Source organism: Abramis brama, assembly GCF_963993115.1.
Source record: "Abramis brama genome assembly, chromosome: 7".
Lineage (NCBI taxonomy): Eukaryota > Metazoa > Chordata > Actinopteri > Cypriniformes > Leuciscidae > Abramis > Abramis brama.
In genome coordinates, this window is record NC_139969.1 from 14,170,674 (window position 1) to 14,292,569 (window position 121,896).

The 121,896-nt window shown below is 37.5% G+C and overlaps 9 protein-coding genes across 11 annotated transcripts in view; 5 read left to right on the forward strand and 4 right to left on the reverse strand.

Annotated features, from left to right (window-relative positions):
• Positions 1–7,679, forward strand: part of diras1b (DIRAS family, GTP-binding RAS-like 1b) — a 13,755-nt gene extending 6,076 nt beyond the window's left edge. For both annotated transcript variants that reach the window (XM_084119572.1, XM_084119573.1), the window contains exon 2: positions 4,237–7,679. In XM_084119572.1, the coding sequence (XP_083975698.1) occupies positions 4,272–4,868 (597 nt within the window). In that variant the 5' untranslated portion in view covers positions 4,237–4,271 and the 3' untranslated portion in view covers positions 4,869–7,679. The remainder of the gene's footprint in view (positions 1–4,236) is intronic.
• Positions 7,680–12,963: 5,284 nt separating this feature from the next.
• Positions 12,964–37,847, forward strand: gng7 (guanine nucleotide binding protein (G protein), gamma 7). The gene is made up of 4 exons (XM_084120144.1): positions 12,964–13,404; positions 16,833–16,894; positions 33,818–33,939; positions 34,810–37,847. Exons 3-4 carry the CDS (start codon positions 33,859–33,861, stop codon positions 34,933–34,935), a joined length of 207 nt encoding a protein of 68 aa, XP_083976270.1. The 5' UTR covers positions 12,964–13,404; positions 16,833–16,894; positions 33,818–33,858; the 3' UTR covers positions 34,936–37,847.
• Positions 37,848–54,005: 16,158 nt separating this feature from the next.
• Positions 54,006–55,712, reverse strand: gadd45bb (growth arrest and DNA-damage-inducible, beta b). Its single transcript, XM_084118583.1, has 4 exons — positions 55,520–55,712; positions 55,308–55,409; positions 54,989–55,214; positions 54,006–54,667 (listed from the first exon to the last, which is right to left on the reverse strand). The coding sequence occupies exons 1-4, from the start codon at positions 55,561–55,563 to the stop codon at positions 54,563–54,565; spliced, it is 477 nt and encodes a 158-aa protein (XP_083974709.1). The 5' UTR covers positions 55,564–55,712; the 3' UTR covers positions 54,006–54,562.
• Positions 55,713–58,888: 3,176 nt separating this feature from the next.
• Positions 58,889–67,622, forward strand: map1sb (microtubule-associated protein 1Sb). The gene is made up of 7 exons (XM_084119469.1): positions 58,889–59,057; positions 60,544–60,645; positions 61,722–61,804; positions 62,190–62,330; positions 62,519–65,630; positions 65,710–65,915; positions 66,212–67,622. Exons 1-7 carry the CDS (start codon positions 58,910–58,912, stop codon positions 66,368–66,370), a joined length of 3,951 nt encoding a protein of 1,316 aa, XP_083975595.1. The 5' UTR covers positions 58,889–58,909; the 3' UTR covers positions 66,371–67,622.
• Positions 67,623–70,537: 2,915 nt separating this feature from the next.
• On the forward strand, positions 70,538–74,024 carry LOC311087234 (interferon-induced protein 44-like). The gene is made up of 7 exons (XM_084120523.1): positions 70,538–71,071; positions 71,170–71,221; positions 72,238–72,433; positions 72,513–72,665; positions 72,795–72,966; positions 73,220–73,320; positions 73,417–74,024. The coding sequence occupies exons 1-7, from the start codon at positions 70,591–70,593 to the stop codon at positions 73,600–73,602; spliced, it is 1,341 nt and encodes a 446-aa protein (XP_083976649.1). The 5' UTR covers positions 70,538–70,590; the 3' UTR covers positions 73,603–74,024.
• Positions 74,025–74,708: 684 nt separating this feature from the next.
• On the forward strand, positions 74,709–77,454 carry LOC311087235 (interferon-induced protein 44-like). Its single transcript, XM_084120524.1, has 8 exons — positions 74,709–74,829; positions 75,056–75,539; positions 75,626–75,677; positions 75,826–76,021; positions 76,133–76,285; positions 76,401–76,572; positions 76,826–76,926; positions 77,022–77,454. The coding sequence occupies exons 2-8, from the start codon at positions 75,062–75,064 to the stop codon at positions 77,205–77,207; spliced, it is 1,338 nt and encodes a 445-aa protein (XP_083976650.1). The 5' UTR covers positions 74,709–74,829; positions 75,056–75,061; the 3' UTR covers positions 77,208–77,454.
• On the reverse strand, positions 77,449–83,016 carry rabgap1l2 (RAB GTPase activating protein 1-like 2). Its single transcript, XM_084120525.1, has 9 exons — positions 82,442–83,016; positions 82,140–82,309; positions 81,439–81,507; positions 81,175–81,285; positions 80,963–81,067; positions 80,778–80,861; positions 80,620–80,691; positions 80,309–80,500; positions 77,449–78,667 (listed from the first exon to the last, which is right to left on the reverse strand). Exons 2-9 carry the CDS (start codon positions 82,248–82,250, stop codon positions 78,449–78,451), a joined length of 963 nt encoding a protein of 320 aa, XP_083976651.1. The 5' UTR covers positions 82,251–82,309; positions 82,442–83,016; the 3' UTR covers positions 77,449–78,448.
• Positions 83,017–86,153: 3,137 nt separating this feature from the next.
• fam163aa (family with sequence similarity 163 member Aa) lies at positions 86,154–103,350 on the reverse strand. Its single transcript, XM_084121127.1, has 4 exons — positions 102,962–103,350; positions 89,332–89,431; positions 89,015–89,129; positions 86,154–87,926 (listed from the first exon to the last, which is right to left on the reverse strand). The coding sequence occupies exons 3-4, from the start codon at positions 89,105–89,107 to the stop codon at positions 87,567–87,569; spliced, it is 453 nt and encodes a 150-aa protein (XP_083977253.1). The 5' UTR covers positions 89,108–89,129; positions 89,332–89,431; positions 102,962–103,350; the 3' UTR covers positions 86,154–87,566.
• Positions 103,351–107,184: 3,834 nt separating this feature from the next.
• On the reverse strand, positions 107,185–121,461 carry nrd1a (nardilysin a (N-arginine dibasic convertase)). 2 transcript variants are annotated; one of them, XM_084119529.1, is made up of 31 exons: positions 121,359–121,461; positions 120,721–120,957; positions 120,206–120,455; positions 119,849–119,930; positions 119,594–119,747; positions 119,350–119,423; positions 119,146–119,241; positions 118,935–119,057; positions 118,790–118,847; positions 118,640–118,713; positions 118,477–118,546; positions 117,989–118,066; positions 117,714–117,834; positions 117,340–117,398; positions 117,166–117,220; positions 116,908–117,012; positions 116,644–116,767; positions 113,957–114,043; positions 113,743–113,862; positions 113,542–113,593; positions 113,201–113,351; positions 112,986–113,113; positions 111,872–112,034; positions 111,739–111,770; positions 111,494–111,632; positions 111,346–111,393; positions 110,148–110,200; positions 109,977–110,060; positions 108,371–108,578; positions 108,170–108,259; positions 107,185–108,072 (listed from the first exon to the last, which is right to left on the reverse strand). In XM_084119529.1, the coding sequence occupies exons 2-31, from the start codon at positions 120,894–120,896 to the stop codon at positions 107,857–107,859; spliced, it is 3,270 nt and encodes a 1,089-aa protein (XP_083975655.1). In that variant the 5' UTR covers positions 120,897–120,957; positions 121,359–121,461; the 3' UTR covers positions 107,185–107,856. The 2 variants fall into 2 exon arrangements, with proteins under 2 accessions (XP_083975655.1, XP_083975656.1); XM_084119530.1 differs by having other exon boundaries at positions 120,721–121,022; positions 121,359–121,424.
• Positions 121,462–121,896: the final 435 nt, after the last annotated feature.

Consider the following 121,896-nt stretch of genomic DNA (forward strand, 5'->3'; position numbering starts at 1 on the left):
CTATCTATCTATCTATCTATCTATCTATCTATCTATCTATCTATCTATCTATCTGTCTGTCTGTCTGTCTGTCTGTCTATATATCTGTCTGTCTGTCTGTCTATAGTTGTATGAATTTCAATTATAGTAAATTTTTCGAAAACATTCTTAACATTCTTTAAATTGTTTACTGGGAAATATTCAGTGGTTGATTAGTAAGATTGTAATTTAAAAAGTAATGTAAGATTGCTATTTCAAAAACTGAAATTTCGGCTAGTTTTTTCTCAAAATTTTAGAAATTTAATTAAAAATTCCCACTTGCTTCAAATTTAATTAAAATTCAGGCATTCTCAGTCCGCATAACTCCGGTTCACAACCTATTTTACTTTCATAATGTGACATATTTAGAAGTGGAAGAACATGATTTTAAATATGCTTAGTAAATAAATAAATAAATACTATATTTTTGTATAGTAAAGATGCTGGTGTTAGTAATGAGGCCATGTTTACCAGCTTGCCCAGACCAAATGTGAGTTTATTAAACTAGCGCCTATAACATTTAGCTATCTAATGCCTATGTGATAACAGCAGAAAGGGAAAGTCACTCAAAAGAACAGCAAGTTAATACATTTTGCTTCAAGACTGTGAAGAACTTTTCTTTGGAATAACATGCACCAATGATTCACAATAAAATCAGAAAGTAATTTCTAGAGTAATTTGAGTAACTGAGTAATTTGTCTGTATATATTGTTTCCAACTCCGTTTTCTATGCACGTCACTGTGTGGAACCGCCAGCATACTGAGCCCACACTTCCATTTGCTGTGATTGTTTAAGAGTATGTGGCATGATGCCCATGTGCTATTCAGCAAACATTACCTTTCGAATCCTAATGTCTGAGTGATATATTCCACAATTCACTTCAGTAAAAGCAAGGTCATTCCCAAATCCGGTGGCATCAGCACATTGCTACGAGAGTGCTTGGGATACCTTGAATGATGCACATGCATTATAATCTCTCCTCGTGCCAAACTTAATTTATATTAGAGTTTGGCTGAATAGTGAGGCGCTGTAACGGCATTAATAAGCTCGGCGGCTCTCCGGTCCTTCCGCGAAGGACTTAGAATAGATAGCACAGCACTCCGAGTGAGGCTGACATCATTCACAGCGCAGAAACAAGCGTGACACCTTAAGAGGGGCGAGAGGGGGGCACCAGCCTGTCAGAGGTCTGAAATCCGCAGACACTAGCATTGATCAAAGGCTCACTGTCCTCTGCTCATTGATTTGACAGCACACAGGGTGTTAGAGAGGGGGAGAGGCACCAGGGCTTCTCTCAGATGAGAGCTTGACTGCTGTTGGGATTGCTGCACCCTGCCAAGCATGTTTGCTGCATTTAAGCCCTGACTGTAAGTAGCCTGGTGTCATAATGCTGGATGAATATATGAAGAATTTTTGGAGGGCAGCCGGCTTTGAGAAGCATTTCCACATCCCTACATGTGCACTAACCTGTCTTGTTAAAAAACGTTGTGATAGACTATAATTAAGCAGTTTTCTTGGCTTCCCTTTCCTTTTCATGATGTTACTGGTGTGGTAAGATTCACTTTCAAAATGCAATAAAACTACCAAAACACTTTATACAGGTCTAAAATCAAGCCATTCTTCCACAACACTAGCAAGGGTTGTCACCCAACAAACACGCTTTGTCACTCATAAAACACAATCCTAAAAAAACAAAACCCACTAACCCACTTTTTCTGTTGTAAAATTACTTTACAAAACAAGAATGGCACTCTCAACTGTTTAGAATTCATCATACAGTAATGCAAAAAAATGTGTAATGCATATTGTGTGGAAATGTGGGACCATGGAAAGTGTCTGATAAAGAATAATGAGGAAATATTACATCCATAGATAATGTATTACAATTGGTTCATGGTAATTGCATTAATGGATCTTGTTATCCTGAAACATTCACGATCTAAACGTGGAAAATTGTTTCTCAGTTTCTATTAAACTATGCATTAATAGTAATGCAACAGTATCATCTTGATCAGTTAATGAATATAAAGTCATCTCAGATGTAGTGTGTGATTCTGAAAAGTATAGCATTTTGAAATGGTAATATTTTGATGTTATGTCGTGTCATTTTAACAGGTGATCTTAGTTCAATGAACAAATTAACTTTGTATTCAAGCAATTGAAAAAAGTGTTTTATTTTGTAAAAAATTGCGTTTTGATCACCAGTTGTGAGTTTTGTGTCTAGAGCTTTGGAAAATCACATCAAGGTTCTGATATTAGTGCCACAGCGATTGTTAATAACTGTAAATGGACAAGAATCCCTCCACCACAGATGTTATATAATCAGCTCAAGATTTCTGACCCTATAATGTCCTCCACATATCATGACGGTTTCATATAGTATGTCTGATGCACATTCCAGATTAATCCGTACTTTTTGATGGAAGTCCAGCAGAAATCTTGCTAAAAGTGTGGTAGTTTCATTGAAGTTGTCTCAGTATCCCTCGTCTGCTAGTGTGAAATTGAGGTATTGATTACTGAGGATAAAATTGGTGTAAACTTAAAGCCTGGAAATTGAGTTCTTGCTTGCTTCTGCATAATCTTTACACGATTCGATGTGTGTTCTATGTTTGTGGTTCTTCGACACTGATGGATATGGTCTGTGTCTTGGGTAAATTATTCATGAGAACATTAAATTGCACATATAAAAGCTAATTAAAAAAATCTAAAACCCGTTTTGCACTCAGACAGATAGATAGTGCCACCATCTGAATGATGTGTGCGCAGGAGCAGAAAACTGTTTAGAATTATTGTTTTGGCTCTAAGGCAATAAATAATGCACTGTTATAAACTGCAGTGAAAGCATGAGAGTGTCTAAGGGCAGAGCACAGATACATTATGATGAGTTGCATTGTGATTTCATAGCATGATGGATGACAAGGCTCATGTCTCTTTCTTCAGAAAAGCCATTTGAGTCCTGTCTAGATGCAAAACATCCCTAAATGTTGTGTCATACCTGTAACTTTGATGAAGTAAAGATAAATACCCAGTAAATAAATTATGATCATGTTAAATGTTTAAAGCATGATAGATTTAAATAGGACCTACGGTGTGTCCTAAATATGCGTGATGTGTTTCCAGTCACTAGCAATTCTTGAAGAATGTGACGTGGTACATTCACAGCCTATATCAGAATAATGTGATGTACAGTATGATGTATATATGATTTTTAGGAGTGAGGTTTCATAGTGGGGATTGTTACTCACCGTCAGAAATATAAACAACTGACAAAATGTTGGATGATTTATGAACAATTTAGCTTTTATTTCTTGTCCTTCTGGTCCTGGCCTCTGATTTAGTCGATACAATTGTCTGCCTAAGGCATTCCTGCAATACCGGAGGCTGCAGTTTCAGGACCGCATTTCTAGGACCCTATTTAAAAAAAAAATAATAAAAAAAAATAATGTATTAGCAGTTTATACTAGCACTTGCTATTCAATTCCACATAAAAAAAATTTTTTTTTAAGGAATGACCTATATGACCTCTTAGTTATTTAATTGTACCTATAGAGTTAACAACCTTGTTATATTTTTGTGTGGTTAATAAAAAGAAGGTACATCTTACTCTGACGAAAGTGACTTGAACCTGAAGTATGCATACGATGGACACTTTACTATTGAGGCCACGGCAGAGGATTTATGAATGGTAGTGAAGCGACGCAACTGATGTTGTACGTCCTGATTACATTCATATTACACACATTCATACTATATAGAACATACTTTTTTAGCCGTTGTGAAGTAATTACTTATTCAAAATAAGTACCTATGCTCAAGAGATTATGTGATTTCAGATACAGCCTCTGTTTGAAAATATCACTTCAGATTCAGATTCTCGCCAGAAGAAGTAGGTCATCCGGGTACTTTTTACTCTTTTATGAGTACTGTGAATTCGGACATACTTATTTTGTCACGTACTGTTTTTCGCCTACTATATAGTAGGGAAGTATGCGATTTCGGATGCAGCCATAGTATTTTACGTGATTTTAGGGGTGATTTAAAAATCACGAAATTTATAGGGTTTTCAAAATCAACATATTCACTTAAGATATTAATTAAATAGCTGTTTTTGTTTTTTAGGATGAGGATCATATTTGGTGGTCCTTGGCATCAAAAAAGTTCCAGAACCCAGAGGCTATTCAATACGCAATCATCTAAATGTTTCTTTTTTTCTCTATTAGGTCTAAAAAGCCATCGGCTCAATTGAAAGCTCAAGATGCCCGAACAAAGCAACGACTACCGTGTGGTGGTGTTTGGCGCAGGGGGTGTGGGGAAGAGCTCACTGGTGCTCCGTTTTGTCAAAGGCACTTTCCGGGACACCTATATCCCGACGGTGGAGGACACGTATCGGCAGGTGATCAGCTGTGACAAAAGCGTCTGCACCCTGCAGATCACAGACACAACGGGCAGCCACCAGTTCCCTGCCATGCAGCGTCTGTCCATCTCCAAGGGTCACGCCTTCATCCTGGTCTACTCCATCACTAGTAAGCAGTCCCTGGAAGAATTAAAGCCCATATACCAGCAGATTCTCGCTATCAAAGGCAACGTAGAGGCCATCCCAATCATGCTCGTGGGGAACAAGAGTGACGAGACTCAACGGGAAGTCAAGACCGAGGATGGAGAGGCCCAGTCCAAGACCTGGAAGTGCGCTTTCATGGAGACCTCGGCTAAGACTAACCACAATGTCACTGAGCTGTTCCAGGAGCTTCTCAACTTGGAGAAGAAGAGGAACATGAGTTTGAACATCGATGGCAAGCGTTCTGGGAAGCAAAGCAGGGCTGACAAGCTGAAAGGGAAATGCAGCATCATGTAGACCACTTGTTAGAGGCAGAACCGGAACATAGTGAGATAAAGCAGAGCGATAGAGTGATAAAATGACAAAGGAAAGGAACTGAGAGAGGAGAGGAAAATGAATGGAGATGGTGTTATTTGACATTTCATGCTTATTTCCGATAACAAGGATTTCACTCTGACTTCATAGATTTCATCCTTCACCATCAGTCTTTGGCCTTAACAAGCCCTATCTCATTCACATTGCCTTGTCTGTTTCTATTATTTTACAGAGCATCACCACCATCTCTCACATCTGAGAAATATTCAGACAGCAATCGATTGCTACACAGCCCTTTTTTGAGTTCATGTTGCACATATTTTTATTGAATGGTTGCAGCTGCATTGCTAAAGCAGATACAGACTTTTATATTTATGTTATCCAAACATAAGACTTTGCGGAACATGTCAGATTGAGGAAATAAGGTCAGTTTTTAACAATAATAGTCTAACCACCCTTTAATCCTTTGGTTCAGGTTGTGTAGAATCCACTTTTATTCGTTATCCTCATAACATTTTGATGATTACTTTTACATGTCCTCATATCTTAAATAATATCAATCAATATTTAAGACAATCATTTTGTTAAACACGAGCAAAATGCCAGAGAAATGTTTGATGCTTTATAAAATGATTACCTTCAGTGACATCAAGGTAGTTCTAAAATCTGAAAGCATATAGACACTTCACTTTTCATGCAGATGCACTCTATGTAAAGCAGCAAGCACTCATCATCATCTTCATCATCATTACCATCATCTCTGGCATTCAGCTGCTCAAAATGTAGACGCGTATGGGTTCCCCACTAGTTTAGAGTGAGCCAGATTCTCCATCTTATTTTTCTCAAGATGAACTGCTCATATTTTCAAGTATAATTGAGACAATAACAAATGTAGCTCTCTTAAAATCAATCAGGAAATGAATGCATTTGGAGGAGATGTGTTTTGGCAGCAAAACTAAAGGCTTTCCTAACACGTCTCACCCAATTTATCAGAGACTATGTGAACATTGAAGTGTAGATATATGAGAGTTAAAAAAGTTTTACGATAAAGAAGCATTTGTTGTTCAAACATTTTAACTGTTTTTTTTTTCCAGAATGAACCATTTTATTCACATCACAGTATCAGACATTACAGGAGTTTTAGGCTCGAAACAAATTCAGTTTTTGTGTCCTTCATGGTCCTTAGGAATACCGCCAACCTGTTTCAATTTTAGTAAGAGAATGCAATCACCCTGCAAATCAGCCTTTGACAAAAGAAACCTTTGAGTTCAAAAAGGGCCTTGATTGTATAGCATTTTATTTTTATTTAACCAGCTGATTGCCTTGTACACAAGATGCGCTAAAGAGCCCCTTTAATATGTTTTCAGGTTGTACATTAAAGGCAGACAACGTTATTTTATCCATGTTATGCTCTGTAAAAAGCTAGTTTTTGAACAGGGTTCAACAGAAGAGTGTAGAGGTTTATTTTGTTTGAACTGTCCTGTAAATAAAGAATTTTGAATGACACCTGCTATTATAATAACAACCATGTATGAAAAAAAGTAACTTATTAAAAATAAGTATATATCAAACATTATATGCACATAACTAAATTCCAATTTCTATCTACTGATATACTGTGACATGCATTGCAATAGAACTGAAAACATAATTCATACATAGTTTCCGGTTTACTGTCAGCTAATAATACGACAGCTTGTTGCCTCTGACTGATGTATATGATTAATATTTTAATATTAGTTCCCTGGATGCCCCACCAACACATTCATCCCTTAAAAATGGTGCTATAATTTACCACCTCCCTACTGGTGACAGTAGTTCCGCTCTGCATGGTTTATAGAGTCATAAATCCCTCTTTATCACTTTGCAGAGTTTTGCCGATTTTTCTAAATTATAGAGACAACGCCTCATCCATCTTGTGTTTGAAGTTTCGACTGTATTCAGATCCATTGTAACCGAATCTGTGTGTCCAATCTCTATAAAGCCCACTCAGCTAGTGCATGAGTCACTGTTGATACCATTAGAGCTGCAAGCTGCATGAGAGGAAAACTGCAGAGCTTCTTGTATTTTACATGCACGGGAAGTCTGCGCTCTCTGAAGAGTGTCAGCTACCTGTGATCCTCTTGGTTGGCTTGACAACATGGACTTGCCTCCGCAGTGCCAATGCCTACCAGTTCCGTGTATAAAATCAGTTTGTGAACCACATTTTATCATGCACTTTTTATTGTAAATACTTGTAAATTGTATGTAAAGAATATAACACTACATGTAAAGACATGAGCCATGGACACAATTCCTTTTAAAGCTCTTCAATCACTGTTCATGTGTTTGGCTGGAATCCCAGGGGACTTTCTGTACATCTATCTGGATTCTCATTCATGCGTAGTTGCTATCCTAGATCTGGTTTACACAGTGAGCACTTTAAACGCCTAAGGGTAATGGAATGGACAGTGAAACGTATGTAAATGTTGACTTCCATTTCATAATTCAGACTACGCATGGTCCCACTTGATGTTAGCCAGCATGAGGGCAAGCTACAAAACTGTGAAGTGACTTTTCAACTTAAATCCTCTGCTTTTTATTGTTTTATTTTTTGTACAATGTTTTACAAAAGTTCTTTATGATTATAACTATTAGCAACTACTATGATATGTCCTAGCAATAGTCTTCCTAAGACATGGTATGTTGTGCTCACGCATCCCAAATGAAGGAAAATACTGTGTACATATACTAATATATGTGTAGATATATACCTGCAAATATTCTCTAATAAATCTGCAAATTGATTTTCATAATAAAAACAATTAAAGCAAAGCTATTGTTTCCCTCCTTCAAAACATCTGATTGTAACCCCCTGTGCTAAACCTGGTTTCCATGGCAACATCACAGCTGACCCAGGTGTGGATGCTCAGACACACAAATGATGGAATTTAAAAAGCAGTAATACATAAAGGCACATTCAGTAAAGCCTCAACTGTGCTGCATGCAGTCAAGGATTTTATGGGACAAAGAAGACTGAATAGTCAGTGTAAAAATCTGAAAGTGTCCTATATTTCTAGTAAGTGCTGCAGAAGGGCGTGAAAAGCATACTATAAGGCAAAAGTTGGCTAATTTAAGGACACTAAAATGATTCTTATAATCATTCAATATAGGTTCCAACAGTCCAATGCTTTCAAGAAGTGTATATATATATATATATATATATATATATATATGCCGGGTTGTGTATATATATATAACAATGATAACTACTAATTACAATATTAATCTTGACCAGTTGAACAATACAAGGACATGAAACTGCTCTTTTAATTCTATTAAATAGATAATATTAATATACAGTGAGGAAAATAAGTATTTGAACACCCTGCTATTTTGCAAGATCTCCCACTTAGAAATCATGGAGGGGTCTGAAATTGTCATCGTAGGTGCATGTCTACTGTGAGAGACATAATCTAAAAAAAAAAATCCAGAAATCACAATGTATGATTTTTTAACTATTTATTTGTATGATACAGCTGCAAATAAGTATTTGAACACCTGAGAAAATCAATGTTAATATTTGGTACAGTAGCCTTTGTTTGCAATTACAGAGGTCAAACGTTTCCTGTAGTTTTTCACCAGGTTTGCACACACTGCAGGAGGGATTTTGGCCCACTCCTCCACACAGATCTTCTCTAGATCAGTCAGGTTTCTGGGCTGTCGCTGAGAAACACGGAGTTTGAGCTCCCTCCAAAGATTCTCTATTGGGTTTATGTCTGGAGACTGGCTAGGCCACGCCAGAACGTTGATATGCTTCTTACAGAGCCACTCCTTGGTTATCCTGGCTGTGTGCTTCGGGTCATTGTCATGTTGGAAGACCCAGCCTCGACCCATCTTCAATGCTCTAACTGAGGGAAGGAGGTTGTTCCCCAAAATCTCGCAATACATGGCCCCGGTCATCCTCTCCTTAATACAGTGCAGTCGCCCTGTCCCATGTGCAGAAAAACACCCCCAAAGCATGATGCTACCACCCCCATGCTTCACAGTAGGGATGGTGTTCTTGGGATGGTACTCATCATTCTTCTTCCTCCAAACACGTTTAGTGGAATTATGACCAAAAAGTTCTATTTTGGTCTCATCTGACCACATGACTTTCTCCCATGACTCCTCTGGATCATCCAAATGGTCATTGGCAAACTTAAGACGGGCCTTGACATGTGCTGGTTTAAGCAGGGGAACCTTCCGTGCCATGCATGATTTCAAACCATGACGTCTTAGTGTATTACCAACAGTAACCTTGGAAACGGTGGTCCCAGCTCTTTTCAGGTCATTGACCAGCTCCTCCCGTGTACACTGTAAAAAATTTCTAACCCTCCCAAATAAAAAATTTCAAGTGACCGATAACATCTAAATTTTTCATTTGGCCCAAGTGAAATTCTTGTTGCAATAGTCTGTTAACATTGGCTCAATGAGAAATAATACGTCAGACTAATTGAAAAATTTAGATGTTATCAGTCACTTGAAATTTTTGACTTGGGGATGTAATTTTTTTTTACAGTGTAGTTCTGGGCTGATTTCTCACCTTTCTTAGGATCATTGAGACCCCACGAGGTGAGATCTTGCATGGAGCCCCAGTCCGAGGGAGATTGACAGTCATGTTTAGTTTCTTCCATTTTCTAATGATTGCTCCAACAGTGGACCTTTTTTTCACCAAGCTGCTTGGCAATTTCCCCGTAGCCCTTTCCAGCCTTGTGGAGGTGTACAATTTTGTCTCTAGTGTCTTTGGACAGCTCTTTGGTCTTGGCCATGTTAGTAGTTGGATTCTTACTGATTGTATGGGGTGGACAGGTGTCTTTATGCAGCTAACGACCTCAAACAGGTGCATCTAATTTAGGATAATAAATGGAGTGGAGGTGGACATTTTAAAGGCAGACTAACAGGTCTTTGAGGGTCACAATTCTAGCTGATAGACAGGTGTTCAAATACTTATTTGCAGCTGTATCATACAAATAAATAGCTTCATATTTATTAAAAAATCATTTTTTTTTTTTTAGATTATGTCTCTCACAGTGGACATGCACCTACGATGACAATTTCAGACCCCTCCATGATTTCCAAGTGGGAGAACTTGCAAAATAGCAGAGTGTTCAAATACTTATTTTCCTCACTGTAAATATAAAATATAAAATTACATTAATTATTCTTGAACTGACCAAAGTATTTAAAGAGAGAAGGTTACATTAAAAACATACATGTTAACATTAAATCCACTACTGTTTTATATAGAATTATTCTATAGTCTATACAGTATTTAATGCAATTACATCAGAAGTAACGAATTAAATTACAGAAAAAGTAAGAGTAATCCCTTACTTTACTGTTTCAAGGGAAAAGTAATTTAAAAAATGGTTATCATTTAATAATTAATATGGCGTGAAAATCCAACATGAAGGGGAAAAACACATAAGCAACATGCAATTACCGTCTTATAGGGTGCAAATATTAATGTCAAATGTAAACTGTGTAAATGTCAAATGTAAAAAGTTGCCAATTTCTTTCCGATTCTAAAGATTTGAATGATCTACTGCCTTTGTATCTCATGCAGGCAACCTGCAGGGAGAGAGGAGAAACATGGCAAGTTGAATCTCACTAGAATCAAACCAGCAGCACAGAACAAAACAATGGCTGCCAGGGAACCTGCATGAATCAACTCTTCCTGACTGTGATCCACTGCTTCATTCTCTCTCTCTCTCTCTCTCTCTCTCTCTCTCTCTCTCTCTCTCTCTCTCTCTCTCTCTCTCTCTCTCTCTCTCTCTCTCTCTCTCTCTCTCTCTCTCTCTCTCTCTCTCTCTCTCTCTCTCTCGCTCTCTCTCTCTCTCTCTCTCTCTCTCTCTCGCTCTCTCTCTTTACCCCCCGCCTCCCAACAACTGCACCACCTCATTCCTTTCTCAGCAGTATTGCAGTTTCCATGCAGACTGTTAGATGGACTGCTGCTTTCTGAGAGAGAGAGGAGAGAGAACTGCATGACTTCAAAGCATGAGAAAATGATAGAAAATATACTGCCATCAGCAAAATTTCATGTTCCAGAGGACACAATGCAGTAAAGTATCTTCCATCCCCATTTACTATTAATACATCCAACTGTAAAAATACAGCAACTATATGCTGTGCCAAGTCAAATGTTAGCACAAGTCATTTGGGACCTTTGAGAATCCAAAGGCACAATGAGAATCCTGGGGATCCTAAGGGAGGCTGTGAAGCGAAGCAGAAAGAAAAGACAAACCGTCCGCACAGTCCTTGAATAAAACAGTAGAGTGTCTCAAAGCAAACAGATAAAGGTAAACATCTTCAACATTTACGAGCACAAAACTCAGGTGGATACATGGGTCAATTTTTATGTATTTCATCATTTAAAAAGGCCTAATATAGATTTTGTTTTAAATTTCAGATGGCTTAGTAAACAGGTAACCACAAACTCAAACCTGCTTCCTGCTTGGACAGTGAATGTAAATGCAACTCCCATTGGACACTCTTTCAATATTCTGTGCTTAAAAGTGCATTATGTTAGATTAACAGTCCACTTCGCGATTAGCTGTCTATAATACTGTCTTTTGAACTGCCACAGGGTACAGTCTCTTAAACTGCCCTGACTGCATTTTAAAAGCTTTGAAAGACCTAGTCGGATGGGAACCGTAGGGCTTTATTATTAAGGCTGGCTTACTCTGATCAAGTGCATGCCAAATTTGCCTGGAGGTGCAGATCCACCTACAGTAGCCTATCTAACACATAGGGCTTACTCAAGGAAGCAGAACACATCCCACTGAAGCCTGCATTTGCAGTTGTGTACGCAACAATAATACCAATGGAATAGCAATTTGCAAGGGAACTCTGAGAGTTTTTTTTAAAGGGATAGTTTACCAAAAATGAACATTTTGTCATCATTTATTCAGCCTCATGTCATTCCAAATCCAAATTACTTACTTTTCTGTGGAACATTCAAAATAACATATTTTGAGAAATGTGTCAGTGTTTTTGTCCATACAATGGTCGTCAAGTGGTAACTAAAACGGTTTGGTTACCTACATTCTTCAAAATATCTTCTTTTATTCCACAGAAGAAAGAAAGTCATAGAGGTTTGGAGTGAAATGAGGGTGAGTAAATTAATTTACAATTTTGGGTGAACTATCTCTTTAAGTGCTACTATGCCACCAAGTGCTATTTTTTTTCTCTGTTTATGTCACTAAACTTACTATCCAATAGTATCATTTTCAATTTTACAAGTAACTAGAAAGACAACCAACTAATTAGCCTTCTAGTAGGCTACTTATTCCAATAGCAACATTTCTGATATAGGCCTATATGGCAAGATGGAATAGAAATATCAACTATTAAATAAATGCTATCAACTGAACAGTTACAAGTAGTACTGAAAATAGGTACCAGCAATGATTGAATTCAATACACATTCAAACAGTTTTGAAAACAAACAATGGAATAATGACTAGTTGCTAATGAACTGCTAGTAGGCTATCTAATATATACTGGCTTAGCTAACAGATGCTATATTTTTGGAATAAAATTGTGTAGCTCAAATTGCTATTACAAACATGTAATCTATAGTTAGGCTTACTAGTGAAATTAAAAAAGGATAGTAGCAACAATTTGATTACTCCCTACTAGTATTTAAAAAAAACATTTTTAAAAACAAGTAGCCTAGGCTACTATATCATAAACTGACCACAGTTAGTTCTAAGGAATAAATGTTATTTGTATGTTTTTTTAGAACAGCAATGAAAGTGGCAGCTACAACACAAGAAGGAAAGAAAAGGGAAAATAGGAGTATATAACTTGTAAAAAATAAATCAAATATCAAAGAAAAAGATAAAGGATTTGCATATTTTGATAATTGTTAAAGACATCTTAAGTAAATAGGTAATAATAAAAAATAGTCAGCAAGCAGAAAATACAATAATCTGCGTTAATGTTAATAAAAATTGAACAAGAAGATTAATGAAATATATATCGTCGTTCTTCTTCCATGTGTGAACAGAGTTTGTACACTAGCGCCCTCTTGGGCCAGTAGGCGTTACTGCATACTGCGGTGGAAGACGGGATCGAGTTCGGTGCGCCCAAATGTGTAGGCTAACGAAGACTGGGTCGATGAACCGCTGCGTAAAGTGCACTTCTTAAACCGCTCGGCAGCTCAAAACCCCCAAAAATCCCATCGAGCAGCGAAACAGTTCACCGACGGACGCAACCAAACCCGTAGGCACCCGATGAGGGTGGAGAGGGCAGAGCTGGCGAAACTGATTGGTTTTCGATTTTAACGAAGAGCCGCCTTATTTGACTCAGAACCGACTCAGGTTTTTCCCAGGAGAGAAAAGCAAGTTTGTGTGCGAGAACGCTGTCACCGGTGGTGGGGGGACTGACTGGGTGGACACTGGTGCACGGAGGGGGTGGTGTTTGTTTGGAAGGGGGGGTAACAATCTGCGCGAACCTGGCCCTTTAAATTACCTCCACAATCACTGTAGACGAGGTGAGTATACAACAAGCTCTTATTTTCTTCCTTGCTTCCTTCCTTCAGGTTTGTAATCGAGCATCCGTTTGCTTTGCCTAAACGCCTGTGTTTTTCAACGCGTTTGCGTTATAGGCAGGGCGCGCGGCGCGGCGCTCCACTCCACCGGTGTCACGAATCCGAAACCGCTTGAATTTTCTGAGCGTTGTCCGGTGGGGTGGGGAGTGGGCTTCGCATCAATAATATTTAGTAGACTGTGCATTTTATATGTCTAGTTTAAAAAACGCGAGGGCAAGATTGGCATTTGGGTGTTTGCGTGAATCAATCTTTGCGCTCTGGCTCAAACTAAAGCTTAACAGGCGAGAAGAAGCTTTCCTGCGCCTCCTGTCAACACCTTTACGTCTTACATATTCTCTAATTCTGTGGCAGATATATGCAGCGCCGGGTCATTATAGGTTTGTACATTGATTGTATACATCGTTTGAAGGAGTCTTCAGAGCTATAGGCAAGGAGGCGTACATTCTGTACCGTTTGTCAAAATGCCCGCATTGTCTTTCCATCAGTGTGAGCAAGGCCTACCAACAGCAGCAACAGAGCTCTGGAGCAAAATGCTGTGCGTTGTGGCAGAAATGCAACTGCCTGCACTTTTGCATCGTTTTGGGCTGATTTAATGTGACGATGTCATGATAAAATATTGGCTGAATGCAGTTACTGTTCTGTAAAAACCCAGAAACAGCCGAGCAGCACCAGTAACAGCTCCACAGGCCTGCTTTTCCTTATTTTCATGCTGTAGTTCACTTATAAGGTTGTGCATAATTTAATTGGCTTATGCGTTTTCTTTCTATAGCACTTTTCACCAAACATCTCGTTCATAGTAGCTGTACAGAATATCATCTAGTGAACCCACTGTGGCAAGGGAACAAAAAACTCCATAAGATGTTTAGGTGAACGGGGAGGTTGGACCTTGAGAAGAACCAGACTCAGCTGGGGGAGCCCATCCTCCTCTAGCAAGGCTATTACAATATATGTGCATATGACAAATATGATTTAGTTACATAGTGGTTATGGTTATTACTAGTCATGTTTAATCACATTTAGATAACTTAAAGATAATGAATAATTGATAGGCAGTGGTCAGAGAAGCATGTCTAATAATAAAATATAATATAAAGCAATAACTAGGTTCCCCCCCAAACCGAAAGGGCAAGTCGATTCAACAGATTAAGTTTGATTTGCTCTGGTCAATGGAATGCATTACATTTGCAGAGCTGATGTATCGCTCCTGTATGCCTGTTATAGAAAGTGACCTCATGGTGAGCCATTATCACAATTTTGGCAATATTACCATACTGAGCCACAGAATTCACAGTGTGCTAGTACACAGTGCACTTGGCCTGGTTAGATTCACTACAAAGTCCAGTCTGCCATGTCTTATCAATGTATCTAATGCTGTATACTCTCCTGACAGATGCTAAATGTATTTCAGGGCGGTTATATGTCACATTGTCTAAGTGCAGGTGCAAGTACCACCTCCCCCTCCTTTGTATGTACAAAACATAATAATATAAAGGCACATGCCCGTATTGGTTTTGTTTTCATTCGAAACTCATGCTTTGTAAAAGAACGGTTATTTGATCTGATAAAGTTTCTGATAATGTGCAGAATGTGTTTATGTACTGTATGTCTATGTATATCTCAGTATATACAGTATATACACATTATCAGAAAAAAAATTGTGTAGTGTATATGAAGAGTTCAGATGCAAAAGCCTCTAAGTGCCATCTGAAATTTTCTTCTAGAATGATCATTTTTATCAAGCTCCTATATTTAAGTTCAGTAATTTCACTTAAATGGCAATGAAAATTACGTATTAATTGTCATTTAAGTGAAATTACTGAACTTAAATATACGAGCTTGATAAAAATGATCATTCTAGAAGAAAATTTCAGATGGCACTTAGAGGCTTTTGCATCTGAACTCTATATATATTGATTGTATTACCAAACATACAAAGTCTTTAAAATCAATTAGCTCAAGCTAATCAGATGGCTTGAAGCGACCTATATTTTCCCAGTATGAAGTCTTCCAGGGACATGAATATAGTTACAGCTGGACCTGCTACTGTGCACTAATTACAGAACCGGCTCACTCACTTATTCCACAGGAACCCTAATTAAAACATACATTTCTTTTAAACAGTAGATATATTTTCTGTGTACAGTAACAGATGGTTAGTGAAATGCAGTAGGTTCATCAACTGGTCCAGCCACTTTGTTTTGCTTGGCTAGGATCATACTCAGAGCTCTATTGAATGAGATGAGATTAATAATTCATAGGTTTTGATTTTGCCGCTTCACATCTCTCTCTGTCTCTTTCTACTCTGGTTTGCCTGGTTGGAAATATTTGTTTTGACAACATGAATAATGGTTATAGCTGGAACGCACATTATTTCACCATCTCGTGTACAACTTTGAAACTGTATGATGAAAGTGCGGCCAGTTATGATTAGACTATAAATATGTTGGGTTAATTTATTTTTAATGCAGTATTGCATATTCATAGGATTGATTTATTGTAAAATGTTTAACTATTAATACAAAAGTCCCTTAGACTAGTACATACTTTTTAGTGTGGAATAGGATTGATTGATTGATTTATTTTTGGTCATAATGCCATAATGATATAATTTAAGTCAATGATATTCAAACTTAATAGTTGCAAAGAACAAGAGGATTATAAAGTAAAGGTTTTCACAGTTATGATACTGTGTTAGCCAAGGTGTACCAGCACAGTCAGTAACCCATTTGAAAATAAGGGTAGAATTTACAGTATGTTTACACTTGCTTAGATAAAGCCTGTCTGAGCATGTTTCTGTGTCATGATTAGAGAGGGATAAAACAAAACCTTACAGACGGTGGTGGGGCAGATTAATTCTGCATAGCTACTAAAAGCAGACTAAAATTTCAATAATTCTGCTAATTCTGACCTAATCTGTATTATATAAATTATATTAGTGGCCTTGCATCAGGACACTGCCCTCTAGTGAATCAAATAGATTTTTTTAACATATCAAATATTTATTTTTAACATATTAATGTTAAAGTGTTTAATATGTGTTTAATAATAAAACACTTAAAGTGTTTATTAATTATGATATTATATTTTTTTAAATACGTTTTTTTGCTATGGTTGTGTGTGTGTACGTGTTGATGTGTTGTTTGTGATGTGCTTTTTTTTATTATTATTATTATTTTTTTGTTCCTTATGTTTTAATTGCAATATATCAGTTGTAGCAATACCTACTTTTATTCACAGATCAAATGTTAATATGGAGTAAGATTATGTAGGGAGGGACCACTCAAATAGATGGTCAAATGGGTAAATAACATGTTACATGAATATATTCTGGTTCCAATAAATGATATGTGTATTGTGTTTGTGTTTTCTAGACAAGCAAACTTACCTGCAAGTACCTGAGCCAGCTTTGGTCTACAGCCTCTCCATCATCCAGGTTAGACAAATTCCAAATAAAAGTTATACTGATCTAACGAAGAATGTAGATAAAGGTTATGTTTGTACTTAGTTGACAGGGAATTGTATATATTGGCATACAGGAAATCTGATGCAGCTTGACCACATGTAACAATGTAACAATATTTAACTGATTCATGCATATACTCTCTGTAGCCTACAATGAGCTGTGTCCATAGCAACCACCCAGTCCACAGTTCAGTTTTGATAATAGAGATAGATGAGGCAGCATTGTGGTTCAGTGCTGATATATAGACAGTTCATGTGTACATGCTTCTAAATTGCATATTGCTTGTCATTGACATGTTGTTTGCACATCTGATAAAAGATAGGAATTTGGTTTTTAATGTATGATTTTTTTTTTTTTTTAAATCAAACAATGAAAGGAGAGCTACAATAATTTTAAATTTGCATTATGTTAACCATACATTTATGTATAGCTACAAGTTTTTGTTTGTAGAATCAGGGTACGTTTACACGGCAATGATGTACTAAAAACAGAAAGTTTTTCATGTAAAGACGTCACTGTTGTCAAAACGATCCCCATTCACATCGATCCACAAAAATGACAAAAAATGCTGTATTATTCATGCCATGCCAGTAGATGGCGATGTCACTTGGTAAAGAAAAACTACGCGGCTATATAGAGTGAAGGTGTAATACGCATGAGCATTTTGTAGTTTACACAGAGATGATAATCATTTTCAAAAACTTGTGTTTTCAGGCCCCCAAAATGCCATTGTCGTGTAAATGTACAGCCAAAACGCTTAAAAAGTTTCAGTGTCGTGTAAATGCCTCCTCAGAATTATTTTAATGCTATCATGCACATTAACGATTACCAGTCACCGGTTTTCCTTAGGTTTATTTGTTTTGGAATAACGAAATAGGCCATTAAACAAACCACTGTAGGAGGTAGTTGTTTCTAAAATAGACTTAGAAACAACGGACATTGTGTATACTTGATTCTGTGACGCTTGTAGTTTGGTTGGCTTGGTTTGTTTGGTCTGGACCAAAAAAACCCAAAACATTTAGTCCTGGTCCGCTTAGCGTTCAGATCGCCATTTTTATCGGCAAACCTAAAGGCATAGGGATACGGTCACAACCTGATTGGTCGGCTTTTATGACGTATTGCCTATTGGGAGACAGAACTTACCAAACATCCAAAACCATGCTGTGTGCTGGGCTGAATGTGCTTGTTGTATGTGCATAGTCCACATAAGATGGTATTTTGACCAGCTGAGAACTCGTGAAGAGTTTATAAAATGTATGTAGAAGTCGTCATAGTTGGGTAAACAGTATAGCGGTGAATGAGAGACTACATTAAATATATTTTTGTGTTCTAATTTGCTCAAATAGCAAAAGAAAAACTCCACAATAGTGTTTTCACAACTTTCAAAAATATAGGGAGAAAATAGAGAGAGATTGATAACGGCAGTTAGAAGAGAGAAAAACCCTATTCGCACGGGATTAGTATTACCTGGTGACCTCTAGTAATTTGTAATAATTGCGGAGGTTGTCTGTGATCTTAATCCCGTGCGAATCGGCCATGTCTGTAATTTGTAGAGTAAAAATTCCCCCGCAAATGACCTACCATATTTCGCCGAACACCGAGGTCCTGTGATAATATTAGTCCTGTGCGAATCAGCATCTCTGTGATTTGGCGGGGTCGTATATCATTTTTAAAGGTTTTTGTTTCCTGTGCGCTTTTTTATCCATCTTTCGCGAATAATGGAGGCTGCGTTGGAGTGTTTTGATAGTATTTTGGGTGCTGGTTCATATCGCTATACACCATTCATATACACGCAAAAACAATTTTTGTCATATAAATGGCACGAGAAATTTGTGGTATAGATACGCACTTTCATGAGATCGGGCTGGATAAGTCCGTAAAATCAAGTAAAAATCACAGGCTTCGTTTATCCCGTGCGAATGCACCACACGAAAATCAGATCTGGGTGGGTAATTTCTAAATCACACGTGGTCCCAGATAATACTAATCCAGTGCGAATAGGGCAAAAGATAGCAACTTTACACAGTCTCTGTATTAGAAACACCTACACAGCAGCAGCATTAATTAGTTTCTTGTAATTTGATGCAAAGGTAATATAATACAAAGTATAGTGTTACAAATGCACATACATTTAAAAAAATAAAATCTTTGCAGGATTTACGTTGCCGATGACAGTTAAAACGCTTTACCACATTCTGTGAAAAGGGTCCATAGATATATACATAGATGCCTCATTAGTGGCTATTTCTATGGGCTGCGATACGTAAGCTTTCCGCCAGTTTTATTTAAATTAGAAATCTTTTCTAACAATATAAATCTTTACTATCACTTTGTATCAATTTATCTCATCTTTGCTGAATAAAAGTATTAATTTCTTTCAAAAAAGAAAAAAGAAAAAAATTTGACTGACCCCAAACTTTTGAAGGGTAAGTGTATATTGTTACAAAAGATTTCTATTTTAAATAAATGCTGTTCTTTTTTAACTTTTTCTCCATCAAAGAATGTTTCCAACATTGATGATAAATCAGCATATTAGAAGGATTTCTGAGGGATCATGTGATAATGAAGACTGGAGTAATGGCTGATGAAAATTCAGCTTTGCATCACAGAAATAAATTATATTTTAGAGTATTCTAAAATAGAAAACCATTATTTTAAATTGTAATAATATTTCACAATATTACTGTTCTTTCTGTATTTTTGATCAAATAAATGCAGTCTTGATGAGCATAAGAGACTTCTTTCAAAAACATAAAAAATAGGAATTTTTCCAAACTTTTGACCTGTACTGTATATATAATTTGGTCCTATCTTGAAAATCTTTACAATAAATTTGCAGTTGTAAATTCACAGTTAACAAACATTTTTTGGAATATGCTAATATTATATAAATACCATCCACAGAGTTCAGTAGTCAAGGATAAAGAGTGCCACATATATACTACACCACAGAGTGGCAGTATAGGACTTCACTGCAGAGGCTCTGCTTTTGTTTTCCACTGTGATTCCATCTCTAGTTACGTCCTGTTCGGTCTAGACGGGACAAAACCCCTGACCAGATTCCTGCTGTCTTGCGTCAGCTGACTGACTCACAGACTGTGGGGGGAAAGTATGGGGTCCCGTTTGGAAAAAAACATGCTTCAGGGAAAACACCTTCTGAGACTTCAGTCTGAATTTTACACAAACACGGCGTCTGGTTTTTTCTAGAGATGATTTTTTTTAGGCAGACAGGAAATACACTGTAGGGACTGTGGTCATTTCTGTTTTTGCCATCCGGTGACTAGACGTCTGTCAGTGACTGATAGACTGTCGGTCAGGCTCAAGTCATGCATTTCTTGCACTGACTTACAGACTAAACAATGAGCTATTGAAAAATTCCATATGTAACATGGAACATAGCAACTCTCCAGCTAGCATGTGATATAATACATGCAGTAAATTCAATTCTAGCTTTTCAGAATGCTGAAAATATGAGAAAGGGCAGTGCTGAAAATAGCTGGAGCCTGTGATAGATTTTGTAATGTTTTTCAAGGTTGTTATTCAACAGATGGATGTGGTGAATACCCCACACTTAAGTCCTTTACTTTGTCTGTGTTGTGAAAGAGCTGAGCGTGTTATGAAAGGCTTGGCGAGAGAAACAGTTCAAAAAGTGCTGGGTCATGATGACTGTGATATTTATGTAGTGAGCTTTCAAAATATGAGTCAGCACCTCAGCTTTTTTTCTCTCCCCGTTTCCAGCAGAGTGGATGAAAAACTTTGACTAACAGGCATGCATGTCATTTCATATTCCTCAGGTACATGCCATGTGCCGGTAATTGTTGCATAAAGAGTCGGTTGTGGATCTCCTGGGATTTCACTCAACTCGTAACAGCTTATATCACATCCCTGAAGAAGCCTCACATGGCAGGGTTATGTAGCATGTTTTATAGTGTGCTATATAATAGGTTTGCATCTAAGACAAAGAGTGGCATGCCAAGTGCTGGAGATGCAAGCATCTTATCCAAGCAGCTCATCCAAAGATAATGACTAATATGTGTGATTTGGACTCTGCAGCATTAAGAGTCGGTTGTTATGTTCACCACTGCCTCTTCACAATCTCCTCGGCATTTAGTAATCCCTATTCAGCTCGACAGTTGGCCGCATTCCTGCTGCTCTGTACTCGCTTTCATTTTTGTCGTTGAAAAGGGAATGTGAGTAACGGTTGCTGATGCACTCCCTCCTCCTGCCTCTCATACTGTGCTCACATACTCCCCAGCATATAGATCAGTCTCCCACTCTCACCTACATGTGCGGCCCACTCTAGCTCATGCATCGCATACTACATGCGCACTACCGCCTCCATCACTCCCCCTCCTTCTATATGGTGTTTTATTTAATGCTGTTTTAGTTGGCAAAATGCGTTGCTATGCACATTTGCAGGGATCTCATAGTTGCGTTATTAACAGTAAGACTAATGTAACATTACTTTTAAGTCACATTTAGTAAAAATAAGCTTCATAAAAATATAATAATAATGATAAACATTATGCATTATCCTATTTAAGTGTAATTAATTATTATCATAAAGCATTCATTGTTGGAATAGTTAAAAACATGAATGTGCAGTAGCAGTATGCTAGTACTTCCATAAAGTGTTACAGCAAGTAATTGAATATTTCCTGTCATAACTTGCCCCAGGCTCTGTTTGCATTGCAAAAATTCATTTGCATGGAAGGTTTCATCCATGTCTGTGCTACGCTTCTGGTTAGAGGAAAGACGCATAGTTTGAATAGTTTTAAGTTCCAGTGAACTACTGAAGTGCTGCAGGAATGCCGCTCTCATTTGTAGCGTTCCTCTTACTTTTGTTCATTCTTTCTTTGTAAAACTAAAGCTTAGCCAGTTGTTAGTTTTTGTTTGATTTGGTTTGCACCCCGAAAGGAATTGTCCAGGAGGTGCATTATATGTTCAGAGTTGATTATTACAGTAGAAACATAACAAACTGTTTTTATCCTATTATTCTCTCCATGTTCTAGCTGATTTGATAGCATAATCAGTGTTTTAAATGTCTTATCTGGTGTAATAGCTTTAAGCTACTGTCTGTCCTGCTTTCTAATCCTTTATGTAAGGCTTCTGCAGCATCATTGAACTCAAAGTTCATAAGCATTCATGTTGCTATCTGTTACCTTTCCGAGTAAGCCAGCTGTATAATGCGCAAGTCAGCTGATATCCAAATATAGGAACACAGGCTGTTTGTTAGTGTTTCACTGTTCATGTGAATTCCGAACTGTTTTGCATTGTGGCTGCATGTTACGAGAATGGGAAATGTTCAAAATTGCTTACCATCATATACTGTAACTCATTCTGCATTATGTTTACTGTATTCATAGAATGCCTGGGTTATATAATACATGCCAAAATGTGCATACAACCCATACAATTCTGTATCCCACAATGCAATGTGCTTGACTCGACCTTCCACTGCTAGTGTAGCAAAGCGAAAGGGATGTCAGCTGTTATTAATGTATTAATATATGTTTTCTTTCTCATTATTGGATCAGGCTGCATTGAGTTCAGACATTTGGAGACAACAAAGGGGAAAATGCATAAAATATTATTAGTGTTAAGTATTATTAATAATTAATCTTACTTTTATTGTAAATGGTATTAATACATTTCAATTAATGTATTATAATAATATAATATTAAAATGTTGTTTTATTTATTCTTATTATCTACATTAAAATAACAAGTAATACATAGCATAATTTATTGTATTAGGTATATTAATATATGAATTATTATAAAATATTTATTGTTGGATACGGCTTCATGTGCTATTTCATACAAAAAGCAGGATACAGTATGTACAGTAAACAGTATCTGTCCAGCACAGATGAACCTCTGACAGCAAAGCTCAGGTTACTCTTGCAGTGTCTTTCAGGGAAATTTCCTCAGCCGGTTAAAATCAGTTGTGAATTTGTAATTGAGGTTAAAAGTGATCATAGATGCCCTTATGAATAGTTAACAGACATGCAAACTTTCTCACATTTGAGGCGTTTAAAAATGAGACGGGTGTGCCGAGGCTAGTTATGCAGCGGGAGATATTGCGGTGACTAACCCGTGACCATTGGACCACGAGACTCAACTTTGACCCAAGTCCGACACAAGTTGACCCTTCCCTTGACTAGACGAGGGAATCCTGGCTGAGTGCGCACAGTCACGGGTACGGGGTGCTGCAGCTGACACCTGGGTGTTTTGCCACCAACACACTTTTCAGTCCCACGGCCAAACACTTGAAACAACAAACTCTCTTGTATGGCTCTCTTATATGAAATTACTAATCATACTCCTTTTCTTTTCAGCACAGCACCTTTAAAGGCTGGGCAGATATGTTGGTGAGGTGATAAATCCAGTTTTCCTCTCGTACTTACGCAAGTAGGTTAAGCTCCCAGAGCATGACTGACCTAATTTAAGGGCATTTCCACGTTCTGTACATGTTGAAGATTTCAGGGAAGAGGTGTGGCTTCCCAACACTGAGTCCTGTCCTGCAAGCCAGGGCCAAAGGTTTAGCACTCATGCATAAATGCTCAGGGGAAAACAGTTTTCATGGGTATCAGTTTGATCTGGGGCTGCATGATTGATATGTATTTTTTTTCTCCTTGATATGTTCTTTATTGCATTAATGCATTAATTAAAATTTAAATATTTGAGTGATATTTGAATAATTTTGTATTTAATTAAAATATTTTAGCAATATATTTAATAATTTACTAGTATTTTAGTATTACATTTAATTTAGTATTCATATATTTCAATTTAAATTGAAAGAATACTTTGATAAAAAATGATGATTCTATAATTTAATTTATTTCTGAATTATTTCATTGCTGTTTTCATGATCACTTTTATCATTGTCATTTTTATCGTTAATTGTGCAGCCCTAGTTTGATCACTGCAAAATGCAAGAGAAAGGACATTTAATTTAAGATAGAATAGGTCAGTATCATGCATTTGAGAAAAACAAAACAGCATTGTTGGTACTTGACCAGGCCTTTACATGTAGTTCTGCAATAAAGGAAGAGGCTCAAAGACGGTTCAGGTCAAGGAAATGTGTTGCATAATGTGGACTTTTTTTTAAACATTTACTGGAAGAGTTTTTTTCTGACTGCCTTCAACAACAAAAATACTTCACACCTAGTCACCTGTCCTGATAACATATCTAATTGGATCAACCTTGCACTGCAGCCTTTCCACTTAGGTCTTTTGCGTGTAAACAGTCCTGATTCCCTGTGCTCTACCACATGCACCCGCCTGTTTGGATAGAGAAGTCAGTTACACCCTTTGCACTGAGGGTGGCTTGTTTGGGAAAGCAGGAGTGAGGTTTGACACCTGTGCAGCTGATATCTGCAACAGCCCTTCTCAGCGGGAGTCCGATGGGGACCAGGTCAGAACTCCTCTGCCATGCATGTGAACCGCCTGCTTTACGCAGTTTCACGACAGAGGTGTGAAGCGGCCTGCCGTATATCTCCCTAACGCCCTGCTGTTTTAGGTAGCGACAGACGCAGAGAGCGACCCTAGACCGACTCTAAACATTCCGTCTCATTCTCTCTCTCCCCCCTGGTCACCATTTATAAAACTGTGTGACATTAGTGAATGGTCACTTTATTAAAGCTGCCTCCATTCCTGCCGTAGTAATTATCAAGATTTGTCTCCATTACAAGTCATGTGCAATTGATTCCATGTGCTTCAGTTAGGAAACGTCTGTCGTACAATAATGACTTGTTCTACCTAAGCGAAGGCATTTGAATCATTTTGTGACTTCTACTCGACTACATGCAGATAAATCAGTTACTCTGGAATGGGAACTGTGCTGTTTGTTGGTTTATGTACATATGCGTGAGATATAACTTAATAGAAAAGTCTAGGTTAATGACAGTAATTTTTAATAAGCTTGCACCGCTATTTTTGACGTGATTTGTTTAACTGGAGTCGCCATAAGCATCGCTAGCATTTAGAAGACACCATTAAACAAATATTATGGAAATTATTCTTCCTTTATGTTGATTGTGCAATAATTTTAGCATTCAATATGAAGATACATTTGCATAGTCTGTGCACATCAGTGTTACTTTAGTATTATTTATAATACAATTCTAATTTTTAGTTTGTTTTAGTAATTTTGCAGTATGCTTGTAATTTTTATTAGTTATTACTATTATATGTTAGTTATTAAATATTTATTTTTATTTCAGTTTTAGTAATTTTGGTACTTAAACTTCAACTTATTTATTTTTCATTTAATATTTACTTTTTTATTTCAGCTTTATTTCAGTTAATGAAAACAATGTTTAATAGTTTTATTTAACTCTTTTAACGTCAATGGCAGGGAAATAGTTAACAATAACATCACTGGTGTACATAAAACCATGGGGTTTATTATTTATTTTATTATTTTATTATCGATTCACATCCGTGTATAAAAAAATGTAATCTTAAAAATATATATCTTTAGACCCTCAGTTTGTCTGTTCAGTTGTAGTTTGTGGGTTCTCCTGGCATTGGATTAGCCTGAACTGTTTGTAAATTATGTAATCATCACTAAGTCATCATATGTGTTTAAAAATCACAAATCACCTGTGCATATTTACAATAGGAGAATGCTTTCCTTGAGTGGCTTCATTGCAGCTTTTCATTGCAACGCGTGGGTCAAGCTGCAATAAAGCACTAAGAGTTTATTAGTTTGTTGTCTATGACCATGTCATAGTCATTAAAGAGGTCTATATTTATATTTGAAGAAGCAATGGAGAACATTAGCAGAAACACGTGTTGAACCATGCTAATGCCTCTCTTGTTTGTATACATAGAGCTCGCAGGAGATGCGTGCAATGTGCGTCATGGAGAGCAGATTCAAGTAAAGGAGTGCAGCGGTCAGCGGGGGAGGGTGTCAGCAGAACTTTGGCACTTGTGAGATGTCACAGAGGTCATCACAAAGGTCATCTAGTGTTGTGTTTGGAGAGATAGACGGGCTCTGTGGCACTGCAGAACAGCGCGGTCACTTCCTGTAGTTATAATATCAGATTAAAGAGAAAGAGGAAGGGTTTCCCAGAAAGACTGCAAGACTCTGGATCAAAGATGAAACTGGCCTTTCTTGTAGCCTTGGACAGTTTGCATAGTCATAAATTATACTAAGCCTTTTGCAGGTGTTGTGCACAGGGGCGCTGTAACGGGGTTAGGACGATTCCAGGTAGTTATTGGACATATATTTCATTGTGCATACTTAAAAAAAATAATTTATATTCTTTTATATTTTTAACATTTTGTCAGAACCTCTACTAAATTACTAGGGGTTTTTTTGTTGTTGAAAAAAATTAAATCATGATTCTCAATTTATCCAGAATCGTGCAGCTTTAATGCATTTTCATTCTGTACATTAAAAATGTTGTGATGTGTAAATTAACTTAAAATTGTTTAAAACTATTGATTTTTGGCTTACCAGCATCTGACAAAACTTTAATACCGTCGTAGACTAAAGCAAAATCTGTGTCCTATCTACATTTGGGTGATGGGTTGATGTCATTCCTTTGAAGTCGGCATGAACCGGAAATTGCGATCATCTTTTCTTCCGAGTTATCCGAGTGAAATGGCATCTTAAAAACACAGAAATGTTGGGCAGGACCTTATTTTTTCCATCGGGAATTGATTGGATCATTGGATTGTTGTTGTTTGCTAATTGCTGCTGGAGGGGAGGGATTATTGTCCCGCCCCCATGAAGAGATTGTGAAGGGAAAGTGAAGTTGATCTTTTTGTTAAAAGATTGATAGGGCACATGAATTAAAAAAATGATGCGCACAGTTTAATTATGCTAAACACTACAATATTCCGTAAAAAATACGAATTTTCAATTTTGATTTCATGGTGACTTAAGTTATCTGTGTTCCCAACAGTGCTGTAGTTTTATCAGAGGGTAAAAGAGGAAAGACATTCTCAGTGCTCTTGCGTCACAGGCTGCCTTGACCACAAATGTCTCGCGTCATCTCAAATATCTGCTAACCTCCACGCATGTACATTCCCACAAGGACAGACCCAACCACACTGTCCCATCTAAGTCTCTTTCAGTCCAAACACAGTGTCTCCGTAGCTGGCACAGCTCTGAAAGACATTGAGGAGAACGTGGCTAATATTTCCTCCACATGTCATCCTTATCCACAGCTCAAAATGATACATGTGTCATATTTGCTCAACATGTTGCAGACTTTCCAGCGTAAACGGCTGCTCACTTCAAGGAGCTGGAAAACAGACAGAATGCTATATTTGGTAATGGGAACATTGACTCAGAATCCCCCAGATAAGAGCCAATCGTACTTACTGTAAGCTGTGTTGCACCCCCTAGGAGTTCCCCATTTCCGTCTATTCATCTTCCTTTGCCCTTATAAGGACGCGGACTGGGGGAGGAAGTCTTAGTCACTTTCTCTGTTCTGCCCTGTATGCTTGTTTACTGTCTGATTACAATGGTTAATTACTATGCACCTGGCTCTGATTCCAACCTCAAAGGCCTTGTTTGTGTCCAGTGTGCACACACATCATGCTAGAACCCCATGTTTGCATGAGCGACCCTGTGAGTAAACCAAGTGTCCCGCTTCTAGAGTCACTCAATCACAAAGAATCTGACCGCATAACATTCTCCTGGAGGTCAGTGAATCATAAAAAGGCTGTTATGATTTGTGCCATCTCGTAAATACACAATTCTCAGAATAGGAAGTGTATTTTTTTTGGTTCCACTGCAGATGTTTATCAGCTCATGCACCTTCCTGAGTCACGCAGAGTTTTTCACGTTTCTAGATCCGGTTTTGGTGCAACCTAATATTTCGTCATTGCAGAAAATGTGTTTATGCTTCAGTTTCTTTCCATGGTTTACTGAAAAAATATGTCACCTATGAAGTAGATGCAGAGAGTACATGGCTCTCCCACACACGCTTTTTGTGTTTTGAATAGATGCACTTCCTGACCTCATCCTCCTGTCACCTGCATTCCAGGTTTTGTAGGGGCAAGGTTATCGTTCATTTTTCTTCCTGCTCAGTTTTAACCTCAACCTCACTTTGGCGAGTTGTCATAATAGGGGCCTCCTCCCAAGGCACTAGAGAAACATGTTTCTGTGCTTTTCTGGCATTAACTGCCTGTTTTTCCAGACACAGAGCATTGTGCATATTCATTTGCATTTGGCCTCTAAATAATTTTTTGTGTGTATGTGTAATAAATTTCCTCTTCTTGTTGAATTTTGATAAATTAAATCCATTAAAAAAGACATTTATTTTGCTCCATCTCTCTATACACCAATGGACCTACAAATGATGTTTTAAAGTATGTTCACTATTGCACGTTGCATTAGTATCCCATTAAGAGTATTTATGGCTTACACGTGTTGTGAAAACTGGATTTGTGGTCACAATAGCTTCTTGTAACGTTCAACACAAATTGCATGGGACCGCATTCCTACAATTCCTCTGAACGTTTAAACAAATGCTTAAGAAATTTCTTACCAACCATTTTTCACTGTATGACCATTTAAAGTTATTATCATAAAGTGCCTTGACTTGAGCATTTTCAAATCTCTCTTTTGTTTGCCTTTTTGTTAAACAAGTTTTGAACAGGGTGGTGTAGGTACCACGGAGTGATGCACACACCGGCAATGCCAGCTCCACCTGTCTGATCAAACATTTCAGTGGGGTGTTGGAGAAGTTGCACCGGTCCCTGACCTCAAGAATTCAACATAGTCATAATTTTAATTCATTTGTAAGCTCCTTATATTGATGCTTGGAAACTTTTTATAAACAAAAGGCCACTGAGAACAGTTCCATAATGCTCATTTTTACAGCATCAGGTCTTTGTATTTTTGCATGCCCCATGCGTCTGCCAGAACTGTATCAGTAATTGTTCTGCAGGGAACACGTTGTATAAGCCTGTCCAAACAATTTCCACCCACTTCAGTCATTTGTACCTCTGTCTATTTTTCTGTCTGCCTGGTCATGAGTCTGTCTGCCTTCGGTGTCTCTACAGATCCGTCCCCATTGGTCACACCCAGACACACAGGCACAAGCACACGAATGTTCTGTGACCCCTCTGTGCACATATACATGCTGACGTGAGCAAACACTCCCTCACTTGATCTCAGCTGGGAGATGAGAAATCCCATTCATTTCCTCTCGTTTTCCATCCTTTCCCCTCATTTCCCTCCCCTTCAAGTGTGCTGCTATGCTGGGAAGTCCTGTAAGCTGAGGAAAACACTTCTGGCATTTCTGTTGGCTGCTGATCAAGCTGTATGTGTTTTCGGTTTCTGATTCTTGTAAGAAGCTTTGCAGCAGCTGACTGAGCCTGTCAGATTCGGCGAAGGGTGTGGAACGCAACAGTCATTTGGAGTCAATTGTAGCACTGCTACATTGTGAACTTGCCATGAACTCCCTGCTCTTATATAGTGTGCATAAAATATAGTGTAATTTTAACTCCACTATTGTCACCAAACAGAACTGCATAAAGAATAAATGTTTTTGAACAGGTTTTTATAGGTTTATACTATCCCTGTAGAGGGCTGGACAATAAGGACTGTCTATGCCCTATGCCCTGTGGCCAGCGTCGACATTTGAAAGAACTGTCACTTGCCCGATCTGTAAACAGTTGAGAAATAATATGCACGTGTAACAGTATATTGGATCTGTGGAGCTCTTAAAGTGACAGCAGCCTAATAAACCTGCTGATGTCTTTGTCTGGTTGTGCCAATATGGCACAGTATGACAAACAGCAGGGTTTTGATGCTGCCACTTTGGCTTACGGATAATAGGGATGTGCAAAACTTCATATTTTCAACATTGACTACTAGTTGGTGGTTAGCCTGCTTTTTGTCCATGTTAGCATTGAGGCAAATCAGTTTGCTAGTGTTGACAGAAAACTGACCAAAAAATATTGATGACTCATCCTGTACTACACAGATTTTAGATTTTCTGATTTCTGGAGGATCTCTTGACACTTTTTAATCATTATATATATATATTGATATATATATAATTATTTTCTTTTTTTCAAATAAATGCAGCCTTGGTGAGTATAAGGGAGAAAAAAACCTGCACTGACCCCAAACTTTTGCACAGTATGTTAAACATCAGCTTTAGTTCACGAATGGCCATAGTGTTTACTGCTGCTCACGGAAAAGATGATGAATTTGATTGCATTTTTGTTCTAAGCTATTTTAAGTATTATTATAACTCCTTGTTTAAGTACATAAACTGGTATTAGCAATGATGTAGCAGCTGTTATTTGCAAATGCTTAAGTAATGAGCAGGCACAAATTCCAGTGGCCTGAATAATCCCCCAGGCTCAAATTTTCTTTTGGTTGTCGGTATGAGGCATCTTTCCCCGCCAGACTCGAAGGGCCGTTGGTCAGGTTTTGTTGACGACCAGAACACTCTCTTTTCTTCTGTCTCCCCCCTCTTTTCCTCCCTCACTCTCCTTGTTTAGAACAGTCATATACGGTATTCCCGCCGAGCACTCAAAGAGCGGCGGGAATGTAGGAAGCATCTGGAGCCTGGTGAGATTACTGAGAGAGCCGGCACGTTGCCACCAGGTGTCCGTTAGAGGCAAGGGCTTTTTGATTTAATACTACCGCTCGATTTGAAAGCTGGCGGGAACTGCCCCCTCACTTTGAACTCAAGAAAAACGTCTGCCTGCAAAGCCGCACATTTCAGAACAGACTGTGACCAAACAGAATGATGCATACTTCAGATTCTCACTTGACCACTGTTTACATGCTGCATCCTTGATTTATCAGTGCGTTTTGTTTTTTAGATGCTTCAGGGACATTTCAAATGGGTTAGAAGCATGCATCATTTTTTTGGTATGGTCTGTAAGTGAATTCATTTTGTTAACATTAGCTAATGCGTTCATGAACAATAAACAATGAATTTAAAAATGCATTAGTGTATATATAGAAATGAACATTTACCTAGATTAATAAATGATGTAAAAGTGTTGTTCAGTGTTAGTTAACTAATTTCAATTCATTAAAACGTGTCTATTCACTGAATACATTTTTATTGTTGAAAATGCAACACCTCAGTGTGGCTGAAAATGGAGCATAGGGACTCAAGGGTGGGGTGCAGTTTTCCAGTGCCCCTTCCTCCTCTTCCTCACTGGATCAGAATTCCACAGAGTGGAGAAAGAGACGCCTGTTTTGGAGACTCTCCACAGTTATGCGAAAGAGCATGGTTTGATTGCACGTGAGCCTAATTTCAGCTCAGAGAGAGAGAGAGAGAAAGAGCAGTGTGTGTGTGTAAGTCGTGGATAAGGTGAGTGACTCTGAGGAGAAAATAAAGATCCATAGGGAGTTCAGCACACTCAGTGGTGCCTTGTGACACGGTCTAAACCTCTTTGATTTAACCCACTTTTTGTAGAGTAAGTGTGTTGTGAAATGCCAATAAATGCAAATCTGTGACCACACATTGGCAACCCTTTACGAAAAAGTAGTACACTTTAGCATACTTTTAAAAAGAGTACTTATTCTGGAAATAATCTGAATGTTATAATCTGAATAAGTCTCATCTGAATGTTAATGCAATTAAATGAAAATATATTAAAGTTTATATTTATATTAAATGCAAATAGAGTGCTTTTTTAAAACCACAAGTCTATTTGTATTTGCAATATTTCATTACCCACTGCAGTGCTTCAATATGTTAATCAGAATAAGTGTACTTTAAGGCATAACAAAATATTATTGTACTAAAATGTACTTTTATAATTTTGTAAGTGACATTATTAAAAAGTGCACTTTTTAAAAGTTGTGGTAATAATCAGACCTGAAAGTGTACTCTCTTTAAGGACACTTAAGTGGTATTTATTTCATTAATATTAGATTATATGCAATTTTCAGAAATGTATACTTTGAAGAACACTACAAGTGCACATTAAATACAATTAAGCACAGTTCATTTTCACAAGGGTAGTCCAACTGAAATCACAGCAGTTTTTTGTCAGTTTTTAGATCTAGATGCAATGCGATTGCACGTCGGACATGTATTTCATCCTTCAAATATATGATTACACATTGCGTCATGTATACTCGGACAGTAAGATGAAGACTCTACATTGACTACGCAAAAACTAGCTGTAGCTTGATAAGAGCTGAAAATGTAAACATGCATACATAATGTGAAAGTATAATGCATGCATCTGTGTAGATTCATAATTTCTAGCACATTTCTAGTTGCCAACTACAAAAACAGTTGCAGTCATAGTCAATTTGAAATTTGTAGTAGCATATTAAAATCAAATAACCAAGTATTTAGTTGCAACATTCTTATTTATATCCATACTAAAGCAAATTTGTCAATGTAAAACTTTTCAGTAGATAAGATTCAATCCCAGCAGCCTACATGGAGCCTACTTGGTACACACTATGGCTCTGTGTATCCAAAGCTTGTGCCTTTTAGCAGTTTTCCTGTGAGGGTTTTCTTTTTTAAAAAGGAAGACGTGGTTGGAAAAAAATTGTTATGAGTCCTGTATGTTTGAATGAATATGCCAATGTATTCTAGAGTGCTGCAATTATGTATGCAGGGCCGCTGTGCATATTTCCTGGAATGCAGCGCACGCACGGAGCCGTGAAAGAGACTGTGTTTGCTGTGAGAAGACAAAGCCCAGGCACTAAGCAACATGTGTTTAGAACTACGGCCCCTTCTAGGAACGTCTTGGAATGCCAGGGGTGCAGCGCTGGTTTGGGAGCGCGTGCATGGAGCAAAGGGAGGGGGTCGTATAAGGAGTGTGTTTGTCTCCAGAAAGAACCAAACCTTTCACTGCCTCCAGAGTTTCCTCTGTTTCTGCGGTTACTTTGATAGTCACCTCTCTGTGGGTGTGCTGATACTAAAACGTACTCGATGGTGCTAAGTGGTTCTTAAAATGACCTTTTGGAGGATGTAGCTGTATGAAAAGCTTGTATTTAGCAAATCGCATGACATGAGAAACAGTTTATGCTTTAAAGGGTTTGGGATCATTTAGTCATGTTGTTCCAAACCTGCATGACTTTCTTTCTTCTGTGGAACACAAAATACGATTTTTTTCCTCTCTCCATACAGTAGAAGTCAATGGGGTCCAATGTTGTTTTGGATCCCATTGAAAACCAGTTGGAAACTGTTTTTATCCCTTTTTATTTTAAGGGTGTGCGTTCATCTTTCCTCGTGCATTTAGTTTTCAGAATGTTTGGTCCTAAAATAAGGAGGGAGAAGATAAGCTGGTGTGCTTGGCCTCAGAGGACAGCCGCACCTGTTTTCAGTTGTACCGTTAGTCTGATTGATGGGCCCACTGAACTGGGTGGTCTGGACAATTGTTTCTAGGTAGTTGTGTGGTCGGAGCTGTCTGACAAATATCTTGATTTACATATAATTTATGTAGGTGAACTATTCTAGAGGCTTGACTTTCTCAAGTTACAAGATATGATTGTAACTTCAAGGGATGGTTCACCCAAAAATAAAAATTCTGTTTACTCACCCACATAATGAAAGTCAGTGTGGTTCAAAACAACATTGAACCCCATTGACTTTCATTGTATGGACAAAAAAATTACATATGATGACATCATCTTTTGTGTTCTGCAAAATACATTATAGTTTGGAACAACAAGGGCGAGTAAATGATGACCGTTTTTAATTTTAGGTGAGCTATCCCTTTAATTATTACACTTTTATTTGTACTCCCTGGTGTCCCTGCATGCCATTTCTAGGTTTTGTTAATGTCTTCTAAAAGTATGTAGTGAGTTTGAAAGCACCTCAAAGAGCATTTTATCTAATTTATTACATAGATTGTCCATAGGTCATACTGTATGTGCTTTGAATTCTTCTTCCATTTGAATATTGTTTCATCTTTGTTTTCTTGTAGAATTTTCTCATTTTACTCGGCACGATAACCGATGGCAGAGAATGTCGACGACTAATAACATAGCCCAGGCCAGGAAGTTGGTGGAGCAGCTGAGGATCGAGGCAGGCTTCGAACGTATTAAGGTACACAAGGTTTCATTATTCTGTGAAACATGTTTGCTTTCAACCAATAGCAATAGCTTTTTCGCTTTTTATTGATGCATTGGAGGTGTGACATACTGTAGTGGTTACTGCCTTGAACTGTGGTGTTCAAATGCCTCTCTTACGGTATAAGAGAGCAGCTGTGGATGCTAGAAATTCACCATATAAAATGCTGTGACAATGTATTTGATATTATGGGATGCCTGTGTTTTTACAGCTTATAACTGTGTAGTGATGTAAGGGTAATATAACTGTCACCTTACTGAAATATGCTTTTTATATTAGGGTTAAAAGCAACATGATGAATCAGAGTTTATCATAAGTGGCCTGTCCATAACACATGAGCAATACTCACGTATAGACGTGCACAGGCTCATACACACAAATACAAAATTCCACAAGGGTGTTGACAAATATGAAACTAAATAATGCAATAAACAGCAAAAAATGGAACACAAAAAACATAATGTACATTACTGATGATACAAATAATAAGAAAAAATATGTGTAGTAATGCAGGGACTTTTAGGAGTGTCCTTTTACTGGTTTTCACCATAAATGATATGGCGATACTTCCTAAAACCATAAATCTGACACATGAGAGATTAAACCATTGACAACTTTTCACTGTATATGGTAACCAGATAACAGGTATTTACTACAGCATTTTTAAAAGTATTTTTCTGTTAAAATAACAAGAAATCCTCCCCTTCCTCCCCAGTCATTTTTCTATTCTTTTCAAAGTAAAAGTGGCAAAAATAAAATTGGAAGAAAGATTTTTTTTATCACTTGCACTCAGATTTTCTCTCTGTATCATCACCATCTCTTCCTCTTCCTCTCTCTCTCTCTCAGGTGTCTAAGGCTGCTGCAGACCTCATGAGTTACTGTGAGCAACATGCCCGCAGCGACCCTCTGCTGGTGGGGGTTCCCACCTCAGAGAATCCTTTCAAAGACAAGAAGCCTTGCATCATTCTATAGCTACTCTGTCTAGCCCAGCTATCCCAGTCCCACTTTAACCGATGCCCATCCCCAGTCAATGGGCAATTCAGTCCAACACTTCTTTTTACCTGGTATTCTCCAGAAAATAAACGCCACACTCTCTCGGTAAAAACAAAAAGGGGCAATATCTGTATTACCTAGCGTCATGTAGCCCGGCGTTGAGTGAATCTAGATGAATGAATCTGCACAGCACGCCTGTTTACATTCATGCATATAGACGCACTTAACTGGAGGTGGCAGATTTGGGAATTTCTAAACTGTTTTAAAAGATTACTCAGAGACTGAGAGATACTCCAGCATGTTTTTCAGTGCAGCGGCTGACCTTGTTACCATAGGTGATGGAGGAGAGTAGAGGAAGACAGTCATGGTTATGCTGACTGACTAGCTGGCTAGCCCAGTCACACTGTGGTAAACGGTTGATTCGTATTAACCCTGCATTGTTACGTCGAATCTGCAAGCTAAAGGTTCATTTTAGATTTGTATGGCCAAAATTGAATCCAGGTATGCTTACCTTTATCAAAACAGCACATTTCATGTTTTACAAAGGGATTCAAGACATTAACCAGAGTTGCCAATATTTTTACCTTTTTTTTTTTTTTTTTTCTCAGTCCGTTTGTGAGCTGTTGCTTCTTTTTTTTTTTAATTAAAACTCATTAGGCTTAATGCTTTGGTTTTTTTCTAATGTTTATACTATATTTCAGAATTCTCAAACACTAAGTTATAAAGGAATGATTTTATATAATGGAGAAAATATATTTACCTAATACTATCCTTCCCAGCCCTCTCTTAAAGTGCAGTTCTGTATAAAAATTGCGCCCTGTTATTTGAAATATTAATGTGATGCAACATTTGCGGTGGTCAAATTTATTGAAAGCTGAAGGCCAAAATTTGGTGTCAAATAATAATACATATTTACAATCCTAATAGAAGAGGCTTGGAAATGCCTTATAAAATTTAGTAATTTTAAAGTCAAAGCCCCTGCAAAGGCCATTTTTGTTTTTCTCTGAAACCAAACTTGATTGTAAAATCCATACAGAAGGAAAAAAAAAATGTATAAACTTTCTTTTGGATATCTTCAGAGGTGTTAACTTTGAGAATAGCTGTTTGGATTTGTTTGTTCCAATTTCTTCTTTCTATGGAAACATGGAATCTGGTCATTGAGTATGAAACTGTACAGTGTTTGATAACTAAAGCTCATTCTTTCTTTTTTTTTGTGGATGTTTTATCTTTTTGTAATCTTTGTGTAATATTTCCGTTTCTTCAATCATTCATATATAACCATTGAGTTAGTCCTCTTTCAGGCGAGGCAAAAGACACGAGCGAAGGATTTGATGGACTTGTGATAGTAAATGGGTTACCTGCTCCCTGTGAGGGAATGTGGAACAGATTGTTGACACAATGCCCACACAAGGTGCTTAAGGCTTTGTTCGAGGCTCGTTTCATGAGGTGGTCCGTGTTGCTAAGTCTATCTTAAGGGCAATATGTTCAGTGTTATGCAACAGGCCCTCGGTTTGGCTCGGCCTGAGCAGTCACATGCAAAAGATGAGTGGCAAGGTCAACCCACAACTCTAATTGTCCAATGTGCACTCAGCACATGATGCTCGCAGGCATCTGACAGTCTTTGGGCCACCGAGAGTGACGTTTTTGCATGTGACATGATCCCCAAACAGTCACTCACAGTATTCAGATAAGTGCTAAAAACAGAATTCCCCCACTGTCCCGTTTCGTATGCTGGAAAATAACAACATAGTGCAGGAAAAAGGGTCTCGTTGTGAGACAGAGGGGGTTTGTGCTCCCTGCGGTCCACGGGATGCTATCGTCAGCTCCTGTATTAAGAATGACTAAGGCGTGGGAAGGTCACGAGATGCTATGTGTCATCCAGCAGGTCAGCGGACAACAGAATTGCTCAGTGGATAGAGCTGCTCCAGCGACATCACTTCCTGTCAATCCAAAACGGAGCAGTGTAGTGGCTTTTTGCAGTTCAAAATAACTTGAAAGAGATGGGTACTTCAGGAGAAAAAGCACTGTATCATATAATGAAGGATTATAATTGAATCACTTCAAGTGTTATATTAGAAAGTCCCTGACTTTTCATTGCTAACCATGTTATCGCAAAGGAAGAGCCATTTTGAAGTCCGCTTTAGGAACAAACCTTTCAGGCCAAGTATGAAGTGCTCAAACGTGCTGTAAAAGTGTGACGTTTTTTGAACAGCCGCCAAAACTCGCTGTGCCACATTCGATGGTATTACACTGGAGCAAACACTGTGAAAGTCAGCTAAGCTAAGTTAGCTTGTTAGAACTGAGTTCTCCACCCTCTTGTCCCAGTGTCGGGATGCACTGTGCTCCAAAGTATAGCGCTGACCTTAAGTACGCTAACAACTCCCCGCACTTAGGTTTATTAAGACCCCGCAATCATTTAGCTGAGAAAACGTCTTGCTACGATGCGAGACCCGTTGTTTGCGAGCGCTAGGACAAGTGAGCGTTGCGCGCAGCGAGAACACTTAAGGTGCTGAGAAGGCCGTGATACCTTAACCTCAATTCCTCGTCCCCTAACGTTGTTAGACTTCACACACCATCAAGCTCTTTCATGACCATGAGAGGTGAGATTTAGGCTTTGTGTGGGTAATATCTGTAGCTGAGTCCTTAGCCAGTAGATTTCAATCTCAGCCTGTCCCATTACTTTGTGTTGTTTTTTTTTTCCTGTGTATGCATATGTATCTTTCTGCCTTGATTATGAAGAAATATATCTATTTTTTGTAATTGTTCTTCTCTGATGTGCCATAAATCATGTTTTCTTGCACAATGTTAATATTTTGTGGATATTGCTGTTTAAAAATGATGATATCGGAAAAAGTAGATGAAATAAAATAAAGACAAAATGTTACACTGCATTGATGCGGATCTGTTTATTAAACATGCTTGACTGATTTGTTCTAAGCAAATGGTGTCACACAAACGATTATCTGACCTAAGTGTGGTAAGGTACAATTTATGAAAACAGATGAACTTTTTTATTTATGAAATATGTTGTTCAAATATTTTTTGTCCCATTTGTATTAATCCTGAAATGACCAATTTTCTTTGCAAAAGTAATGATTGTTTTCAAACAGATTTCCCAAACACGCCACCAGATATCTATCTATCTATCTATCTATCTATCTATCTATCTATCTATCTATCTATCTATCTATCTATCTATCTATCTATCTATCTATCTATCTATCTATCTATCTATCTATCTATCTATCTATCTATCTATCTATCTATCTATCTATCCGTATAGCTATCCATCTATCTATCTATCTATCTATCTATCTATCTATCTATCTATCTATCTATCTATCTATCTATCTATCTATCTATCTATCTATCTATCATCTATCTATCTATCTATCTATCCATCCGTCTTTCCATCAATCCATCTATCTATCTATCTATCTATCTATCTATCTATCTATCTATCTATCTATCTATCTATCTATCCATCCATCTATCCGTATAGCTATCTATCTATCTATCTATCTATCTATCTATCTATCTATCTATCTATCCATCAATCCATCAATCCATCATCTATCTATCTATCTATCTATCTATCTATCTATCTATCTATCTATCTATCTATCTATCTATCTATCTATCCGTATAGCTATCCATCTATCCATCCATCTATCTATCTATCTATCCATCCATCTATCTATCATCTATCTATCCATCTATCCATCCGTCTTTCCATCAATCCATCTATCTATCTATCTATCTATCTATCTATCTATCTATCCATCTATCTATCCATCTATCTATCCATCTATCTATCCGTCCATCCATCCATCCATCCATCCATCCATCCATCCATCCATCCATCCATCCATCCATCCATCCATCCATCCATCCATCCATCCATCCATCCATCCATCCATCCATCCATCCATCCATCCATCTTTTATTTCTACTCTTATTTCTTCTTTTTAATTGCTTTTACTGCTTATTTTCTGCACAATAATTAGGTAATTATTAGACTACAGCAATAAGAACATATTGTTTTCTAAAGTTTGAATAATTATAAGAATAATAATTTAGCTCAAATATCATGTCAACTATTTCTGTAACAACTGAAGCGTGAATGAATGTTATGTAAAAAATCAAATAATTCCATAGAAATATTACATTAATTCACTTGTGAACAGTTTCCTGTTCAACACACAGTAGTAAAATGATGCTTCATGGTGATACTCTGTTTATAGACATACCAGATGCAATGTTGTGAACCAATATTGCAGTATCTGTGAAAAATACGGGTTAAACAAATTATCGATTTATCAAATAAAAATAACCCTGCACATTGAAGATTTAAGGGCACATGCTTTGCAATGCATTTTTATGTCATTCATGCTATGCACCTTTTGGAATAGATGAGATCTTATATAATACTGTTGATTTATGATTTTTCATTTTAGACTTGCACAATTATTCCTAATGACAGCGTCTACAACAAATCTGCCGATCTCTGTTTTTGTGCATGACGTTGTATGTCACCTTGTAAGTCACAGTTCTACAGCTATTAAAAAATAAATAAAAAATACATGAAAGAGAGGTGCAAAAGTAAAATAGGAACAGTCTGTTAAAATAAAGGCAGAGTGACTCAGCCAACCAGCTGCTTGGTAAATGGTAAACAACCAGGAGCAGCATGTGAGAGAGTGTGACTGTGTTCTCGTAGTATTCTTCCCTGACATGTGAGTATGAAGGGAGTGGAGTCTGAGCATGTGTCAAATACACATTAAAGGAAAGTGCTAGGTAGGGCCAAAACACCTCCCAGTTCAGCTGCTCTTTTCAGGGGAGAACAACAGAGCTTAGGGTGGTACATGAAATTGGGGATGTTACATAAGTAGCGCGTGTGTGTGTGTGTGTGTGTGTGTGTGCAGACATTGACAACCATAGGACAGAGAGAAAGAAAAAGTGTGCTTGAGGTCAACTATGGGGACATTTGTCCTCTGTATTGTTTTGGCATGCACTTGCTCTTTTAATCGGCTGCAAAAAAATACCTGATCTTTATGCACAAGGCTTGAAGAGAAAACATACAGCAGGGTGGGGCAGAAAATACAAGGGGGATTATGAGGGACAGACAGTGTTTTTGTGGTGGAAAAATGACAGTGACCACCATCAGCTGTTGTTGTTTTGCACGCTGCAAAGGTGTTGGTTTTGCTAGGATCGAGTCTGTATCATTAACACGCAGTTGCAAAGCAATAGTTAACGTCTTAAGGGCTTAAGACTGATCCGTGAGCATGTGCAAGTGTATGCATGCTTGCCTTTGTTTACTACGGCCAGTGTGCTACAGACACTGGAAAAACCGCCTTTCGGACGGAGCAGCCAAAACAGAGCAAAACAAAGTTTCAGCCAAGCAGAGGATTGTAGAACTTTTTTGACAGTTCTTAATTTCTAGAACACATTTTGACTTGATTCAACTTCAACAAAAACAGAAATAAGAATCATTAGAAATAGTTTAGCTGTGTTGAGAGAAATATTTCATGACTTGTCTAATTGCATTTTAATAATGAGATACAATGCTAGGGATGCATATTGCTAATCAGCCAATATTAGTTATTATGCTATATAAAATATTATATATTTTTAATATTATATTTAATGCAATAATATTACATTACATTTCTTGAAATAGTAAAATTGTGAAATATTAATAAAATTTAAAATAACCGTTTTCTATTGTTGAGTGATTAATAATAGCAAACATTTTTTGTATTACAAGCTTTCTGAAATTGTATGTTTAAATATGCAAATGAGGTGTTGTCTAATTAAATATGCACTAATTTACATACATTTCTAGAACAAAAATCAGAACATTGGATGAAGTCTTTTAAAATTGAAAAAACAGTTTAAAATTGTTTAATTTATTTGATATATTAGAGCCAAAGGGTATATTGGATATCTCTATTTATCACTCCACAAATCAGAAAATACTGTCAATAGCCAAAAATAATTAAATATTCGCAATAAAATGTTGTATAAAATCAGGAAAATTATATATGAACAAACCCCTTCATAATATAGATAGGAATAAAACTGTTAAGTTTGGTGTATGTAAGTGTTACTGAAGTGGAGATTTCTAAACTCATTTCGAGAAAACGGCCTTTACTGTAATTAAAATCTACAGATGCAAATAGATAAAGTGCTCTAAAAGATACATTTAAAAGTGTATTTTGGATGTTTTCTGTCCACTAGTCTGAAAAAACACTTTATGAAAAGCCCAAAATCTCAAAATTGACAAATGCATGAAAAAACACTGTTTATGCCTCCTCTATATTTTAACATGTAATTTATTTCTGTGATGCAAAGCTGAATATTCAGCATCATTACTCCAGTCTTCAGTGTCACATGATCTTTCAGAAATCATTCTAATATGCTGATTTGCTGCTAAAGTAACATTTATTATTATTATTATTATTATTATTATCAATGTGCTGCTTAATATTTTTGTGGAAAATGTGATGTATTTGTCAGGATTCTTTGATTAATAGAAAGTTCAAAAGAACACAAGGCAATGTAAAGGTGTTTACTGTCAAACGCATTCATTTCTTTAAAAAAGACAACAACAATCCAACAATAAAACAAAAACTGACTCCCAAAAATTTCATTTGATATTGGATGTTTTAGTCCTGTCATCTAACGCTTATTTATAATCTTTAAAAATGCGTAAATGTAATTTTTAGCACATCTAAAAATGAATATATATTTTTCATACTGCACAATATAATCTCGTGAGGCATAATCATAGCATTTAATTTTTGATATTTTTAGAATGTTTTGTTATTATTTTTGACAAAATAGTTGCTTTTACCAGCCATTAATATCAGCCATTTATCTGTTATCCAACATGAAAATAATTCTCAGATTATTAATATCGGCCAAACTTGCTTCCCTATGCAAATATACACTTTACAGAACAGCAAAAGATGGGATTGTGCAATGTGTCTCTCAAGGCAAATGTTCAGTAATGTTGCCTGGCAACATCGCTCAAAAGGTTGCCATGTGTATCGACAGCATAAAGAGTGATGATGATTCATATACTTGCATTGCAACGAGCAGAGCGTACAGTATGTTAGTGCCGGCTTGCGATACGCAGATAAGGGGACAGTTGGACGGCATGACTAAATCATTCGGTCAGCATTCTGCATGATTTTATCGATGGTGGTATTTTGAATGGCTTTACGTCATACACAGAACAAGCTTTTATCACCATATCAGTCAAAGCAGACGTTCCCTGAGCCTGTTGTCTGCCCTGCACAAACCTGATGTTGGAGGGGGCGGACGAGACGGGATGGGGGGACAGAAAGAGAAAGACGGTTGCTTTCTGTCATGCCACATTCCACCTCCACCTCCAGCTTCCTATGGAGGACGTGTTATGAATATTTTACATTGTAAGTTCTGACACTCCCCATAAATCCATTTAGTCTCATGACAAAAATGCACTCCTGGCACCCATCACTGTCCTGCCCCGGCTCCTCAGGAAAGACTACTATTCTCTACAGCCTTAACCAGTCATGCATTACTATAGTCATTAGTAAAGGATGGGCATGGGTAGATGCTGGAAACAAAAAGCTTTGGAATTTCGATATGATTGCCGTTTCTCCACATGTTCTGCTAGTTTTTTTTTAATCACATTTCTTTCACAATAGGCCTTCCTCTAGTTGGCATGCAGGCGCATTCTCCCATACAAACTGATTTTCTCCTTAACACTAATCCTATTCTCATAACTTTTTACCTTAAACGACTGTAAAAATGCTAACCCTGCAGTGGAAAAGGTCTGTGATAATAAATGTCAATGTACAATTCAATAAAGCACACTTACTGAAAGAGATAGATAACACTAAAATGACTATTTTTTCATTATTTAATCACCCACATCATTCCAAACCTGTATGACTTACTTTTGTGCACACAAAAGAGGATATTTTAATTATTATTTTTATTTTTTTGTCTATACATTGAAACCTAGTGGGGACCAGTATTTTGTTCATCGTTGTAACATTCTTCAGAATATCGTCTTTTTTTGTGTTCTGCAGAAGAAGGAAAGTCATGCAGGTTTAAAATGAGGGTGAGTAAATGATGACAGAATTTTCATTTTTGTGAGCACTATCCCTTTAAACAAACAGTGTTAATGCTGTCAACAATAAGAAAGAAAATCACATTAAATCTCTTTTATATTTTAGACTCCAAGAAAAGCCGTAAGATGGAGTGCTGTTGGAGACGTTTATTTAAAGGTGAATAATTTGTATATAATGTTTGTACAATTATGTACTAGAAACTGCCTTAAAGTCCACCTGTGGTGAAAATCAAGTTTCTAATGTTGTTTTTAAGTCTATGTAATGTTTTTAATATGCTTTAAGACAAACCATGCGCAAATTCATAAGTCAGCGCCATTACTGAGTATTTTCTCCTTAAAATTGCAGTGAACCAAAGACAGTCTCAAAAACGCGGTTTGAAAGCGCAACGTGTTATTGTCAACAAGTGGATCTCTGAGCTGGTGCGAGTGAGTGTAAACGGGGCTAATTTGCATATTCATAGAACCGTGTATAAATGAGGCAAGGGTGTAGAGTTGCATTCAAGCTATTTTAAGGCATGAAGATTTTTTTCAAGGAAAAACATTTAAATAGGTTATTTTGATGATCAGAGATGAATTTTAAGGGATACAATTATTGACTACAGGGGGACTTTAAAAGGTTTTCTTTACATAAAGTGGGTCGCCCCACAGGGGCCAACATATTTGATCACATGACCAGTCACAACCAGAAAAAAACAACCTTAGTGTAGGCTACAATTATATCTCCTGCTTCACACATCACATGAAGAGAAACATCTGAGGCGAAGTTGATCAATGACAGTATAGAACACATTCACATCTGCTATGAGCTATGAAAGGGCAATAAAATCCTCCACTTGGTCATGTTAAAGGTGTCAATATGATAATCAAAGCAAACAATAAATTGCTAGGTTGCTTAATTACAGTGTTATTAGTAGACTTTGCTAACACCAGTCTCTGCACATGGAAGATTACATAAATGATCAATAAGTCTTCTCATAGCTGATCAGGTGGGCATCCCTGCTGACACTGAGTTACATTAGTGTCTTCTGCCTGCTCAATAATCAACAGTATTTTACACTGGAATCCATCAAAGGGCACTTCCATAATCTCTGCAATAATTAAATATGCTTTAAAAAGGGAACACATTCGCTCCATGGTAGTTCTTCTGAAGCTCATGACAGATTTATAGCATGTTTTGAAAAGGTTCAGAGATAAAGTATGTCCATCATCCTGAGCACAGTTAATTATTTACATAGACAATAAAATACCAGGAAGTTTCTGTTATAAATGACACCCATATATGGGTAACAGTTAACAATTATGCTTCAGTAAAACATGTAACAGCATGTGTCTAAACTGAGTTTGTCAACCGCATCAATGGCATGTATAAAGAATTAAAAGAATGAACGAGCTGAAATACCTGAAAATCTCTTTACCGGATATTTCATTTATATCTATGAACTGATGGTACAAACTGTCTGTACGTCAAGGCATAGTTCATAGTTTCACCCAAAAATGAAAATTCTTTCATCACTGAAAGTGTTGTTCCAAACCTGTTTGACATTCTTTTCTCTGTAACCCACAAAATAAGTTATTCTGAAGAATTCTTCAACTGTTTTTGTCTTTACAATGAAAGTCAATGGGGTTCAAAACAACACTGGACCCCAATGACTTCCATTGTGTGGTCAAAAAATAAATAAATAATAATGATAATAAAAAACAGACATTTTTCAAAAAATAAAATGTCTGTGTGTGTGTGTTCCACAGAAGAAATAAAATCATACAGGTTGGGAAGGACTTGAAGGTGAGTAAATTATATTTTGGGGTGTATTATCCCTTTTAGAGAACTGCAGAAAATCTTTGGAAATCTTCTTAAGGCCAAATGTGTGTATGTATGCGGGTGGGTGAATGATTTGTTTGTAATGTGAGGGTGTGCACTTTGTTGACAAGTTAAAAAAAGTCAACAAGAAAAAAAATGTCATTCTAAATGCAATAATTGACTGCAGTTTTGCTAACATGATCATTGCTAAATAAAAAGAGGCAGATCATCCACACCTTGGGAAAAGAGACAAATAACAAGACAATTATCAAGGCTTTGGGAGCCTTCTAGGATTGATTTAAATATAGACATCTAAACTCATGAAATTAGGCAGTTAGCATGGTCAAAGTCATCTAGTGTATGACAGGAATGCTGAACACGTTGCACAGACTTCTGGAGGCAGTCTGACTTGTACATTTGCATATCAAGCAGTTACTTGTTCAGGGTGTAGTCAGTACTGTATACCGGCCTCCTGCAGTGACCTTTGGAATGTGGAATGTATGGAATGCAATCTGTGCCGTGTGTCACTGACAGCGTGATGTGGAATTCTGACCTCAGGGTTCCCTCTTTCTTAAAAATTAACAGTCACTTCAGAGTATTTACCACAGCAGTGCATTTTGTCTTTGATGTGTGTCTTTGAAGGTCTTAAACATAATTAGATCTAGTTTTGGGGTCTAGTTTGATGAATTTTTAGCTACCAAGATGCGTTTAACTTGGATTTGTGCAGCCAGTAACTCTATAATGAAGCTTGTATGTTTGTAGTCTGCGGTGGAGCCTTTGAGCCCCATGCCAAGCCAGATTTTGTCACCCCCTAGCCATCTGTATTCAGTCCAGGATTAACCTCTCAAAAGAAGCGAGAAGAGCCGCTTCCCTCTTTCTGTGCATTGTCACCATTTATCTGGAACCCTTGCAGCTCAGCATGCAAAGCCCACTTCCTGTTTGCTCAATGACGTGATATTAGCGACAGTTTCTGGAAAAAGTGCCATTGGCTTCAATCTCAGAGTGTACATTTGGAGAATCCCTGGGCTTGCACTGAAGTTGCAATATGACTGTATTGTCATTTACAATCGTTGATAAGCAGAGTGCACATTCAGACGGTAGGGGTGGGAGATATGACTAAATTCTTATTTCACGAAATGAGAAATTTGATTTCACGATAATGATACATATCAAGATGTAGTTATTTTGTGTTATCTCATTTCTGTTATTAAAAATAAGAAAGAAGAAGCAAATTACAAACAATAGGACAAATACAATATAACAAAAATATAAATGAAATTAAGTTCATTCATAAATTAAGTTTTTCAGGTAGGCTTAGAATTAGTACAGAAATTGAATAATCAAATGTAAAAATAAAATATTGCATTGTCTTCACTGAATTAAATAAATATAAAGTTCTTATTAAAGCTTAAAAAAAAGTTATTCAGTCAAGAGCAGTGCCTAAGTATTTTTTTTCTTTTGTTTGTTTCACATTAGGTCACAGGTAGGTTTATTAGGCTGCTGTCACTTTAAGACTAAATGCACAGATGCATTATATACATCTGGTTTACAACCAACCGTTTATTTTCAGCCTGTGTTTACATGAATACTCCACACGATGAGCATTTTGACACAATTGTGTGTGTATTCGACTATTCAAGCAAAATAAGACGTGAAAGAGAACTGAATTCACAATTGCATGCTGAGAGACGTGGCTTTCTTTGCACAGCTTACACTGTGTGTCAGTCAGCGCATACACAGTATTGAGTTCTTTTTCACTGCTTATTGTGATCACCTTCTGAGAGAGGCAGCTTTCCGCGCGCGACAATGGCAGTGTGCCAGTCAGCACGAGCACTGCACCGAGTTCCTTTTCATGATATACTGAGCTTATAACTCTTTTTAACATCAAGCACGTCCCTCTCTTTATATTCTCATGCATTTCATCACTCTGAGGTGTCAATAGTGCTATATATTTACATACCGCGATATACACGATATAGCAAAATCTAAAGATAGACATTTTATAGCGTGGTAACGATCTATATCGTCATGCAGCTCAGCCCTATCAGACAAGTTAAAATATATAATTATATTAATAAACAAATGCTGTTTTAAAAAGTAAATTTTAAAATAGGCCTATATTAAAATAGAAAACAGTATTTTAAATTGTAATATTTTTACAATATTACTGTTTTCACTGTACTTTTAATTCAATAAATGCAGCCTTAGTGAGCATATAAGAGACTTCTTTCAAAAACACTAAAAGTCTACCAATCCCAAACTTTTCAATAGTACTGCGTATTTAATATGTATGTGTGTGTGTTTATATATATATATATATATATATTTATATATATATATATATATATATAAAACTAAACATTTATTTATATTTCATTTAAATATTGTATGTTTGCATATGCAAAATATACCTTGTATAAAAACAAATCCTTACAAAAATAGCTCACACAGAAAAAAAAAAATGCAATCACCAAAAGAATCCTAGTGTGAGGAGTGGCTAATTACTCAGATTGTTTATTGTGGAATGACATTGTCAGAAAGTGTCTATGTAGCTCAGACAATGAGAAAACAACTATGTAATTTTGTTGTCTCTTTAGCTGTAATCCTGTTTTCTGCTTGTTTTTGCCATTTTGGGAAGAGTGAGATCTCTATACTAGAGAACAACCAATCTGTAGTCACATAATATAACACTTGGTACTTTAACTCAAGCTTTCAAGATAGTTTTCATACTTTATTTTTTATCTTCTGGCATCTTCAAAGAGAACACTGTGTTGTGAGTCAGTATAGTTGCAAGATAGAGCACAAAGACATTCTTATATCTGTGTCAGTGTCTGATTTACACATGCACTAGAGACAGACACACACACACACTTACACCAAAAGAACAGACAGTACACACTACAATTATTATTACTAGCCTGTTTGCCTAATTTGTCTCTTGAGTGCAAGAACTACCTGCATAGCCAGACAGTTAGCTGGAGTCTGCCAGACTTAGACAGTTAGCTGGGGCCGCTGAAGGTTTGTTAAGCCACTGTGATGACTGCGTGATCAGGGCTGTAACCGTTGCGGATCATGCAGTCTCCCAGACACCGATACACACAGACGCCTGGCTGCGAGCCAGCTAGTCAGGGAGGTTCAGACGGCCTGCTGTGAACATTGCAAATATGCTTTTCAACACATTGTCGGCATGGTGAAAAAAAGTTTTATCTGTTACTCACCTAGCGTTTGATTTTTAGGATTGGGTCACTGTGATTATTTGGAAAAGTCTGTTATCTGCATGGGTCGTTCTATCTTCTCTGTCTGCGAAGTGTCTCTATCTTCTCTATCTGCGTGTTTGTACTTGCATGCATCAAACAATCTGAAAACACTGTAAACATGATTCAACGCCGGCATCCAATAACATTCGTGGAATAGTACGGTACAAGATGTGTTTGTTTGCATCTGACTGCCTGTACCATTTGTTTGTTTACCATTATTGGACTTGTTTTTTTATAAAATACTGACCCTTGCACTTCCAGTTAGTTTAGAGACGATTCAAAAGAACTCAACTGCAGGAAGTGAAAGTTAAGCCACCCTCTTGTTTTGTCTCCCCTGAGCAAGCACTGTTAAATGACCTGCTCACTCAGACTTTTGGAGAGACTCATTGAACAAGATGACCTTTGATGACCTAAAGCGATCAGGTGGCCTTTGACCTCAGTGCTTAAAGAAGACAAGGAAGAGAAAAAATAGGTTTGCTAACAGCTAAATAAGCAGCTGTAAATGTATTTCCTATTCCTTTTTTTTTTTCTAAATAAAATTTTGTTACATTTACAGTAAAAAACATCTAGCAGCTGTGGTTCACAACTTTACCATAAAAATATTCACAGTGTTGTATTGGGGGGATATGATTGTAGCAACAAATATTTGTATATTTTATAGTTATTAACTCTGTAATTAATGTTAAAATACCAACACTGTAAAAAGTGATCAGTTGACTTAACTTAAAAAAGTGAGGAAACCCATTGCCTTAAAATTAAGTAAATAAACTACATGCTTAATTATGTGTAATTGTCAAGTTCACGTAACTTATTTTTTTTCAATATGCATGAAGTTTATTTACTTAAGGCAATGGGTTTACTCACTTTTTTAAGTTAAATCAACTGATCACTTTTTACAGTTAACATATTTGACCAAAACATTATTGTCTAAAACATTTTTTTCATGCATAAATCAGATTTTTGAACAATATTTTGCAGTAGAATTGCATGTATTGTCTTTCAAAAATAATTTTAGTTTACTAATTAACAGGTTTTTACTGTAACATTTTTACATTCATACATTTTACAATGTTATCTGAGCAACAGACAAGTAACTATACTGATTTAGCTAAAAATCTGAAATTTAAAGTTATACTTATAATTATTGGAATAGCATGTTTTTAGACTCAGATGCATAATTGAAGTATATGCTATGATCCTGATCTAGAGATGTTGCATTTCAGATCTGATTGAAAGTGACATTTTTGTCTATAATTACTGTTGTGCATTGTAGGCCATGTGTTTGGAGTAGATCTTAAAACCTGTGACTGCCTTTCTTTCTGCCACTGTGGTTCTGACCCCGAGCCCTGCAGAAATATTAGGTTTGGCATTAGCGGTCGTCTCTCTCCGCCACTGCTGATTGCCCCAGACTGATTGATTTCTGCTGAGGAAACAGGAGCCTATAATTACTTTCACATATGAGCACGACACGTGACTTTAGAAATGTTTGCTTGATTGATTCATTTCGGGCAACAGTGAAGTTAGATCCGCTTATTAGTGAAAGTGACAATACAACTTCAAATGAAAATACTCTGCATTTGGAGAATGCAAACAGACATTTTTACAAAATGAAGATTAGGAGCATGTGACGCTGTTTAAAGCTAATAAACGTTTTCTGTGTCTTTGTGAAGTGGCCATGCTGTGCTATGTTTTGTGGCCCAATTCATCTCATCAGGGCTTTGTGTTTGGCATTGTCTTCGTGCAATGTGTGCTGTCAGATTACAGACTCAGAGCTGACGGGAGCGTGCCTGACTTCCCACTGGCTCCGGAGCACTTAACTTCTGCTAATCAATCAGTCCCAGGAGGGAGTCCATGTGTTCCCATCTTCAGTTTAACGTGACCAATGAATGAATCTCTGTTACCAACGGTAACCCCCAATCAGACAGATATGGTGTTGCCTGACTGTCAGACTGTAGAGGAAGTGGAGAAACCACTGAGTGCTCTTATGGTCTGCACTCGCTGGCATCACAGAAAGTAGCAGTCATAAAATATCGTCTACACGCACAACACAGACAATAATTAACTTAGCAGATTATACACAAAATACATCGTAGAATGGGAAATTTCTTTGAAGTATATGCTCTAATTGACAAGTTGACGATACACCTTTTGTTATCGATATGAACTCTGTTTTTGGAGAATGAAGAGGGTAATTTGTATTGATTTTGAACTGGTGCCCTTCAGTCGCAAAAATCCATGTTTGTGTTGCTATTCTTGCTGGTTCTTCCGTATTTGCAGACCATTAATCTCCAATGTCGTAAAAGGAAACATGCTGTGGTGGCAACAGGAAATGTGGGCTGTAAAGCTGTGCATGCTGATGAGTTTATTTACCATAGGACAGGCCCACAATTTGACAACGAGGTCCCATTGCGTCAAAGAGAACGGTGCGTGGATGCAGCATTAGGATTCCACGATTAATGATATGTGATGCAAGAATTAAACAAGCAGGCGAAAAACAATAAAATGATATGTGATGCACGTTTGATTGATTGTTGTCATTACCTGTATTTTCTTAAATGAGTGTGTCTGAACTTCTATAGGCTTGTCCCATATGCCCTCTATCTATGCTACTAGCTGTGCTTCAGGTAAAAACATTAGGTTACACTTAATTTTAAGGTGTCATTATTAACCTGTAATTATACATTTAAGTACTGAGTAATATTAACTACATGTACTTACTATAGGGTTAGGAATAGGGTTTGGTTTGGTTTGGTTTGGTTTAGGGTTAGTTGCATGTAATTATGCATAATTTATAGGTATTACTAGTAACTGCATGTAACAAACAATGACACTGTAAAATAAAGTATTACCAAACATTATATAAATATACATTAAAATGAATTGATTTGTACAAATGTATAAATGTACAATTTTGCTTTAGGCCATTGTTAAACAGACCTTGGCATTCAGTCAGAACTAATTTAAACTACTCACAGACATGAAATGTCTTGTGAGTCTTAAAGGTCATGTGACTGCTCTGTTTGCTGCTGCACAACAGTGGACTTCATAAGGAACGGAGTGATGAGAGGATCTTATTTTTCGCGGCCTCTGACCTTGGCTCAGAACATTAACTCATTAGTATCTCAGACAGAGAGGGGTGACCCAGCTGCACGTGACTCTCGTTCTGACTTCACACTATTTCAACAACATGGCCATCCATGACCCCAGTTAAGCATGCATAGCACGTTTGAACCTATGTTTTATACTGACTTTCTGGGAACATCTAAATGATTGCATCCAATATTTATTGTTATTTATAAAGGTTTAAATATTTAAGTATTGGATGCAACCATTCAGGCATGTGAGGGGTGTTCATTTATTACTAAAAAATATAAAAAATGTTTATTGAAATAATTTCAATAATCAATATAATGTGGGATTTTATTCTTTATATTTTCTGAGCAACAGTATGGAGCCATGCACATGACCACAAATTAAGAATTCATTCCCACGTTTTAGTTAAATAGTGGACATGTACCAATTATTTCCCTCGTTTTAGTTATATCACAGCCACGATTGAACTGAATTTAAACAAGGGAATGAATTAGTACAATATAGCCATTATTTAACTAAATCAATGGAACAAATTAGTAAATAGTCATGAATTAATTAAGACGAGGGAAGCAATTAATAAAACATGGCCATGAATTAAGTGGAAACGAATTCTTAATTCTAAATAATAATCTATTTTAGAACTATTTTGAATGCTACAGATCCACAATCTGACTTCTAGCTTGAAATGAATCAACACTGAACTGATTTCAACTAAATAAAGACTGTTTACTATTGTCTTTTTAGAGCAGAATTGAATACTGTATTGTATAAAGCCCTATATAAATAAAAGTGACTTGACTATGTGCGAAGCTACGTACAACAGTGGCTTCATTTGGTAAGTTAATCATGCATATTTCTGAAGCTCAGACTGTTTTCTGTTGGAATAAATATGGAAAAGGATGTTTAAACCTGCATTTTAGCCTGTAATTTTCTTCATTTCATGATCTTAAAATAGATTGCCCTATGAATATGCACACTGCAAACATCATAATTCTACTATGCTGTGTTTATATTCAGACTATAGTGTTTATGTCTGATGTAAAAACCCCACCATGCTCCATTTTTTGCTTTTCAGTGAACATTTGAGTCAGTGACATGCTCAAATATAGCTCCTTATAGTCTAAGAATAGAACGTGCAGTCAGACTATTCATGGCGGTGGCTGTTACCTCAGTATAGCGAGTATCGTTGTTAAAGGGCTGTGCTATTGCTGCCATGGAAATAAGAGCCTTCTGTTCCTGTTTTTCTTCTATTTTCTCCCTCCGGCTTGACGTCAGTGCAGTCCTGAAGTGCGCAGCTCAGCCCAGCAGCCGCCCAGGGTACGCACCATGCTTTAGTCATGTCTGTCTGCAGAGGAGCCCATCAACGTCAGCTTTGTGCACGGACAAGTGCCTCGGGTCAGAAAACACTGTTTTCTCTTGGGCTTTTACAATGAAGACACAAATATATCTGTCAGTTGCTTACTGATCCACCCCACCTAAACAATGGCCCCTGTTGATGACTTCATAAAGTGGGTGATTATTGCTCACTAACTTTCTTCTCATCACCCCTCTTGAATTGTGCCATTGTTTTTTTTTTTTTACCCCTCTCCAGTCAGTGAACTTTTTTTTTTGGCACAAGGGAACTGTAAACACTGCCACATGTAAGAACAGAGCTCCCTGTGAAAATACAGACATGCCATTCAACCCTTCTGTACAGCATTATATGTTCTCAAGAAAAGATGTTTTCAAGATTGGCAGATGTTGATGTATGAGTCATGACATTATTCACTTCATTTTACTAAAGTTGTAGAGGAGTCATGCCCAGATGTCTCAGATGGTCTTTAAAAGAATATGGTGTGAGTCAGTGCATTAGTCTTGTGGGAAGTCATGGTGTTGAAGATGTGGGGTCTATCACGTGCAGCCTCTTTCAACCAGTCCATTTAGCTGTCTGCAAAGTTAATGGGAAGATCACAGGCTATTTGATCAACGTACCCCTCCTGCATGTTTACTGTGGCTTGCAGGCAGCCTGACCTTTCACAGTCACCAAAGAAAAGGTCAGTGAAGTCAAAGTGATCAAGCTATTTTCCCCCCCTTTTTTTTTTGGTCTTCTGAAAACAGCTCTAGTCTGTGACTAATATGTTTGTGCATGTTTTCATGTCCAATCTATAAAGACATTGTTCTTTTTGAACAATATATTACTACTGACTGGGCCACTTTGTCTTTTTGGCTGAAGGGTAATATTAGAATCAGTGTAAAAGAATAGCTAAGCATGTTGTGATTTATCTGACTGTAGTTTCTCCTTCATCCTCTTGAGCAGGAAGATATTAAAAAGCAAGTAATGTCTGTCAGCAGAGCCGTGTTCTCAGGTATATTTTGCGCCTCTTGCAAACAAAGCCATTTGTTTGAGAAACCGATAAGGAACCTCTTACTTTTGTACACATAGTGCTGCATCTAGGCTGCATGATTTATGATGCAGGTAGGGGAAAAACAGGTGTCAATATGTGAACAGCAATCTTCTTGGGAATGATGTTTATTTACTATTAATCATAACTGTCTGTTGTCCCAGAGAACAATTTAAGTCCCTCTCTTCCTTATTGCGTTCTTAAAATAACATCTGAAATGATCATACTGGCTATTCCAACAAGGAAGCAAGAGTATTTTTAACTAATTTATCTTTTTATGACCAGCTCTGAACTGAACTCATGTCAGTTCATGTGAGAGTTTTTGCTCTAATGTCCAAAAAGATGCACTTTCTGATTTTAAATCTGGCATAAAAAACACAACAGGAACTGTTAATTTTTTTAGCCATTAGGCATAAAATTTATTTCATAAGAAAAAGTACACATTTGTAAATGTATAAATAACCAATTATATTATTTGTTTTGAATGACATCAGTGTTGTGCATAAATAAAACAATTACGGTAAGACAATTTCAGCCCTTAAACAGCAGTCTCTTATTGAAAGCAGAAGTTCTTTTCCTCTGAAGACCTGTCACAATACTGTCGGGTCTGAGTCACGTGTTATTCATTCATTCCCCACGTGGAGTGCAAAGTGCGGCCGTACGCCGCCGTCTGGAAACATCCCGTAGCATCCTTGCTGCATCCCTTCAGAGGTACAACACAGTCCACAACCAACCCTTGGTGCTCCTTTGGTCCTTCCAAAGGGCGATAACACCGACCATGCATTATGAGGAACGTGGACGAATGTCTCTAGTATCCTCTGACGCTTCGGATTCCATAATCATGGAAGTGGAAGCTCTGGAATGGACTATTAGACAGTCCCCTTTAATTGATGAGCGTGTCCTCAAAGGACGACATCAATATTCCTTTTCTCTTCAGCACATTTCAGTGCAGAATAGCTCAACGCTCTTGCAGGGCAATGGAGGGCACCCACTGGTTCCTGCAACGGCTTTCTTTGCAGTAACTCCCCACCTCGTTCAGCTTCAGATGCTCAGCTTGTGGGTTCTATGAGAAGGAAAGAAATATGATTAGTATGGCAAATCTTTCACTATAGCTTGTTTTATACTTCCCTAATTTGTGTTAAGGGTGCAAATTGCTTCCGGAACATGTTTTTTAGCCAAGCTCATTATTAAAACGGTCTCATTCAAGAGATTTACATATCACAAACATATCACAAAAAAGCTAGTGTTTTGTTAAAAAAGTTAAAGACAACAAAAGCGATGTAAACAAATTGCACCCTTGCCCCCGAATGTTATTTTATAATTCGCACACTGGTTCTGTTCATATGCATTTGTTATATGCGTAAAAATAGGCTAGGCTACTTACAGTGACAAGTATGCAGTGGAGGTCTCTTGGCTCATTGGCGTTGCTGTCAGTGGAGAGAGGTTCTTCGAGAACCTGTGCTAAACGCCTCATGCCGGACACACGCACAATGTTGATATCGATGTCACAGCAGAAAGCTTGGATGAGCGTGAAGTGGATCTGAAGCGCAACATCACTTTCGTCCTCCTCATCGGTCGCCAAAACGCACAGGACCACGCAGTCTGGGTCACTGTAAAAGTTAACAAATGCATTTAATTTAATATTCTATTCGGCATGTCCAATTTGCTCTAATGCATGTTACTGAATTGAGTAAAATACTTACACATTCATGAGTTGTGCAGACTCGTAGACTCCAACTGTCAGACAGTTTTGTCGTTGCGCAGCCACTAGCAGCTCCTCGAGAGCTTCACGTACTGTTTCCATTCTTTAAAAGAAAAAATAATAATTGTCAGTTTTAATTTATGAAACAATTAAAATGAGAAGAAGAAAAAATATATTTTGAACCTCCTTAGTTATACGTAACAAGTAACTTACTTTCTGTCAGTGCTGCTGCATCCAACAACTTCCTCCAGAGTCATGGTTGTCCTTAAATTATATTATAATCCAGAAATCGAAATTCCTCCAAATAATGTAATTCCAAAGAATATGTCGATCTTTGAAGGCGGTTGTAATCCACAGAGATTGCGAGTGGTTTCTCTCTCGCACTGTCTCGACTCGTGTTTGACTCGAGCTGTGTGGGACCCGAGGTTTTTATAGCAGGAGTAGAGTAGGCGTGGTTGAAACTGCAGTCGAAACCTCATGCCAGTTGCCCACGAAGGTTTCTATGGAGTCTCCTATTGTGTGGAGTATTGTGTCATCTACAGTTGTCTTTGTGTAGGGAACGATCAATGAGCTATTTTCCATAATATAATCCTGCAGACTAATCTGTTAAAAATGAATTCTCATTAATACTGATAGATGGTTGCTGATATGGATTTAAAGCTGCACCCTAATGATATACATGAAGTAGCCTACCCCCTGAGATTTCAACCTAGCCTATTGTTAAACTTTCAAAAAAAAATAAAAATACATTGGATAATATTTGAGATAAGCTAATATAGATATAGGCCTATTTTATCTGTGCATTTTCACTTTTTGTGTGTTTACATTTAGTTATTTATTATTTTTATTTTATATGTTGTCTATTTTGCAGTGGCATTGCAAAATGTTGTGCAAAACGAATGAAAATGATAATAGCATACATAGGATATCTTCAAAAAAAATAATTATACATTATAATGGCAACTAATGCACGTGCACTTTTACATAAAAACGGTTGCATTCAGACTGTAAAATACTTTTAAAAAATGTCTCATTAAAATAATGTAATAAAATAAATTAAACATTAGGCCTACGCATTATTTAACCTTGATATTAATCTATATGTTTTTTATTATTGTCTAAAATAATAATAATAATTATCAGCAATGTATTGCTTGATGCAACTATTTTGAACAGCCATTCAACAGTCTTGAGCCCCAGACTGTCTCGATTGTCCAGCGCTCCATCTGGTGGCGAGAAGTGAGAACTGGAGGCCTGAGCACTGGGACAGGGACATGTGCGGGCACGTACCTCAGAAATTAAGGTGATCATGAAGGTAATCATTCTCTGATTACATCAGAACTAATAACTAGATCCGAGAATTACACGAACCTCCGCGATTTCGTTGGTTTCGCTGCATATGGTCAGATATCATTAACTTAAACCGTTTAGCTTTATTGTTGTGTCAGGTGATGATAATGTGTTATAACAAAATAAAGATGAGTTGTGAAGCGAAACACGCTCGGAGGTTTACTTGATTGTCAGATGTTCGCCATTTTGCATGATAAACAGTTCAACCAGGGCTGTCGTGATTAGATTACATCAGTTCATTAAGATTGTGACAAAGTTTGTTGCATTATAAATCATCTGTTGAAAACGTGTTTATCATCTTAATCCTTTTCAGGTGGCATCAACGATACGACCTTGCAAACAGAGTTAGCTCTTCAGTTTAAATGATAAACGCATAAAAGTTTGTAGGTCTAGCACAATGGCCAGTCTGTCGATTGCAATCTTATTTCATATAGCCTTGTACACAATTTAACTTTTACATTTTGATATTTCTTAATTCTTTTGATGTCCATAACATCTATAGGCTATGCATGCACTTCATTAAAATATTTAACTATTTAGGCTAACTATAGGCTACTTCGGCTATTTCTTAGCTTTGCTTTAAAAACCTTTTTGCCGGTCATGTTGGCACATCTTATAATATCAGTTATGTACAATTTTATTTTCTTTAACACGGTCTAAATCTGTATTTAAAGCTTTGAAATGCTTTTCGATATGCTGTGACAAACTTTTATAGATAGATAGATAGATAGATAGATAGATAGGCCTAGATATATTTTATGTATTAATTTCTGTGATTTGAGATTTTATTTAAAATTATAATTAAACGATATGTTTTTAAATGGTTTACTTCGATTTTTTACTTTGGATTTTAGCCCAAAGGGCTACACAATTATTTAGTAGTTATTCAGAGGTCGACCCCTGGCGGTGTGTGAAGGTCTTGCAGGGTTCAGAGACCAGAAAGGCTAATACTAAATATATAAACGTTTCTTTAAAAATATGAAAACAACTCAGTCTCGGAAATTTTGTAACTCTTCAAATAACCTTTTATAGAATACATGCTTAACAGATCAGCATATAAATGTAAAAACAGAAACAGTGAATCAAAGTTTCCTATAGTTTCCATATTGAATGGCCAGCAGCTATCAGCATGTAGCCCAAGACTGGTTGCCCACTAAGCTAAGCAGGGTTGAGCGTGGTGAGTAACTGGATGGGAGACTGCCTGGGAAAACTTCGTTGCTGCTGGAAGAGGTCATAGTGGGGCCAGCAGGGGGCGCTGCTTACCCTGTGGTCTGTGTGGGTCCCAATGCCCCAGTATAGTGATGGGGACACTATACTATCAAAAAGCACCATCCTTGCTTCGGATGAGATGTCTCATTTATGACCACAGAGAGTCAGACGAGGTCCTGTGGTCATAAAAAATCCCAGGTCAAATTTGCCCATTGGCCTCCTAATCATCCCCATATACTGATTGGCTTCATCCCTCTGTCTCCTCTTCACCAATAAGCTAGTGTGTGGTGGGCATTAGGGCACAATATGGCTGCTGTCGTATCATCCAGGTGGATGCTGCACATTGGTGGTGGTTGAGGAGATTTAATTATTTTCAAGTTCTGTTTTAAAAATGATTTAAACTTCTGTCTTTCATTATGGGACATTGGAAAAATGAATGAAGAGAACCAACCATCTTGAATAATCTAATATTTAGATAAATATATATATATATTACAGATAGAGGAATAGCAAGAGGTTCTTGTGAAGTTAAAGAATAATAACTGGAAACTGGAAAAAAAGTTTAGTCTACATCCTTCGGTAATTAATAATAATGTGAACATTGTGCAGTAGGCCTATACGTAAAAGTGCAAGTTGGATGCCTTATGTGGCTGTCCACAAGGATGCCTCTTTTTTATTTTAAAATGCCTTAAGATATCTAAATTATGTTGTTGTTGTTTTTTCATTTATTACTGCTGTGTAAAGTGACTTGCAACTTCAAAATAAAGAGTTACTGAATGGTTGAGTTGTTTTCCGTTCATCAACATCTATTTAACTGAATGAATGCATTTTACTGAACTCGTGTATTTCCTATTTGATTCCTGTTAAATGCAAAAACAATACATGTTGAAGATTGCTGCAATAGCCTAGTGATGCTTGCAACAAGGCGGTCTGAATCATGACTTCGATTGGTCAGCTTCAGTTTCATTCAGATTATCCGCCTGTTCCTTCAATAACGCTTGAATCGAATGCTTGTGTATTACATCATAAGAATAACTTTCCAACATGGCGTCGGGTGTAACGGCAGCGATGGAATCAGAGGACCTGACAGCCCATCCTGGATTCAGCAATGACAAATACTCGATGTTGATTGTAATCGGTGCGCTCTATAGACCGCACATACTGGACTATATTGTGGTGGAGATTGAACGAGGTATTCATTTTTAAATGTTGTATTTCTAGGAATAATAATAACAGTGTTAATCCAAACTGTTATAATATTTATTTGATATTATCATTATTTCTCATATCTGTGTGTCGTAGAACTGGTTGCGAGCATGTGGATATTCCATTCTTTGATTTTGTTATTCAGCGGTTCGTTCTTTGGTGAATAGAGATGGATGAAACACAATCAACAAAGTGCGACTCATTGCGCCAGTCACTTTCTCACGTTCAGCAATACATTTTTACGCATATTTCAACAAGCTCTCGTATGTACCGTATAGACTATAGCTTTTAAAGCAATAATACCATGTATATTCTGGTACAAGATTCGCGCAGCTGTTCCCTGCACTGCACTGCAGTGTTATGACATCAGTAAACATCAAAAATAGCCACCTTGTGCATCACCCTTTCCAGTATGCTTATAAGTATCACTGTTTTTTTCGGTTTATTAGTGTAACAGTCATTATATTGAAACGAATTAGTATTTTAAGTAAAGATGTGTTCATCACACGTCAACAGTTTAGGCTGCATGTTCACACCCACCCCAGCGGTCATTTTTTGCTAACATTAATTTGAGCGGCATCACCCTGATGAGAAATCCAACTTTGATTTTGAAGTTGTTAATCTAGTTGTGTTTTGGAACAGCTGGTCTAAGATAGCCAATGATCACCGTAGTAGACCAGCTAAGAAACCAGAGCATGCTACAAAACAAAAAAGCTACCAGTGTAAACTGGATTTTCCAGCAAGGCAGTCATCAACATTTCAACAACAGTGACAGAGGTGCCATTGTAGTCATTCATTTGAGGCTTTAACAATATGTCAGATGTTGACAGCACAGATGTCAACTGAGAAGAGCTTTTCAACATGGTGAGCAGGCAAAAATGGAAATCTCTTTACAAAGAAATATAAATAAGAGCTTACAGTCAAATTAAATAATTGTTTTCATATTTGCTTTCATTTAAGTTGGACTTCACACAGAATTAATATGTCAGGTTTTAAATCTTACTTACAATATTACAGTAGTAATTATTGTCAGTCCACCTTTTTTCCTATCTGTATCAGGAAATTTACCTGACTTTACTGCTGGTTATGCCGACATTGTTAAGTGTTTGTTTGTTTGTTTGTTTATTTCAGTGCAAGAAGTGATGAGTCTGATTTTTTATGGTCATATTAGATGAGAACAGAGGCATTTATATTTTATGAGTATTGGAGACCAATGCCACAAAGCAAAGCTGTTTTTGATAAGCCAGTCAGCCAACCATCTTATTTGTCTCTTAATGAGTCTCACATGATATTTCAGTGACATGCTGACTTCGGTGCTTTTGCTCTGGGAGTTAAGGCTGCTTGCTCTCAAATCAACGTTTTTGTAAACCCAGTGCAATAAGTGTCAATAAGGACATTAGCACATGTTTTTATTAATTGAGTTTTGATAATGCTTTCAATTCGTAAAGATAATTGCAGCTCCTTACATTTAGGTGTTCGGGCATGGGATGTGGACCTGGCAGTGTGTAACTTGGATGAGCAGCTGAAGCTCTTTACTTCTCAGCATTCTTCATATGAATCGAAAGACATAAGAGGTAAACTCTTTCAAAGTCATACAGTAGACACAAGTTTGTGAGGTAGGCCTATATAAAAAGAAGCAAATTTGGGTTGGCAGTGAAAGACATGAGCTACGCTTTTGAAGAACACTGTTGGGAATAATTTGGAGCTCATGATATTTAAGCGTGGGATGCAATCTTATGAATTAACAAAGAAGCAACTGTGTAGTTCAGCCCCAGCACAGCTCCATTTAAAGTATCAGACATGTACAATACTATTCCTCTTAATAATGGTATATGGTCCTATTTTCAATGTGTATGAGTTATGTACACTCATTAAATCCATTACCATAATGATTATGAAAATATTTCAGTTAAAAAACAACAACAACAACTGCATATTCCTATATTAAAAGAAGTATGGGTCATGCCAAACATGAGAATAGAAGATATTTATGTATTATTTATAGGCTAATACATTTATTGCAGCCTGTCTGATGTAAAAATGCACAATTATGTTTTCTTTGTTTTATTGGGAGAGAATCATTCATTCATTATAATTTTAATATTGTGTAATATAATTATACATTTATATTGTGTAATGAAGACTGTGTGAACTGTGTACTGCACACAATCGTAACTTCTGTACCTCCCAGTTCTATTATTCAGTAAATGTTGTATTTAGGTTGGCGTGTTGGTCCTAATTTGCTATTTCCGTACACACAGCAGAAAGACAGGAAGGAAGGGCTTTCTACCAATTGTTCAGACTTTGGCTGCTGGTGAAAAAACAGCAGTAGAACATATTCTTGCATTAGTTTTGAAAGTGATTTTGCTGACAAACTATAGTAAGACGTTTGCATAACTAATACTCATGAAAAAACGTCTTGTTCTTTTATTTTGCATTGCTCTTACACAGTTCTTACACTGTAGAGGTGCATAATTTTTAGTTTAGTTTGCTTTGATTTACCTTATTGTGTAGTCTTTTTTTCATATTAGTATGCAATGCATTAATATTTGCCGTTGAGAAATCCACATATGCATGCCATCTTTGTGTACTTATTCTGATTATTTCCCTATTGACCCATTTTATTTGTCTCCCTACAATTCCATCTTAGGTCAGAAGACATTTCATTTCAGTTCAGATGTACTGGAAATTAAAGTTGTAGTAAATCCATCTGAAGGGTTTCTCTACTCTGAGGTGTGTGACTGTTAAAGGCATCTATTTTTCTCTTCCTCAATTCTATTTATTTGTGTTACACAATAATCAATATATTAGATTAAATTAGATAGATATGTAATAATTAACACATTAGATATGTTAAGGATAAATTTAGTGCCTTGGCAAACAGTTACCAGTCCTGCAAGTAAAATTGAGTGTCTTTTTTTAACGTAAACATTTGTAACAAAAAGTATATATATATACCATACACTCACACACAGATGTGTGTTACCTGTATATTTGCTGTATTCCTTGTCCACTTTGCAGAAACATGATATGCATATATATATTTATATATATTTTAAATATACATTGAAATATTATTGTAATTTATAATTATTAATTTTTTTATTTTTAAATTCAGGTCCAGAGCTTGATATCATCCATACCTCGGCACAAATTGCTGGTACTCACGGGACAGTCTCTTGAGGACTCTGGGGATCTGGTCCTGCACACGGGGCAGTTCACTCCAAATGATTTCATCCAGATCTTTTTAGATGAAGAGGTTTGCCAGACTGTAAATGTGTATGCCAATATTTTAAAGTGTTTTCCTTACATTAAAAGTGGATTTGAAAAAGTAGCTATATTTGAATATAATATGATTCTTCTGAGCATTACAAATTATTCTGTTGTACTCTTAATGTAATTTCTCATACATTTGAATTAAAGCTGTTTTCTGTACATTTCCAACAGATTCAAGTTCTCTTAAACTCTATAAGCACACATGGCAAAGCAAACCTCACCTTAAGCTGCCCTAAAACTGGAAAATGGAAAAACTCAGTGCAAGGGAAGCACAACATACATGACATTATCGACATAAAGGTGAATCCTCTAATGGTACTACCCAAAATGGGGGGCCTTCAAGAGTTCACGGACCACTTTTTTGAGTCCATAGAGCCACAGTCTCCATTCGATCTCTTAGAGCCACCTGGCACAGTAGGATTTCTCAAGCTATGTCGTCCGTGCTGTTATGTCTTTCCAGGAGGGAGAGGTGACTGTGCCTTTTTTGCTGTCAATGGTTTCAATATTTTGGTAAATGGTGGAGCAGATCCACGCTCTTGCTTCTGGAAACTTGTCAGGCATTTGGACCGTGTTGACTCAGTGCTGCTTACACATTTTGGAACAGACAACCTGCCAGGAGTTAACAGCCTGTTGGAGAGGAAGGTCGCAGAGCTTGAGGAAAATGAAACTGACTCACAGGAAAAGGAGCAATGGGCAAAGAATCTAATCTCTCCAGAGCTTGGTGTGGTTTTCCTAAATGCCCCAAACAGACTTAAAAAACTTCAGGGTGATCCTAATGTACTTCGAAGCAGTGATCTAGCAGCACGTATTTTACAGCATTTGGAAAAACTAAAGATCTCACCAGAACCGCTTTTTCGCAGTTCAAATGGATCCATAGAACCAGTTATTCTTTTCCAGAAAATGGGAGTGGGATGCCTTGAGCTTTACATCCTAAATCCAGTCAAACGTAGCAAAGAAGTAGAGTCTTTCATGAATAACTGGCCAGATAATAGTTCCAAATCCAAGAGTTTAGATGGCCACCTAACCTCTTTGGTCTCTATATGTGCTTTGCTTGTTTGGCATCCTGCTAACCCAATGGAGAAAATCATCAGAGTTCTCTTCCCTGGCTCTACACCACAAGGAAAGATAATGGATGGTCTGGAGAGACTGAAGCATCTAGAGTTTCTTAAGCGCCCTGTGGTGTGCTCCAAAGATTTTGAAACATCAAAATCGGATAAGAATCCAAAAGTTGCAGAGAGTCAGGACAGTTCCAAATCTGTCAAAAATGAATCCAGACCAAGTAATGGTGCTTCAAAAGACCGAGCTGTTCGTGGAGATCTAGAGCTAAAAGACAAAACCAAAGGCATGAATGGGAATGATCTGAAAAGTGAAGAAAAGTTGAAATCTGTAGAAAGCAACGTGAAACATAAAAACTCCAGACTAGTTACAAGGAAGGAGTCTTTGAAGGACAAGAGCAATGAAAAAATAAACATATCAGACTCAAAGAAACAAGAAAATGGACAAAGAGAAATGTCAGGTAGCAAAAATGCTTCAACAAGAAGACCAAAGTTAGAGAGCAGACCCGAAGAGAGAAAAGCAACAAAGCCTCTTGGAAAAGATATCAAGAAAACCTCTGCAGGATTACTGAACTCAAATAAGCCGGGAAACGTAAAAAACGAAGCAAAATTACACAAACAGGCTGAGGACAAAGCCAAAAACTTTAAATCTAACAAGGAGCAGCAGAATCAGAAGTTGTCAACAGACTCAGAAGATATAAATTGCTCCATTATGTCTTCACCAGAAGATATGACCGCAGATTTTCTGGAAATGGGTCGAGAACAACATGATTTACAAACTGTTGACTTTGGGAACATGAAAAATGTCTCAACAGGTAATGTGCAGTCTATATGTAGTAACATAGTAAATCCTAGCAAGTCCGGAGCATCTGCGAGACCCTTTGTCAAAACAAAAAATGAGCTCTGTGTGAATCTAGACCTCACTCCCACTGAGTATACTTTGCTTGATGGGTCTTTTAAAGATGGGCATGAGGAAGTTTGTGTCAGTCCCGATGAAAAGACGTTAGAGCTAACATCTCCTAGATCACGTCCAAATAGTGCTGGTCATACTCCTTTTCACTTGTCACCTGAAGAGACCTGGGCCTCAAAAGATCATAGTAGTTTTGGCGTTAAGATGTGTCTTGGTTCAGAGAGCCAGCAGATGGGATTGTCCAAGTTTTCAGAGTCTGGATGCCCTAAAAGTAACCAAGAAAGTATCTCAACTTCCTCCAAAGAGAAGCATTCTAGTTTCCTGTCTCTCAGCTCTTTCAAGGATATAATGCCTGATATATCTCCCACTGTTACCACCACCACACACTCAATGCCTGCAGAAGTAAGTTCACCACAGTCCACTGAGGTTGATGAATCATTGTCGATGTCTTTTGAACAAGTGCTGCCAACAGTGAGCGAGTCCACCAACGAAGACGAAACATCTTACTCCAATGGACACCATGTCAATTCTGATTTCAAAGTAGGAATGTCTTTGTCTTTAAAGAAGCCTCACACCCAGAGGGCACCTCATGATGGCCCGGAAGGGTGTTCATCTGGACCGCATTGTCTAGTATTTGATGGTACCCACGATGTTGACCTTTGCTTGGTCTCTCCATGTGAGTTCAAACATTTCAAGCCGGTTGGCGATCAAGAGGATCCACTGTCACTAGGTTTTAGTAACACCAGCCCATTGAACCTTTCTGATGATAGTGACCACTCCCAAGATGTAGCTAAGCCCCTTCCACCTTCATGTTCAGGTAACAAGGCCACTCATCCAGCTCAGGAGACGCCTCTCACTTCTGCCAGCGACTATTTTTTCATGGCAACAGACTCAGATATACATCCTGGTGTAGAGGATTGCTCATCCATTACTGCAGACGGACTTCTGGATTCTGATGAAGAAGGGGTTGTGAACCTGCAATCCCAGAACCTAAATGATGGTGTGAATTCTTGCAGAGGGAATCATCCTTTGCCGAAGGATCCCCCACCCGCACCTCTGAAAGACTTACCTCCTCTTCCACCTCAGCCTGGTGCTTGTATGCCTGATCCTGTCAGCAACATAAAGCCTGGTGCAACAAAAGGCAGAAAAGCAGCAAGAGTTACACAGAGGTTAACATCTTCTAGTGTTTTAACACAAGGCACCAAAACCAGGGCTGGCAGTCAAGGTACTTCTGTTAGCGGCTCAAGAAGCAGCTCAGCAGGGGACATAATGGCTAGTCGTAGCACAGGCTCTGCTTCTAAACGATCAACAACAGCAGGTTTGAACTGATTTCACATTGTTTATTTTTGTATAAATATATTTATCTGGTACTGACTGGTGTCATAATGCATCAACAGGTAGCAAGGTTGGTGCTTCAGTATACTTGGACCTGGCTTACCTTCCGTCGGGCCATGGAGCTTCCACTGTTGATGTTGAGTTTTTCTGTCGCTTGCGATCGTCCTGTTACATAATAAGTGGAGACGACACACTCAAAGAAAGCTTGATGAGGTCCATTCTGGATGCATTATTGGAGGGAAAATCTGTATGGCCTGAGGATGCGCCGGTATGTATGAGTAGATATATGCAGAAGAAGTCAATTCAAAGAAACTCCACAGAACTTTGGCCTCTCTATCGCCATCTGTGGTTAAACATATAATTGCAAGTTACTTTAATTTTTTTTTGTCATGCCACTTTCTGTCATGCTACTTCTACACGGATAGGTATACCTATGGTTGCCTGTGATCACTATATCAGAGTGGACCCAAAACAATCTTCTGTAATGCACCTTTAAAAGCTACTACATTTATGTGGGGATAATGTAGCATACTTAGTCTGTTTTATCTTTGTTTAAACTTCTAGGTGACCCTGATTCCCACGTTTGAGTCACTGATGATGCATGAGTGGTATCGGGAAACTCAAGAAAAACAACGGCAACTGGGCATTACAGTCCTAGGCAGCAACAGCACTGTGGCTATGCAGGAGGAAACATTCCCTGCTTGTAAAGTAGAGTTCTGCTAGATGGACAGGGATATGACACATGCTTTACATTTTCCATCTGTGTATCCCATGCTTATTTATAGGGATGCACCGATACCAGTATCGGTATCGGGCCCGATACTATGCTCATGTACTCGTACTCGTAAGCTCATACAATGCATTTTAGCAGGCTTAGTTAAGCATGAAAATAACTGAAGGAAATATATATTTGATGAACAAATTAAGTCAACTAATATGATTTATATTCTTTTGGTTTATCTTCTAATACATTTAAAAATTAGAAATGCAGTGAAAATACAGGTATCGGTTTTCGGTATCGGCGAGTACCAAAAATGTGAGTATCGGTATCGGACTCGTTCTGGAAAAAGTGGTATCGTTGCATCCCTACTTATTTAAAGGGACACATACACAAATTTCACTACCATAGATTCATATGTACAGTTATGTTCTCGCCAGATGCTTCACCAAACAACATATTTTGCGTTCGTGAAGGACTCCTAAGCAGGTAGCTAAGGACTAAAATACACAGTAAAATCATTAAGTATTAAATCAACACCTATATATGTATTTACTCTAGGAGTATAATTGTACTGATTTGTTATCAAGAAGAGTATTTAATAGATTCTCACTACACAAAAGTAGACAGTAGTAATTAAATACCTCAAACTTTAACATAGCCCCCGAGGTCAGATCTTTCTATGGAAGAGGTAAACACACTTCTTTGGAAAATGCATTATTTTGGTTTATGCGAGTGAATGAGCTAGAGAATTGCATTGATTATGCCATTGTGCATGAAGACCATTGCATTGCTCTGAAAAGGATAGTATTATACCATTTTCCAGTCCCTTTGACTGTATGAGGACCGGTAGCTTCACGCCAATTCACACAGATATGGTATGAATGTACTGCACTATAATAGAAAATCACTATGAAATCTGTATGAATATGACGGCATGTAAGTGACAATTTCAGTTCATCCCATTTGGAAATGTGATAAGTAGAAGTGGCAACTGTGTGACACCAAGTATAAATTGTAACTGCAGTGCAGAGCCTCTGATATCTACTGTATGCCTGCTGTGCTTCTGTTACTGACTGCTGATGTAGTGCATACTGCTCCTTTATTTTTCTAGATTTTAATTCAGCACTATAAAGAGAATGTCTGGTTGGTTTGTGGGGCACAGAATCATTTTGAATTCATGCATTGCTACAATCATATAGAGGAAAGTGTAATATAGGCTACTTATATGTAATATAAATGAGATGAATTAAAACATTTAAATGTCATTGTAAATACTTTGCTGATTCCTTGTCAGTGTGATAGGATAAAACAATCACACAATGCACAGACATCATTTGTGAAAAAGATTGCTAAAAGTTGAGAGAGAAAAAAATCAGGTAATACTGTACAGTATCAATAAAAATGGTAGAATATAATTAAATTGGACTATCCCAGATAGCAAGCAATCATTTAAACAATGTTAATACAATATGTATGCGTCAATGCTAATTAATAATAAAAGTTACAAAGTGATGTTGGTTCAATATTACTTTTGCACCCACAATTAATGTTGAAATAATGGTGAGATAAAAAACAATGGTAATGTCACTGAATCAATGTTATGAAGTGATGTTGTTTCATCATCCCTTTTGCAAAAACATTTAATGGTGAAACAATAATGAGATTTCAACAAAAATATGAAAATGTCATTATACTATATGTTGATTCTATTCAACACAGATCTTTTCAGTAAAAAGAACACTTTCTACCCAGTGTTGTATTTAATCTTTTTAATCTGGTATCCATGCGCAAGCACTCTCTCTACACTGCAGAAGTGTGGAAGATCTGAAAACACAGACAAACAAGTAAGCTGTTGACTTGTATCTTACTAGATGCAATACAGAAATTGACCATGGTGAACATATTTAGACAGTTTGTGAACCCTGCCTTGTTTTCAGACAGTTTAATATAACTTATAAGTCCAGTACAAAAGTTACTGCCACTCATCAAAGGCAGCTGTCACAGTTTCTAGGCGACAAGAACAATCCTCCGTTGGCTTGACCATACCATTTAACAACGCTCGTACGCAGTTACAGTTTTGGAACCGGGACCCAGTTCCATACCATTTTAAGCTTTTCATGGTTCATTCAATGTTTTATAGACAACCTCAGTCATGCTAATTCAGATTAGCACAGTTGGTTTTAAATAAATCTTGTTTATTTCAGTTTAGGACTTCATAGTCCAGGGGCTGGTAGCATGATATTAGTTGAACACACTCATGGTTGTGGGATAGTTTTGAGTTGATAAAACCAAACCAATCCAATCAGGCTTTGATGGTACCATGAAACTGGTCATCAAATTTCTCCGGTTCATCATGAACCGTTCATGGAGCATGTGCACATGAAAGTGTGACATCAGAAGCGAACAGCCAGTCATATGACTTGAAACATAGAGAAGCTGCGATTCACTTTTCGTGAAAGAGTCAGCATAATTCTCTATTCTGTTTAAGATTAAGAGATTGAAGACTATGAAGTATATACATGCATTTACACTGCAAGGAGAAAATATCTTGCAATATCAGTGCAAGAGAAAGTTGTGAAGTTAGTTTATAGTTGATCAAATATTTCAACCAGATGGAACTGGATGAATATTCTGAATGTTCTGTCATTATTTTCCTGTTATCACTGTAAAGCTGCTTTGAAACAATCTATTCTAAAAAGCGCTATAGAAATAAAGATGACTTGACTTGACTTGACTGTGAAATTGACTGCAGTGCGGGGTCTTGTGCTTAACTGGTTTACTGGAAATAACACAATTAAGCAAACCTGTACCGCCACTTCATTTTTATGACATGCCTTTACAAGGTTGAGTTTCAGTAAAAAAGAAAGTAATATATTTCTGGTTACCGAAGGAAAGAGGACGAACCTGAAGTCTTGTTCCAAGGTGAGCTGATTTCATAAATGTTCTTTTTTTGCAAGATCAATGCATTTTTACATTTTATATTTAAATATTTACATTTAGCATACTTTTTATAATGTGACAATTTTAATGACTTGAATTCTTTAACATGAATTTGGGTGTGGACGGGACACGGTTACAGTTTTGGAACCGGGACACTGTTCCATACCATTTTAAGCTTTTCATGGTTCATTCCATGTTTTATAGACAACCTCAGTCATGCTAATTCAGATTAGCACAGTTGGTTTTAAATTAATCTTGTTTATTTTAGTTTAGGACTTCATAGTCCAGGGGCCGGTAGCATGATATTAGTTGAACAAACTCATGGTTGTGGGATAGTTTTGAGTTGATAAAACCAAACCAATCCAATCAGGCTTTGATGGTACCATGACACTGGTCATCAAATTTTCATCATGAACCGTTCATGCAGCACGTGCACATGAAAGTGTGACATCAGCAGGTGTGGCTTGAAAGTGTGAGATCAGAAGCGAACAGCCAATCATATGGCTTGAAACATAGAGAAGCTGCGATTCACTTTTCGTGAGAGAGTCAGCGTAATTTTCTATTCTGCTCAAGATTAAGAGATTGAAGAATATGAAGTATATAAATGCATTTACACTGCAAAGAGAAAATATCTTGCAATATCAGTGCAAGAGAAAGGTGTGAAGTTAGTTTATATAGTTGATCAAATATTTCAACAAGATGCTGGATAAATATTCTGAATGTTCCGTCATTATTTTCCTGTTATCACTGTAAAGCTGCTTTGAAACAATCTTTGAAACAATCAAAAAAGCGCTATAGAAATAAAGATGATTTGACTTGACTTGACTGTGAAATTGACTGCAGTGCGGGGTCTTGTGCTTAACTGGTTACAGGAAATATCACATTTTAAAGCAAACCTGTACCGCCACTTCATTTTTATGACGTGCCTTTACAACATTGAGTTTCAGTTAAAAAAGAAAGTAATATCTTTCTGGTTACAGAAGGAAAGAGGACGAACCTGAAGTCTTGTTCCAAGGTGAGCTGATTTCATAAAATGTTTTTTTTTTTTTTTTTTTTTTTTTTGCAAGATCAATTCATTTTTATATTTTATATTTAAATATTTACATTTAGCATACTTTTTATAATGTGACAGTTTGAATGACTTGAATTCTTTCACATGAATTTGGGTGTGGACGGTAATCTGTAGCATATATTTTTTCAAAATACTTTTAAAGGACCCTTTCTTTCTATTCCATTATAACAGCATGCTTTAAAATGTTGGTTGAATGTTTTTCAGATCATTATGAGCACCACCATCACATCCAGCTTGACCAAATGGCAGAGGAGGAAGCTCTGCTCCTTGCTCAGCCATGACAGACTTAGCCTGCTGTTCAAAGCCAGTGTGCATGGCTACAATGTCAATACATTTCACCAAAAATGTAATACTCAGGGGCCAACTGTTATTGTAGCTTACAATAAGTCTGGATATGTTTTTGGAGCTTTTACCAACAAAAATTATGCGCAGACAGGACAAAATGTTGTTGATGTGAAAGCCTTTCTCTTCAGCTTTAATGACAAAGAGGTTAAAGAAGATCCTCTCCGTGTGTTCAGTGGAAATCCACAGTTTTCTTTCACTGACAATGGTCCAAACTTTGGTTCTTTAATGTTTCTTTACAATAACACAGCCACCGTCTACAGTAATCCAGGAACATACACATTTGATCCACATAAGATGCATGGGAATGACTTACAGCTGACTGAATGCGAGGTGTACAGAGTTGAAGGTTTGTATTATTTTGTGCTAATGTTTAGATAATTTATGTGAGAGTAGTGCACTTGCAGTAATGATTGTGTGAAAAACTCTGGTTTGGATTCTCACCAGACTGTGAAGGACTCATGGAGAAACCATGGAGAAATGTGCAGTGGAACTCTGAGTGAGTGAAGCAAACCAAATTCAGTCTTCTTAAAAATAATTCAGATTCACTAATGTGGTCTGGTTTCTTTGTTTTTAATATCAATGTCTTTTATGAAATGCTTCTGACTAACTGCGTCTCAGGAGTGTTTAAAGCTACAATATGTAGTTTTTTTCGCCGCTAATGGTCGCTAACCTCTTACAATAACAGAGGCGTAGGTTGATGACGCATAAGCGGAATTATGGAACTTGTCGTCATGCTGATGGATCTAATAATGTTTATGGATGAGTGAATACACTGATGTTTTTAACATGACTGTGGTATGAAGCATGGCACGATTGCTAATGAGAGACTGATATCAGCACCACACGCAAGTCCCGCGGATATAAAGGAAATAAGACATTTCATTCTACCGAACTACCCGCAAGTGCAGAATTACTACTCACACAAGTCAGATTATTTGACGAATTAAACTTGTGAGGTAACGCAGCGGGTTTCATTTGGTCTACACTATCACACTAAACTGCATTTGACTGTGTTTAAAGTTATAATGTTATTCAATGTTATACACGCAAGAGCGGCGTTTCTGTCCAGTCGAAGTTAGTCGCGGACGTGGAGCTCTCGGCATCTCGAAAACGCCACGCTGATATTGATCCTCATTTTAGTTCTCCTTTTGTCCCAAAGTCTGCTTGCCGTGGTCCATAATGTTTGAACGAAACAACAACAGCGTGAGCGTGCCACTAGACGTAACGCAGTTGTCCACGTTTGTCGCCATGGTTACTATGGCAGTACGAGCGGAAACCAGGGATAACGCGGATATTACATCATTGACAGGCGACAATGACCAGGGACGAACCATTATTTAAAATTGGAATTTCTCTGAAATTAAAAATCTTTGGGAACTTTTGGGATATTGTAAGTACACAACTGCAGGAAATATATCACAATGTGAAAGTGATTTTTGGATATTTTATTACAAAAATCTTACATATTGTACCTCTAAGGAATCTGACAATTATAATTCATAATGTTTTTAGGAGAAGGAAGGAGCTCTTGAGCATCATCTCAGGCTGGAAGCCTTCTGTAAGCTCAGTTAAACATGCTCGGATTCTACTGGTGGGTCCTGTTGGGGCTGGAAAATCAAGCTTCTTCAACTCTATCAACTCTGTATTCAAGGGTTATGTGAGCACTCAGGCCAACACTGGCACTGCCGGAACCAGTTTGACTACTCAGGTAGAAATGCAACTTGATTATTACACTTACACTTGATTACACCTCTCTGTTCTGTATTAAAAATATTTGTGCCTTGTAGTTCCGTACCTACTACATAAAGCCAGGCAGCGGTGTCAGCCATGTTCCCTTCACTCTGTGTGACTCGATGGGTCTGGAGGAGGGTTTGAACAGCGGTCTGGATGTAGATGATTTTGCCAGTATTTTGAAGGGTCACATTCAAGACAAGTATCAGGTGAGAACTTCAGTAAAAGGTAAACATAATAGTTAATAGGTTTAGAAGATGTTTTACTAGCTAGTTACAGGAATAAAAAATTGTTTTATTCTTGATGATTTAAAGATATATGACATATCTTTTTCTTAGTTGAACCCATCAATGCCTATACAACCAGACTCCCCTGAGTTCCATAAATCTCCTGGCCTGAAGGACAAGATTCACTGTGTGGTGTATGTGATTGACACCAGCAAAGTCAAGCTCCTCTCTGACAAAATGATTGAAAAGTTTGTGGTTTTTCGAAGGAAAACCAACCAGCTCGGTGAGTGACGGACAATAATGAAACAGATTTGAATTAATTTCAAGTGACATGAGTGTATTTTGACGTTTAAATGATGGAAATTCAATTTACAGTCTCTCTCAAGCAACCTGAGGTCAAGTCCCCTTCTCAAGAGCACCTCTTGTGGGGATTGAGTGTACAACTAACATACATCTTTAACCACTAGGGCTGTTTCACCCACAGTTTAATGATCTCTGGGATTTTGTAGCATTTAAGGTGTTATTCTGTACTTCAGGTATTCCTCAGCTGGTTCTGCTCACTAAGGTGGATGAGGCCTGTCCCTTAGTGGCAGAAGACCTGAAAAATGTCTACCAGAGCCACTACATCAACAAAATGGTACAAATGAATATATATGGCTTTATTGTCAGTATTCTATACTGTTCTCTTTCACATCTTGTTCTTGAGTATTTCTGATGAACTGTTTTGTGACAGGTGCAAGAGGTGAGCGCTCAGCTTGGAGTTTCTTTGTCTGCTGTGATCCCAGTGAGGAACTACTACCAAGAACTGGAAATAGACCTTCAAACTGACATTCTGCTTCTAAACGCTGTTGTTCAGATACTCAGAGCCGCTGAGGGCTTTTTTGATGATCTTTACAATCCAGAGGACAATTCTGAGTAGATCTCAGTCTCTTTTCCTTGTCTGACCTAAAGATGGATGTAGCCTATTATTTGTATTAACAAATTGAATCTTTCGGTTTTAAACGCATACATTTATATTTGTTACAGTCTGTGCTTTGAGTGTTTTCCTCTCTCTGTAAATACGTGACATCATTACTCCTTTCATCTCTCTGAGTATATGTTAGTTTAGGGACCCTTGTGCACCTGTGTTACTTATTTTTAAGAGCGGACGCATTTGTAAATCGAATGTGTTTGGTTTCCGGTGTCATCTGCTTTATTATTTTATTATTGTTATTTGTTTGTGTTTTGGTAATTTGCTGTTAAGCCTTTTCGAGTTATTTCACCTTCTTGGTTCTCTGATGAAACAAGTTTTCTTTTGCTTCTGGTAATTTGTTTTTGTATTAAATGTTTCAATATAATTGCATCCTGGCTTTATGTGTCCATATGTTGCACCTGTTGCAGTGCAATTGTAGTCGGTTACTGATTCCAAATTACATGACAAATATTGTAGTTAGTATAATCCATTACATTACACATTTAAGGTGATATAATCTGACTACTTTTAGATTACTTTTGACCTAACTCATTTATCACACTGATTTGAATAGGAATGAATGAAATATATTTTTGAATGAAAATACAAAAAGAAAGAAAATATATGAATAACATGAAGTGCATTAAATTTTACATTACGTCAGGGTTTCCCACACTGAGTTTTTTTTTTTTTTTCAAATCATACAATTTTAAAATGAAAAGAATAAACAATGACTAAATAGATAAAACAAGATATGTATTTTTTTTTTTTTTTTACCATGTGACCATTAGAGAACCGTGAACTTAATTTTATTATTTATTATCATAAAAAATGTAGCCTATTATAAATATTTTGGTTGTGGTTTTTTTCTTCTTCTTCTTCTTTTTTTTTTTTTTTTTTTTTTGCTGGGCAGCAGAGCTACAGTTTGTCATTAAGTTTAATATTGTCTACATCTTGGTCTGATAGAAGCTTTATTAGGTGTCATTACTAAACTAGTTTTTATTCGAGTGTTTCAGTTATGAAACATCACATCACTGATTTACCGAATCTACCAGAACCAAACCTGCGACGGCACGTTTCATTTTTGTGACGTAGGCTACGTCGTAGGCTATTGCAAGTTGCGTTTCCCTAAAAACGAAAGTAATCTCTTTCGGGGTAGAGAGAAAGCAGGCGATTCTGACTACTTGTTCCAGCGTAAGCTGTTTTAATTTAATTTGCATACTAATATAATTTGAATTATTTGAGTCATTTCGGATGAATTTGTGTGCATGGGGGCAATAATATATAGGCTACGTTGCTCTTTTTTATATTGGCTAGTTGCATGCATATTTTACAATATATTCAAAATACTTTTAAAGGACCTTTTCTTTCTATTCCATTATAACAGCATGCTTTAAAATGTTGGTTGAATGTTTTTCAGATCATTATGAGCACCATCACATCCAGCTTGACCAAATGGCAGAGGAGGAAGCTCTACTCCTTGCTCAGCCATGGCAGACTCAGCCTGCTGTTCAAAGCCAGTGTGCATGGCTACAATGTCAGTACATTTCACCAAAAATGTAATACTCAGGGGCCAACTGTTATTGTAGCTTACAATAAGTCTGGATATGTTTTTGGAGCTTTTACCAACAAAAATTATGGTCAAACTGGCCAAAATGTTGTGGATGACAAAGCTTTTCTCTTCAGCTTTAATGACAAAGAGGTTAAAGAAGATCCTCTCCGTGTGTTCAGTGGAAATCCACAGTTTTCTTTCACTGACAGTGGTCCGAACTTTGGTTCTTTAGTGTTTCTTTACAATAACACAGCCACTGTCTACAGTAATCCAGGAATATACACATTTGATCCACATAAGATGCATGGGAATGACTTACAGCTGACCGAATGTGAGGTGTACAGAGTTGAAGGTTTGTATTATTTCAGATAATTGCCGAGAAAATAGTGCACTTTCAGTGATGATTGTGTGAATAACTCTGGTTTGGATTCTCACCAGACTGTGGAGGACTCTTGGAGAAACCATGGAGAAATGTGCAGTGGAACTCTGAGTGAGTGAAGCAAATTTAGTGTCTTCTTAAAAATAATTAAGATTTTGATTTGGTCTGTTGTCTTTACTTTAAGATCAAGGTCTTTTACAAAATGTTTCTGACTTTCTGTGTTCCTTAAGGAATTTGACAATGAAATTAATATTTTTAGGAGAAGGAAGGCGCTCTTGAGCATCATCTCGGGCTGGAAGCCTTCTGTAAGCTCAGCTAAACAGGCTCGGGTTCTACTGGTGGGTCCTGTTGGGGCTGGGAAATCAAGCTTCTTCAACTCTATCAACTCTGTATTCAAGGGTTATGTGAGCACCCAGGCCAACACTGGCACTGCCGGAACCAGTTTGACTACTCAGGTAGAAATATACCCTGATAATTATACCTCTGATATTTTACAGAGGGATATATTGTGATTGGATATCTCTATACTGCATTTAAATTAATTGCTAAATATTTGTGCCTTGTAGTTCCGTACCTACCACATAAAGCCAGGGAGCGGTGTCAGCCATGTTCCCTTCACTCTGTGTGACTCGATGGGTCTGGAGGAGGGTTTGAACAGCGGTCTGGATGTAGATGATTTTGCCAGTATTTTGAAGGGTCACATTCAAGACAGGTATCAGGTGAGAACTTTTGGTGAAAGGTAATAACAGTTACTAAGTGTGGCAGATGTTTTATTAGTATTTTCAGTCTCACTTCTTAATGATTTAAAGTTTTACTACATGTTTTTTTTCTTAGTTTAACCCATCAATGCCTATACAACCAGACTCCCCTCATTTCCATAAATCTCCTGGCCTGAAGGACAAGATTCACTGTGTGGTGTATGTGATTGACTCCAGCAAAGTCAAGCTCCTCTCTGACAAAATTAATGACAAGTTTGCGGTTTTTCGAAAGAAAACCAACCAGCTGGGTGAGGGAATAACAATAATGAATTAGATTTAAATACATTTCAAGTAACATGAGTGTATTTTGTCATTTAAATAATAGAATATTAGATTTTCAGCCTCTCTCAAGAAACAGGAGGTTACGTCCATTTCTGCGCATTTCTTGATGTCACTTCTTCTGTACAATTAACACAAATCTTTAACCACTAGGGCTGTTTCACCCATAGTTTAATGATCTCTGGGATTTTGTAGCATTTAAGGTGTTATTCTGTACTTCAGGTATTCCTCAGCTGGTTCTGCTCACTAAGGTGGATGAGGCCTGTCCCTTAGTGGCAGAAGACCTGAAAAATGTCTACCAGAGCCACTACATCAACAAAATGGTACAAATGAATATATATGGCTTTATTGTCAGTATTCTATACTGTTCTCTTTCACATCTTGTCTTGAGTATTTCTGATGAACTGTTTTGTGACAGGTGCAAGAGGTGAGCGCTCAGCTTGGAGTTTCCATGTCTGCTGTGATCCCAGTGAAGAACTACTGCCAAGAACTGGAAATAGACCCTCAAACTGACATTCTGCTTCTAAACGCTGTTGTTCAGATACTCAGAGCTGCTGAGGGCTTTTTTGATGATTTTTACAATCCAGAGGAGAGGTCTGAGTAGAAGGTTCTGGATTTATATTAGAATTAGCAAATCATACCTCTTTGTTTACAGAGACAATTCATATTGTTTTAGGTGACAAATGCATGTTTGTTTGTGTAAGGTCTGTTGACATTTCTACTGTTGCTTTTAACATGTAAATTATTGGTGATCCAAAACATGTAAATGGATGTCTAATTTTCAAAGCTTTCTTTTCAGTTTGAGAGAAAAATTTGTTGTTTCGAACTGAAATAAAGGTCTTATTAAAGGTCTCATGAAGTTTATTTGTTGTAGAAGATAATGAAATAAATACATTCACATTGTACAGTACCATCAATGAACCGTAAATGTGTTTGAAGACAATTGTTTGTACTTGATCTAACCCATAAAAAGTACTTTTGTTTATGTAACCTAATGTAGTTAGGTTGATTTACTAAAATTAAATTAAAAACCAGTTCATTTAGAAGCATAATAAGTTGCAAAACACTTTTTGCAGTGTATGCTTAAACTCACAGTACAAAAACTTCATACAGTCTTCATGAGAGATTGCCTTTAGAGCAACTGATATGTTGCAGTCATCTCATGGGAGCAGATATTTATTCCTGTCACCCATCCTTTAAGAATCCTCTCATTCCCAATGTTTACAACCATACAGGTTGTTCCACCTTGTTTTGCATTGCAGAAGTAAGCTAATTTCTGTGAATTTGTAAGACTTCTGGTTCATTAGCCACTATAGGTAAATAACTAGAAAAATAACCAAGTGCTACAAACCAGTGTGTTTATAATTGCAACACTATACATTAAAATAACATGGAATAAGAAACAGCAGTTTGCAGTATCAGGCAGCATAACAAGCTGTTTTGTACAGCTAAAAGTAACTGGAAGCGGATGACGCCAGAAGCCAGACACATCAAATTAGCTCTTAAGGTGGATAATGTCCTCTGTGGCTAGTTGCGTATTAAATTAGTCTTAAAGGTTAGTCATGTAATTGTTTTTTTCTTTAAGACTGGTCATAACTTTTTTTTAAAGAAAGTTAAACAGGTAAATTGATCTAGTAAGTAAGTCTTTTCAGATTACTCCTTGACTAACTGTTGGTCAGACTAGTTCTTAAGACTCAGTATTAACATTGTGACTATTGTTACTGTGTTTATGCAAATGGCCCTAAGGTCTGAGAGAATAGCTTTCTCATCATTTGTGAGACTCATTTCAGGAGTGCTATCATGAAATATTTTTCTTCTCCACTAGTAGGCCTATGCTCCTCCTTTTCATACTTTGGCCGCTCTCCCTTCTCGTTGGGCCCAGGAGAGCCTTCTGGTGACCCAGCTGGAATGGGGGTTATTTGTGGGGCTCCAGGCAGAATCTGATTGAGAGGAGTTCTGATGGCCGCTGGCAGCTGTCCTGAAAGAGTCCAGAGTTTTTCTGAGCCATGTGTTCTTAGCAGCCTGAAGTTCAGTCGTCACAGCTGTGTTTTGGTGCTCCAACTCCTTGGGAAATCAAGATGATAAATAAATGATGAAAAAGAGATTTTTTTTTAGCATAAAAGTATGCATTTAAAATCATTTACATGACACTTCAGTAACACTTAATAATAACCTTCAATTTATTAACGTAAGTTATCATGAACAATGAACAACATTTTTAACAGCATTTGTGAATGTTAATTTATAAATTTACTATTGTTCATTGAGTCATGTTATTCACAATTGAACAAGTGAACAAATGTTTATTTATAAAACTTGAATTGTTAAAAATGTATTAAAACAGATTAATACATTCTGTAAAAGTATTGCCCATGGTTTAAACATTTTTAACTTCAATTTTTAAGTACCATCAACTTGGATGTTTAAGTCATTTCAACTGCAATGTTTATATTATGTTTATAGCTTATAAATAACTTATTTTGATGAGTTACTTTTCATTTTATATTTATATGAAAAATTCTAATTCTGTTTTTCATGGTTAATCAATAAAGACTTTGCCAGAATCAGAAATGTTTACAAATGTTGTAAAGTAACAGAGTAAAAAAAGGTAGAAGAAAAATTAGGGCTGTTAATGTTAACGCGTTTACTACGGTGGCCCAGTAGTGCACAAAACAACAAAATTTAAAAAGCAAACATAAGTTCACAACACAACGGAATGAATCCACAACACAACGGAAATGAGCCACAACACAACGGAAAATGTACAACACAACGGAAATAAGCCACAACACAACGGAAAATGTACAACACAACGAAATAAGTCAAGTCAAGTCAAGTGTATTTATATAGCGCTTTTCACAATACAGATTGCATCAAAGCAGCTTCACAGCATTAAACCAAAATAACACAACAAGGTTGTTTCTAGTGTAAATTTATTGATTGATAAAATTAAAATCCCCAAAATATCCCCAACTGAGCAAGCCAAAGGCAACAGTGGCAAGGAACCGAAAACTCCATCAAGTGACCTAATGGTGTCCTAAAACTCCATCAGGTGACCCAATGGAGAAAAAAAACCTTGGGAGAACCCAGGCTCAGAAATAAAGCCGGAATATTTTTCCATTGTGTTGTGGATTCATTTCGTTGTGTTGTGAACTTATGTTTGCTTTTTAAATTTCGTTGTGTTGTGTACTGGGCCACCGTAAAGGAAGGGCACAGGTAAATATGACATTTATTATGGGTTTATGTGAGGATTGTTTGAAGTTCAATTAAATTAAAAGTTGTTATATTTTTTGAAGCCCAATAAATGTAAAATAAATGATAGCTTTCAATTACACTGTAATGTTGATTGGCTATATAATTAATGTATAAAATTGGGGAGGGAAAATCATTTTCATCCAGACATCAGTAGCTGTATTAGTAGGCTATCAGTGATACTGACTTTCATTCATAAAAAGAAGCCAAGTACAAGTATTTAAAATATACTGCCTCTATGTTGTCTCTACATTAATTTGGAGAATAACTGTTAAATTATTACAATATAAAACATAAAAAACGTAAGTGTTTTTAATTGCGATTAATCAGGGAAAAAAAGTGATTAATCAAGTTAATGTTTTTAATCGATTGACAGCACGAAGAAAAAATCTTCTCACAAGTCACATTTCAAGTTTCAAGTCACATGCTTTTAATCAGACTTTTATGTCTTACTTGTATCTTGCATTTGGACTCCACCATTTGTAGCTTGGTCTGGGCTAGCTCTCTCTCTAACTCTTGGACCTGTTCTCTGAGAGAGGCCTTCACTTCCTCCTGAGCAGAGCTTTCTTCACTCTCAGAGCACAGCTGAATTGATCCATCCATACCAAAGATGTGTCTGCACCGCTCACACTCCAGCATCTTGCTCTGAAATAATCAAATATATACAGTGTATGTGAGAAAATAGGCTGTTTAAGGAGAAACATCATACTACAGTAAGACTGACGGTGAAGGTCAAGCTGCTTTGAGGTCAGTTTGTTTCTTACTCTGATAACCGCCAGCTCTTTGTCTGCTTGAGCTTTCTGGTTTTCAAGATTAGTGTTCAGTTGGGAGCAAATCTAAAGGACGCAAGAAAATGAGCTGAAAGTCGGCATCAAATGCAACAACGTTTATTGAATATGTGGAGTTGTAATTGAATGTTTACCTGCTTGTAGTCGGCAATGATGTTGTTTGATCTCTTAATGTCTGACTCTGCTTTGTCCAGCTCTCTCCTAAACATCTTTTTTAGCTGTCGAACACATCAATACATTAGACAAGGGCAAAGCATGAGCTCTCTTTCACAGAGATTGTTCAAACACTTTACTGCTCAAAGCAGTGATGTTAAAGCACCTGTGAAGCCTCCTCCTCCTTTCCCCTTTTCTCCTCCTCTGTAATCCTCAGAAGCTGTTTGGTTTTTAACAGCTCCTTGGTTAATTCATCCACCTGGTCCTCGGTCTGAAAAACACACCAGATCTATCTAAACATGCACAGCATATAAAACAGGTAATGAAACTAGCCTGTTGCATATGATATGCGTGATAACTTGTAATAATTTGACAGACCTGATCTAAAGCAGTCCTCAGTGCAATCTTGCTGGTGACAAGTTTTTGTGCAAGATCATCATTTTCCTGCTCCAGACGCAAACTGGTTTCCTGAAGCATACGGTTTTCTCTCTAGAAAAAAGAAAGAAAGAAAATCATTAATACCACAAATCTACAACCCTGAAGTATTCAGTGCATGATTATGCAAGAGCTGTAGTTTTGTAGATCTGGGTGTTGCAGAGCAGGACGGAAGCTTTTTGTTTTTGTCAGGGTGTGATCACTTACCTCGTACCTGTCGAGTGGGTCTTCTGGCTGCAATTGGTTATCTCTTAATTTTGGCTTTTTAGATGGCACCTGTTTAAAAAGGAGATTTAAATAACTTTCAAATCATATCAGGTAGCCTATATGCACATCTAAAAGGCATGAAAGGAATGTACTTTAACATCTTCTAAGTACTGATTATATAATATTCATAGTTGCAATTTTATCAATACATTTTTTTTAATTATGTTTTTAATTCATATAAATAAATGTACACACGCACACACACACACATATTATCTATATTATCATGTACATATTTATTAAACTTTTAGATCATATCAGGTGCAAAAATCTTGAAGGCATGAAAGGAATGTTCAGTAACATCTTAAGTACTTATGTTAAGTTCATAGTTGCAGGATCCATATGAGCATTTCTTTTTGCAATTTTATAATGTCTTTTTTGTATTAATTTACATTTTTTTGTATATATATATATATATATTATACACCATGTACATATATTTATGATAATATTATAATATTTATGTTTGTGATCACCAAGGAGTAAACATTTTAACAATAAGTGATCACAAACAGACTAATATTTTTTAAAAGAGATTTGAAAAAAATAACCATGTTGTTCTGCTACCCCATTAAAAATTCCAGCATGCCAGCTTTAAGTCAACATGTGACAAACGTGAGGTCCAAAGTTGCTGAACTTACCACTTGTTTCGGTAGAGACTCCACCACTAGACTGGCCAGGATCTCCTCCTCTGACATTTGGTCAATAATATAGGCATCATAAGCAACAGCAATAGACACTTCTTCCATCATTTTGGCAGGTGAGTCGAACACAAGTGATCTCAAAATACAGAGTAGGCCACTGAACGTTTCTGGAGAAATGACAACAGGTTTGACAGGCAACAGTCTATGTCTGTCTTGTCTCAATGCAAGCCCAGCCCTACCATAAGACTATGGGAGGAGTTTCATTTCAGTCCACCTTTGTCCTGTGGTTCTTCACTTACCTAATAAGCAGGTATCAAAACACTATGGCCTTCCAACTGCTCCCTGTTGAACTTTCTCGCAGTATTATTCCACAATCCAGCAGCCAATACTAATTATTTCCTCATAACTAAATCAAAAGTTACATTACTAAATCAAAATCAGTTAAATATCATTAAAATTATGAATCCAACACAATTAGGTTCCAGAACAGATATATTTTTTCCTTTTACCGTCACAGTTTAGAGTTTACAAGCCTGCCTGTGGCTTCAAGCACAGGGCAAAAGACTGTGAAATTGAAATTCTTGCTGTAATCCTGAAGGTCGCCCCTCACACAAAAACACTGTGGTTTGCCGGGGACAAGCAGGTGCCAGTACATTCCTCCATTCCTTAAGCTGCTTATATCTGGCTGCTGTATATGTTCATTGGGATTGATGGAGGCTGAGAACTGCTGTTTTTATCATTTCACTGCAGCTTCAGGCAGGCATCGTGCAGATATTATTAATCAAAATGGTAAAAAGCACTAGTTTCTTATAAAACTACCTTTGCTTCTTTGTCTGTTATGCAGAGCTAATCTGTTGTGGTCATCAGCTTGAACAAAGCCGAGCTAATAAGGCGAAAAATAAGAAGGAGAGAGAAAGAGAAGGGGAATGTGAGCAAAAGTGGGGGAGGATGTTATTAGTAATTGAAAGAAGGGAGGAGAAAAGAGCAATAAAGACAAACAGCAAAGTGTGACAGTGTTCAAAGGTTCTTGTATTGGAGGAGGTGCCAACTCAATCTTCAGGTATCGCCATGAACCTGTGAAACAAACAAACGCACAACTGTCTCCAACGGTTGGGAGTGGCTCTCATCTCCATTTGCTAAGTGTGCTGCTTAATATGGCTGAAAACTCATAGTGAGTCAGTGGAAAGCTTCATCATGCTGAGAGTGAAATTCTTTTACAGTTGCTGAACTGCAATGGAAATGAGATGTATGAAACAGCTATTTTCTTAACAAGTTCTTAAACTGGTCCTTCAAGTCGTTTAACACAATCACAATGCACAGATAGAATGCAGTCCCAGCCCTGCTTGACACTCCCGGTTAAGTATTTTCAGTGCTTGTAAATATCAAAGTGAAAGAAAATGTTGCAAAGAGAAAATGGTAAGATTAGTGGATTCTGATTTTGTCAAAATTACACAAATGAGTGTTTACTCAAGCAGTGGTTTTGTACACTACCGATCAGATGTCTGGTGTTATGTTTTGGATGGATGCTTTAAATTGATCAAAAGTGACAGTTAACATGGTTTCAAAAAATTATATATCAAATATCTTTTCAACTTTCTATTCATCAAAGAACCCTAAAAATGATTTATTCCACAAAACTATTAAACAGCTCAACTTTTACATTTATGCATTTGGTAGACACATCCAAGGCATTCATTTTATGAGTTCTTGCTTTCCCTAAGAATCAGACCCATGACCTTGGCGTTGCTAGCGCCATGCACTACAGTTTGAGCTATACTTCTCAACATTAATAATAAGAAATGTTTCTTGAGCATCAAATCAGTATATTACAATGATTTCTGATGGATCATGTGACACTGAAGCCTGGAGTAATCATACTGAAAATTCAGCTTTGCCATCACAGGAATAAATTCCATTTAAAATATAATGAAATAGGAATACATTTTAATATTATTTGCTGTATTTTTGATCATTTAAATGCAGCTTTGGTGAACAAGAGACTTGTTACAAATCTTGTTACAGCATTACAAATCTTATTTTAACCCAAACTTTTTAACGGTAGTGTGTATGTTTGTATTAAAAACTTTGTATTACATTTTTTTATATATTTTTTTATTAATTATATCCTTTAAGCTAAAATTTAATTATTTTAATTGAAAGACTAAACTGTTTTAACTTTTAGAATTGTCTATTGTGTTTTGTAATTATTTTACTGTTTAAATTTAGCTGCGAAGCAGTTTCCGGCATCCGGAACAGATGCCCGAGCCACCTCATCTGACCCCTCTCGATGTGGAGGAGCAGCGGCTCTACTCTGAGCTCCTCCCGAGTGACTGAGCTTCTCACCCTATCTCTAAGGGATCGCCCAGCCACCATGCGGAGAAAACTCATTTCGTCCGCCTGTATCCGGGATCTTGTCCTTTCGGTCATGACCCACAGCATGACCCCATGACCATAGGTTAGAGTAGGAACATATATTGGCCGATTATTCGAGAGCTTCGCCTTGTGGCTCAGCTTTTTCTTCACCACGACAGACCGGTACATCGACCGCATCACTGCAGAAGCTGCACCGATCTGTCTGTCAATCTCCCGTTCCATCCTTTCCCTCACTCATGAACAAGACCCCAAGATACTTGAACTCCTCCACTTGAGGCAGGAACTCTCCACCAACCTGAAGTGGGCAAGCCACCCTTTTCCGACTGAGAACCATGGTCTCGGATTTGGAGGTGCTGATTCTCATCCCAGCCGCTTCACACTCGGCTGCAAACCGTCCCAACGCATGCTGAAGGTCCTGGTCTGATGGGGCCAGCACGACAACATCATCCGCAAAAAGCAGAGACAAAATCGTGTGGTCACCAAACCTGACACCCTCCAGCCCCTGGCTGCGCCTAGAAATTCTGTTCCTGAAAATTATGAACAGAACCGGAGACAAAGGGCAGCCCTGCCAGAGTCCAACATGCACCGGGAACAAGTCTGACTTACTGCCGGCAATGCGAACCAAGCTCCTGCTCCGGTCGTACAGGGACCGGACAGCCCTTAGCAAAGGCCCCCGGACCCCATACTCCCAGAGCACCCTCCACAGGACGCCGCGAGGGACACAGTTGATTGCCTTCTCCAAATCCACAAAGCCCATGTGGATTGGTTGGGCAAACTCCCATGAACCCTCCAGCAGGATAATACCCTGGAGACGGTATAGAGCTGGTCCAGTGTTCAACGACCGGGACGAAAACCGCACTGTTCCTCCTGAATCTGGGGTTCTACTATCGGCCGTATTCTCCTCTCCAGTACCCTGGCATAGACTTTCCCGGGTAGGCTGAGAAGTGTGATCCCCTGTAGTTGGAACACACCCTCCAGTCCCCCTTCAGTGGGAAAAATGTTCCAAAAAGTGGAAATGTTCAATTAGCTTTTTTGGGGGTAAAACGTTTGATAACCAGTCTTTTTCATAGTTTCTCATAATCCGCTGCTAGAATATAGCAACATGAATAGGAATATATAAGAAAAACACAATTAAAGCAACACTAAGGAACTTTTCCTCTTCGGTCGCCCTACAGGTTGGAAGTGGAATTGTGGAACCGCCCGCAGCTACTGTTGCACACACGCTCGCTGTTTATCTAGCACCGGCTTTGGAATGAACGATGTCCACTGACAAGGTAGAGTATGTTGCATGATTTCATGAAAGTATGATGTATTGCGACATCAGAAACAAAGGAAAACTTAATAATGACTATTGTAACGCTTGACGTAAAGCAAGTCAAATTTGTAGTTTTCTTAAGTCTCATTCGAACTACAGAAACGCGACCCGGTTTGGCAAACTTGCATGTTGTGCTTATAGCAGATATAGGGCTGCAAAGCGAATCCAGAAGTGCCTTTCACCCTTTTACGACTTGATGAACCACTGATACGATGTTTGGAAACATTATTTTAAGGTAAAAATTTTCCTTAGTGTTGCTTTAAAGCAAACAGAAGCATTGGCAGTTAGTTCGAAGATACATATAGAGAGACTTGACAGGAAACTTTTCAATCATTGAAATATTTTGATCTTTATGTACATGTATTTTATAGATGTGAAATGGCTTTTATTACTCTGATCACAATTGACCAATTTTATAAAAGTCTACAGGCATTTATAAATGCTTAATTTATATTCAAAAGCATTCTGTGAAATATGTGCACAATAAGCTACTTTTTTTCTTCAGTATTTTAAACCATAGACTGATGTACTTCCAGATCCCCCCCCCCCCCCCCCCATTTTTGCCAAAAAAGTATTCACATGTAAAATAGAAGTGCCTTCTTGTGATTTGTAATGTGATCCAGTTACTAACAAAGAGTGTTTAGGACAGTAAATATCAACATCAGAATGCACAATTCATAAACCAATGGCTACTGAAACAAGTATGTGAGAAAATATAATTTACATACACACTTTTGCAAAGACAAGGAAACTATTGTTCATGTAAGTTTCATTTCGATAAGAACAATGAAATGTTTTTTTAAAATATATTTTCCAGTCATTTTCTCACAGTGACTTTGCCTTAAGAAGATTTTTGAAAATGTTGTGTATAAATCTGAAAATTATATGACATAGATATCAGCAACTGCACTGAAATGTTAATTTAAAAAGCTCTGAATTTAAAAAGTAGTGGATATGGACAAATAAATAAGTGAGAATGAACAACATATGACTCCGACCTCAAACTGATTTGATTTTTCAAAAACTGCCAACACACATTTCACTCTGTGCCACTGTGAATTTTAGTTGATGTGACATATATTTAAATATGAATTAACCAATATATTCATCATCAGTAATTCATTTTACATTTTCCCAACAGATCTTCATAGATTAAGACAATTACATTTTGGTTAATTTCTCATCCTAAAATAAGTGTTTCAAATAAAAAGATTCAGCATATCAGGGGCTATTTAGATAAAGCTGAATGTCATGCTTTTTCCAACAAAAGTACTTTCTTTTAAAAGCTATTAAAAACTTGTGTGGAATGTTTGCCTTTTACGTCACCATAAACAATGAAATACTTAAGATGAGCCTATAAAGCTTCCTTGGGATGCTCCATTTCTTTTTTCTAAATTGAAAATATGCTTATATATCTGACTTTTCCAGATAAATAAAATATCCTATTTGCATTTAACCTTTAACATTAAAAAGGCCAAAACCCCCACAAACACTTCACGTCATATAACACACAACCCTCACAGCACAGAGAGAGGGAGGGGTGTGCAAGAAGAAGAGGTAAAACAGGTAAAACAAAAGACAATGGAAGACTGAAGATGGCCTTAGACCTGCGTGGAAGAATAACATGGCATCCTGAAGGTCTTTTGACTCTTGGCGCAAGGAGATGGCACGGCCCCCAGATGCTCTGATTCACAGAGGCAGCTCTGTCCCTGGGTTCATCTCCGGGTCTGTGAGGGTCAGACATCAGTGCTGATGGCTCGTGTATTGGTGTAAAAGTCTGGTGTACTGCGGTGGCTCAGCACGGGGCCGTACATGGCGGCCAGACCAAGGGCAGTGGCGCCATGGTTCTCGTAGTGAGCGGGCATGTAGGACAGGCGTTCGCCGCCATTACGCATCTCATCCGAGCCACGGAGGTAGTAGGGCGAGCAAGTGGGGCAGTAGCTGTGCTGCGGAGCGGGGTCGTAGGGCAGCGAGAGAGGTGTGACGGCCGCCCCGTCCACTCCTGGAGCGCTGCATGCGTTGCAGGCGAACTGTGGCTCAGGATCTCCGACCGAGCCCGCCTCCCCTTCTGACTCATTCCTCTTACAGCAGTAATACTGGGATGGAGGGACAGTTAGATACACAGGGGAAACAAGATCAGGAGTTGGCGCTTCAACACAGATCTTCCTCAAATTGTTGAGTAACACGCTGAGTGTACTTGAGCACAAAACACAGAAAGATTCTGGAATGGATTTTAGTTATTTACATAATAGAGCTGTTCAGTCATGATGTCATTTAGGTCAACAAGTAAGGCTAAAACAACGTTCAGTACTTTCCTATGGGTTTTTGATTATGAATGATATAAGGTCTGTGGTCAGCACTACATGAGACTTTAAATTACAATCAATTTTGCAAACATATGGGCTGGGTCCAAAATGACACACTCTCTTGAGTAGGTACTTATTTTGAATAAGTAATTACTTCACGACCGCTAAATAAAGTATGTTCTATATGGTATGAATGTGTGTAGTATGTGTAGTACATTCCCCATGTTGTCATTATCATGTGACCTACCCGTGGCCTCATGGGATAGTAAAGTGTCCATAGAATGCACACTTCAGAATCTCGCAGGAAGTAGCAAGTCATCTGGGTAATTTTGCCTACTCTTTTATGAGTACTGTGAATTCGGACATACTTGTTTTGTCACGTATGCTACTGTTTTTCACCTACTATATAGTAGGGAAGATGAGAACGTTCCCACGACTTCTTAATTCATTTCCTCATTTTATTTAAATTGTGGCTATGTTGAATTACTTCATTCCCTCTTTTTTTTAGTCGTCTCAAATTTAATTGAACTACAACTACTGAATGAATTAGCATATTGTGGAAACGAATTAAGACAATGTGGCCATGATTTACCTAAAATGCGGAAACAAATTAATAAGTCGTGGCAACCAATACTGAATTTATTTTTTTCACGTCATTTGTGGGCCTCTGTACTTAGCCGTAGTTTTTGAGAGTTGCACTCAGGTATCTCGTTTCCCACTCATTACATTCCAAAAAAAAAAAAAATGCAAAAAAATCTGTTTTTCCCCATTCCACTGTCTTGCATTTTAAACACAAAAATGTGATGTGTGTGAAAGGTCCCTTATACCTTACAGCACCCTGCAGTGAAATTTAAATGAAATGTAAATGCAATGCTCACCTGGAGTCTACAGTAACAAAGCACTGCAATGATACACAGGAGTATCACTGTTGCGAGAATTCCTCCGGTTATGACAACAGTTCCAGCTGTCATCCGACCAGATCTCCATCAAACCCTGAAAGCAAGACAGAGAGAGTCAATTGTCTTACTGAAACTTCATTTCCATATGTAAAAACAGACTGAAACTGCGTTGTTAGTCCGTTCACAACATCGAAACAAAGTTGAACTTCTGAAACAATTTTAACTAAATAACATTCAAAGGACCCCTGATTTATGTGTTGAAGCCTGTGGATGAGATTAAACTCAGCAGCACTTACATTAGAAGAGAGCAGAGGGGACGACAGGCCACACAGAGTTTGTATTGCCGCTTCTCCTGACGCACTGCTCATTGGTTGCAGACGCTCACCAGTAGAGTTTCTGGATATCACAAAAGAAGGGGAACATGTGAAATGTAAAAACAGATTTGTTAAAAACTTCTATTTCAGCAATTGGATAACAGCCACAATAACCATTCCATCCAAAAGGAGGCAGTATAATATAGGACATCACCACAGCACAGTATACTTATGTGGCATCAAAGATGCACAGAGGTACACAAATGATCTTTTTTGCTTGCAGATTATTTAAATAGTAATGTAATAACTAAGAGAAAATTAAAATATATATATTTAACAAAGACAAATGTGTTAAGAATTATGTTTATATCTACAAAAACACTGTAAGTGAAATATGCAGACACTTGTTCAACAGAACAAACGCAACAAACTGAGGTAAACCGAGAGGCGACATTACTACAGGGCACTGTTAAAATATAACTGAAACAAAAATGAACTAGTAAAATAATCAATGTCACCTTAAAGGGTTAGTTCACCTAAAAATTTTAATTATCTCAAAATTGACTTATCCTCAAGCCTTTATACTGTAGGTGTATATGACTTTCTTCTTTCAGCCAAACACAATTGGAGTTATATTAAAAAATATCCTGGCTCTTCCAAGCTTTATAATGGGAGTGAATGGTACCATAGATTTTGAAGCCCAAAAAAGCGCATCCATCCATCATAAAAGTAATCCATACGGCTCCAGGGGGTTAATAAAGTCCTTCTGAAGTGAAGTGATGCGTTTTTGTAAGAAAATATTCATATATATAACTTTATAAATTGACAAGAGCAAAGAGCAAAACAAAACACCAGTTAGGAATTGGAAGTATAAAAATGAGAATTTTTTAAGAGAAATGTCGGAGGAGCTTGTGTTTGTTGCCAAGCCTTATTTGTTTGAACCGCAAGAGGCATCTACTCCCACCTAAGCTTACGCTACTCCTACATCCTACGTCATGCATCGGGTCAGAGGTCACTCTTCGGCCGGAACTCGACTCGCGTACGGCCCTTACCGGAAGCCAGGGATTATAGTTAATAAAGCCATATCTATGGATATTTTCTTACAAAAACGAATCGCTTTGCTTCAGAAGGCCGTAATTAACCCCCTGGAGCCGTATGGATTACTTTTATGATGGATGGATACGCTTTTTTGAGCTTAAAAATCTAAGGTACCATTCCCTCCCATTATAAAGCATGGAAGAGTCAAGATTTTTTTATATAACTCAGATTGCGTTCAGCTGAAAGAAGAAAGTCATATACACCTAGGATGGCTTGAGGTTGAATAAATTATAGGATAATTAAATTTTTTGGGTGAACTAACCCTTTAACTACAGAACCCAGACTCGATGGAAAGCAGTCTCTAGTTCAAAATCAGGGACGTTCTCAAACCCATCACACATACTCTTCCAGTCCATTTTTTTTTCTCAGAGTAAAAGCACTAAATTATATACAGGAATGGTGGAATGCTAATGCTGTTAAAAGCAATGTGCCATCTATTCTCCCTGGAATGTGTCCAAGCAGCGTGTTCCTGTCCCCCTGCGCTCCTTGCCAGCGGTTAAACTGGAGGAAAGTACTGATCTGGGTTCTTGTGGTGGGCTGTTGGAGGTCAAACCCCTCCATCAGTGCAACAGTGACAGCAACGGGCCACTGATAGGACATGTTTGGACAATCACATAGCCTGATGGGCTCGACAAGGTCGCTGTAAGTACACCGAGAACGCTTTGAATAACAAGGATAGGTGGGGACTGGAGAGCGCTCGTGTTTATCCAAGTATTTTCTTGTGCTAATTTGTGGTGATACTGAACTGTGAAATTTGACTTCAAAGTAATGCCATTTCTGCACACAATACCAAAATCCAAAATCTGTTCACTTGGTGACCATCTTGGCAATGCAGCTAATTTCTATTATCTACTTGAATAGGAAAAGGCTTAAAAATGTTTTTCTTTTTTTTTTATGTTTGCTAAGCTTACATAAAGCATGCATGAATAGTCAGCCAGTAATGGGCAAAAAAAAAAAGCGGAGCGAGTAGATATTGAAGCTTGTGTTCGCCACTGAATAAAAAAAAAAAAGGCTATGCGACTTTTTATTCTGACAATTCTAACTTTTTTTCTCACAATTATGAGTTTACATCTCGCAATTCTGACTTTTTTTTCTCAAATTTGCATGATATAAACTTGGCAATTGTGAGTTATAAAGTCAGAATGGCGAGATATAAACTCACAATTGAAAGGAAAAAAGTCTATCTCGCAATTCTGAGTTTATAATTTATTCAGAAAAGTCCGAATTGCGTGATATAAACTCGCAATTGTGTTTTTCTCAGAATTGTGTTATTAAGTCAGAGTTGTGAGATATAAACTCGCAATTGTAAGAAAAATGCAATTGCAAGTTTATGTCACGAAATTCTATAAACTCGCAATTGTAAGAAAATGTATGAATTGTGAGCTGTTTTTTATAACTCATAATTGCGAGTTTATTTCTCTGAATTCTTGAAAAGGGAATATAACTCATAATTGCAAGAAAAAAAGTCAGAATTGCTAGAATTGCTTCTTTATAACTACTCACCAAAAAAATTAAGGAGCTACTCACCAAAAAATTAAAATAAATATAAATAAATAAATAGACCTCAAATACTCATTTGAGAGCAGTGTTGGGGAAAGTTATTTTGAAAAGTAATGCATTACAATATTACATTACTCCCTTAAAAAGTAACTAATTGCGTTACTTAGTTACTTTTTTTTAGAAAAGTAATGCGTTACATTACTTTTGCGTTACTTTTTTTCACTTGGGCTGGGCTTGTTTTTTTTTATTTTTATATATATACAAAAAAGTTATATTTTTGGCCAAATATAAAGACCCTTTCACCCCAAAAGTGAAATAATAAGCCTCAGGCTGAAGGAAATGCAAATTCATGCATTTAGAGTAGAGGGCTCCACTCAAGCAAACCTTTCAGCTGCTGCTATTCTGGGTAACCGAAGAATAAGATGCAGGAGAAAACACTTACTTTTCCAATAAAAACAAAAATATCTATAGTAATTTTTGCTTATGCTTTAACTGAATCATCGAAGGTCAGGAGATTAAATGCATAAAACTGTATGTTTAATTTAATATAATTAGTTATTGGAGGTTTGCATAGTATTATGATTCTGCATTTCACTGATTTTATTCATTTTGAGGAATATTGAATCTTTTTTTGTGCAAGTGAGATGAGTAAATGCACTCTCACATTTAGTCAAGACAGAACTACAATAACCACCATGTTTACACACAACGCCTCTGCACTTCGATTTCGATTCAACATGGGGACAAGTAACTTAGTAAAGTAAAGAAAGTAAAGAAAACAAAGTTGCGTTACTTATTTGAAAAAGTAACTAAATTTGAAAAGTAATGCGTTATTTTACTAGTTACTTGAAAAAGTAATCTCATTACGTAACTCAAGTTACTTGTAATGAGTTACCCCAACACTGTTTGAGAGTAAATTACTTCGTTTTACTTATCTTAAACTATTTAAAGTGGTCTTAGCTGGTCAAGCTGGGAGACCAGCTGAACACCAACTCGGCCAGCCTGGAAGACCAGCTTAAACTAGCTACTACCAGCTTAAACCAGCCTTTTTATTTTCTTCAGCAGGGCACCATGTCGTAATTACTGTAATTTCGAGATGACAACGTGACAATCTACTCAAAGAATACTCATTCTACTGGGAATTATGCGTTTCTATGGCAACACTATCAACGGCTAAATGAATCTGCTGCAGTCAGGTCAACACTTTTTACTAGTTGAAATCTCGTAATATACATTTCTGAAATACATAACTTAGACAGTTACCTCTGATAACAGATCACTCTAATAAATTGTAATGTGGATTCATGCATTTTCTGTAAAGCTGCTTTGAAACGATGTGTATTGTGAAAAGTGCTATACAAATAAATGTGAATTGAATTGAATTAATTACAACATGGAGTGTGTTTTGCCCCATTTTACTGCCCGTTTTCAACGCAAAAATGTGTTCTTTGTGAATGGCCCCGAGTAGTAGTAGCTCAAGAACGTTTCGTTCATTTTGTGATGACACATGAGTTGTCTGAGACAGTGATTTGCTATTTTTGACGTGGCTACTTTCCTTAATTTGTCATGTGACAGCCACGTAGACTATCTGTATCTGTAATCGGGATGTGATAAGTTCACCTCCCGAGTACTGCATGTTTCGTTCACTAGTCCAGTAGAACTGCATAAGCAACGTTTGCGTAAGTGGACACATTCGAGGGGATTTGGCTATTAAAAATGTAACATTTACATTAAATCTGTAAATTAATTCTAGTTTACACAGCTCAAATACACAAAATTACGTCAATAAGGGTTATTACATTTTTGATAAACGGGATTCAAAGATCCAAGTGAGTTAAATGAACTGAACTTCCCATCACAATTAAGAATAGTATGCTATTTTGAATTCAGCCACTGTGATGATTTTACCAATTAGGTGATCAGGTGATCTTTTAACTGAGAGCTAGGTGGGATTTCCTTTCATACCACCGACGTACAAAGCAATCCTATTCATTTTCCAATGTATGGCCTGCCTCATTCTTCTTACACCCAATATGTCTCTGACCATACATACTGCATAACCAAATTACAGATAAAACCACACTGCAGTGTACACTGAAGCCAAAAAAGCAGAACCATAAAATTGAGCAGTGCTTTAAATTGGTCCTCAAGTCCCTGGAGAGATATTTTTTGTAAATGGAGAGTCAATTACTCATAGCGAAAAGTAAAAGACACCACTAAGCGCAATGAACACTGAGATAATACTCCTACTATACCTTTTGTTTGGTGGTTTATATTTTGGTGTTCTTGAGGTTAATGAAAACTCAATAAAAAACAGACATTTCAATGCTGATGATGGCTTCCCCCATCCCACAAACATGTTCATTAACAAGGCACACAAGGTGTACATTGCAATTTTTTTTGTGTGTTTGTATGTTCCAATGTGTCTATTCATGAAACACGTTCATGCATAATAATATGAGATGATCCCATGTACATGTAGATGTATGTGTATTATGGCATGTGAGGAGAAGCAGACGGAGATGTGGTGCAAGAGGAAGTGTGACCCGGTGCAGACCTTGTCAGCATGCTCGTTTATCACCTGGCTCACTCTATTACACCAATGAGTCTGCAGATCAATACACAGATGCTCGTATATCTCCGTTGCCATGGTACCCAAGGCTGCTGACCCACTTCTCCCCAAATACCCCAGCACCCCTCTCCTTCGCCCATTCTCTTTTTGCTTTCCTTTTATTGTTTTTCCCCCTCCATTTACCAGTATATTCAGTGCGTCACCAGTATATGTCAGCCATCTTCACACTGTGAAGGCAGCACAGGAACCACATATGAAACGGATTGGATCGATTCCTTTCCTAGAGCTCTTCCTGTCCGATTTTAGGTGAAAAATCGTATCTATTGGAGACGTCCAATAGATTACTTAGGCGCGTCGAAAGAACACCACAGACACAGTACAATCAACATGGGAAAATCTCACAGTAAAACAAGCAGCTGTGAAAAAAAAATTATACAGCGGTGTTTTGCCAGATGAGAAGTTTTATCTATGTATCATCTTTTACTCTTTTAATTCATTTTATAACTGTATTATCTTTATATCTCTTTTTTCCTTGCTTTTATTTAGAAAAATCACAGAAATAACGGTTTGCTCCTATTCATGGATTTGTAAAATGGGTGGGGTCCCTGAGTGATTATTTTAATTCCTTTCTCTGAATTACCATAGTGTATGAAATGTGCTATATAAATGAACTTGCCTTGCCTTGAAACAGTATATATATACATATATATATATATACATATAAAAAGTCTTAAGAGCCTTTCACCAGCTATATTTTTAAATATATGAATAGACAGACTCCATTTCTGTTCATCAAATGTCTGTGAAATTTGTTCAGTTTATGTCTCAGTTGTTAAAATGTTTTATGTTCATACAAATATTTACACGTCAATAAATTTGATGGAAAAAAAAACTGTTGAAAGTGAGAGGATGTTTCTTCACAGACACCTTTTGACCTTGAGAACATTATAGAGTTTTCTTCACCTGCTCACTTCATCTCACCTTCTAGAGTTTCTTGGCAACTTTCTATTTTTCTCTCCTTGCCTCAAAAAATATGACTCCTCTCATTTCTTTAGCTTCCCCTCTGCTTCTTTTTTTAAAGAACCACATGATGCCACTTACCCTCAGTGCTCTGGTAGTGTGTGCTGTCTGTCCTTCCTGTCTTTGCTCCAGAACAGTTATGGACTTTTTATCTGGCAGCTCTATCTGACCTCTTATCTATCTGACTGCACCAGGCCCAATATAGCTGTGGGGGTTCCACATGTTTATGACACAAATATGTCTGCAATGTTAAAAGCAAAATCAAATCATATTAAACATGACAGGAAAACAACATTGAACTTCATTTAGTATAGTGTAAAGAAGTTGCATTAATGTCTCCAAACAAGAGGCTGTCATATAACTAGATGTAAGCAAAAGAACATTTTAATGAATACTCACTCGAAAGCTGCTGTTTTTACTGTTTTTTACTGTGTTTGCTGTTTTTTACTGTTTTAAGAAAAGCAAATGATAAACACATAACCTAGTTTGAATCACTATAAACACAAAGATCATTAATAAGATTTATAATAATAAGATTTTTATTAAGATTAGCAAAGCTAATAGTAGAATGCAAACCCTGCATCCTAACCTCATACTGTACTACATTTGGTTTGAAACTTGCTTCGCGACTGTTAAAAGTATGTTCTATGAATGAAATTCAGAAGTACTCCACCCGGCATGTTGTCACTGTCAGTGGCATCAGTTGCGTCGCTTCACTGTCATTCATAAATCCTTTCCTGTGGCCTCATGGGATTGCAAAGTGTCCATTAGATGCACACTTCAGAATCAGAAGTAGTAAGTCATCTGGGTACTACTGTTTTATGAATACTATGAATTCGGACATACTGCTCGACTCACACACTGTTTTTTGCCTGTAGTATGGAAGTATGTAGTATGGCCATTCAGATGCAGGGCAGGTTGCAGTATGAATTTCCGTGCTAGTCCAGGCTGGTTTATATAGTGCGATCAGTTCTAGTCTTGTTGGTCAGCTTAAGAAGCCTGGTGGGGCACCAACATCCAAAACAACAGTATTCTAATGAGCAACTACTGTGGTCTTTTCAGCAGCAGTGTTGTTTTCTCAGTGTAAATAACCTCATATATCACCATTTAAAGTGGCAGCAAAACAGTTCATGTCACTGAGCAAGCTAAACAGGACAAAATAAGTGTCCTATATGGTTAAAAAAATGCTAAATCTAAATGGCTAGCCCTGAACGAACTCCTGTTTGGCAAGTTTGACACTGTGTGACTATCAAACAGCTAATTTCCCTCAACATTTTCATTTTCCTTCTTTATGATTTCACCAGCTTTGCAACAAATCACAGCAGCAGGGCGCTAATAGAAAATAACTTGCAAAGAGCTGAGACTGCACTGTATGGACAGCCCAAAGGGCCATTATTGGAACTGTCCAAGCTTTCATTTACTCTAATTGCGGTTCTAACCTTGATAATATACACTTTAACCACTGGGTCTAATAAGAGAAGAAACGAGAGACGGAAATCAAATCCCATTCAGCGTAAATATTCTCATAATCCTTTTTCATTGTAGAGAATTATCTTACAGTGGAGTGGGCTGGTTTCTTAAAGGATTTAGAGAGATCATGCTCAGCTTCTCTTTGGGAGCTGAAAGTAAAACTGAATTTAATCTTATCACAGGTCATTGTAGAGTTTTTCTTTATTTATTTTTTTGGATTGTATTCCTTGTCAGATCAGACTAATAATTCTTATACATCAATGTGGTAACTGATTCTATCTGTCAAATAAATGAGCATTCATCATTTACTCGCCCTGTCATCTCAGACCTGTATGAAATGAATCTAAAGAAGAAGAAAAATCTATATTATTGGAACCCATTGACTTTCATTGTAACTTTCATTGACATGGATGTTCCTCAGAATAAAGTCATACAGGTCTGGAACGACATGAAGGTGAGTAAATGACAGAATTTAGGGTGAACTATGCCTTTAACACAAGTCATTTTGGATAGGTGTCAGTTAATAATATCAAGTAGCTGACAGCTGTAAGAAGCACTAAACATGCATATATTAAATACTCCCTGATGTATAGAACCACTCAGTTGAACTCAATGGGCTCTGACACAGTCAATGAGAGATATTTAAGGAACTACTTAAAGGAATCGAATCACAGGAGTGACTGACTCTTGAGTTTTATAAGATCAGACTCATGTCTCTGGTGACAATGAGAGTTTTGGAGATTCGCCGAGATTAGAGTTTGGAGAGAAACCGATAATAAGAGAGAGAAAGCTAAGCTCCTTGTTCTCACCTTCATTTTACTTATTCCACCATCATAAACTCTGAAGATCCTGGTCATTCAACTTTAATGTCTTTTGGATTGATTGAAATAGAGCTATGCTTCAAGTTCTTGTTCAGTTTTCCACATCTATCATCCAAAAAACTCACAACATTTTAGAGTTTTTTATAATACAAATAAAACCTCCAAATCTATAACGTCTGATGCAGCTTTAGTTTTAGCTTCTCTCTCTGTATGCCAGCGGGTCTCTGCTGCCTGATTTATGGACGGCCAGAATGCACATCCCGCCCCAAGGACAAATCAAGAGACAGCTTCAGATGTCAGGCTATAAAGCAGCTGCTGACTGGGTTCTTATTCAGCAATTGCCGCTACCCCACTTAATTCACTGCCGTTTATTTAAAGCACAAAGAGAGACTATCAAAAATTGAGTGGTGATTCTTTAAAGAAATTTTGATGGACATGGCGCTCTTGGTTTAAGGTGACAGATACAAATGTTTTACTGTGTCAATCAGTGTGATATTGATCATCTCAATGTGCTTTGAAAAAAAAAAAACTTAGATATTATATATATATATACACACACATACATACGCACACACACATTATATATATATATATATATATACAGTGAGGAAAATAAGTATTTGAACACCCTGCTATTTTGCGAGTTCTCCCACTTAGAAATCATGGAGGGGTCTGAAATTGTCATCGTAGGTGCATGTCCACTGTGAGAGACATAATCTAAAAAAAAAAATCCAGAAATCACAATGTATGATTTTTTAACTATTTATTTGTATGATACAGCTGCAAATAAGTATTTGAACACCTGAGAAAATCAATGTTAATATTTGGTACAGTAGCCTTTGTTTGCAATTACAGAGGTCAAACGTTTCCTGTAGTTTTTCACCAGGTTTGCACACACTGCAGGAGGGATTTTGGCCCACTCCTCCACACAGATCTTCTCTAGATCAGTCAGGTTTCTGGGCTGTCGCTGAGAAACACAGAGTTTGAGCTCCCTCCAAAGATTCTCTATTGGGTTTAGGTCTGGAGACTGGCTAGGCCACGCCAGAACCTTGATATGCTTCTTACAGAGCCACTCCTTGGTTATCCTGGCTGTGTGCTTCGGGTCATTGTCATGTTGGAAGACCCAGCCTCGACCCATCTTCAGTGCTCTAACTGAGGGAAGGAGGTTGTTCCCCAAAATCTCGCAATACATGGCCCCGGTCATCCTCTCCTTAATACAGTGCAGTCGCCCTGTCCCATGTGCAGAAAAACACCCCCAAAGCATGATGCTACCACCCCCATGCTTCACAGTAGGGATGGTGTTCTTGGGATGTACTCATCATTCTTCTTCCTCCAAACACGTTTAGTGGAATTATGACCAAAAAGTTCTATTTTGGTCTCATCTGACCACATGACTTTCTCCCATGACTCCTCTGGATCATCCAAATGGTCATTGGCAAACTTAAGACGGGCCTTGACATGTGCTGGTTAATGCTGGGGAACCTTCCGTGCCATGCATGATTTCAAACCATGACGTCTTAGTGTATTACCAACAGTAACCTTGGAAACGGTGGTCCCAGCTCTTTTCAGGTCTTTGACCAGCTCCTCCCGTGTAGTTCTGGGCTGATTTCTCACCTTTCTTAGGATCATTGAGACCCCACGAGGTGAGATCTTGCATGGAACCCCAGTCCGAGGGAGATTGACAGTCATGTTTAGCTTCTTCCATTTTCTAATGATTGCTCCAACAGTGGACCTTTTTTCACCAAGCTGCTTGGCAATTTCCCCGTAGCCCTTTCCAGCCTTGTGGAGGTGTACAATTTTGTCTCTAGTGTCTTTGGACAGCTCTTTGGTCTTGGCCATGTTAGTAGTTGGATTCTTACTGATAGTATGGGGTGGACAGGTGTCTTTATGCAGCTAACGACCTCAAACAGGTGCATCTAATTTAGGATAATAAATGGAGTGGAGGTGGACATTTTAAAGGCAGACTAACAGGTCTTTGAGGGTCAGAATTCTAGCTGATAGACAGGTGTTCAAATACTTATTTGCAGCTGTATCATACAAATAAATAGTTAAAAAATCATATATTGTGATTTCTGGATTTTTTTTTTTAGATTATGTCTCTCACAGTGGACACGCACCTACGATGACAATTTCAGACCCCTCCATGATTTCCAAGTGGGAGAACTTGCAAAATAGCAGGGTGTTCAAATACTTATTTTCCTCACTGTATATATATACTTTTTTTATGTGAATGCAAGTGTGTGTATATATATACATACAAATTTATTTTTATTCCGCTTTTTATTTCGTTCAGAGATGATAATTAAAAAAAAAAATATATATATATATTTTTTTTTTAAATGTTTTAAAGATAAAATGTAAAATGTTCATGTCCACATGCAACATTATAGCAAAACATATTGCAAAATGTATTGTGGCAACAAAATTGTATTATATTGGCAAAAATATAAAATAAAATAGTTTTATATTAGTTTGAATTTTACCTATATCAACATGTCACTAATGTCACTCAAAGTATGAATGCACATTTGCTTAAATAGACAAGCTTGATTGCTTGTATCATTGCAAAATGTACACTATATTATTTATCACCCAACTCTGCTAAATACAGAATAAATATAAGATATTATAAACATTACCATCATGATTTTCTATTAAAAAAAACCTGCTTTTTTGCGTATTGTGAAAAGCGCTTCACAAATACATTTGACTTGCCTTGGCATATATGAGCAGACAACCATGTCAGGACAAGAAATCAAATAAAAAAAAATCATGTAAAATAATAAATACAACAAACACAGTCATAAAATTGAAATGCATTTTCCCACATTTTAGACAGGATCACTGACAAAAGCTCCAAACCAACCTGCGGCAAAAGCTGCGATCCTAATGGGCTCATTCAGGCGAAAAATTTACTTTTTAAATCATTGCTTACACAGCGTGAGTCAATAAAGTGAAAATGGCAACGCAGTCAAGTGTGCACATGTCCAACTCAGCAATAAGTATTAAACTTCTCTCTTTGGATAGCTCAAGCAATACCGAGCTGATGACTCAGATGCCGTGTGCTCTGTTCACTCATAAACACATTGTAATTTGTTTTTGATGTGTGACATTAGTCAGCAACAGAAACCACCGCAATCACAATGCTGAGAGGCTTCTCTTGACAGCTTGTCGGCCTGATCTATGATGTCACTTATAACAACGCTGTGGGGAGATAGTAAGGTGAACGTCCTTCTTCATTATTAAAATGAATCTCTCCTCCGCAGCCATGCAGGAGCTCTGATCATTTTTGAATGAATCCCTTCTCCTGACTCCTAAATAATGGCATGAATATTTCGGTGTGGAAGCCTCTAACTTTGCACTTGAAATCATGGCAAGCCTGCAATTTTAAAGTCGTCCCTTTTCAATTATTCAAATATCATTCCAGTAACAATATTTTTCCATCACCAGGCCATTTAGCCAGGTAGCGAAGGATGGATTTTTCACCCCATTCTCTTCAAAAAGCACTCATCTCGGCTGTGTATGAAGAGAATATATTTATGTCTAAATCTGGGACAGTTGCATGGATTTCAAAAATGAACAGAGAAAAGAGGAATATCGTCACTCGCTTTTCTTTGTCGGGGAGTATAAATGCAATCATGTCCATTTATACCATATAGGTACGATTATTATTACTTTTAATGTCAAAGTTGTTCCTAACTAATTGCATGGATGTAGTCAAATTATGAAAGTTTAAGAATCTGCCATTGAAAACCAATCTTAATTGGCAGCTAATCCTAATATTGGGGTACAATAATATCCCCCTCAATGTCTATGGTAGTTTACAGTCCTGCAAGCAGTTAATAATGACACTACATAATCAAACAATCTACCACCAATTTCTCTTTTTATCATAGTATAGTAGTATTACATCATGTTGTCATCGCTCTTTGGCTTTTAAACCCATTGCTTGCAACAGACAAGAATTGTTCCCGGAAAAGCTCTTGATGGGCTCTTCCTTGTCAAGTCGAATCACAGTAAGACTGTGTTTGACTCAGGCAAACAGGCTCCCTCAACCAGTACATCTGCCAAGAGCACACTGCTGGAGAGCTTGCCATGTAAATCCAGCAAAACAAACAGTTGAAAAGCAGCTCCAAACACGCCAGGCTCCCTTGGCAGATAGAGCATCACTGGCCTAGAAATCATGTCTCCACTAAAACAGCATCTGTGTATGTGTCGTGTCTGCTAGAAACAGACAACATATGCTTCCCCCTCTGGAAAACATTACTTCTTGGCCAAAAGCTATAGCTTTGCATGAGACATCTGACTACTATTATGCTCAGATGTCACAAAAATGAAATCTACACTATGACAAACTATCAATCAAATCTATCTATCTATCTATCTATCTATCTATCTATCTATCTATCTATCTATCTATCTATCTATCTATCTATCCTAATTTAACCACTGTATATACAGTACAAAACAAACAAACAAAATAAATAAATAAATAAATAAATAACTCTAAATCTGGCACAATGTAATCACTTTATACAAATTTATAAAATGTATTTTTAATAATTATATAAAATGTCTTTTAAATTATAGATACTTTACACAGCGATCTTCATTCTTCAGTGATTAGAATATATATAGAATTCTACTAGAATATAGTATTGTAAAAAAAAGTGGTTCAACATTAATGTGTTTTTCTTTTTTGAGGGGATGGTGACCATGTTATATTTTGCCAGAATCACCAGATTTTAGGGTTCTCTCACCTTCATAATTCCAGTTTAACCCTGCACAAGGCATACAACAACATGAACAAGTGGACAACAATGTGTATTGTGTCCAAATGTTCTGGATAGTCATCCCACTTTCACTGTTGAATGCTTGCTTACTATGTGTGTAAAAAATATATATATATATGTGTGTGTGTGTGTGTGTGTGTGTATGTATGTGTGTGTGTGTGTGTGTGTGTGTGTGTGTGTGTTTAAATTCATGCAAACAAAGAGCATGCACCAAAATTCATAACCAGGCACATTTACAAATTGAATTGCCACTTCAACCCTTACATTAGACTGCATAATCAAAATCAAACCATTTCTGCACAAGTGCATGTCAGCTCACAGAAGGGCATTTCAGTTACCTTAAACCTGTTTCTCCTCCAGGGTGCAAGGGTATTATTCCAAATGACTGCTGTCTGTCAGTAGTGAACACTACTGTAACTGTTCATCTGGGAAAGGATCGTCTGAGGCTTTGCTTCGTTTGCAGAATTGCAGCGTCCACTGACTGAACAGCTAGCTTTTATTATCTATCTGAACGGATGGCTGTCACATCATCATTTGTTGCGCCTGTAATTCCGTATATTCCTTGCGAAATCCCGCGTGTATGCTGTGAGAGACAATATAACACATCCGAGCTCGCAAATGAATGAGTAGTATTACCCAGATTCGGTGTAGTGTGCAGGCTGTGAAGAGCGCTTACGGTCCCTCAGGAGGAAGCAACAGCCTGTGAGATGGTGATGCTGTTGTGCACGCGCGGCGCGGAAAGGGTCAGGAAACGAACCCACACCTTTACAGACGTTAAACGAATGAAAGCATTAGCCAATGAGCGTGCGTCAAGTTTCACATGACCACTGGCCAGAGTATGACAAAGAAAAAAAAGTGACAGCATTCACATGCAACTTTGCTTGGCTTTATGATGGTGAGTTTATAATGGTCAAGTAATTAGGGAACATATGACTACATAGCGAAAAGGTTAAAGTTAATATGACTACATAAAGAAAGGTTAAATAGACTGCAAAGCATTTGGTTGGTTATAAAGGCTATATATAGCCCGGAATGAATGAATGAATGAATGAATCTATCTATCTATCTATCTATCTATCTATCTATCTATCTATCTATCTATCTATCTATCTATCTATCTATCTATCTATCTATCTATCTATCTATCTTTTGTAATGTATCAGTGCTGTTGCAAGAAGATGAACCACTTGTTTGAAACACAATGCTGGTCTGACCTATTAATTGCACATTTCATATTGCACAAGACTGGACCAAATAAACACACCAGTAAATGAATATTCAACTAATTATGAGAATAATCAAACCCCACTAACAATTTGTTTGTTTTAGTTTTGTTTTTTGAGGGAACTTTACCTTTAAGTATCATGACTTGTCAATCTGTTTTTGGTAAGCAGATGAATGAAAATACCTTCGGTTTACAAACATGTTCCAGTATGTGGGAAGATTAATGACGTTTGCAGACTTAAATGAAGACACCATCACCCGCATACAGTATGCACAAAAACTCCATCAAGCTCTACCTCTAGTATATGCACGCACATTTATATGTGCTCACACACACAGCAAGGTGCCACTGACAGATTTGATTATGACAGCTGGCAGGGATTTGTTGCATAAATTAGAATAGTACCAGCAGAAGGGATCTGTGACAAAGCTGAATGAGCCTACTGAACTCATCTGTGTCAATGCATTTAAAGCAGGAAATGTGCTTTAGTGCAAGCTACCATACTTGTCATTTGACATCTTTCTAATTAAATATTACACACGACATGGGAATGCCATTCCTCTCTCACTGCTACACTGTCTTTAGATGTGAAGGAATGCTTACATAAAAATGTTACCTCAATAAGCATGTGCTTTTTGTTTGTTGTTGTTGTTGCAATGCCATTTTCCAACCACAGTGATTTTTTATCAAGTATTTTTTATAGTTTTTTAAAATCCATAATAGTACATTTCCACAAAATAAAACAAGTTATAATTACAACTATGAATTTATCTGTTATTAAATGAATTAAATTAGGGCTGTCTGAATCTAGCATTAGATGCCATTATCTCACCATCGAAAGGCCAAACCTAATTAACCTGCCTTACAGAAGCCCTTGTTTCATTCCCTTGCTTTGATGCCTGGGAGGCACATAATTCATGTCCTTCTTATATTTTCATGATCCGTAAGAGCAGTGAGGCTCGCAGCTCCATGCGTACAACTGAGAGAACTCCCTGTAGAACAGGAGGCTGACTTTTCCCATACATCTGCTTTATTTATTCATATTATCCAGTGGTTTTCTTTCTCAGCTACACCTCCTCCCACTTAAGCAGTTTGTCAATTAATACACTCCGCAGGAGTGAGATGAAGCGACAGCGTAGTGACGAATCATCTAACTACAAAAGGCAGGCAGTCTAATCCAAGACAGTCTAAATATTTAGAATGTGATCCCTCTTAAATTGTGCCCGTTTCAGCAGATTGATGAAATTCTAGCCAGTGTAGCGCACCTCTAAAGAGTGCTTCAGGACAGCAGAATCAGAACAACGAGAGACGGGCTGGTCAGAGAAGAGCTATTCTGGAGCACAAAGAGATCAACTCTCTTGCTGTGCTGCTATGTGCCACCTGCCTGGACAAGGAGACGCAATGCCAACTCCATGTGATGCCTGGTAAGAGTTGGCACCGTGACAATTCAGCTGAATCTAAGGTCACATTTGGAGAGCTGAAGGCAAGCTTTTAAAAATGACACACCACCTATAAATCACATCCATATATGACCCCTACAACAGCTCACATTATTTCAATATCCTGCTATTCACCTTATTTTTCAAGTATAAGAGCGGGCGCTGCCATTTGTAAATTCCGGTGTCATCTGCTTCCAGTTATTTTCAGCTGCCTACAAATCACCTAGTAATATTGCAAACTGGTGTTTCTTACTATACTATTTTAATGTATTGTAATAGGTTTACCAATTACTGCACTTTTACAATTTCTTCTCATTATTTCCTTATATCGGTGAATGTCTCGCACATTCGCTTTGAAAAATAAGGTGAATACTAAATGGAACATTTTCAACATAGTAAACATGAAACAATATTTGCAACACATTTGACTTCTGCTCCTGAAATCAGACAAAACCGGACTTAATTAGCAGAAGTTTAGGTAGATTCCTTAATTTATTTTAAAAAACTGCCGAAAATGTGTATTTTTAACGACACGCTGTTATGTGATGTTACTGATTTCATTTCAACTTTCTTCATTTCGATTGGGACATCATTAAAAATCATGATGATAATCAGATGATATTTCAGAACAAGTTGATGCAGGACAAAACTGTGGGAAATATTATATTACGCACCAGAAGGAAGTGAGGCGATTGGCGGAGTAGAAGTAAGGGCAAGGTCACAGGACAGGAGGACTATGAGACTACATGAATCGCCATGGTGCTCACACTACACAAGTTTTCTTGTCATCTGTTGTCCTATTGTCTTAGCGCTCATACTACACAACACAAGAGATATATCTAACTGCAGAACCACACGTCACAGCAGTCTGAGGACAGCAGCGGCAGGCCAGAAGCATCAGATCGGTAGTTATAGGATCGTGTATCCCGCCACAACCACTACCCTTACCCTTCACTATAACTATAAGCTCTACCTTAACGAATGCCCAACCACGCTATAAGCTCCACAACAACACCGGTCTGAGATTACTGCCCTGGCGCTGTTGTCCTCAGACTGCTGTGATGTATGGCTCAGCGGTTCTGCAGTTGGTTACACAACGCCGATAAGGTACACAAACTACATGAATCTTTGGCAATCTCAAATGAATTTGTGAAATATTAGAGAGCCTCTCATGCTCGCTGCGCTGTCCAAGTCATATGTGCAGAAAAAAAGAGACCAAAAAAAGAAGAAAATTGGGCAGAAATACAGTGATTTTTTTAAAAGAAAAATATCCATATTTAAAATGAGAGTGTCGAGTTAAAGTGGAAAGGGTGACCTCTGGCCCTTACAAAAACACATCGCTTAATTTCAGAAGCCCTTTATTAACCCCCTGGAGCCATATGGATTACTTTTATGATGTATGTGCTTTTTTGGGGCTTTAAATCTATGGTAGCATTCACTCCCATTATAAAGCTTGGAAGAAACAGGATATTTTTTATTATAACTCTTGATTGTGTTTGGCTGAGGAGTTACACCTAGGATGGCTTGAGGTTGAGTAAATTATGGGATAATTTTAATTTTTGAATGCACTATTCCTTTAATGAGCACCGTTTTGGCCGAGATCCGGCAGTTTTGTTGCAGACCTTGTAAATCTGTTTGCGACAGCAAAATACAGCCAAAAGTCGTGTAGTGTGAGCCTGCCTTGAGTGTGCTCTGTGACGTCAGCCCAAAAGAAAAGTCGACTCGTTTCTGTGGCGGATAAAATGATTACATTTGGTAAAATCAATTAATCACATACAGTAATACCAGGATCCAGTATTAAGAAAGTATATAGTAAATTCAGATTCCATGTTTACATTATTTTCGAATGGTGATTCATAATGGAGATGGAAATATTAAAATGCAGACAGGCCATTAGTAGTTTTACGGTGCTTTTAATAAATATATTTGCACACTCTGAATTCAAGCAGTTATATTAGCCATCCCTCAGTTTGCAGATTGAAGTTGTGCCAAATGCAGAATGATGCTATAGCAGTAAGAGAAGCATCATCATTTTGGTCTTGCATGCTCAAATGCCCACCTCTGAAGCATCATTACACATCCTCAGTATCAGGCGTCATCAACCGGCTACATAAAAAGCAGTCCAGCAATCTCCCTTTCTGCATCTCATTCAAATATATTTCATACTTTTCAGCACTGTGGCATTACATTATAAATGTATTAGTACAAACTTAACACTGCAGGCCTACTGATAAAATACACACAATTCTGAGTCATGTTTATGTTTTAAAGGTCCACTACAGCCAGGGATGGATATAATTAGACCTTGTGATCTGCATCTGTCAGCAGGAACCCCAAACTGAGCAACATCCATGCCCTCACACACAATCACACATTCACACATACACATCAACGTCATTTCAACAGCAGGGCTCATTATATGAATGCATCGTATGAGTGCATGGGGAGTCCTCCATTCCGTGCTCATCTTTGCTCAAGTATGACACAGAAGACAGGAGGAGAGGATGGAAGATGGAGGTAGGGGGTGCGTGCCTGCTTGCCAGATGGCAGATTGAGTCCATGCTTTTGTTTATTTGAGAATCTTGTGGTAAGGATAGAGATTGAGGTTGGAAGTAAAGGCCTGGATGTCTGTGATGGTAGTGGCTGAGGCCAGTAAAGTGGAAGCAGGAAGGAAGGTGAGTTTGGAAACCTCCCCATACAGTGACATCTTACTGCCCTCCTCCTCTCCGGTGGCCGGATGCTCCTTACTAGGAGGGTCGTTTTCTTCTACTCCATAACCAACAACCTGAAAAGACAATAAAACTGAAACTCCTGGGGCCTGGTGTATAAACGTTGCATACGTAGATTCACTGAATATATACCCGGTATGCGGGTAAACTTACATGCACACTGAGCTTCCTGTTGCCTTGACCCCGATGTTCCATGAACCAGTTCACCAGTTCAGCCTTGGTCATAAGTTTCAGTGCATCAATCTGTTGTACAAGTAAAAAAAATAATAAAAAGTCCAAGTATATTTCTCACAATTCATCATTAACACATTGCTGAGCTGTCAGACTTTGCTCATGTGCAACAGGGCTCCTCACCTCTCGGCTGAGTCTGTCGAAGATGTATTGCTGCGTGACCACCTCTGTCCAGTTCCTGTCCACCTCCTCGCCTAGATGGGTGTCTTCGCAACCCTTCAGCTTGACGAGAGCAGTCACCTGTGTCTTAAAGGCCTCATCACTCAAGCTGTTCATCTTCTCTCCAAAGCTCACCAGAAACTCCTCAATCTTTGTCTCCACCAGCTCAGTGCTGGAGCGTAGGAAGTGCGTGAAGAGAAGAAAATAAGTTTTTGTCAGTTTCAGACCACATTAATGCACCAAAATTAACAGATTACATAATTTACAATGAGCATAAATATTTGCCCCTTCTAGCAAACTGAACTCAACACGCACTATTAACATAATAGGGTTCCCACACTTCCTGACACACTACTATTCAAAAGTTTGGAGTCATTTGGATTTTTTGACAAATGTTTTTCAAAGAAGTCTCTTACGCTCACCAAGGCTGCATTTATTTGATAAAAAATACAGTAAAAGTTGTATTTTATAGTGAAATATTTTAATACATTTTAAATTGTTATTTTAGAATTAATTAATTAATTATTAATTTAATAATTAGAATTTACAGCAGCCATTACTCCAGTCTTCAATGTCACACGATCCTTCAGAAATCATTCTAAAGCCGGGTGCACACTGTACGATTTATAATAGTCCTTTATGATTGTTCCTTGTCAGACTGTACGAACATGATCCCCGCTGTAAACCATGTCACACTGTAAGATCTAAGTTGTCAATGTCAGACTGTACGACAGTCAAGACGTGTCAAAAACGGACGCACACAAGATAACTTGTCCGGAGTTTTTCATTAATCAATGACACGTTCGGTGACTGAGCTGCATTATATGCGGGATTGAAATGGTGGCTACAAAGAAATCTCTAATGTTAATTTTGGTCATGGCTTGTCTTGAAAAATGAAGACAATTTGACGGTCGTCGTAGGAGAATCATGGCCAAAATCGTACAGTGTGAACTCGGCTTGAGATAATGATTTGGTGCTCAAGTAACATTTCTTGTTATTATCAATGTTGAAAACAGTTGTACTGCTTAATATTTTTGAGGAAACTTTTCTTCAGGATTCTTTGAAGAATATAACGTTCAAAGAAAGAACAGCATTTATTTGAAATGAAAATGTTTTGATTAATTTAATTGTTTCCAGTTGTTTGTGAAGCCTGGATAAAGATTTTTTTAAATAATTTGATAGGGACCTCAAGATTATTTCTAGATAAAGAAATACTTTAGAACTAACCTTTTAAGATTTTTTTGAAATTCACACTTTTGAATAATTATTCTGTTTCCAGTGGTAACCCTGATATATAAACAACCTTTTGCAATATAGACTTTTATGAAGCAATACAATTTTATGCATCATTAAATACATGGATGTATTGTTAACATTGAGTGTATTTCACTTCAGAAATACTAAAGAGAGCCAATCAGTGTAAAGTAACACTGCAATTTAGTCAAGATAGAGGTGGAGATAAAGGTTAATTATGATTCTGAAGTCAAGAGGCAGCAGCTGCAGTACATAAATCAGATAATTCTGATGCAGCGGTGAGAGCTGTAACTAAAAAAGCACAGTGAGAGCTCACTTGAACTTTGTGGCCTGAGTCTCCACTGTGACTGAGAATCCAAGGACACCTGATGTGTTTCTACAGGTTGGGTAGACGTGATATCTGTGAAAACAGATGGAGTACAACTAATTAAAACCAGCAACTGGAGTAAGATAATGTCTTAATGTTGTCCCTTCACCACAGACTTACCCTAGTGTCTCTTTGGTTCGGAGGAAGTCAAAGCATGGCTCCTCCATGTGCATCTACAACACAGCAGTCACAATGATAAGACATGGGTTATTGTAATGCCGCTCGTGTACGAACATGCTTTAGTCTGCAGCCAAAACAGTAGAATAGTATAGAAGTCGCCTTATATTGGAGTTTGCTGATATAAGGTGCAGAGGGGTAAGAATTTCTTCTTCTTGGTTTTTAATATCATTATATTCAATGTGAAAAAAACCAACAACATTCCTTTTAGTGAGGCTTTAGTTTAATATGCAAACAATAATTTTTAAACACTTTATTTTAAGTTGGTATAGTTACACGTTACTACATGTACTTACTACAGTAGTAACAGTAAATTATGCATAATTACAAGTATCTAACCCTAAACCAAACCAAACCATAACTCTATAGTAAGTACATGTAGTTAATTAATATTACTTAGTACTTATTTGAATAAGTACAATGCAACTACGTCACCTTAAAATAAAGTGTAAGCTAATGTCAGGGATTGCCCACAATGAAAAAAGGTTATTAACATTTTTAGCTGATAGTTCCAAAAGTTATCAGCAGCGATTAATCGGCAAAAGTAAATACATGGTCGGACACTTTAAAACGAGAGCAAGCTCAAGCTGTCAGAGTGTTTTAAAATAACTGCTGAGAAAGACAGAACTGGACAGTGTCCAAATCAGTCTTCAGTATAAAGTAAAGTGGATGAGTTGAGCTTATGGCCATGCAGATGTGTGTGCTCAGCACCCTAAAGAGCAATAACTGAGAACTTCTTTTGAAACTGGCCGGAGAGACTGACTTTATTGCTTAAAAGCAGGGGATGCTGTTCTTATACATATATAAAGTTACGGTAACACTTTACAATAAGGTTTCATTTGTTAACATTAGTTAATGTATTAAATAACCATGCGCAATACATTTGTTACTGTATTTGTTAATGTTAGTTCACAGTGCATTAACTAATGTTAACAATATTTTAATAAAGTATTAGTATATGTTGAAATTAACATTAACAAAGATTAATAAATGCTGCATAAGAACAGTTCATTATTAGTTCATGCTAACTAATGTAGTTAACTAATGAACCTTATTGTAAAGTGTTACCAGTTACAGTAATGTTTACTGTAAGTGATACCCTTCGTTATGAAGTCAGCTACCAAAACGGAGTCATACTCACCACTAGTAGCTCCATCAGTGTGTGCTCACGAAGGTTCTTAGGACCAGACTACCAAAAGACAGAAGTAGAAATGAGGGATAATCACTGAGATTATAGCAATACAATATACAAAATGTAATGCGCTGCTGTTGGTTTAGCTTGGTATTACCTGGTAATAGACAGTGACCTCAGAGTTCGCATCTCCCTTGTTGAGAGACTTGACTTTGCAGAGATGATGTTTCTGCGGGAGCTCTACCACTCTGAAGAGAACAGGGACCTCTACTGACAACTTCTTGAACTGCAATTTTCTGAAAGCGGAAAAAAATGCAATGCTATTTTTTATTCTATTTTTTGAGAAACATTTTGGTACTGCTATACAAAACAACAAGTAGAAATAAAAATACAAGTGCTTACTCAGTAACATACTGCAAAAACCCCATGGTTTCCTACAGGTAATGAGAAAAGAAAAACGTCTCATTCATGGGATGTTTTGAACCTTGAATGTTCCTCAAAAAACAAAAAGTTTATATAAAGTGTGCAAACTTACAGTGCTAGTAAAGTTTCCCTGCACTAGTCCTTCAGCATATAGCTCAGACTTGAATCTGCTCACAAACTCCATGAGCTCACCCACACTTAGCCCATCCAGCACAGCCTGGTACTTCTGAATGGTTGACCAACGAGAGTGCTCTAGAATCAGAAGCCTCACGTCTCTGAGGAGACACATATGGACAGACAGAGAGAGAGAGAGAGAGAGAGCTATGAGAGGAAGACCATGCATTTATTTCTTTCATTAAATATATTACAAAGGCTATATAGACACTAGTATTCTGGACTGCAGGGGTTGTGGAGGTACCATGGTGTTATATACCAATTATATTATGATTCAAATTGCCTACTCTAGAGTCGTTTTGACACCACATACTGCATTTTATCCTGCATTTAGCAAGAATGCAGGACAAAAATGACAGCATACCATTTATAATGTTACAAAAGATTACTAATTCAAATACATGTTCTTTTGAACTTTCTATTCATCAACACAAAAACAAATTTCCACAAAAATATTAAGCAGCACAACTGTTTTGATAATAATAAGAACTGTAACTTGAGCAGAAAATCAGCATATTAGAATGATTTCTGAAGGATCATGTGACACTAAAGACTGGATTAGTGGCTGCTGAAAATTCAGCTTTGCATCACAGGAATAAATCACATTTTAAAGTATATTAAAAGAGAAAACTACTCTTTTAAATTGTGTTAATATTTCACAATATTAATGTTTTTTTTCTCTCTATTTTTGATCAAATAAATGCAGCCATGGTGAAAATAAGAATTTAGTTTTTTGTTTTGTTTTTAACAACCCCACACTTATGAACATTAGACCTTTTATGGCGGCATAACACAATCACAAATGTGTGTACATGCTCGAATGTTGATTCGCATGCATCGCGGCCAGAAAACACCATAGATTGGCAGTGTAAAGACGCAGTGAAATTTTTTTTTTAAGACTTGCATTATCCCACCAGATTTACATTTTCTAAATGAAAGAAACTTAATAAAAAATTGCTAAGAATGTTGGTGTATGATGTCACTACTTGTGGATAGGGCTATGGGGCAAATAAAGTCTAAGTGCAGTAAAGGAAAACGTAAAAGAGACACACTTTCCAAGCTTCTCAGGCTTGATGAGGATGTTAAAGTATGTTTTCTTCAGCTGCTCTGCAAACATGCTGAATACGTCAGGAGCGGAAGAGAAATCAGCGAGATAATCCACAATCAGGTTGAACAGCAACTGCAACAAATGTCAGCAATTTAAACAATAAATTAAAAAAATAAAAACCAATTTCTGAATAGAACCTGATTTGCACTTGTTACTTACCGGTAGTTTGTGGTTGAAGCCCTTAACCTTGATGACCAGGCCATGCTCCCCAGCAACCAATTTATATTCTAGCTGGGCCACATCAGCCTCGTAGGCCGGCTCTGCCAAGTTATGCACCAGGATATTCACAAACAGGTCAAAAAGCACCAGGCTAAGAGGAGGAGAGAGGAGAGAACAAAAAGAGAAGGTCAGAGGAAAAGGTAAATGGATGAGCAAGAATAGCAACTAGAGATGAAGTCATTCCAAAGAGCTAAGCAGACACTAATGGCTAGATGGGATTTCCATGGCTACAGCATTTACAAGATCTGCTTGAACGACTGTACGGTTTCACATGATCTTACTTTTTTGGAGACTTCTGAACCACAGGTGATATGAGGTGGAAACGCACATATGCTGGAGGAAGAGAAAGAAAACAAAAGTGTGAGCTGGGTGAGTGAGCACAGAGGTTCGGCAAGAGACTTTTTGAACTCCCCATTCAATCTATTTTGCTTTTAGACATCGGGTACATGATATATTGACTGTAGAGACAAACACAATGACACCTTTGGGGATCTTGAACTTGTTGTCCTTCTTGTACCACAGACACCCTCTTTCATTGTTCATTATTCTGACAGGGTACTCAGTGTCGGGACAGTCAGAGGTTTTGAGGGCGAAATCAGTAGCTGGAGGTGAAAACAAACAACAAATGGTCTTGAAACAGGCTACAGATGCAGTCCCTGACAACAACATTATAAGACGTCAACTAAAGACACCTACCGATGAACTTGTTCTCAACAGGTAGGTGAAGGCTCGGGTTTAAATCGAAATCAGAAACCCAGAGCTCTCTCCAGTGCTGCTGTATGTCTGTAAAAGGACAACAAAAACATGGTTCAGACAAGTGTTTGTGTCTCCAGAGCTGCACAATATAGAGGATAAATGCTTAATGCTACTTCTTGCTTAATGCGATTAACTAACAATAAATTTCAATTATACTCAAGTAAATTTAAAACCTTCAGCAAGCACATCTGCCTGAGCAAGGAAAGGAATTCGTCAAAGTGCACTTAAGTAAGAAATAGCAAATATTTTACTTGAATGACATTCTGTAAAAACTATTATACAGCATTAATGTCAATCAAATGGACATCTAACCACAGGCAGGCTTATATAACAACTAGGGATGCAATGAAATTTTGGCTAATGACATTTTTCAGCTGAAACAGCTATTTCTCTCAACTTTAAAAATATATTGATTTTATTACAAAATTCAAACAATATATGTTGTTTTGGCGCTCTTTAATACTAACAGAGTTCAAGCGGCAGAACAGATCAGTGTTTCAACCGGAGAAAGAAGTCAATAAAACAACTTGTAGGCAATGTCACTTAAAGGATTAGTTCACCCAAAAATGAAAATTCTGTCAGTAATCACTCAACCTCATGTTGTTCCAACCCCGTAAGACTTTCGTTCATCTTTGGAGCACAAATGAAGATATTTTTGATGAAATCTGAGAGCTGGATCACTCCTCCATAGGTTTCTAAGGGATCGAAACTTGCCGGCCCAGAAAAGTTAGTAGATTTCATCAAAAATATCTTAATTTGTGTTCCGAAGATGAACGAAAGCCTTACTGGGTTGGAACAACATGAGGTTGAGTGATTACTGACAGAATTTTCATTTTTGGGTGAACTATCCCTTTAACGTTATATTTACCTCAAGCTAGTTATTCAATGTCCATAAACTCATTAGTTAGCAAGAAAAAATTATTACAGTTTATTGTTGTTTAAATGCTTAGATTTTACCAACAATCTGGAGTAGAAACAATATTAAAAATAGAGATGCACCGATTACAATTTTCTGGGCCGATTCCGATTTCCGATTTTTCATTAAGTTTGACCTGCCGATACCGATTTTAGCCGATTCCGATTTCATTTTTTCTAACCACTTTACAGCACACACAAATATTTATTTTATATCTTTTCTGTAATAGAACATTTTACAATTTGCATAGTTCACACACATCTAAAGTGCAGTGTTATGGAAGAACCATTTCCTTTTCACATTCAATAACCAATATTTTTTTATATATGTATTTAACAAACTAAACATCTGTATGAAAACAGGGAATGGCAATAAAATAATATATAAATAAAAAATAAAATAATATAGCCTTGCAGTATAAAGATATTTCTCAAAGCACACACACACAGGCCTATTGCAATCACTTGTACAAACTGAATAATAAAACTAAAAATAATTTTCTATAAATATTAGTCTTCGTTTTCTTTTCTGACATTGCCTACTCTAGTTCTTGTTAAAATACGCAAAGTCTGTGCATTTTGGGCACTTTTTTGGTGAAACCCTATTTAGGCTATTTTGTCCATCAAAAGTGTGCTTTCCCTTTAATTGAGCGTGAGCAGTGCAGCAAATGGACTCGGCGCTGAAACACGCGCTTCACTGCTTGCGACGCTCCTGCTTGACGCTCACGCGCTGCTCCTGCTACCGTTGTGAATGCACTCATTGATTAACATGCACGCCGGAAAAAAATACGCGTTTGCGGTCTGACCGGACGTAATTCACGAGGTTTTCTACATGTGTGTACCGTGTGCACGTGTGATGCTGATGTTGCGCGATGTTAATCATGCGGCGCCCGAGTGCATTTGACCGGCATAAAATCGGCATTTGTCAGACTGACCGGCCGGTCGCCGGTCACGGCCGATCACGTGAAAATCGGCCAATTCCGGTCACCAGCCGATCAATCGGTGCATCTCTAATTAAAAACTGCCTTATGTGCAATTTAAATGTTTGTACAACTCAGTTTTAGGTATTTGAGTGTTGATTATTAAATACGTTTGATTAATTAATTGATTCATTTATTATGGGTTTTTAGCCAAGTGCATCCTGAATTTTCGGTTTCGGCCTAGAATTTTAATTTCTGTGCATCCCTAATAACAACTTTTGTGTGCAATATGACATCTAGAACATTAAGACAAACAGATTATGGAGAGAATGGAGAGAGTTAGATCCACCCACGCTTACAGGCAGCAACAGCTTGTTGTGCTTGGACTTAAGATGTATTTCACTTCTGAATAACCAACCCACAATCTTGTGGTTGTCGTTTACTGTGGTTATGTTTAAAACCAAAATACTCCCACACAACCAAGGGGCTTCCTAATTTTGGCATCAGATCTTCATCTACAGCTGCAGTGGCTGCACTGATTCATTTTGATAAGCTAGTGCATGTTCTCCACTTCAAACTGGTCCTACTTCCGCTTGTTTGTTCAAGTGTATGAGTATATTAAGTATACTGTATATAATTCTGTGGTTCATTAAAAGCTTATTGCAATAGGTTAATCTGCAATGTTAACAATTCGACACTGTGCATTCTGACTTTCACTTCCAGACTGAACAAATATGGACACATATCAAACGGAATGAAAACGGAGAATTGAAATTAAAAAGAAGTACAAACCTTCCACACTGTATTGGGTCCCAAACCACTTTTCCCTAAGTGGACACTGGCCTTCATGCTCGGGGGACAAAAGAAGCAAGTTGGCCTTCTCTGGTGTGAGGAGCTTCAGTGCAGCAGAGATCACCTAAGAGAAAAAAAATGCCCACATTATAAAAGATTTCCTGTTTTCTTTCGCTAGGCATGCTAAAATTGCACAAATATGTACCTATATTTTACAAAACCTGTTAAAAATGAAAATCAATGGTGCCTGTGAAGGACAACTACCTCCGGTTTGAACTCAAACATTAGCTGGTCTCCTGTTAAAAAGTCCTCTTTTGGGAACAGCTGCATGTTTTCACAGATGTCCTCCACGTACTCAATAGGATCAGTCTGTAAAAGTAACATTGCAAGTACTAAGTCTACACACAAATACTCTTATTTTTAAAATGGTTCTAATAGCCAGGAATACAAAAATACTCAATTTTTGTTGAGAAACAGCTAAGCGTTCATTGGCTGACAATAGTGTAAAATGCTTAATCGCACCTGCTCCTGATAGTGGAATTCATTGGCTTCGATCTTTTGAATTTCTTCATATATTCTGCCAAAGAAAAACAAAGCTTTTCATAATGTCTTTCAAGCTTCTTTATTGAGTGTAGTGTGTGCATAGATTCTACTTCAATAAAACCCTGTGTAGCACACTTCACGTAAAGGGCCTACCTTTGTTGGGGCCCAAGAGTCTGAAGCATTTTCAAGTACTGGAAGACCAGATGAGCAACCTGAATAAAGTAAAATATGCAAATGACCAAGGATGCATTCCTTCTGAGTGGGACTAAACTTCACAGCAATCGTGCCTGTTATAATTTGGGATGGCAAAGGGGTGTGTTTGTGCCTCAAAGGCTTTGTAATCCTATTTTACACATAATCTAGCAAAGCTGTTAGTTTCTCAGCTTTCCCCCAGTATTCCTATAATGACATTAAGTGTGAAAAGAATATTATATCTTAAGGATCCTTGTAACTGCTTATTTTTTGACATGAACTAAGTGTAGAAATGTAAAACAACGCAGTATTTGGGCTGGTGACCCTTTGCAGACCTCATAGAAGTTCTGGAAGCCCTCATCGGTCAGAGTGATGGAGATACTAAAAATTGAGTAGGTGGTGTTCTGATCAAAACCAGTTTCACTGTTTCCACCAAACAAAGCCAGAGCCCAGCACCTAATCAGAGAGACAGAGAGATCCAATTCAATCGTTTTTGGCGTTGGTACAAAAGTTATGCACAACACTTTACTATGTTACATGTACAGGTTACAAAGAAAGCAGAAAAACCTTGCCACTCATTAAAAACCAAATCATGAGAAAAAGGCCTTACTTCCTCCTAAGCATGGACAGAATGCTTCCAGTTCCCTCGTGGCCAATCAGCCAAGCGATGTAATGCAGAGGCTTTACCCTGAGGACCGACATAAAGAGCTTTGGCTAAGCGTCACATTATTTGAGAAATAATATTGGCATTCCAATACAGACCAACAAAATCAATATGTAAAGACCCAATAAAATGGCTTTATGAGAGCAGTTTTGATATATTTGCTATTGAAACAGGAAGATAGGGCAGGACATAACAAAGATGTGGATATACTGTATCTGTTTGCTTGAGAACATCTACAGACTTAAATTAACCTAAATAAGTCCCTTGTTGATTTCAGTGTAATTTTAACAACACTTTTCAAAAGATGTTTTAAAAATGAAACCCAGTAAAAATACACTGTAAAAGCACTGAACTTCACTGTGGATCACTGTATATCTTTTAGAAAATAATGTAACTGAAAAGGGCCATGCAGAGCACCACCTTGGCTGGTTTACCTGTAATGCTTCTCTTGAGGGGGTAGAGCCCATGTGATGGTGAGGGCATGTACTTTTCTAACAGGCACCACTGGAACAAACCACAAACCAAATATTGGTTGTTAAAATATTGGAGTTTCAGACTTTGTTAAACCTCATTCGAGGATCAAGTTGTTTAACATACCTCGGTAAAGTTTGTTGAAGTCAAGTGTTTCAAAGGGGCTCAGCTGGTCTGAAAAATCAGGCTTTGGCTGCCCACTGGAAGCAATTGAAAAACGTTTTAATCGCATTCATATCAGCACATTTTCAGAATTCAAAATAGTCATTTGCTTACTTGTTGGGCACTTGACTGAAGATTTCTCTAACCCATTCCTCAAGGGTGTCAAGATTCTCTGTGAAGGATAAGAATAGAAGACATTTTAGGATCATTTTCCATTAGAAATTTCATATCCAAGTAAAGTTCTGTATACATTACCTACCTTTAGACTGCACAGCTAAGGTCATATAGTGGGCAGAGTAGTACCTCTTCCAGAACTCACGGAGTCGATTGTAAACATTGATATTATTTTCCTTAGGTTCAGTCTTCAGGGTCTGTGCATTTCCTTAAATACGATCACCAAAACAAAAGCAACTGAAACTCTAGAACAAATCAAAGAGCAACTCTAAAACAGCTTTGTATGCTTGACTTACCCCAGCAGAACTTGCTCATGGGATGGTTGGGCTTTGCTAGGCTGCCAAAGAGCATTTCCTTACGGTGAGAGTCTGAAGGCTTAGCAAGCTGGTATTCTGTGGCCAAAAAAACCCCAAAACAACAAACAAACAAAAAAACATAAGGCTGTTAAGCTGCCTAGTTAAGCTATCAAGACTATTTTAACCTATAAAAGCTTCACTCACCACTGTCCACAGCCTCAACCTCACGATCAATGGCGTCTTCAATCATAAGAGGGCAGATGAAAAACTGAGCCCATCTGAAAAAAGACAATTGCATTATTATTATTTTTATTTGAATGTTTTTGGTTAGGAAAATACAAAATGGGATTGTGCGAAATATTACAAGTGCACTTGTTCCAAAAAAAAAGAACAAAAAAAAAGGACATCAGGATAAGGTGATAAGATCACATCTTTAGAGCTACTTCACCTGTCAAGGGCTTCTTTGAAGCGTTTCCTTTGCACATCAAATTGGAAAATGGTTCTCTCGCAATCAGTTGAAGCATTATCACTGCCACCATGCTTTTTCAGGAATGCATCAAAGCCATTTTCAGAAGGGTACTTTTCACTGCCCATGAACACCACTTGGACATAAGAAGAGAGATACGGTCAAGTGAAACATTATCACTGAGAATAAAGCATTACTAAATACAGTAATGGCAGAACAGCTGCAGGTGTGACTTACTGTGTTCAAGGAAGTGTGCAAGGCCAGGTAGGTCATTAGGGTCACTGAAACTCCCTACGCCAATACAAAGGGCCGCTGCAGACTAATTTCAGGAGGACAAAAAACGTATTGCACTGAAATCATTTCAACACACTAAACCTGATATATTAGGCTACTGTAATGCCCGATTTTCATTTTATAGCCGATAACTGATAAATGACTGATATTTAGAATTCTAGATTACTTTGTCTAAATAAATTAAAAGTAAAACAAAAGTATCTTACAAACTAAGATCAGTCATTTTAAATGTAGTTATGACAGTTTGAATAAAAGCAGTCAATATTACACAGTTTGAATCCATAGACAACAAAATCAAACCTGTTTTTCAGATCCTTTTTTCTTCATCCTTTCATTGTCCTCATCTAGCTCCTCAAAGTCACTGTCCTGACTGTCCCCTTCCTCTACAGATTCCTCGTCCGTTCCTTCCCCCGAGTCTCCCTCCTCTTCCTCTCCCTCTGCCTCTTCCTCCTCCTCTTCTGAATCTTCATCATCATCTTCAGCTTTTCCATCTAAGCCACTCCGATCAGAGATCAGAAGAGCCCTCAGTCCGTTACTCAGCTCAATGTATCTGGATGAAAAGAGAAAATATTCTGTTAGCCGGTTTAGTCATCGGCACTTGCATGCAGTGTTGTGTTTCACACTCAGAGAAGGAACCAGAGCTTGTGTTTTACTTGTGTGATCTCATATTTCTGTTGACTCCCTATACTCCAGTGCCAACACACTGTATCGTAAAATGATCTTTTAAAAGGTTACACTTGTTATTTTAAGAATAAGACAGGTGTTGACTGATAGAACCAAGATATCAGTTTTAAATCTGTACGTCTGGACTTTACCTGTATTGTTTGGGGTCACTTGGGGACTTGATAATTTGAGGGTCCCCTGGGTTGTCATCTCCTCCACTGTCCCCTGGAGGTTCGTTGGGGTCTCTGAGTGGTTCTCCCCGGTCTGGACCAGCAGACTGAGCAGGGCTGCTAGCTGCAGCACATTTGAACTTGTTTGTTTGGGGCATCTTGAGAAATGATGCGACTTTAGCACTGGAGTTGAGGTGAATGGGGCGGTTTATGAGCCTGCTACAAAACAGGGGAAACGCACGCGCAGCCTTCAACAGAGCGATACTGACTTTGTTTTTTTCAGTCTAAAAGAAATTATATGTATATTAGAAACAGGATCACCATTAAAAGTTAACACATTATGTACGCTATCTTAAATGATGCAGTCGGGTCTGACTTTCAAGAGGGAATACTTTAACTTCGGAGACATCTTTTTTACAATGATCATCACTAACGGTACTGTGCTACAATGAAGCTAATCCGCTACAGACACAATTTAACATGACGCAAAGACACAGAGATTCACTAGCTATGTTTAATAAACGGATTCAGTTAATTTATCTAAAATATGATACGACCAAGTGAGTTCAGTTCCTGGCAATATTTCACAAAGTTAGTCAAGTTTCATCGCCGTCTCATACCTGCTGTCCTGATGATGGGTCAGCCGAACTTTACAGCACAGGGCCTGTCACCGGTAGGTTGCGTCTATGCAACAAGAAGAGTTCTGATTCGTCAAAGATCATTGACGTAGTAAAACGCGAGTCTGTGATTGGCCAAAGTTATTGCCAGGGTGAATACATCTGTTTCATCTGTCTCAGCATTCCATACGGTGGTGTGTTGTTGTCCATAGATATATACATTGTTGTCTATAGGTAATGTGGATACTTACATTTCGATTTCCACCATCGATTACGAAACTTTTGTAATGACACAATATCTATTCTTGTTCCTTTTTTATAGAAGTAAACGCCAGAGAACATAATCCAATCGCCCCATACCCACATACTATTTTTTTTATTTGTGATTGTGTCTATACAGTGATTTTAGACTTATTTAAAATTACAAACGTTTTACTTTACTTTTAGAGAGATGGTTTTGTGGGTGTGTGGATAGATGGATGGTGATCCAAAATAAATTACCTTGAAGAAAAGGATGTAGCCTAGCCTACATATTGGTATA

What these genes read in the sequence shown, in the direction of transcription:
- gng7 (XM_084120144.1), top strand. Translation starts at nt 33,859, where the DNA reads ATGTCGACGACTAATAACATAGCCCAGGCCAGGAAGTTGGTGGAGCAG. An exon ending in CAGGCTTCGAACGTATTAAG is followed by an intron (nt 33,940 to 34,809) that starts GTACACAAGGTT and finishes TCTCTCTCTCAG; the next exon opens with GTGTCTAAGGCTGCTGCAGA.
- rabgap1l2 (XM_084120525.1), bottom strand. Translation starts at nt 82,250, where the DNA reads ATGATGGAAGAAGTGTCTATTGCTGTTGCTTATGATGCCTATATTATT. An exon ending in ACCCACTCGACAGGTACGAG is followed by an intron (nt 81,286 to 81,438) that starts GTAAGTGATCAC and finishes TCTTTTTTCTAG; the next exon opens with AGAGAAAACCGTATGCTTCA. An exon ending in TGAGGACTGCTTTAGATCAG is followed by an intron (nt 81,068 to 81,174) that starts GTCTGTCAAATT and finishes TGTGTTTTTCAG; the next exon opens with ACCGAGGACCAGGTGGATGA.
- nrd1a (XM_084119529.1), bottom strand. Translation starts at nt 120,896, where the DNA reads ATGCCCCAAACAAACAAGTTCAAATGTGCTGCAGCTAGCAGCCCTGCT. An exon ending in CTTCAACAAACTTTACCGAG is followed by an intron (nt 118,547 to 118,639) that starts GTATGTTAAACA and finishes GGTTTGTTCCAG; the next exon opens with TGGTGCCTGTTAGAAAAGTA. An exon ending in GTTCAGAAGTCTCCAAAAAA is followed by an intron (nt 113,352 to 113,541) that starts GTAAGATCATGT and finishes TCCTCCTCTTAG; the next exon opens with CCTGGTGCTTTTTGACCTGT.
- LOC311087234 (XM_084120523.1), top strand. Translation starts at nt 70,591, where the DNA reads ATGAGCACCACCATCACATCCAGCTTGACCAAATGGCAGAGGAGGAAG. An exon ending in AAGGAAAACCAACCAGCTCG is followed by an intron (nt 72,967 to 73,219) that starts GTGAGTGACGGA and finishes TCTGTACTTCAG; the next exon opens with GTATTCCTCAGCTGGTTCTG. An exon ending in GCCACTACATCAACAAAATG is followed by an intron (nt 73,321 to 73,416) that starts GTACAAATGAAT and finishes GTTTTGTGACAG; the next exon opens with GTGCAAGAGGTGAGCGCTCA.
- gadd45bb (XM_084118583.1), bottom strand. Translation starts at nt 55,563, where the DNA reads ATGACTCTGGAGGAAGTTGTTGGATGCAGCAGCACTGACAGAAA. An exon ending in TGCAGCAGCACTGACAGAAA is followed by an intron (nt 55,410 to 55,519) that starts GTAAGTTACTTG and finishes TTTCTTTTAAAG; the next exon opens with AATGGAAACAGTACGTGAAG. An exon ending in TCTGCACAACTCATGAATGT is followed by an intron (nt 55,215 to 55,307) that starts GTAAGTATTTTA and finishes TAACTTTTACAG; the next exon opens with TGACCCAGACTGCGTGGTCC.
- fam163aa (XM_084121127.1), bottom strand. Translation starts at nt 89,107, where the DNA reads ATGACAGCTGGAACTGTTGTCATAACCGGAGGAATTCTCGCAACAGTG. An exon ending in TTTGTTACTGTAGACTCCAG is followed by an intron (nt 87,927 to 89,014) that starts GTGAGCATTGCA and finishes CCTCCATCCCAG; the next exon opens with TATTACTGCTGTAAGAGGAA.
- LOC311087235 (XM_084120524.1), top strand. Translation starts at nt 75,062, where the DNA reads ATGAGCACCATCACATCCAGCTTGACCAAATGGCAGAGGAGGAAGCTC. An exon ending in TGAGGTGTACAGAGTTGAAG is followed by an intron (nt 75,540 to 75,625) that starts GTTTGTATTATT and finishes GATTCTCACCAG; the next exon opens with ACTGTGGAGGACTCTTGGAG. An exon ending in GCCACTACATCAACAAAATG is followed by an intron (nt 76,927 to 77,021) that starts GTACAAATGAAT and finishes GTTTTGTGACAG; the next exon opens with GTGCAAGAGGTGAGCGCTCA.
- map1sb (XM_084119469.1), top strand. Translation starts at nt 58,910, where the DNA reads ATGGCGTCGGGTGTAACGGCAGCGATGGAATCAGAGGACCTGACAGCC. An exon ending in TGAATCGAAAGACATAAGAG is followed by an intron (nt 60,646 to 61,721) that starts GTAAACTCTTTC and finishes ATTCCATCTTAG; the next exon opens with GTCAGAAGACATTTCATTTC. An exon ending in TAAACGATCAACAACAGCAG is followed by an intron (nt 65,631 to 65,709) that starts GTTTGAACTGAT and finishes ATGCATCAACAG; the next exon opens with GTAGCAAGGTTGGTGCTTCA.